At 39.8% G+C, this 144,179-nt stretch overlaps 1 protein-coding gene across 10 annotated transcripts; it reads right to left on the bottom strand.

The window, feature by feature from the left end:
- Window positions 1–2,115: 2,115 nt before the first annotated feature.
- GK (glycerol kinase) lies at window positions 2,116–79,255 on the bottom strand. 10 transcript variants are annotated; one of them, XM_022562096.2, is made up of 21 exons: window positions 78,978–79,251; window positions 67,617–67,690; window positions 65,357–65,463; window positions 58,179–58,256; window positions 43,380–43,463; window positions 39,949–40,025; window positions 37,718–37,855; window positions 35,564–35,673; window positions 33,740–33,806; window positions 30,875–30,910; window positions 30,434–30,501; window positions 26,134–26,176; window positions 25,576–25,656; window positions 12,078–12,156; window positions 11,213–11,309; window positions 10,462–10,546; window positions 9,803–9,923; window positions 9,549–9,692; window positions 8,075–8,155; window positions 5,147–5,233; window positions 2,116–3,278 (listed from the first exon to the last, which is right to left on the bottom strand). In XM_022562096.2, exons 1-21 carry the CDS (start codon window positions 79,053–79,055, stop codon window positions 3,268–3,270), a joined length of 1,746 nt encoding a protein of 581 aa, XP_022417804.1. In that variant the 5' UTR covers window positions 79,056–79,251; the 3' UTR covers window positions 2,116–3,267. The 10 variants fall into 10 exon arrangements, 9 of the variants coding, with proteins under 9 accessions (XP_022417804.1, XP_030616401.1, XP_022417805.1 ...); XM_030760541.2 differs by lacking the exon at window positions 37,718–37,855 and having other exon boundaries at window positions 78,978–79,253; XM_022562097.2 differs by lacking the exon at window positions 30,875–30,910 and having other exon boundaries at window positions 78,978–79,252.
- Between the last annotated feature and the right edge of the window lie 64,924 nt (window positions 79,256–144,179).

The raw sequence follows: 144,179 nt of genomic DNA on the forward strand, positions 1-144,179 counted from the left end.
GGTGGCACAGTGGTTAAGAATCCGCCTGCCAATGCAGGAGACATGGGTTTGAGCCCTGGCCCAGGAAGATCCCACATGCTGCGGAGCAACTAAGCCCGTGCGCCACAACTACTGACTCTGAGCTCTAGAGCCCAAGAGACACAACTACTGAGCCTGTGTGCCGCAACTACTGAAGCCCGCGCGCCTAGAGCCCGTGCTCCACAGCAAGAGAAGCCACCGCAATGAGAAGCCCGCGCACCGCAACGAAGAGTAGCCCCCGCTCACCACAACTAGAGAAAGCCCGCACGCAGCAACAAAGACCCAATGCAGCCAAAAATAAATAAACAAAATATTTTAAAATGTAAGAGGGTAGATCTCGTGTTAAGCATTCTTAACACACAAACACAACAAGCAAAGGGACATAAGAAAAATTTTGGAGGTGACAGATATGTTTATAACCTTGATTGTGGTAATGGGATAATGGGTGTATGCATATGTCTGAACTCATCAAAGTATATACATTAAATATGTACAGTTTTCTGTATATCAATTATAACTCATTAAAGCTATAAAAATAGTAATTTTTGAACTTCTATTTACGATTAGGTAGACACTGTGAGGTAAATACTACCGACTAGACTGCCAATACTGTTAGTTTCTGTGCTATGACATATTTTGATTGGTGGTCCCTCCTAAATAGCTATCATTCTTCATTCCCACATGATACAAAATACCCATAAGCCAAAGAACTGACCTTTAGGCATTTCAAAAGAAACACACTAAAAAATTCTAAGATATTATTACAGAAGCAAAAATGCATTACTTATGTTACTGATTACCTGGAGAACAAAAAAAAGGTTGAGGTGTTGGCTATTGTGTTCAGAGAACAGTGGTGTACTTCACTCCACCAAATCACCCAGGTAGAGAGAAACTGAAGCAGAGAGGGGAACCAGTAGGTCATGGTTAGCCATGACCACAAGACCCTATTGATAAAGGCTGCTGACCTCAGCAGGGTATTTTCTGGATGCTGAGATGGGACACTGTAGTCTTTTCTAACAGAACGAGTAAGGTGCTCATCATTCCAGAAACTACTTCTTCGGCTGTCGGTTAATTCTTCAGAGTGTGCCTGATCAAGTGCTAACAGCTGAGCTTCACGTGTCCTGCAATTTCTTTCTCAATTTAACTTTGATCTAAGTTCTAGTCTGTAAATGAGAAATGCAAGTAAGAATGAGGGTTGATTTATTTTAAGTAAATTTATCATTAAATATCAATGTGTATAATTTCAAACATTTATAAATATTGCAATTTATAGAAAATTAATCTTAAAATTATTTGAACAATGATTTTCACAACTATTTACATTAACTCAACCTACCTTTGTAGAAACGTAATTATGTTTAAAAGTATACTTGCCACAAAGTAATAATTTCATAGTACCTTTCTACAATATTTACGTCACCAAAGTGGCAGCTGCGTCAATAAAACCCAGCAGATTCAATGATTTAGAAACAGCATAATCAGAACTGCAAATGAAAGCTACATTAATTCCAAACAAAACAAAACCTTTTATATTAATATATAAATATTTTCCCATTTTCATCACTGATTGAAGAAAATAATTAGAAGGCAGTATCTTCTTGTTTGTAGTAAAACAAATTAATTTTAAGGTATTTTAAAATTGACATTAAGAAGCTAGATTAGGTTACGTTTTTACAACACATAACATTAAATTTTTTGAGAAATTCTTGGTTGTCGGTGGGGGGCAGAAAGAAATTCTTGGTTTTACTAGAAGCCATTTCTATCAATAAAACCTTTTTTTTTTTTTTCAGTTGTAATATGACAATAAGCAGAGATAGCTATCTGTTATCTCAAATAGAAATTTTAATTGCTTATCAGCAATTGATAACATACTTGGAGAGAAAGAAATTCTTGGCTTTTTTTTCTACTTAAGTATTTTAACCTTTTTTGACATCCCCTCAAAATATACTAAATATGTGTAAAATTACGTCAAAGGAAAAATAACTTTATATGAACTAGTGCTTGTATTTGAAAACAATATTTGCTGTAGTACTCCACAGTTTTTTCTCTTTTCTTTTTTAGCATATAAAAGTATGGTATAAGAAATTATAGTCACAATAAAGTACATTTTCTTTTATTGACATAGAACATATACTTAAATTTTAAATGTTGGCTCTTTAAGAAAAAGTTTCTCCTGGTAAATAATATGCATAACCATTGCCCAAAAATGTATACAGCTGTTTTCTCCAAAATATTTATACACATAGAGGTCCACTTAAGACCAGCCCCATTATAACCTACCGAATACAGTGTGCTCTTAATTTATAAATGGGCTACCCTCAGCATATAAAATATAAAGGCATGTATGTTACACATACAAAGTAAGAAATATAAAAAGGAGAGACAAAAAGAAAAAAAAGAAAGTGTTCTTCCCTATAAGATCCAGACAGAAATTCAGTGTAATTAGTGAGAACACGTACTCTTTTTATAAATGGGCTACCCTCGGTATATAAAATATATAGGCATGTATGTTAGACATACAAAGTAAAAAAATATATAAAAAGGAGAGATGAAAGAAAAAAAAAGGAAAGTGTCCTTCCCTATAAGATCCAGATAGCAATTCAGTGTAATTAGTGAGACCACATTAAATACAATATATGAAGAATTTTCAGTTTTGGCAACTACTTTTCAGCGAAATACCTAAGCAATGAGGGTACTAAATTTCCATTTTAAGAATTTAGTAGAGGCTTCCATTTAAACATTCAGTGAAGATGCTGTGGTCTCCCTAATATGCAGAAAAGAGGACTTTGGGTAGGGGGGTCTGTTAAAAAGAAGCAAACAAAAGGTCACAAATTTTTAGCCCATTAGTAACAGCCCCTTAATCAAGCATGTGTAGTTCAGGAATCAAATCCTGGCCCATCAGAGTTTGAATATATGTGATAAAAGATTCCAATGGACAGGATCTGAATTATTCCTAGATCTTAGAGGGAATGAGGCAGGAAATGATGGCAAAGGAGCGGGTCAGCCCCAAAGGTGGCTGGTCCAATCTTAACTACCGATGTTAAAAAACACACCAAATGTTTCTATAGCATTCTTTCTGCTGCATTTACTTTATTTCAAGCCACAGGTCTACTTGGAGGGTCATGCAGCTAGTGGCTTATAAATAAAATCAGAGTCTATGAGTAGTGTCACCACATTAAGAGACAGAATCACTGGATTCTCTCGGTAGGTAAAGAGCTCGCATCTTTGGAATCCATGAGTTGGTAGTATTTATGGCATACCTAAAATGGGGGACAAAAATCATATATGTCAATAATAAAATACATGCAATTCAGGAGTTAAAACAATGAGGACAATTCAATAATTTATTGAGCTAGAAATTCCATATGATTCTTAAATATTGCTTCACAGGTAAAAATGCAACAAATATAACTGATCCAATTCCGAAATTAGCAAATAAACACTATTGCTAACTGTTTACCAAGGCAAGCCATCCCAATTCTTCTCAAATCTCAGCATATGTTACCAAGAGAGATCCTAAAGATGGCAATCATATCTATTTTGGAAGCCTAGGAATTTGGACACTTACTGTATCCTTTAGCTTAGAGATATGCTACATATCCTAATTTTCATAGACCAAGCCTTTTCACTCTGTACTGGTATCAAAGGGGAAACAGAAGGTGAAAAAAAAAAATCAATGAAAACATTCAGCTGCACTGTTATTTTCTTTCCTTTTCCAGACCATCATTATGCAGCCAAAAAAACTCACGGTAAAGAAAAAAAATAGAACTTTTCCTCAAACAGCATTTTTTTAAAAAATTAATTTAAACTACAGTTCTTCTGGGGAATATTTGGACTGTTCCACCAAACATTCCCAAGAAGCAGAAAGAAAATAAGCATCTGCTAATTCTGTATAGATTTATGTATACAGAAGCCCTTTGTAAGGTATAGAGCACTAATACCAACATAAGGTATGATTATTATGGAAGTAGAAGATTTGAACAAATTTATCGGGAACGTGAAGAATACAGAAAAAGGCAATCTAATTTTAAATTCTCATGCAAGTAACCCAAGTTTTATCATTAACTAAAAGATAATTTAATGTTCTGCTAATGTAAATAATTTTCATCCCATTTCTGCTGATGTAAATAACTTTTCATTCCATATTTATATATGGCACTTTGGTGATGATGTCAAGCTGATTAACGCTTGTCAGATTTCTATAAACAGATATTCTCCCATATTAATAAAACATTTTATATTTTACACCCAGGTAATCCTCTAATTAATTAAGAAAAATAATTTAACTCTTTCCTTAATTACGAAGATTGTTAAAATGTTTCACTTTCTTGGCAACATATGAAATACGTCATTTCCATTTAGGCCATTAATTTGAAGAAAAACTGAGAGCTATCATCAGCAACATCTTCCAAAAATGATTATTATATTTAAATTAATACAGGTTATACAATGTGTTTTATAAAATACGGAGCAATTTTACTCTTATAAGAATATTCAGAAGTTAATATGCAAAATAATAATTCAGGTTGAATTTCTTTTATTTTTTTCAGTTTGAATTTCGACCCCAATTTCTTTCAATAATAACTTTTTAAAAAACTTCATTTCACCAAATGTATTCTTTTAACTAAAATAAAAGTGATGATAAATTTTCCCTAGCTGTAGAGTTTTACAGAAACTCTGCTAACATACTCTGGCTGAATTTCTTACCAGAATTGAAATATTAAGACTTGTGTAGCAGACTTTCATTAAGTATGAAAAACAACTTATGTACATTTGAAAGCCAATTTAATTGATTTCAAATACTATAAATTTCATCTATCACTCTGAATGTCCTTTCATTTAAACATTGACAGTAGTACTTTCACTTGTGCTTATTGTTGCAGCTGACAGCAGAATGTAGCCCCCTCACAGAAAATCATCATCTACTAAAAAGAGAATAAGAGCAGAGTCACAGTCCTTAATTCTGACTGCCCCCAAAGATCAATTGGTCTAACTAATTAGACCTTTAATAGATTTTCCAGGTTCCTAAGAATAGGAAGAAGGAAAAACACCAAAAGCTTTCTGCTGAGTCATACACAAATACATTAATGCTAACTAATACAATTGTCTAATGTAAAGAGGAACTGACCTGAGAGGTACCTTGCTCCGATTAACATTACCATGCTACTCACTATAAAAAAGCCCAAGGGTAGACTACAGAAGATACTAGGGTCACCTGTGGTCATCCAAGTAGGAGGGAATTCCAGTCAAGCAAACCGAAAGAGAGACACATAATTACAATATTTGTGTTAAGAATCACATGATAGCAAAAAAAAGTTATAAAAATAGCATATTCATAAAAGCTAGCAAAGAGTTCTTACTTCAAATCAAAACCAGAATCAATATTCAAGGCTTATGACAGTCAACAAACAATACAGATAGCATGCCACAAGTAGCCAAGAACATAGAACATACAGACCAACATAAACCTTCCACTGGCAAAGCCAAAGCTGATGGAGAACTTTTTGGGAGGCTGTTGATTTTAGCTTTCTTGATTCTTCCCCAAAAGATACTAAATGAGCAATCCAATTCCCCTCAAATTCAAATTATAGATCCTTTGGCTATCAGAGAAGAGTTATATTCGTCTACTAAAAATGAATTTCAAACCCTACTGGTTTCATTTTCTTTTTTAAATAGACTTGGTGTATAAGGAAATGTACCTGAATATTCATGTTAGTATAATTAAAAAACCAAACTGTATTAATCTAGATTTTAAAATATTGCCTGAGAACACGATTGTTTTGATATTTTCCAACCTGAATTCTCTTGGAAACCCTTCCTTTAAAGAATAGATAGATAGATACTTTTCTTGAATATAAAAATTATATATCTAGAATATTTAACACTCTTTGAAAAAATATTTTGGTGGGTTTGGAGTACAGAGCCAAGAAGTCATCATTTATGATAAGCTCTCTCCAAAAAATATCAAACCCCCAATCACTTCTACAACATTTTAAACATATTGAACGTATGTTAAAAATTCTTTACACTCCATTCAAATATAGTTACAAACAAGAAAATAAATATTAATGCTTCAAAACTGGCAAAACGCTTTGGAAATTAAGCTAACATAATATTCTTCCCATAAATTAAACCTATTTAAAGAGGATAAGAGACCAGGTAGCAATTCCAATATCCTTTCAAGATCATCAAAATAAGATTCTGTCTGTACTGCTATTATCAGATAGCTTATTGATAAATCATACCATTATATAGCTTATATTGCTTAAGGAATACAACCAGCATTTCACTAATTGAATATTATTAGCCTGTTTATTATACAGTTTAGAGACTCTCAAAATATTATACATGAGTGCTTTTCATAAATCTACTCAAAAAGTTTTTCAAACTTTGCCTTAAATCCACTGCAGCCTAACTGAAACAAAAGCAAAGTTTGAAAAATCGAAGGCTCTCAAAAAATCAAATTACTTTATCATCAATGCTGATGGCAGAAACAATAGAATCATGTAATTTTCTTTTATCAACTTCTTCTTGGCATTTTAAATTCACTGACAGGTAAGGTAAGCAAACAGAGAGAAAACGATCAATTGGTCTTGTAAGAACTTTGCAATTAAAATTATGTCTTCAACTGCAAGTAAGGAGAAGAACGTGTGGCATTGACGTGGAGGCAGCTGGGGCAGTGGAGTGCGGGAACACAGGTAGGATTGTGCCATCTTATTTTATTTGGCCATGCCGCGTGGCATATGGGATCTTAGTTCCCCGACCAGGGATTGAAACCGGGCCCCTTGCATTGGAAGTACGTAGTCTTAACCACTGGACCATCAGGGAAGTCCCTGCGCCGTTAAAAAAAAATCTAACTTGTCAAAGAAAACATATAACTCATTTTCATTAGCCATTAATTAAGGGCAACCAGAAAATAAATCGAGTGCATGTCTGTTATATCTTTCAAAGCAACTAGCACTGTGCTACAAAAATACCTATGATTGAGAAGTTTAGCTATAAAGGGTCTCAAAACTGCAAACAGTCTTAGCAAGAAAGGCTTTGCCACTATCTTAGAAAGAAAGGTGAGTCTCAGAACAAAAGATTTAAAGAAAATGGATATTAAGCTTAAAGCTTATTTAGGAGAATAAACAAAAGCTTCAAGTAGGAACATCCAGGACTGAAAATACAGATCACAGTAATCTGTGGTACTAGATGATCACAGAAGCTTCTCCTAAAAGCCAGACCCATTAAAAGTGGTTCTATACTCGCTTTGGGGTTGGAAGGCAGGCCATATTTCATTTATATTCTCTTCTCCATTAAACTATACGCTTCAATATATTATTGGCCATTGTTTCATTCACTATGTTTGAAATCTTGCATTTAGCAAAGAATTAAAATATTATGCCATATTAAAGGCATGTTTAAGGCTGTTTCTACATTAAAGGCACCTCAGGGCTGTTTATAATTAAATAGTTTACTTGAGGCAATACCTTCCCACCTAAGAGGTTGAAAAAAAATAGCCCTCTATTTTCTGCCAAGAGCATTTGCCAATTATGACATTTCTAATTTACTATGTTTGGTACTTTTCTTCCTCTGATTCAAATGAGTTCTCATAACATACACTCACTAAGGGCTTGGAAGCAGTCTAGGAAGTAGTGAAATATATTCTGAAATTAATACAGCTTTCGGTTGGTTCAGGTCATGAAGACAGCCCCCCAGAAAGGCAAAGTCAGACACTAAGAAGAAGAAGAAGAAAAAAAAAGTCTAGTTGATTTTTTTTTCATTAAGAAGAAACTAGAAATAATTTTACTTTTAGAAAACTAAGTTATCAATTGAAGTACCAGGAATAAACTAATAAGGAAAGATATGGCAGGACAGAGTTAAGTATGTATATCAACATGATCATTTACATTTTATGTTTAGAACTTTAAAGTGTTTTCAAAACATTAGAAACTATAACTTAACAATAACGCTTTTCTTCAGAGCAGCCTTGCTACGTATAAATGGCCAGATACTTAAAGAAGCGATTTAACATACTAGGGCAAAGTGGCAATAATAATAAAAACATTTTTACCACTTTCTGAAGACTGAGTTGTAACCCAACCCATTGACTTCATCACAGCTTTCTTCCACGTAGAATAACGAATTTCACTTTCTAGACATAGAAGGTAGGAAAACCACACATAAGAAAGGCAGTTTACTGAGATGTTCTAAGTACCACACTTATGTTCACTCAGCGTTCTTTTTTTTTTTGCTGCGCCATGCAGCATGTGGGATCCGACCAGGGATCGAACCTGTGCCCCCTGCATTTGAAGCATGGAGTCTTAACCACTGGACTGCCAGGGAAGTCCCTCATTCAGCATTCTTGACAAATTGTTACGCATATTAAACTGATGTTTGTTACACTGTATTAAGCTGGCATGGAGTTTTACCAGGACTCAGACTCCGGAGAGTACCATTGCTAGTGACTACCAGTGACTGGGAGAAAAGCTTGCTTGGAAGTTGGAGGGAAATTCAGCCTGGTCTGCACGATGAAGGGAGATGGGGAAACAGGCTACCTGCTAAGACCAGGCCATTCACAAGCAAGTGGTGATGAATTAGAAAGGGGAATCCTACTTGACCTATTTCCTCTTTTTGGGAGGGTGGAGGAGCTTGGGATATCATACAAAATCCACTTTGACGTTATTTTATACATAGGTTTTTAAAAAGGTTTAAAACCAAATTCAGTATTTAAAACCTTATTTACATACACAGCTTTTTAAAAAGGTTTAAAACCAAATTCAGTATTTAAAACCTTATTTTCATACACAAATTTAATACAGGTATTGGTCAGAGCTTGTGGCTTAGCTTTGTTTATTACGACAGTAAGTCAAATATTTAACGCTCATTTATTTAAATTGTTGCTGCTTCTGTCAGGCTAGCCCTGCTGTGTTTAAAAGTTATCAGAATATCGCTTACCCCACACAATCCTGTCCTAACACTGGCCACTGGCACCAAAGATGATCCGATGCAGACATGAGGAGTCGGTGGCCGATATATCTCCCTTGTCACTGTCAGGAAAGGCTACACTAACAAGCTAGAACTGATAGTGTGGCAGTGTTATCCTCCTACATGAAAGGACTGTAAACACTAGAAGTGAATGGTAAAAAAGTGATTATAGAAGTTTGTTTTTTTTTTAATAGGGAACCATTCCTCTCATTCACATTCATTCAGTGTATCCAAATATGCTTAGTAGCCAAACCTGAAACAGTAGCATTTGCTATCTTATTTACTTTCTCAACTTATGAATAAACAGAAAAGCAAACTCCCTCTCACTTTTCACAGTATACCAATCTTCAATCTTTACAAGTACCCTCCCCAAAAAGGAACTACTGTATAGCACAGGGAACTAGGCTCAATATTTTATAATAACCTGTAAGGGAAAAGAATCTGAAAAAAAATAGATATATATGTATGTATAACGGAATCACTTTGCTGTACATCTGAAACTAACACAACATTGTAAATCAACTATACTTCAATCTAAAAAAATTTAAAAAAACAAGTACCCTCAGCGTTGATCTGAGGTTCAAACCGCTCCATTGTGACAGCTGACAAGTCCTCAGGTTCCAGACTCCAAACGCCAACCCCTTCTGCAGCCCCTGCTGCCATGGCAGCTCCCAGAGCAGTTGTTTCGGGCATTGAGGGCTTCACTGAGGGGAGAGAGCTACGTCAGTATCTTTGCAGTTACATATGCCTAAAAAAACCAGTCCTTCCGAAGAAACATTAGTCTTGGAGTTTAAAGGAATGAAGGCTTACTAACCTACTGGGATATACAGAATGTCTGCTTGTAGCTGCATCAGAATTTTGTTGTTGGTCATTCCTCCGTCTACCTGCAAATGGCTAAGAGGAATTCCACAGTCGCGGTTCATGGCGTCCAAAATCTTAAATAAACCAATGCAATGAACATAATTAAAGTACTCCATAGTAACATCTCCGAAAATAGCCATCTTCTACTCAAAAATACTCAAAAGCTCCCCAAAGCCTGTAGAATAAAAATTTAGATTTCTTAGGCTGGTCTTCTAGGCCCTCCTTGATCTGGTTACAACCAACCTTTTCTCTCACCACACCTCTGCACTCACCCCTATATCCAGTCAAGCCAAACAATTCTATTTTGCACCCTGATTTCCTGCCATGGTGCCTATGTTTGTGCAACTATCCCCTTTGCCCAATATGCACCACTCAGCATCCCCTCAACTGTAAAATGCCCAGCGCCTGGCAGCTAACAGGAACTTAGAAAGTAATGACAGTTGGGAAAAGAACCAAAACTTGCAGTTATTACATTAATGTTTAGGCAGGCATAATTTTTGATTAAATAGTTAGTAAGCTTAAAAGTTGTAATAAATTTCTGGCATTAATATATAATTTGTTTAGGAATAATAAAGGTGGATTAAGTACAAGAAAAGGGCTCATATTTATTACCTCTCGAGTTTGGAAACAAACAGCTTCTAATGCAGCGAAAGCAATATGGCATTTATTGGTGAACTGAGTGAGCCCACAGATGATCCTAAAAATACAAAGATTTTTAAGATTAGAGTGGAATAAATGAGTCATCAACTGGAAATGTCCTAAATATGGAAAGACTGAATTTGGTAGGTAGAAATGTACGGGGGGGGGGGGGAGGAATGGACATTAAAAAAAACAAAACTGGACATAAACATTAAGTAGCTTGGAAAGTCCTTATAGTCTACAATGCTGCATCCACATACGAAAAAGTTCAAGATCTATCCGGATAGATGACAGTAACATAAAACCAAATCAATATTCATCTAGATGATGTCCCTTTGAGACATAACTTGCAGGTACCTTGAAGATAAAAGATAATAACACTAACATGAATATGAATATGGCAGGGGCTTATTTGTCAGATGATTTATAACTTCTTGGAGGTTTTTTTTGGCCATGCCACGTGGCATGCAGGATCTTAGCTCCGCAACCAGGGATCTAACCCGTGCTCCCTGCAGTGGAAGCTCGGAGCCATAACCACCAGACCACCAGGGAATTCCCAACTTCTTGGAGTTTAAAGGTTCTGAAATTATACTTGCCAAGTGTAAAAGGTTTCCTCAATACTTCAAAATCGTTTGAAAATAGAAAGCTATTAACTAATAAGTTATTAGCTAATATAGTAAATAAATCAAGACCGACAAAAGCATACCTTATTTTCAATTCTTACCCTCTTGCACTGGGCTCCCAATAAGGTGCATATAGTCCTGAAAATGCTGGGACGAAATAGCAGCCATAAGAAGTACCTACTTCTTTAGCAAGGTTTTCTAACGTTAAAAACAAACAAAAACAAAAATCACTCTACTATATGCTACTTATTTTAGTCAATAAACACACATGTTTAAAAAATTAGGACAGAGCTTTTGGTTTCCTATTATTTAGTACAGCAAAATGTTCCTAATTACAGCAGAATGTCAGGAGCAACAAAAGCAAATTTCTCCACAATGAATAGCCCCCCCCCCAGTAAAATGTAACCCAGCCCAAGAAATAAAGGAACTGGATTAGTTTCGTTAAGGTATTTTAGCTTATTTCCACTATTTTTAAGGTTGCTGACTAGCAGATGAAGAAGTGGCCTTCAGTGGGTCCCTAATCAGAAATGTGTTCCTGATTGTCTCACCTTCAGGCGAAATTAAAGTAGATGGTTCAAAATAATTATCCATTGTCTGAAAATAGCCATATTAATACTTAAATTACAGGTACTGGAGTTTTAATTCTCACTCTAATAAGACTTAAAGCTTTTTCTCATCAGATAAATTTAACTGCAGGTTCTGGCCATCTTTGGTGTTCACTTTTACACTTGGGTGATTTTTATGCCCTACCGTGCCAGTTTATTAATAACCACCACTAATTATGTCAATTTGTTGTTTTATAAATCTTCACAAAATAATCTTTTATGTGTAAATCAAACTCATAATAGGGATTCATATAGTTTAATGTCACATACGGGGCAAAGCACATGTATTAACAGATTGCAAGGGTAAAATATTTAAAATTCTTATTATTTAGACTCTAGCCCTTTGTTAGAACATACTCACCAATTTCCTCAGAGGTCTTTATAATTCCAAGATTGTCCCTCAGCCAGCGAATAACAGCACCGGCTATAGCTACAGAACCCTATGGGAATAAAGGAATCCGAGAGAGAATATATGTTATCACAATAAAAAGTTTTTATTGAGCATATTCTCTGTGTATGACACTACCAGATGGATAAAATTCAAAAATTTCAACATTGGGACTTCTACAAATATCATAAACTAGGTCTTTTACTACAAACATTGTTTATCTAGGGCATTACAGAAGTTTTTAATGAGACAGAGAAGAGAGTCCTCCAGTACACCCTTGGACCTGTGCCCGTAGGTGGACATCAATGTGTTGAGCAATTTGCTTCTTATACAATTGTTCTATCTGTTGCTAAACTACTGAGGTATATTATCACCCAGAGTACATTCCCATCTTATCCACAAAGTTATTGGGAAACGCCACCCTGAGAGTTTTTTCAAGCCCATTTCCCATAGCTAACATTATATTAAATCTAGCAACCACAAAAAAAAGTTAGCAAAGAAGCTAACTACAAAGTAATGATTCTTTCCAACAAAATCACCAAGAGATGGGGCTTGGAGTCAGATGAACTGGTTTGAGTCTGAGCTCTAGTTCTTAACTGCTATGTGATCTTAGGCAAATTAGTTAGGCTTTCTGAGACTCCATTTATTCACCTATATAATGGTGGTGACTATAACAACAGTTACCTAAAGAAATTACGATGAGGCTCAATACAGGAAGTATACAGGAGTACACAGGAAGGTTCTTACTGAATGTAAATATTAGCTTCTTTAATTCTTTAAGTGTTAAAAAAGTATCAGCCAAATTCCACTGACTGATGTATGGGTAAATAAAATGTAGTATATCCCCACGGTGGGAAATTATTTGACCATGAAAAGACATGAAATTCTGCTACAACATGGATGAATCTTTTTTTTTTTTTTTTTTTTTTGCTGTACGCGGGCCTCTCACTGTTGTGGCCTCTCCCGTTGTGGAGCACAGGCTCCGGACGCGCAGGCTCAGCGGCCATGGCTCACGGGCCCAGCCGCTCCGTGGCATGTGGGATCTTCCCGGACTGGGGCACGAACCCGTGTCCCCTGCATCGGCAGACGGATTCTCAACCACTGCGCCACCAGGGAAGCCCTGGATGAATCTTGAAAACCTTATGCTAAGTGAAAGACCATATATTGTATGACTCCATTTATATGAAATGTCCAGAAAAAGCAAATCCAGAGAGACAAAGAGTTGTTTCGTGCTTGCTTAGGGTTAAGGTGATGCAGTTATTCTTTGGGGTGATAAAAATGTTCTAAAGTTAGACTGTGGTGATGGCTGCACAAATTTGTGAATATACTAAAGAACACTGAATTACACACCTTAAGAGTGAATCATGTGCTATGGGAATTACATCTCAATAAAGATGTTTATAAAAAGATTCTGGGGGCAAAAGAAGTATCAGCGCAAACCATTAGGAATTCCAAAAAAAAAAAGATTTTTGGTTCGGATGTTTCATTCATATAGATTATTTTTTTTCCTTCTTTTTTTCTTCATATACATTATTAATGTAAATTACTTCCACAGAGTCACCCCAAACCAAAACATCAGGTAATATTAAGTGTAGGAAGCAGAATGTTTTTTATATGTCGCCTGCCTCCCTGTCCCCAATTAAATTAATTGAATTACAAATGGTTACCCTTTCTTGCCATCAGTTTTCAGGATGTAAACAAACTAGATGCTGAATATGTTGATACAGCCTATCATTCATAGCTGCTATGAGAACAGGTAACTATATGCTACCGCATAGCTGGCAAAACATCGCAGTTGCTCTTTTTATACAGTGAATTTTCAGCTATAAAAAATTATTTGAGGAACAGATTTGACATCCCTGTGCAAATATAACCAGACTTTAAAAATGGGACAAAGACAATTCAGTAAACACCTGACAAGGGACTCTAACCCAGTGTTTCTCCCGCCCCCAAAAAGAAAGTTCTTAATACACTTCCTAGTTTTGATATATTATATATTTAGGTACAGAGTGGGACCATCAAGGAGAACTAAGTAAATTGTTTGCTTTTGGAGACAATAGTTCAACTCTCACACATCCTTTGGGAGCGAACAATTCAGAGAGAGTAGCTGCCAAAGGCTAGAAAATATATAAGATTTTCTAGAACAGTGCTGTTTAACAGAAATATAATGTGAGCCACACATGTAATTTAAATTTTCTAGTTACCATATTTAAAAACGTTAGATTAATCGTAATATATTTTGCTTAACCCAATATATTAAAAATATTATCATTGCAACATGTAATCAATATAAAACTCGAGATCTTTTATTTGTGTATATTTCACTAAGTCTTTGGTATCAGTATGTCGTTTATGCTTACGGCACATCTCAATTTGGACTAGCCACATTTCAAGTGCTCAGTAGTCACGTGTGGCTAGTGGCTACCATATCGGACAGCACAGTTCTAGATCTAAATGGAAAAACAGATGTTCTATACTCTCAAAAAGACACTGGTCCTACATGGCATCTAACCACGAAATGTGTATATTTCCAATAGTTTTAGGTGAGTAAGTAATGAATTTTAAAAAGCCACTGAGCTAGAAGTCTAGTGGAGTGGTCTTGCAGCTACCAGCTAGTGGAACTTTATATTTTGGGAAATCAAATGCCGATGTACCTCATTTCCACTGAAAAGTGCAGGATGTTTACATGCTCAATTTTTTTTGAGAGGAAGCAACGTGGTTGCAGTAAAAGGAAAATCAAGGTTTTCATTAAAGGTAACTGGTTGAGGACCAGAGGGCATTATTTTAGATTAAAACAATAGAAAAAAAATACAAAGCCACTGTCAAGGCTCCAGAAGAAAATTATTCTAAATTTGGTCATCAGGAGTACACAGGAGTGTTTTGTTACTGAACGAAGAAGTAGGTTCAATATAAAAAACACTTATCTGAAAGAAGTATATAATTTTGGTACAGGATATAATACTTGGTATAGCTTTTTAAAAATTAATAAAAATAAGAGAAATCTCCAAATTCACAAAAGATGTAGTCTTCTGAATCCAGAGGCAGGAGATAAAGTGGAAGATGGTATAATGCTTTGAACATGGGCAGAAAAAAGAGTACAGGAATGGAAACCTAAAATGATAGATAGAAGGTGACTGTCTACTTGCTATCAAATAAGTTACTGTCAATTATATCATAAATATAAACATTCAATACTTCAGCTCATCAACTACAAATATGAATCAACCCTTATTCTAAGTCACGATCCACTGGGAAAGCTGCACACAAACCTAATAGTGGTTCTCTAAGAAAAACATAATAGAAATGAGAGGGTAAAAAGAAGTTCTATGATAACCGCACAAGAGAAATAAATTACTCAAAAACTAGACACATAGCCTGGAAAGTGAAAGGCTAAGGAACAGGCTATGCAAAGATTAGATTAAAAATAATCAAGTAGATCTGATATAATGTCATAGCAGGCAAACATACTTTCCCTCAAAAGCTCCTTGACATGAATGCCACTGCCATGAACAGTATCTATATAAAGTAGATATTTCAGGATGCAGGATGTATCTTACAATGCAGTTATGGTTAAAATCAGTAAATGTGGGGCTTCCCTGGTGGCGCAGTGGTTGAGAGTCTGCCTGCCGATGCAGGGGACACGGGTTCGTGCCCCGGTCCGGGAGGATCCCACATGCCGCGGAGCGGCTGGGCCCGTGCGCCGTGGCTGCTGAGCCTGCGCGTCCGGAGCCTGTGCTCCGCAACGGGAGAGGCCGCAACAGTGAGACGCCTGCGTACCGCAAAAAAAAAAAAAATCAGTAAGTGTGGAGAAAAATTATGTAAAATTAAGATTATCCTGAAATTCCTTAAAATCAACCATTAGGCACAGTAAACATAGTTTTGTGTATGCTACAGTAATATGTAACACTACACATATAACTTATATTGTACTTAACTTCTGCATGATTACAAATGCAAAATCTAACTCTATAGCATTTTTATTTGCAAAGAAAAGAGAACAGGAGCACAGAGTTGAATTGGGGAAGCATTTATGAAATGTAATCTGTATCATTAATACTTTGATAACCAGTTAGGGAATTAAAATTAAAAGCACTTATTGCTCAGAAAGTACACTTTCCAAGAAAGTACCTTAGAAAAGTCCATAAACAATGCTTATAGGCCCCCATGATCCTCGCCTCCTGCTGTTCATGGCCTTCCATGATCCTCTCCCTTTGAGTGAGGTGGGACTATGACTTGCTTCTAACCAACAGGATATGTCAAAGGTGATGGGACGTATGTGATGATGTGCATATGATTGCATTGCATAAGATTATCACACCTGTTTTCTGGACTCTCTCCCTCCCTTGCTGGTGTTAAGTCCTCACATGGGAAGGAACTTCAGGCGGCCTCTAGGAGCTAAGGGCAGCCTCTGGCTGACTGCTAGCAAGAAACTGAAACCCCCAGTCCTACAAACACAAGGAACTAAATCTGGCCAATAATCTGAGTGAACCTGGAAGCAGATGGAGCCTCAGATGAGACTGTAGCCTCAGCCTACACCTTGACTGCAGCCTGGTGAGACCCTGAGCAGAGGATCCAGCTAAGCTTTGCCTGGACTCCTGACCCGTCGAAACTATAAGATAATAAATGGGTAAGGTTTTAAGCCGCTTACATCAGTGGTAATATTGTTATGCAGCAACAGTTAACTAATATATGAGACTTATACCTGAAATGGAATATCTGGCTGAAGAGGGATGAAAAACTCCAAAAACAAAAATTTAACACTATAATCACAAGTCATACCAAAGAGAGGAGAAAAAGGGCATTCAAAGAAAACAATGGGGGGATATAAGGAATCCTCTTTGAAGCTCATGTTTAAATAGACAAAAATGGCATAACATAGGATTTGGTATATAAACAATATTTATTAAGTGTCTGCTATGTGCCAGCCTCTGGGATAGAGTGGTGAACAAGACAGATAAATATTCTGACCTCAGGGAACTTATATCCTAGTGACAGAATACAGAACATGGAAGTCTCAAATCCAAAGTAAGCTCACGTTCATAATCAGATTAAAGGCCCCCAAAAGAATTTTGTTTCGTGAAATAACATTTAGAAAAAGATGAACAAGGAAGGGAAAAGCACAGCTTGGGGAAGACAGCGCACAGATGGCAGAGGGAAGGCAGAACTACTCGTTCTATTTCGGTAATACTTGGTCTATTTTGCTTCAGTATCTTCCACCGCTAAGAAAATTTTCCAACTATTAAGAGTGGTACAGGGCTTCCCTGGTGGCACAGTGGTTAAGAATCCGCCTGCCAATGCAGGGGACACGGGTTTGAGCCCTGGTCTGGGAAGATTCCACATGCCACGGAGCAACTAAGCCCGTGTGCCACAACTACTGAGCCTGCACTCTAGAGCCCACGAGCCACAACTACTGAGCCCGCGTGCCACAACTACTGAGCCCGTGTGCCACAACTACTGAAGCCCTCCCACGGGCCTAGTGCCCACGCTCCGCAACAAGAGAAGCCACCGCAATGAGAAGCCCGCGTACCGCAACGAAGAGTAGTCCCCGCTTGCCGCAGCTAGAGAAAGCCCGCACGCAACAACGAAGACCCAATGCAGCCATAAATAAATAAATGTTTATTTAAAAAAAAAAAAGAGTGGGACAAATTTTAGCAGTTTAATATGAGTTTAAAGTCTCAAAACAACTGAAGCATCAGGTGTCCCAATTCCTTTTTACTAACAATGAAATAAGGACCCAGAGATGTTAATATTCTTGGTGATAAAAAAAGAGGTAAACATCCCTATCAACAGAGATGGACGAGTTTGCACTGTAAAAATCACCTGTCCTGGGGCTTCCCTGGTGGCGCAGTGGTTAAAAATCCACCTGCCAATGCAGGGGACACGGGTTTGAGGCCTGGTCCGGGAAGATCCCACATGCCTGCTGTGGAGCAACTAAGCCCGTGAGCCACAACTACTGAGCCCGCGAGCCACAACTACTGAAGCCCGCACGCAGCAACAAAGACCCAGCGCAGCCATAAATAAATAAATAAATAAACTACGTTGTTAAAAAAAACAAATCACCTCTGTCCCTAAGAGAGGATAACACGCAAAACATAAAAAGAGAAAACCAAAACAACACACGCTAACTCAGACAGAGAATAGCATCAATGTGGACAGAAACAGAAATGCACGGCTAAGCAGGATTTGAGGCCACAGGCATGATGGATTGCGAGTCATTTTTCTGTGTGTGTCAGGGAGCAGGAGTGGTGGCCGGAGCTGACTCCTGCAGAGGAAAGGGATTCGAAGTGCTTGGTGTAAGATCAGGAAGACTGTCAGTGTCTGAAGCCAGGGGCTAGGTAGTGCTTTCCTGCTTGTGTAGGGGTACTGGAAAACAAGCAACTGTCTACGTGCTGACTAGGGCTATTGGCTTAATGGAAAATGAGTCTGGAAGGGAAAATTCCAAAATACATGAAGAAATCTATTATTAAAACATCAGCCATGGTGCTGGGAAAATAAAAAAGCTCCATGCAAGGGAATCAAACTGGACTACTTTCTCACACCATATATAAAAATAAACTCCAAATAGATTAAAAACTTAAATGCAAGACCTGGAACCATAAAACTCTTAGAAGAAAACACACGCAGTATGCTCTCTGACCTTGGGTCTTAGCAATATTTTTTTGGATCTGTCTCCTCAGGCAAGGGAAACAAAAGTGAAAATAAACTAAAAAGCTTTTGCACAGTGAAGGAAGGTATCAACAAAACGAAAAGGTAGCCCACTGAATGGGAGAAGATATTTGCAAATGATATATCTCATAAGGGGTTAATATACAAAATATACAAAGAACTCAAATAACTCAACATCAAATACAAACAAACAATTTGATTAAAAAATTGACAGAGGACCTGAGTAGACATTTTTCCAAAGAAGACATATAGATAGTCAATAAACACATGAAAAGGTGCTCAATATCACTAATCAACAGGGAAATGCAAATCATAACCACAGTGAGCTAGATACCTGTTATAATGGCTATTATCAAAAATACTACAAACAACAAGTGTTGGCGAGGGTGTGGAGAAAAGGGAACTCTTGGACACTGTTGGTGGGAATGTTAAGTTGGTGCAGCCACTGTGGAGAACAGTGTGGAGGTTCCTCAAAAAATCAAAAGTAGAGCTACCATACGATACAGCAAATCCACTTCTGGGTATTTTTCCAAAGAAAACAAAAACACTAGTTACAAAAGATATATGCACCCCTACGTTCATTGCATCACTATTTACAATAGCCAAGATATGAAAGCAACCTAAGCATCTATTAATAGATGGATAAAATGGATAACTTTATAATATATATAAAATGGAATATTATGACATCTTGCCATTTGCGAAAATATGGATGGACTTGGAGGGTATTGTGCTAAGTGAAATAAATCAGACAGAGAAAGAAAATATAGCATGATTTCACTTACATGTGGAATCTAAAAAATAAAACAAATGAATAAACATAATGAAACAGAAATAGACTCATAGAAACAGAGAACAAAATGCTGGTTGCCAGGGGGTAAGGGGGTAGCAGAATGAGTGAAATAGACGAGGGAGATTAAGAGGTACAAACTTCCAGGTATAAAATAAACAACTCATGGGGATGTAATACACAGCATTGGGAATATAGTCAATAATACTGTAATAATTTTGTATGGTGACAGATGCTAACTAGACTTACTGTGGTGATCATTTTGTAATGTACAAAAATACTGAGTCACTATGTTACACACCTAAAACTAATGTAATATTGTAAGTCAATTATACTTCTATTAAAAATTGATTAAATTAAAAATATATATATACTTTGTATATATACTATATAAATTAGACATTACAGCATATCATATGCCAGCTTGCAAGCATCACTTCTAATGAAAATGTATGGAAGGGGAAAAAAATGACATCATTCAACAAAACATAACATCTGGAATAGAATTCATTCCAATCCAGTGGTTAGGACTCTGCGCTTCTACCGCAGGGAGCACGGGTTCAATCACTGGTCGGGGAACTAAGACACTGTGTGTCCGCAGCACCGCCAAAAAGAGAAAAAAACAACAACAAAACAAAACAGTAACAACAAAAAAACACAAAGAGGTAGATTAAGGTATGATTTCCATGAAAAAAAACCCCCATGAATTACAAATCAAAAGAAAAGAGAAATAAAATCAGGTGGACATGAAAAATAACCAGTTAAAGATTGTAGAAATGAAATTACTGAGTGAGATTATAAAATGTAATAGATGAGATAAACTGTAGAATAGACAGAGAAAATAGGCAAAGTAGTGTTCCCATACACTGCTGGTGGTATTTACACATGGTAATGAAAAAGAATGGGACAATAGTTATATTTAACAACACAGATGAATCTCCCAAATAAAATGTTGAGTGAAAGAGGCCAGATCAAAGATTGCATACTGTATTACTCAGTCTCTCTCTTATATTTTTAACATATAAAGTATTAACAACATGCAAAACTAACTTCCGTGTTTAGGGTTACACATTTAAGCGTTAGAATTGTAAAGAAAAGTAAGAAAGTGATCATAATAAAAAAGTCAGGGCAGGGTTGACTTAGGGGAAAGGGAAGAGGATGTAATTGGGAGGGGCACATAGAAGGTTCCTGGTAGTTTTCTGTTTCCTGACCTGGGTGAGGTTACATGGGTCTTCTTTTTATAATAATTCGTTAAGCTGTACATTGATGTTTTATGCATTTTTTTCTATACGTGTGTTACATTTCACAATTAAAACATTTTTGTTTTGTTTGTCTTAAAGAGAGAATTTGGAAATGTAAGGTAGATACTGAGAAACTCACCAGGGATGCAGCACAGAGAAACAAAGAGATTAAAAATATATAAAAGGGCAGTTAAGAGACATGGAGGGTGGGTTGGAAGGTTCCAATATCCGTACAATAGCAATTCCAGAAGAGGATGGAGGTAATGGTAGAGAAGCAATATTTGAAGAGATAATTGTTGAGAATGTTCCAGAACTGAAGACAGACTTGTATCCAAGTACCTAACAGGATAAGTAAAAATAAATCCAAACTCAGGCACATCATAGTAAAACTATGGGACATCAATGATAAGGATATAACGTTTAAAACTTCCAGATTACCTATCTACAAAGGAACCACTTTTAAATCAGAACAGCGAAGGTCTCATCAGCATCAAAAAACGGCCAGAAGGGATGCAGATGAAGCAACTGACTTTTATATCCACCCCAGAGAGAGAGCAAAATAAAGACAAACCTAAAAAAGAATAGGCTCACCGCACCAGACTCTATGAACTGTGAAAGGCTATCCCTCAGCAAGAAAAAACTGGGGGTGGGGCGACGATATAAAAGGTATGGGACCAAGGAAACGATACTGGACACAGAAATTGACAAAATATGTCAATTGATATGATTTATGATTGACTGAAAAGAAAACAGTATGAATTATTGAATGTTTAAGAAAAAGGGGAAATGAAAATTTCAAACTCAATAACACGATTATGGATGGAGGTGGCAAGGGTAAAGCATTCAAGGTCCTCATCATGGTTGGGTGGTTATTAAAAATACTAAACAATTATAAGCACTCTTAGAAAAATATATAGTTATTATTTTGAAGGTACTAGCAAAAAACCCCAAAACAACAACAAAAAATGAGAAATGCGTTACGTTGCTTCCAAATCAGCAGAGGGAGAATGAAAGAAGACTAAAAACTAAGAGGGGTAGTTACAGTTTCAGTTTTCAGAAAGGGTAGAAAGTTACTTTTTGAATACCTCAGATTGCCAAGCCTAAGAACAATCTGTCAAATGAGAGAAATGGGTGTTAAATATCTGCTTTGTAAGCACTTTAACCCAAACAGGAAGCAGTGTGACCAGGTGGAATTTGCATGAATTCACTGAGAAAAAGTTTTACCCACCTAACTTTATTCTCTGCACTCTTTTTGGATTTTCTTAATTTTACAAAATGTTTGTTAACTGAAGAGAATTCGGAAAAGAAAAAAGATTCTATCTACTGTTGTTAATATACTAGTGTGTGTGTGTTGTGATCAAGTTGCTAGGTTAGTAGAAGGGTGTGACATATGGGAGATGCAGTGAAAAGAACACTGGACTTGGTGGACTGGAGCCCTGAATACTCAGATTTACAAGGAAGGAGATGGCACAGTGGAGCGGCCTAGGCATCTAGACTTTGATGCCCAATAACCAGGATTTGCATCGACGATTGGCTACTTACTAGCTGTCAAGCTACCTTGGCCAAATGACTCCAATTTCACTTGTCTTCTTCATGTATAAAACAAGGGGATAGCAGGGTGTAGCAAAGCCTGTTGTCATCTAATCTATTGCCCCTCTCTGCTTTAAAATTCTACGAAACTAAAAAAAAAAAAAAAATGACATGAATCAAAATGAAATCATATGGGGCTTCCCTGGTGGCGTAGTGGTTGAGAGTCCACCTGCCGATGCGGGGGACACGGGTTCGTGCCCCGGTCCGGGAAGATCCCACATGCCGCGGAGAGGCTGGGCCCGTGAGCCATGGCCGCTGAGCCTGCGCGTCCGGAGCCTGTGCTCCGCAACGGGAGAGGCCACAAAAGGGAGAGGCCCGCATACCACACACACAAAAAAACCCCAAAAAAACCAAAAAAACGAAATCATAAAGCTTATGTGTTAAGTCTCCAGATGAGACAAAACCGGAAGAGGAACAGTGGGAAGAGTGAAAAAGCATTCAGACAGTGTCAGAACAGGCTGAAATTACTATCCTGAAATTTAACAGGAAGAAACAAAGACCTCAGTTTAGATTAACAAAAGATCGTCTGTGCAAATACAAAATGGCATCGACTTGGCTTGATAATAACTCATTTGAAAAAGAGCGAGATATTTTAATATATGCTCCTGGAGCCAGTGATATGATGGGGTTATTAGACTAAATTAATGAACACTCAGGCTAGAGTAGCAGAAACAGTGTTTATGGTCACGGAGGCACAAATCCCACAGTGGGAATACCTCATTTTATTGTGCTTCACAGGTACTGTGTTTTTTACAAATTGAAGGTTTGTGGTAACCCTGCACAGAGCAAGTCTATTGGTGCCATTTTTCTAACAGCATTTGCTCACTTTGTGTTCCTGTGGCACATTTTGGTAATTCTCGCATTTTTTCAAACTTTTATTATTATAGTTGTTTAAGGTGATCTGAGACCAGTGATTTTTGGTGTTGCTACTGTAATTGTTTTGGGGTGCCATAAACTGTGCCTATATAAGATGGCGAACTTAATGATAAATGTGTGTGTTCTGGGCTTCCCTGGTGGCGCAGTGGTTGAGAGTCTGCCTGCCGATGCAGGGGACTTGGGTTCGTGCCCCGGTGCGGGAAGATCCCACATGCCGCGGAGTGGCTGGGCCCGTGAGCCATGGCCGCTGAGCCTGTGCGTCCGGAGCCTGTGCTCCGCAACGGGAGAGGCCACAGCAGTGAGAGGCCCGCGTACCGCTAAAAAAAAAAAAAAAAAAAGTGTGTGTTCTGACTGCTCCACCAAGTGGCCGTTCCCCATCTCTCTCCCTCTCCTCAGGTCTCCCTATTCCCTGAGACAGAACAATAACGAAATTAGGCCAATTAATAACCCTGCAATGGCCTCTAAGTGTTCAAGTGAAAGGAAGAGTCACGTCTCTCACTTTAACTCAAAAGCTAGATAGAAATAATTAAACTTAGTGAGGAAGGAACATCTAAAGCTGAGACAGGCTGAAAGCTAGGCTTCTTGCCCCAAATGGTTAGCGAAGTTGTGAATGCAAAGGAAAAGTTCCTGAAGTAAATTAAAAGTGCTACTCCAGTGGACACACAAATGATAAAGAAGTGAAATAGCCTTGTTGCTGATATGGAGAAAGTTTGAGTGGTCTGGATAGAAGATCAAACCAGCTACAACATTCCCTTAAGCCAAAGCCTAATCCAGAGCAAGGCCCTAACTCTCTTTAATTCTATGAAGGCTGAGAGACGTTAGGAAGCTTCAGAAAAAAATGTTTGGAACTAACAGAGGTTGGTTCATGAAGTTTAAGGAAAGAAACTGTCTCTGTAACATAAAAGTACAAGGTAAAGCAGCAAGTGCTGATGTAGAGGCCACAGGAAGTAATTCAGAAGATCCAGCTAAGACACCTTCATTAATGAAGGGGGCCACACTAAACAACAGATTTTCAGTGTAGATGAAACAGCCTTATACTGGAAGAAGATATATCTGAAACTTCCATAGCTAGAGAAGATAAGTCAATGCCTGGCTTCAGAGCTTCAGAGGACAGGCTGACTCTCTTGTTAGGGGCTAACGCAACTGGTGACTTTAAGTTGAAGCCAATGCTCATTTACCATTCTGAAAGTCCTAGGGCCCTTAAGAATTATGCTAAATCTACTCTGCCTGTGCTCTATACATGGAACAAGAAAGCCTGGATGACAGCACATCTGTTCACAACATGATTTACTGAATATTTAAAACCCTCTGTGGAGACCCAATGCTCAGAAGAGGATTCCCTCCAAAATATGACCACTCATTGACAATGCACCTGGTCACACAAGAGCTCTGATGGAGACATACAATGAGACTCGTGCTGTTTTCCTGCCTGCTAATGCAACATACATTCTGTAGCCCGTAGATCAAGGAGTAATTTTGAATTTCAAGTCTTATTGTTTAAGAAATACATCTTGTATGGCTAGAGCTGCCATAGATAGTGATTGCTTTGATGGGTCTATTCTGGGCAAAGTACACTGAAAACCTAGTAGAAAGGATTCACCACTCTAGATGCCATTAAGAACATTTGTGATTCATCGGAAGAGGTCAAAATTACAACATTAACAGGAGTTTAGAAGAAGTTCATTCCAACCCTCATGGATGACTTTGAGAGGTTCAACACTATTTCTAGGAAGTAACTAGAAACAGCAAGAGAACTAGAATTGGAAGTGGAGCCTAAAGATGTGACTGGGGACTTCCCTGATGGCACAGTGGCTGAGAATTCCCCTGCCAGTGCAGGGGACACGGGTTTGATCTCTGGTCCGGGAAGATCCCACATGCCACGGAGTAACTAAGCCCATGCACCACAACTACTGAGCCCATGCGCCACAACTACTGAGCCCGTGCACCACAACTACTGAGCCCGTGTGCCACAACTATTGAGCCCGTGTGCCACAACTACTGAAGCCCGCGCGCCTAGAGCCCGTGCTCCGCAACAAGAGAAGCCACCGCCGTGAGAAGCCCGTGCACCACAACAAAGAGTAGCCCCCTACTCGCTGCAACCAGAGAAAGCCTGCGTGCAGCGACGAAGACCCAAGGCAGCCAAAAATAAATAAATAAATAATAAAATAAAGATGTGACTGAATTGTTGCAATGTCATTATAAAATTGTAACAGATGAGGAGTTGCTTCTCATTCTTACAGACAACACTGTGGTTTTCATTAGCTTTGAATGTTTGTCACATTACCTATACTGAATGAAATGTACTTACTTCTAACGCATAATACACTGGTTTGTCTCTGCCCAGTTTGTAAGCCACTGTGGTCAGAAGGCCATGTTCAGAAAATACACACTGTAGGAAAGAGAAAAAGATTTCATTAGTCAGGAAAACAAAAAGATAGCATTAGAATATTTTTAAAGCAAAAATGATCTAGTTACAACATAATTCAATAAATATAACAATCTAGAAAATAGATCTTAAAAGTCAAAATTACCAGTATTAAGAACAGTACACTTAAACAGTATAAAAAGTTTATCCCTCGTTCCAAATTAGATTTGCATTAAGAATCTGACAAGGTCCTACTGTAGATATCCCACTAACACAATTAAAAACACACATGTAAAATTCAAAGAACCTAAAATGGTTCTTACAAGAACCATTCACATGTAGTGATTTTCATCATTTTTACTGAGCTCTAAATTAAACCCTGATAAAAATTAAATAAAAGCTCCTGACTCAAAAGTAACTTAATAGCAAATTATGCTCAAGTATTATTTATATGAAGTTAAAGAAGACTTTCACTAATCTTTTAATTTGAAAAAAACCAACCTTACGGCCTGTATTACATAGTAAGAAACAGCCTGTTCCATACCTATAGTTGGGGGAAGAATGAACAGTAGGACAATTTTATTAAAAGTAAATGATGAAACATTAATACTACAAAACTAACATTTAACTTAGAACAATAAAAGTAATTTATATTAAAGTTTCAGAAAAGTTCTAAAACCTAACAAACATCACAAACTCTTTGGAATAATGTTTTAAAGAACAGCCTAGAAGAAAATGTACTTAGTGCAATCCTAATGGAAAAATGCAAGTATAGTATTTGGCACTTAGTCATAGCCCAGGGCCATGTTTATAAAATAGCACTGAGTTACAATAAATCCTAAATTCTGTCACACTTACATTGCTACTAATCCCCATGGAGTGAAGCATCATGACTAACAGGCATTCAGCAATGGGGCGGGCCAGCCTAGCTCCATCATTAGCACAGTCATAAACTTCTGGCATGGAGAGGGGGTAGGTCCAGGGTACAGGAAAGTGTAGGTGGACTTTGGGAAAATGAGGGGCCCAGAGGGAAAAGCTATTGCTGGTCTACTTTCCCTATTCTCTGCGCAGGACAGGGCATTCTACTAACACTGGTGGGAGAGTCATAGCCAGCACGTAACACAGCTGCCGTGGAAGAACTGAATTTATTTTGTGACAGCCTTATCAGCAAAACCTTCGGACTCTGCAACAAATCTGGTGCTTGGACATGAGTGAGTGGTTTTGACTTGTGCCAGGCAGATAAGCAGCCCAAACTGATATCAGTAAGGGTCACGTGGCGACAGTTTTCAAATCAGTTGGCTGTGACTATCATCCTTGGCTCTCCACAGCTGTCCTGCCCTGTTTGGGATTCCCTCCCCACGGGCCTTGCGGGGCAAATAGAAAGCCAGGGCAATTTTTTCTGATAAACATTTTTCCAGGCACCACTGCTGTGAATGAGAATTAGCCCAAGACCGTCTATCTCTTCTGCTTGATTGTCGGCCTGCATGGGATTCATGAATATCTAAGTTTTCAAAGACACCAGTCAAATGACACTAGGTATGGGTAATAATATATTTACGAATTCAAACACATAAATCGCTACGCCTTTTTACTTCTGTGACGCTGAAAAAGCTACATATTTTAAGTCAACCTTCTTTGATAAATATTCGTAAAAATGGAAGTGAATTTTCTGTTCCACACTATTTAAAGGAGAAATCTGTACTGATTTAGTCCCCATATAAACACTCTGTGTACTGAATGGTAGTGTACAAGTCTTAAAGTATGAAACTGACGCAGAGGCTCAAGGTACTTAATAAAAGTGAATTCTTAAGTTTGTATATACTTGGTAAGTAATTACTGAGTACTGTCAATATATGAAGAGACCTCCTTGCTACATTTAGGCCACAGCTTTCAAAACAGTGTACAGGCAATTACTTTCCTCTTAAATTTTATTATTTTTTTCTCCCCAGTCATCGAACCTATATGGGGTTTTCAGCATTTATGCGGTCTACCAATCCTTCCTCAAACATCCCAGAAAGACGTCTGGCTTTTCTAAGATCTGGAAAGTTAAAGGTTGTTTGCTATTCTCCACGGAGAAGTGGGCCAAACAAAGATGGCACACAGCGGGAGCGTGAGTGGCCCTGGCCGAAGCTGTGAAACAGGCAGAAGGACTCCTCTATTACACTTAGGGCCTCTGGGGAGAGGAGGCACTTAAAACACAGACTTAACTTAAAAACACAAACAAAATTCCCCAAACTTGGCCATGATCCTGTTAACCTAACGAACCACGTACTTCACTTCCCGTTCCTGAATAGTTGCCTTTTTGCAAAGCACATTCTGCCTTGCTGTCTCTACTCGCATCGTACCTACTCGCATCTCTTTTGACCACTTGCAACCTGGCTTCCATCCTGAGCAGTGTACTAAAACTTCATTCTTTGAGGTCACCACTGAAGACCTGATTTCTATGCACAACGGTCTGTTCTCATTCTCAGCCTCCATGACCTGCTGGTACTATTTTGCACTGCTGACCGAGCCCCTCTCTTCAACAGCTCTACACTGGATCTCCACTTTAATGGCTAACTACTTTCTATTTGTCTGACTTCTACATCCCTTCACCTCTTCCTTCTTCTGAATGTCTCCTCTACCTGTATACTTTCTCTTGGTAATTTTATCTATTCTTATCGCTTCAAAAATCACCTCTAAATATGGGCAATTCAAAATCCCTTACTTTTATACTGAGTTCATTCCCCATTACCGTATGTGTGTAATGTACAGTCTACCAGTACTGCCAACGTGTCCCAAACAGAAATTCTTCTACTTGGACCCATTCCCTACTTTGGCTAAATCTAACCACTGGGCCCAGGGGACTAGTCTCCATACCTGCTTCCTGTCTCTTGTCCCTGTGTAGCGCCATGGACATCCACCCACGCCTCCCTCAGTCCTCATCCTTCTTAGTTCTTGTCCTTGTTACTGAGGCCTTGTTACGGAGGCCATGGTGGCCTCCGCCATGTCCTCTTTGCTTCTAGTCTCTCCCCACTTTAACCCAGGACTGCCATATCATTAATGAACAGCCCCAGTCATCTCTGAACAGCAGCCCACAAACCTTCAGAAGTGTCCCACCACCTTCAAGAAAAAAATCCTCAGTCTGAAGTTTAGGGTTTCACACCGCCACCCTAGCCTTATTTTCCCACAACCACTTTCCCACCCAAGTGTTCTCCACATTCTCTAAATAAAGTCTTCCATTTCCCTGTTTGCATCTTGGTTCAGTGTTCCATGCATTCACCAATATTGCTAAGTCTTCAAAACATCTCATTACTAACAATCCTTTGTGATTGTTCTCCCCTCCCTTTGAAACCCAACAGCAGTACTTCCAAGATTTTTACGGCACGTAAGTTCTGATTTATAATATGATGAACTGTATATTTGTGTTCTTTCCCCTCAGGAAGCGAAACATGAGCCCAAAGATCTTACAATTTGCTATTATTCCCCTCTGCCAACCTGCAATGGCTGCAGAGGTACCCAGCAAGCCCTCCCTAACTTAAATTCATCATTTCGGGACTTGGCTGATAATGCTTAAGACGGAGGGGAGGATAAAGAGAGGGAAAATCTGGCAACTTTATTGGGCGCCTCCCATGTGCTCTGTAGTGCTAGGTACTTGACAAAGAGAGAGAGCATCTGATTTACTAGCTAGCATTAGGGTGTCTGGCAGAGGACGAAAGAAGGGGGCGGAGGGGACAGCTTACTTTTCTATCGTTTCTCTGACTCCTGACTCAGCTACCTGGGACCCAGAATTCAAAGAATATGCTTCCAGACGCACGCTGACTCAAACACTCCTTGATGGTAACCTCAGGATATCATGACCTGCAAAGAATTTTTCCACCTTCCCTCCAAAAAAAACTCTCACACAAATAATGTCACACTTTTGCATGAGGACTTCTGGCCCTACTAGAGTACAAGAACACTTAATCTAAAACGTAAAGACATTCCATTACTGACAAAAGAAGAACGTAACCACTGAAGTTAACATTAATGAGAGAATTAGAAATTCCTCAAGAAAAAAACACTTAAATGTAGATAGTCTCCTGCCAGGTCTATGGAACCCTTTTCCACACGGAGGACAGTAAAGTACAGAGGTAAAGTACCCCGGCTAAATTGAATCAGCTGCATCTGGGTGCAAAGACTGCTGCTCTCACTTACTAGCTTAACCTCTCTGAGAATCTTTCCCAGCCTAAAGTGGGAGTAATCTTATCATTATTAAATATGGGGCTTGTTACAGACTGCACGTATGAACAGTAAGAAGATGAGATTAGGAGAAAAATGCACCAAATCTCTGCTTCCGTCATTCCTTCTGCTTCTTGTCGAAGGAGAAACTCCACATGACGGGGAGAAAGCACAGTGCCAGGGAAATAACACTGAAAATTCCACAAAAACATGACTTTATAATTAGTGAGAAGGTCTAGGGCAGGAACACCATGTTGAAAATTGGAAGTGGAAGCTCAGAGTCTTAACCGCTGGACCGCCAGGGAAGTCCCGAGGCAAGAATACTTTAAACCAACATTTAGTTTCTGGATGGAAAAGGTACTGAATTTTACAAATTAAGGTTTTTACAAGCCTCATCAGTTTGTTTACATATGATATAGTGAATTCTATGTGAAGGAGATGAAGAAAAACAAATGGCGAAAAGTATATATATCTATACTGGAACTCTTAAGCTATGAATTTTCAGCCTGGATGAACTTCAAAAGCATTTCCTCATTCAAAACACCAAAGGGAAAAACAAACAAAACGCCATTGGTTTTCAGGTCTGTTTCTTAAAACTCACGTGTTTTTGGCTTGTCCATCCTGGAAGCACATTTGCCCCACCAATGCAGCAGATTGGTCCCCCAAACACTGAAAGTATACATGACAATAAAGAACACTGACTAAGACAATATTGTTCATTTCCTTTCCAGGACAGCCATAAGATTTATTTTCCCCTCTTTATTTATGAAGGAACGAATTGTCTTATGTTCTTTGCATTGCCTCCATTTGGCCATTTTTCCCATGTGTTAACACTGCAAACAGGTATAGGAAGGGAGAGGTAGAATTAATTTATTCAGAAAAAATTCTCAATAGCCTACACTGTGTCACAGTGAAACAAGAATTAGCCAATTCTGCTGCTCTTACTTATTTTCCATAGTTAAGGAAGGAGGAAGATTGATTAAGGAAAGCCATAACATGGAAGGGGGCGGGTAGCAGGGAGATGTTTGGTGATGAAACTTACCCCAGATATTGGTACACCTTCCAAGGCCCCAGCTTTCTAATAAAATTTTAAAAAAGGATTATGAATAATCACAAATTTGGCTCTACTAACATAACTGCAACAGGAATGAACACAAATAGCAACATGCCAGAGCATGTGGGCAGACAAGACAAAGCAAGTGTTTCAACTACATGAGTGGTTCAGAGAGAGAGATACTAGAAACATTCCTAGAATGACAAGAAGAGACATGGACGTGAAACACTGGACTGAGAGTCAGGAGACGCGGGTTCTACTCCTGGTTAGTTAGTTAGTCACTGAGCAGGCCGCTGAAACTTCTCTATGCCTCAATTCATTTATCTACAAAATGGGCCTGGGCTCATATGCATGCCAAAGGCCATTAGCTCTTTGCTATTATTGTTGTTACTAAGAAAAGACTAACACATCCTTTAAAATGAACATATAAATAGCTATTAAACCAGCATGGAACATGTTTGTTTTGGAAGGCTGTATTTTACCAACTGTTCTTCCTACCCAAACTGCTCTGAAGATAAGTAAGAAACAAGAGAGGGTTCGGGTATTGGGTATTATTTGTTCATAGCCAACATCATTCTTCAAGTTTTGATAAGCAAGAGTTAATTTATGCCATGAATAGCGCTTTTGACTTTGATCAAGTATTGCCAGCATTCTAGGGAAAAAAAAATGAGATTTAAGTGACTGTCTGTGGGCTTCACCAAACTTAATTGTGAAAAAAAACCAAACAACTTACACTAATACAAAGCAATTTGTACTGATAGTAAGGAATTAGGGTAAAGGAATATGATCCCTGATGTACCTGTGATGTATTAGAAGAGCACCAAACTAAAGCTTTTGCCCGACCCCTCAGTCTGCCATTTGCAAGCCCATCTCCTGGCCTCTGGGAGCTTCGGGTTCCCTATCTGTGACAGTGAGGGTAAGAACAGAAGCCACCTCACATGGCTATGATAAGGAAATAATAGCATATGTGTGGAAACCCTTTACAAAATAAAAAATACCCTCTATCTAGTGGATGACATTTTATTTCTTTCATGCTTTTGGGTTAATCCAAGACCTATCTCTTATTTACTGTATAAATTCTTAGAAAATCTGAACCTGGATAATAAGTGAAGGGCTGAAAGTGAATCAGGAAACCTATAGGCTAGATATCTTAATGTATTTAAATACTGAAAGAAGTCTTTGCTTATACTACTGAAGTTATTGTCAAACTACCAGCAGAATCTACTATGTGCAGTCAGGCACGGAAAGCGCTCTTTTTTCTTCACAGGGAGGGGGGGGTCTCTGGAGGATTCCTGGGAATATCCTCTGGTGAAGCATGCAGAAAAAGTGACAGTGCATTTCCAACTAACTGGTCTGAAAGGTTGGGCAAGATATCATTTAAGATAGATGTTTAGGACATCTAAAAACGACACCTAATTTCCCTATTGTGCTAAAGCCCAAAGCACATCACAACTGTACTTTGTAATAGGGACCATCAGAATTTCTCATTGCAGAAAACTACCTTAGTCTTCCTCAGCCTTATGGAAGACTTAAAAATAAATAAGGTTACATTTTAAAAACACCTAAAGCTTGACTAGAGCTTATAATAATTTGGAGGGTCATGGAAGGCTCTAGATTAATCTACTTAGTAAATGGACTTCTGCTTATCTAAAACTAAATGGAAATGCACTGTATCTTTTCCAAATGAATGGGTAGCATAATTGGTGGGCAACCTACTCACCAGACTATGAGAGATTTTCTATAGTCAGCAAGGGGAGAGAGGGGGACAGAAGCATAATATTTTAAATGCAAGAGAAAACTAGGCCACTTAAATGTTTTTGTAACCATCCTCTGAAACTGTTTCTCAAGAATAGTTTTTTTTTATCTGACCCAAGTCAGTTTATAGGTAGCTATGAAATTATCAAAGCACTTTTAAATTGTAGATAAGCAATGACTATGCTTCCCTTACAAAATTCCATTTTGCCTTAAAGGGCTTTATTATAAATAAAACATTTAAGAATTCTTGCTTAAGCTTTATCCAGAACACTTAGTGTTCTACTCTATTATTATTATTAAAGTCTATAAGTAGAGTTTCTAATGTTTTTCATGAAATGTCAAAGCATTATTTTTTGGCAATTAATCTAAGACTTTTCTTAATCTTTACCGTAAATTCTAGTTTTTTGAGCTTAAACACCAGTTCAAATGGTCCTAAAGGTTTTCATCCCTGATGTGTAATCAGAGATACTCAGTAATGCTAAGTGTACTTTTTGCTTAGACTACTTTTTCTGTGGGTTTCAATGAAAGCAACAGTAAAAATGTCCATGATGAAAACCAGTTTAATCAGCAATCACAAATCAGAACGGACTCTTTGCTTTCAGTTTCTTTGCTAAAGTTTTGCTCAGGCTGACAAAGAATCTAATATGAGACATGGTTTGGCCATTAGAGGAGATTCAACAGGAAAAAGAACACCACTAAAATGTGAAGAGACCTTCCCATAAATTAAAAGCAGGCACCACAACTACTAAACAGTTATTTGGATTAAAAGAATAACCTGGCTCAAACATTCCCTTACCACCCTCTGTAGTTAGATTATCTCAATAATACTTTAAAATACTCAAAGAAAAGCCAATAAAGTTTATAATAAAGTTTTTATATACAGTTTTATATAAAGTTTATATAAAATATAAACTGGTAAGTAGGACTCAAGAATTTTAAGTTATAAAACTATTTAAACAATACTAAATTCTTATTTTACATACTGTCAACATTCACAAAATGTACAGGTCTCAAAATATAAAACGTAACACAACTGACTTTTGAAATCTGAATAGTAAAGCCTTTTTTAAGATAAAAATTATTATTATTATTTTTTACCATTAGGCCATAGATCTCAGAAGAACTCCGGACATTTGGAAGAATTTTCATTGGAATTTCAAAAAATCTAAAAAACAATAAGATTGGGTATATAAAACTATTTTAAATAAACATCTGGAAACATTTATATGAATTTAAAGTCATGTAAACAACAATTAAAAATGAACGTATTTTAGTGTACAATTAAATAGTAACAAATAAATAAGCCAGCAGTATGCTTGGGTATTTAACACTCTACCTTTATACAAACAAATCAATACAAAATAAAAAGCACACAAAAACCAAAGCACTTTTATAGAGGAACCTAATTTTCCTTGAAAAATAATCAAGACAATTACTTAATTTGGCCTATTCAATATATATGCAATAAAGTGGATTAAAGACCTAAATGTAAGACCAGAAACTATCAAACTCTTAGAGGAAAACAGAGGCAGAACACTCTACGACATAAATCACAGCAAGATCCTTTTTGACCCACCTCCTAGAGAAATGGAAATAAAAACAAAAATAAACAGATGGGACCTAATGAAACTTAAAGGCTTTTGCACAGCAAAGGAAACCATAAACAAGACGAATGGACAACCCTCAGAATGGGAGAAAATATCTGCAAATGAAGCAACTGACAAAGGATTAATCTCCAAAATTTACAAGCAGCTCATGCAGCTCAATAACAAAAAAAACAAACAACCCAATCCAAAAATGGGCAGAAGACCTAAACAGACATTTCTCCAAAGAAGATATACAGATTGCCAACAAACACATGAAAGAATGCTCAACATCATTAATCATTAGAAAAATGCAAATCAAAACTACAATGAGATATCATCTCACACCGGTCAGAATGGCCATCATCAAAATATCTAGAAACTATAAATGCTGGAGAGGGTGTGGAGGAAAGGGAACACTCTTGCACTGCTGGTGGGAATGTGAATTGGTACAGACACTATGGAGAACAGTATGGAGGTTCCTTAAAAAACTACAAATAGAACTACCATATGACCCAGCAATGCCACTACTGGGCATATACCCTGAGAAAACCATAATTCAAAAAGAGTCAGGTGCCAAAATGTTCATTGCAGCTCTATTTACAATAGCCCGGAGATGGAAACAACCTAAGTGCCCATCATCGGATGAATGGATAAAGAAGATGTGGCACATATATACAATGGAATATTACTCAGCCATAAAAAGAAACGAAATTGAGTTATTTGTAGTGAGGTGGATAGACCTAGAGTCTGTCATACAGAGTGAAGTAAGTCAGAAAGAGAAAGACAAATACCATATGCTAACACATATATATGGAATCTAAGAAAACAAACAAACTAAAAAAAAAGGTCATGGGAACATATGTATATGTATAATTGATTCACTTTGTTATAAAGCAGAAACTAACACACCATTGTAAAGCAATTATACTCCAATAGAGACGTTACAAAAAAAATAATAGTCTGGGGCTTCCCTGGTGGCGCAGTGGTTGAGAGTCCGCCTGCTGCTGCGGGGACACGGGTTCTTGCCCTGTTTGGGGAAGATCCCACATGCCGCGGAGCGGCTGGGCCTGTGAGCCATGGCCGCTGAGCCTGTGCGTCCAGAGCCTGTGCTCCGCAACGGGAGAGGCCACAACAGTGAGAGGCCCGCGTACCCCCCCGCCCCCGCCAAAAAAAAAGTCTGTTTTAAAAGAATATACAACACAGACTTGTATATTGTAGTTGAAATATCAACAGTTAAAGTTTGGTGCTCCACTAACAAACATCTGAAAATATAAGATTTAGGTTATAAATAGGCAACACACTTGGAAAACTATTCTTAGGGCAAAATACAACTCACTCGCAGAGCTCTTTATCCCATTCCAAAGAATGGATGTTGAAAAGCATCGTCCTGCTTGCATTTGTTACATCTGTACAATGGACACCTCCACTGGCTCCTCCTGTCAAGCTCTGGACAGAATGAAAAGGACATGTTAAATCTGTACTTATTTGCAATTTAATTTACACTTTGTCAAGACCCAAAATCAGTTGCAGAGCACGTACGGCAGGAGAATGGAACGTTTCAATTACTTAATTTTTTAGTTTTCAGCAGTGTCCAATAGAAATATAATGTAATTGAACCACACTGAGCCACATATGTACTTGAATATTTTCCAGTAGCTACATTTAAAAATATAAAGAAGCAGGTGAAATTAATAATGCTACATATTTTATTTAATCCAATGTATCCAAAATATCCTTTCAATATAAAAAATTATTACGGAGGCATTTTACCTTCTATTCTGTGTACTAACTCTTTGAAGTACAGTGTACATTTTACACTCATGCACATCTCAACTCACACCCGCCACATTTCAAGTGCTCAACAGTCATATGTGGCGAAGTGGCTACCATACTGGACAGCAGTTCTAGCTAATTGATGGTTAAAGAAAAAATTCAGCTTTTGTTTTCCTCCTCTTATCTTTGGAAGATGCAGAGTATCATTAAATTTGGCAAAGTAAAATACATTGAAATGCCTGCCTCTTAGGATCTTACTGAACCCTGTATTGCTGTTGTTGCTCTTGTTGCATTTGTCTGTGGGTGTATGTGTGTGCGCGCGTCCACGTTTTGGAATAACAATTCTCATTGGGCTGTGCCTGCAGTGACCCAAGCACATATCCTGAAAGCAGTTTTAAACTCTCTAATGTTAATACCCTTGTACCTGAACTGCAAGGACTGCTGCTTCCTTTCATGTAGAATCAGTGAGAAGTAAGAAAGGAACAAAAGTGGGGAAATGGCAGCTCACAGTTCCACATCTTGTCTTAGTCTGGCTCCAGGCAATTGTGAGAATTACTGTCAGAATTATTTCAACTGTGACCGACACGTATGAAAACTGCTGGCCATGAGCACAATGCACAGCATGCCCTGGCCAAGCACAGGGAGGGCTGGAGAAGGCGCTACTTCCTGATAGGGGGTTTGAAAGATCTGCTCTGTGGATCTGGCAAGTGAGAATAGGGGCAGCGTTCCCTTGAAGCTCCCCTGAATGTTGGAAAAGATAATCATACACTTAGAGAAGTGCTTACAAATGAAATTATATGTCTGGCATTTGCTTTAAATTATCCACGGGGAGGAAGAGTGAGTACAGTTGAAACAAGTTTGGCCACAGCTCATTACTGTAGCTGACTACTGTTCTAGAGGTTCATGACACTATTCCCTCCGCTCTTTGGGTGTATTTGAAAATGCCCTTAATAAAAATAACAGAGAAGGAGAGAGAGAGAGAGGAGAGAGAACGAAGAGAATGAACGTGTACTTTTAAGATATATAGATATCTGGGAAATGTTTGTTTCTACTCATCCATGTTCAGCTTAGGCAAGAAGATTATACATCAGAAATTTCCACTATGATTTTTCATATTGTGACTTAAGTAAAAGTCAGCTGTGTGATGTTGAAAGCAAATGTTCAAACGTAGCCTAGGTGTTTTATCATGTTAAATAGTAGAAAATAGAAGAAATAAATAAATTTCTTCTAGGAAATGACTAGTGGAAAAGAAGTACAGTTGACCCTTGAGCAACACAGATTTGAATTGTGCAGGTGCACTTATACGTGGATTTTAAAGATAAATAATACAGTACTACATGATCCGCAGATACAGACAGCTAACTATCCACGGCGGGTCCTAGAACCAAGCCCCTGCACATAGCAAGGGATTGTATGATAGGCAGCAGATAAAGGCTCCTTAAATTTACTAATTGCTAATTACCTAAATTAGTTAGTCTAAAGGTAATAGACATGAGATGTGGTTTTGGTAATCATCCTCCATTTTTGCTGAAATAAGACAAGAAAAAATCAAGAAGAAGCAGGCAAAAATGCCTCTCAAATGGAGGCTGAACTGTTCTGCTGTTTCCTGAATGGCTTTTCTTAATGATGCTGCCAACTAAAAAGTTTGAAACTCTTTGTAGAAGAAAGATAGGCAGTTTAAAAGTTTTCTCCACACACACATGATATTTAAACGTACCCAAATAAGCCATGAATCAACGGTCCCAAAAAGAGCTCTATCTTCTTCAACTGCCTTTTGAACTTTTCTCACATTGTCAAGGAGCCAACGAAGTTTCACTGCACTGAAATAAGTGCTAAGTGGAAGGCCTGTCTTGGACTAAAAACAGTTATGAAATTCAGCCAGGAAATTAAATTCATAACAGCTTAAAATAAAACACCAAATCAAAAAACTCAATAAATCACAAAATATTCAATGGCCCTAAAGGCAATCCTACAGTATTATGGATAAAAATACTTTTCCTATCTCATGGCACAGGAAAGCATGTTCATGGAAAAAGATCAGAGTGGTATGTTTGCAGTTCAAAGAGCATCCACATAGCAAGGTAAAGAGAAAATTAAATGACACATGCCCTGCAATCTAGATAGTTAAGACATAGATGTTAACTTTTGTGATGAGTTAGAATTACATACAGAAGCTAGCCCAAAACTCTGCTTTTTATTTTATATTCCATGAAAGTGATATTTAAACTATTGAAAATCAGAGAGAATATCAATTCATAAACTAATGACCACAACCAGAAGACTGTTTTAAAACATATAAGCCTTAACAATATATTTATGTGTGTAAAAAATCTAATACATATTCAATACACATATTCAAATAACATAAAATTGGTGGAGAATAAAGTAGAGCTCAAAGACACGCCAGATTAAAGCAACACAAAGTTGTTCTATTTAAGGAAGTAGTTGCCAGTCGAAATATAATTTTGTATACATGAAACTTATATGATGTTACAAACCAATGTTACCTCAATAAACTAAAAAAAATAGTATGTATATATAAAAGAAAGTAGTTACCTAAATTCAGCAAATAGATTGAACAAAGGGAAGCTGAACTGAATAAAGCTTAAAGGGTAAAAATGAAACATGGGCTTATCAATCTTCCTTGAGAATGGATCAGGTCCAATTCATTTTTGTTAGTATATTAAACACTATATTTATAAGGGCTGGTGAAAGTGGTTAAGAAAATACATACATCAAAATAATGCAACTATCTTCCCCTTCTTGATCCCTATTCTCATTTATCACCCAACTACAGAAAGTGATCCCTTTTCCTTCTCATCTCCCATGGATATGTTTAGTAAAAAAAGCTCAAACCAAAGGATATAACACTTTAATGCAAGCTTGTAAGTTAAGAATCTTAACTCATAGTTTTCTAGCTTTCCTAGAAAAAAAAAGATCAATGCTCAAAAATAATAAAAGGAAATAACATATGGGAATATGCTTCTTTGATTTGAAGGACCAAGGGTCATCCCACAAACCAAATAGTGAGGTAGCATATAAATATCTCATTTTCATGATTTAAGTAGAAGGTGTAAAAGTTGCCGAAAATGGCTTTGGAGAGAAAAACATGCACCCCTTGAAGCAAAGTGCAGCTGGAGGTTAGGCGTGAAGGCTGGGCAGGTTGACCAAGAGAACAGAATAGGAAATGGGTGAGGGTATACTCAGTACAAGGCTGAGGTTATTTGGGTGGGTAATGGTAGGGGATGGTTTGTTAGACTGCTGCAATGAATGGGATTTGAGCACTAGCTTCAGGACCAAGAACCACAAGAAACTGCCATTTAAGAGTCCCACTGACAAATATAAAGGGAATAAACCAAAAACAAAAAAGAAAGAAAAAAAAAGGAATTTCTTTTTGGACAGTAGGAGAAATTGGCCTTGACCTTGCTAAGAAAAGTACCTCGCCTGTTTCAAAAATTTTCTCTCCCTTCATTTATCTGAAGAGAGACCTATATAAGGACTGAAAATTAGGCATTTTTTCTTGGCTTCTTCATACGAAGAAAGTGGAAGAGGAGTTCAAGTAAAGGCTGGAGTGTCTTCTAGTTTCTCTCCCTGAATCCAGATGCCTAAAAACTCAAAAGCACGCAGAACTTTCTTTGATGGATAGTTAAAAAAAAAAAGAGAGAGAAGGATTTGGAAAGCACGGTTGAATTATAGGAAGCACTCCGTGAGGAGTATGGTTTAAGCCACTGGGACACCTCATTATCCCCTCCAGCCTATTTACCTTGGAATATTATTCCTCCAATCTACCACGGGCAAGGAAGATAGAAAGGTAATTATCTGTGGAGAAATATTCTATCAATTGTATCAAATAACTACTGTGCAATAAGATGTAAGGCCTGGTGAAATCTCCAAACTTTTTTTGTTAAACAGGCATTTTTATAGTATACTTTTGAAAAGATCTCTTACCTTGACAAAGTTATTATTTCCTGGAATTCGTTTACTAAGACTCTCAACGGTAGACTGGGTTCTTAGGTCAAGCCACACTATAGACCAAAATACAATAATATATATGAAAATCTTCATTTAAAAAAATCAGATCTTTATGAAATCACTGTCAAGGATAGGAGACAGATTAGTTTCCATAAGCAATTAAAATGCTACGGCTTTCAAAAGACAGAAATTAGAAAATTAGAAATGAATGGGCATATTGTTAGAAGAGAGAATAAATTTATGAGGGAGAATTTGAAGCTTTTATGCAAAATTATAGGCCAAGTTAGGAGAACAATACATACCTGAGGGTGCTGATTTTGTATCCTTTTTTATAGAAAAAAAATGAAAAAAATTTTTGGATATGGATTTTCTATGCATACATGAGTGCAGAGAAAATCTAAACGCTAGGCAGGCTAGTTTCCAGGGCAAAATGCACAGCCCAGGATCACTGTACCATGTATAAAGCATGTACCTTAGAAAAACTTGGTAGCAGTTTGTGACAAAGTAGAGAACCTGATACTATTATAGAGGGGGAAAAAAATAAGATTCGGTCGCTTATGTACAAATTGCTTATTTACATTAAACTCTTTAAAGGTAGGCTAGAATCCAGAATCGCTACAAGAATTATTTAAAGCTCACCATTCTTTCTCCATGCTAGATTGTAAAAAAAACTCCCCATTTTAACAGCTCAATGTTGTCTTCACTAAATAACTATCATCCACTTTCTGATCCCCCTAGTAGAAAGTTCTGTTCTGCTTTACGGCAGAAGGCTTGAGAAAGAGAATGCATTAAACAGTATACAGAGCAATTGCAAAAGGTAAACAATAGGATCAGCTGAGCTTTATTTGTCAGATTTCAGGTTTGTACTTAACTTCTATAACTTTTAATCTGTGAGTTGTCACTCGATATTTGTAGGCGCTGACTGTGCTCAGACGCCTCCTAAAAACACAGTTTATTTAAAGGGCACCAGGAAGATTATGCGTACTTGCCCACTACACGTGTGAGTGCCGGCAGTTACTGCCTGGTCTGGCTCATCCTTAACTGTACTATTCCTTTCTCTTCATTCAAAAACCAGTTGTTTCCTGTCCTGAATTTTAACCAATTCTTTTAAATTACTTAAAGCATCATTTCCCTTGAGGGCTTGCCTGTGCTTGATTTTGACAGTGGCTACTTTGCATAAGAATTAAATCAGGGGCTTCAGGACACTATGCTGCTTCCCAAAGGTAGGGAAAACTTTAAGAAAACAAGGCTCATCATAACCAAGGAAACAGGACACAAAGAGGAAGACCATGGAAATACATAGCCTAGCAATGACATCTGCATTTGCTGCCCAGCATCCATTCCTCTTGCTGCTGGGAGCTGTATCTTTAATTCTCTTTAGGAAGTCAACTCTCCCTCATCCTCAGCCTGAGATTCAACCCTACCCCCCAGGTCCAGTATCGTGTCCCCAGTGAGCGGGTCAGGAGAGGAGCAAATCAGCCTCTGATGTGCTCTGATGTGGTCAAATCAGCCCAACTGAGATTTGTGCTCAGTCTGAAAGAGTCCCTGTTCTCAGCTCAGCTTGGGAGTGTGTAGCTGGGCCTGCTGCCCTCTTGAATAGAGAGCTGAATCGGCCACATCTGGAGCCAACCCAGAAGAGATAGACTTGCGGGGGATCCAGGCGATACTGTCTGACTTGAGAATCAAACAGCACCTGAACTAAGCTACTTGTAGAATTCCTTTTGTTCCCCTTATAACTTCACTTACTTGGGGTTCAGTTTTCTATTACTTGCCCTGTGATTGATACAGCCATTAGCAGCAGCGCTGTGGAGTTGGCAAGGTCTCCCATGTCCAGGGAACAAGGGAAATCTGCTTTGTACACAGTGGCAGTGTTGTGCGACTGTGACAAAGGTAGACCTTCCTCATAGGCAAGCAACCCTAGCAGGTGTTAAAGGCTTAACCAGAGGAGTTGGGAAAAGTAGAGGAGGTCGAGAGAAAAGTTTTAAACCTATGACAGGTGGAATTAACAGCACATCTCAATCCTCAAGTGTTTGAAACTACAGTGGGCTAGGGGTTTAAAAATCAGTGAATTAATAGTTTCCATTGCCTACTTTACAAAAGTGAAATTAAGATGCATTAGGATGGAAAATGCCAGCATTCACTGGACTCTGTAGGGTAAATATTGACCTGTGAAACGCTGTTTTAGTTACGCTGGCTTGTTGAATCATGAGGTAAAATCTATTTCTTACCAAGGGACATGAAAACCACTGCTCTAGGCTTTTTGTTTACTGACTCAAAACCTTCCAGATCAGCATTTTTCGATGTTTAAATGGACATAAAAATCACTAGGGAGATTAAAGATAAACCCCACTCCCAGAAATTCTTGGCTAGTAGGTCTGGGGAGGGGGGCCCAGAAATATACCTTTTAAATAGATGCCCCTCCTCTTTAAGAAACACTGCAGTGGTTTAAGGCTCAACATCAGTGGTTCTGATCCAGAAAGCACACCAGAACCAACTGGAAAACTTTGAAATCACACATCCCGGTCCCTACATTGTAGGATTCTGGTTGCAAGTCCAGGCAAGGAAGGCCTGAGTCTTTCTACCTATGTTATTCAGTGTTATACTACAGCTTGAGAACCTCTCTTTAAGGGAATGTCCTTTAGGATACTGAATTTGTTCCAATCATTAATTTAAAAACAAAACTAAAGACAAACTGATGATCAAGTGGCTCTCTGAGTTCCAGGGGCTCTGTGATTCTACTGCTCCTTGACAAGGACTACTTAAGAAATTGGGCACGACACTCCTCACTTGAAAGCTTCCAAGTAGCCACAGTGGTATGTGCAGAATAAACCCCTCACCAAAAGGAGTCAAAGCACTGGAGGTGAAATCTACATCTTCTGGCTTTGCCACCAACAAGCTATGTGACCCAAGCAAGTCACGTTACCCTTCGTGGCCTGGGTTTCCAGAATATAAAATAAGGCAGTTTGGACTAGATGGCCTCAAAAGTCCCTCTCCTTCCATTATTCCATGATCACAGAAGGCTGGCATAATTTTTACTTTGTTTTTATAACCCAAGGGTTTAAAGCAATTAGAATACATGGGATGAATTAGTAAAACTGCCAAAGAGAAAAATGTCAGTGGTCGGTATACTACTAAGCAATTCACAAATGCTCAAAATTAACTGAATTAAGAACAAAACAAATTAGACAACTCATTAAAGAAGCTAAGATGGCAGAATTACATTTGCAGAATAAGAGACCAAAAGCCAAAGAGAAGACCCCAAGCTGGAGGACTAAGCCCCTCGTGGAGATAATTTCTGAGAACAATCAAAAGAAGGGCCAGATCCAGATCCAGCAGCAGCAGTCAATTTCCCCCAATGTGTCCGAGTTGGAAGGCCGGGAAGTGAGCAAGGGCCAGAGCACCAATACCTGAGGCAGCGCCAGCAGCTGGAACTGAAGAGCCAGAGGGAACAACGGCAACTGGATCTGAAGGGCCAGGAGAAACTGGAGCAGCTGGAGCATTAGGAGAAATAATGGCAATTCATGCTAGAGATGGCCAGGTTCAAGGTTTGCGTTTTCTTGCTGACCATTTAGGAAATGGTAGATCACATGGGCAAGTTCATCAGGATGAACATTTTCCTACACATTTAAGCGTAGAAAAAGAGAAGGAAGAGACATGGAGTGGAAGGGGAACAGAGGCAGTCCAGTCAGAGTCTCTGGTTCAACAGCATTTCCGTTTGGACAAGGACCAGGTAAATACCTGCTTCTTGTTCAGGATGACTCTTCCCTACCTTGTCACAAATCTACATCCTAGTTAGGAAAGTGGCTCAGTTGACTTTCACCCAACCACTGAATTGAAAGGCTATGTGATGCAGTGAGAGAGTGCATCCCTAAGGGACTTCTGAAAGGAATGCTAAGGAGCATTAGCATTGTAGCAGTGCTGCAATCTCTGCTGGGGTCACCTGCAGAAAGACATAAATGGGTGGCTTTGGGAAGGCACAGCTCCAGGAAAGCACTTCCCTGGTAGGGTGGCAGGAGATGAAGTTCATCTCCACAAAAAGCAACAGCATATCTAAAGGGAACAGGGAATTGCTAAGTTCCAAAGTGATTCGGAAAAACATCAGAAAAAGGAAAATAGAGTCCAGAATACCATACAGCCTGTTTCTAGAACACATGTCCCTTACTTAGACCAAATAAACTGGATTTAAATGGTTCAGACCACCAAGTGAATACGTTAAAAAAAAACCCAACTTGGGTGATCTGAAATTTTTATTTGTACTAAATAAAGTCACATCCAATGTATGTCTGGTGGATTTAGTTTGTTCTGAAAACAAAGTTTTAAGAATGAAGAAAAATGCAGTTGCCTCAAAGCCCACGGACCAAGGTTAGTTCAGTGATGTAGTGACAGCATAGAGGAAGAAATCATTTTTAGAATGATTTAGAAGTTTGCATCAGTTTTGGTTAGTCATAACAACAGAAGGGAAATATACCTAAGGAAAAAAAAATAAGCAAACACACTAAAGATAAACTAAATTATTTTCAGTTGCCTAGACGCAAAGGCAAATAATACATCTCCTCCAGATGATTTGCTATGAGGCGCTACTGGCCTGACAGAAAGGGAGATGAAGGTAAGGCTCCAGGTTTTGGAACACACCCTAAGCAAGGACTGCTGACAGTTATACAAAGTGTTATCGGGTCGTTTTGCCCACAGTAGACATTACATATAGTAAACCAGATTTAATTGCTATGTGTTACCACTAGCCAAAAGTTAAGCTATTAATTAAGCTGGGTAAGGTCATTTGCAAAGGGAAAGAGGCTGTCCCTCACCTGATGACATTTCCAGAAATCAGGTGGGGCCAAAAGAAACATGGAGAGTTGGGGAGGGGGGTGAATTAAAACATGCATGTCAAACTTTGGGGGCTGAAACCTATTTCAGCTCTTAGGTGTATAAATGCCAAAATGCCAATGGCTGACATGAGTGTGTGTGGCCCCAGGTAAGCTCTGCATTTTCCCTAAGAACACCTGTTGTATATAAATCAGCCATTTCATCTGGCATTCCTGGACTGAAAAGGCTATCATCTAATTCAGAACAGTGGCCATGTTCTGAACACTTACTGAAGGCTTATAGTCTGCTAGGCACTGTTTTAAGTGTCCTACATGTATTAACTCATTAATCTTCACCTCAAGCTTTTGAGACCCATACTTTTACTTTCTCCAGCTTAACTGTTGAGGCAACAGGCACAGAATGGTAGTAAATGGAAAAGGCAGAGTCTGAATCCAGAATGAAATCTCTATGATATAGGTACAGTCAGGATGAAGTCAGTCTTAAATAGAACATGAAAAAATACCTCACACTTGAACTCTAAGTTTCTTTTTATTTAAACTGGCCAGAGTTGAGGAATTCAATCACTGCAAAATATGGCAGTATTTCTTTATCCAGGATTGAAGGAGATGTAAGGCATTCAAAGAACCATGTAATAAGAGACTTGACAAAATGAAAAATAAGTGGATCGTGATAGGGCTGAATACTCTAGATTTTACAAAAGTAAAAAATCTGCTCCCTTCCATAGCAAAACAATAAAAAACAAAACCACACCTTTGTTGTTTAAGGCCAAGCATGCTTAGGAGTTTTAGGTGGTTTGCCATCTATGGTTTTCTTTCATGCTGATACTCTGAAACAGAACCCAGTTCCAGGAGGGATAGAAGAATTGAGCTCAATGTTCCTTCAGATCTCAACAGATGACTAACCAGGTTGAATCACTGGCCCAGGGTTAACTAGCATGTAAAAATAAAGAAAGGCAAAGAGGATAACCAATGTTTAAAACTGCCATACTCTGCATAAAGAGTTATGTGTCATAGGGAACTTTAAATCCAATATCTTAAAAAAAATGTTTGCAATCCCATCTAAATAAGGAATAACGACTCAGAGACACATATTGTTGGTGGTTTTCTTTAGTATACTAAAGTTCTCATTAGTATAGTAAAGTATACTGTACTAAAGTATACTAAGTATACCATAGTCACTCAAAATTAGTGACTCTTGCCTTGCTGGATATTAGTCCCTACTACGAATAATATTTTTATATTAAATCATGAATTGTGCTCTACAGAAAGCTACCGATATGAGGGTCATATTGCACTAGGCTTGCCATGTACACCGATCAACTTCAATAGTGAGTGACGAAACCTGGACAAGAAGAGGGGAGAGAGCTGGGCCATCCTAGTTAGGCCAGAACGTTTCACCGGTAACATTAGTGAAATGTGAATATGAACACACTAAATATCAATTGATTCAAGCCTTCCCCCACTCAACATCTGAACCACCTGTGTAGTTTTGTGCTTCTTTATCAATTTAGTCTATGGTGCATTTGTAAACCCAAACCTTCTTTTCAATACTACTTGGAAGACAGCAAGGCCTGTAGACCACTAAAAAAGAGTTGGTTTTGGAAGGAAAAGGCTTAGAAAAAGGTGGAGAGTGGGGTGGAGGGAATCCTTTGGAAAATAGTGATGAAGATAATGCTAAGAGGGAGAGAAAAAAGTGCCAGAGGGATGAGGAAAACTAAAGGTAGGGGAGAGAAGTCAAAGGCCTGCTTCACTCAGATCCAGGGCCACAAAGCTGCTGCAATCCACCTGTGAGGCCATCATGGTAAATGGCTGCATCATGGCACAGTGACTGGGAAGCAGGGATGCATTTTGCCTATACCTCAGATACCACACCAGTGTTCACCTCGCCTATCACAGAACTAACACATGAATTCTTAAAACAATATGAAACTTCTAAAACAGGCCACCTCTACTCTCATAAGCATACCATTATAAAAGATATCAGTAAACAAATACACCTTTATTGCGAGGAAGAACAAATAGCCTTTCTCAGTCCTCAACTTCTTCACCTAGCCTATTTCATGTCCACTAATAGGCCCCTGAAATTCTCCTCTCTGTTACTGTACTGGGGGTGCGTGGATTGCTTATCGAGGACTCCGAGCCATAAAAATGGCGACACAAAAGGCAATTAAAAAAATGTAGACTGCCCCTCTCATTTGCTTGTCTATAACAAATGCTGCTCATCGGTTATATAATTTACTAAGTAAAGAGAGAAGAATGAAGAGGAGCAGGAGAGGCCTTCAGTGACAGAGATTTACAAGAGAGAGGGACAAGGAAGGAAGAAAACATAGAGGGGGGGGTAAAAGGAGAAAACCCACAGACTCTGATATGAAAAAAGACAAAGAAGCTCAAAGACAAAGATATGTAAAAATCTGATTCTGTTTCCATCAATCCCACCTTGTGTTGTTTTAACATAAAGCTGCTAAAGATTTATTATTGTGTTGATATTCTCAACTGAAAACTTGCACGGAGATATGACACCTTAGTGTTTTCCTAGATGGAATAAAACTGGAGGTGGAATCTACCCTTGTCATTACTTAGTGGCTTCTCTTCCCAGCTAATTACTCTTCTGTCCTCCTTTTCTATGCCCCTTCCTCGTCTAGCCTCCAAATTCCTATCCCTAGCCTCTGTGTCACAAAGGCAAGCAAGGTGATTGCCTGGTTTGTCACTATATGCCTAGGGGTCATTACAGAACCTGTCTACAGAAAGGTACCTAAACTTCTGTTGAATCAATTAATTTTACCTTCATTCCTATGGTGAATTCTTCTGTAATAAACTGAGACTATCTAAGTTAGCAACTTTTAAGTCTACATTTTGAACAACCTCTTTACAACAGAGCTACAAATTCTAACTGTCCAGAAATGAGCTTTGATTGCAAGTCCAATATTAACCTTGTCCAAGAAAGAAAGCCATTTTTCTCCCACGTTGGTACTCTTTCAGTATTACTTAATTTCCTTCTGTTCTCTCAGGCTAAAAATCTTGCAGCCCTGTTTTATTTTTCCCTCATCTTTATGCCCTATTCAATTTCCAAACATACCAGCTACATCTTTCCTCTGAAAGGTCTGGCAAAGTTGTCTCTCCATTCTTACACTCTAATCCCATTAGCTCATTAGCAGTCTCAATTAACTCCTTTGCTAGATTTTACTGAAGAGAGTAATCTTGTCATTTTTAATATAATTACTTACATGTCTGGATACAAATGCTTTCTATTTGTCCTTCCTTCCTGTTTCTACTCCTTTTTCTTTCCTTCTTTTTCACAGTCATTCCATTTTCCCCCTTTAAAAGCCTGTGACTTATACACTATTCACTCTCTTACTGCTTACCCTAGAGATTACAATATGCATCCTTGACAATACTGGGACCACAAGACACTTTAACCTCATCTATCCCAAATTCCTTTCATGTACTACTGCTGCCATGTAATACTTAAAATTTTAATATATTTTGAATATCACAATACATTATTTCTTTATACAGTCAAAATTCATTTAGATTGACCTACATATTTACTAGATTTATTATCTAGATTTAAATCTATTTAGATTTAAATAGATTTAAATCTATTACCTAGATTTATTATCTAGGCCTCTGCATTCCTTCCTGCATTGCCGAATTTCCACCTGAGAACATTTTTTCCTTCTCCCAGAAAAACATTATTTATTTATTTATTTATTTTTTACATCTTTATTGGAGTATAATTGCTTTACAATGGTGTGTCAGTTTCTGCTTTATAACAAAGTGAATCAGCTATACATATACATATGTTCCCATATCTCTTCCCTCTTGCGTCTCCCTCCCTCCCACCCTTCCTATCCCACCCCTCTAGGTGGTCACAAAGCACCGAGCTGATCTCCCTGTGCTATGTGGCTGCCTCACACTAGCTAGCTATTTTACATTTGGTAGTGTATATATGTCCATGCCTCTCTCTCACTTTGTCACAGCTTACCCTTCCCCTCCCCATATCCTCAAGTCCATTCTCTAGTAGGTCTCCGTCTTTATTACCATCTTGCCCCTAGGTTCTTCATGACATTTTCTTTTCTTAAATTCGATATTTATGTGTTAGCATACAGTACCTGTCTCTCTCTTTCTGACTTACTTCACTCTGTATGACAGACTCCAGGTCCATCCACCTCATTACAAATAGCTCAAGTTCGTTTCTTTTTATGGCTGAGTAATATTCCATTGTATATATGTGCCACATCTTCTTTATCCATTCATCCGATGATGGACACTTAGGTTGTTTCCATCTCCGGGCTATTGTAAATAGAGCTGCAGTGAACATTTTGGTACATGACTCTTTTTGAATTATGGTTTTCTCAGAGTCTATGCCCAGTAGTGGGATTGCTGGGTCATATGGTAGTTCTATTTGTAGTTTTTTTAAGGAACCTCCATACTGTTCTCCACAGTGGCTGTACCCATTCACATTCCCACCAGCAGTGCAAGAGTGTTCCCTTTTCTCCACACCCTCTCCAGAATTTATTGTTTCTAGATTTTTTGATGATGGCCATTCTGACTGGTGTGAGATGATATCTCATTGTAGTTTTGATTTGCATTTCTCTAATGATTAATGATGTTGAGCATTCTTTCATGTGTTTGTTGGCAGTCTGTATACCTTCCTTGGAGAAATGTCTATTTAGGCCTTCTGCCCATTTTTGGATTGGGTTGTTTGTTTTTTTTTGTTATTGAGCTGCGTGAGCTGCTTGTAAATTTTGGAAATTACTTCTTTGTCAGTTGCTTCATTTGCAAACATTTTCTCCCATTCTGAGGGTTGTCTTTTGGTCTTGTTTATGGTTTCCTTTGCTGTGCAAAAGCTTTGCAGTTTCATTAGGTCCCATCTGTTTATTTTTGTTTTTATTTCCATTTCTCTAGGAGGTGGGTCAAAAAGGATCTTGCTGTGATTTCTGTCATAGAGTGTTCTGCCTATGTTTTCCTCTAAGAGTTTGATACTTTCTGGCCTTACATTTAGGTCTTTAATCCATTTTGAGCTTATTTTTGTGTATGGTGTTAGGGAGTGATCTAATCTCACACTTTTACATGTACCTGTCCAGTTTTCCCAGCACCACTTATTGAAGAGGCTGTCCTTTCTCTACCATACATTCCTGCCTCCTTTATCAAAGATAAGGTGACCATATGTGTGTGAGTTTATCTCTGGGCTTTCTATGCTGTTCCACTGATCTACATTTCTGTTTTTGTGCCAGTACCATACTGTCTTGATTACTGTAGCTTCATAGTATAGTCTGAAGTCAGGGAGCCTGATTCCTCCAGCTCCGTTTTTCGTTCTCAAGATTGCAATGGCTATTCGGGGTCTTTTGTTTCCATACAAATTGTGAAATTTTTTGTTCTACTTCTGTGAAAAATGCCAGTGGTAGTTTGATAGGGATTGCATTGAATCTGTACATTGCTTTGGGTAGTAGAGTCATTTTCACAATGTTGATTCTTCCAATCCAAGAACATGGAATATCTCTCCATCTATTTGTATCATCTTTAATTTCTTTCATCAGTGTCTTATAATTTTCTGCATACAGGTCTTTTATCTCCTTAGGTAGGTTTATTCCTAGATATTTTATTCTTTTTGTTGCAATGGCAAATGGGAGTGTTTTCTTGATTTCACTTTCAGATTTCTCATCATTAGTGTATAGGTATGCCGGAGATTTCTGTGCATTTATTTTGTATCCTGCTACTTTACCAAATTCATTGATTAGATCTAGTAGTTTTCTGGCAGCATCTTTAGGATTCTCTGTGTATAGTATCATGTCAACTGCAAACAGTGACAGCTTTACTTCCCCTTTTCCGATTTGGATTCCTTTTATTTCCCTTTCTTCCCTGATTGCTGTGGCTAAAACTTCCAAAACTATGTTGAATAAGAGTGATGGGTTTCCCTGGTGGCGCAGTGGTTGAGAGTCCGCCTGCCGATGCAGGGGACGCAGGTTCGTGCCCCGGTCCGGGATGATCCCACATGCCGCGGAGCAGCTGGGCCCGTGGGCCATGGCCGTTGGGCCTGCGTGTCCGGAGCCTGTGCTCCACAACGGGAGAGGCCGCAGCAGTGAGAGGCCCGCGTACCACAAGTAAAAACAAAAACAAACAAACAAACAAAAACATAAAAAAAAAGAGTGGTGAGAGTGGGCAACTTTGTCGTGTTCCTGATCTTAGTGGAAATGCTTTCAGTTTTTCACCATGGAGGACGATGTTGGCAGTGGGTTTCTCATATATGGCCTGTATTATGTTGAGGAAAGTTCTCTCTGTGCCTACTTTCTGCAGGGTTTTTATCATAAATGGGTGTTGAATTTTGTCAAAAGCTTTCTCTGCATCTATTGAGATGACCGTATGGTTTTTCTCCTTCAGTTTGTTAATATGGCGTATCACACTGATTGATTTGCGTATATTGAAGAATCCTTGCATTCCTGGAATAAACCCCACTTGATCATGGTGTATGATCCGTTAAATGTGCTGTTGGATTCTGTTTGCTAGTATTTTGTTGAGAATTTTTGCATCTGTGTTCATCAGTGACACTGGCCTGTAGTTTTCTTTCTTTGTGACATCCGTGTCTGGTTTTGGTATCAGGGTGATGGTAGCCTCGTAGAATGAGTTTGGGGGTGTTCCTCCCTCTGCTATATTTTGGAAGAGTTTGAGAAGGATAGGTGTTAGCTCTTCTCTAAATGTTTGATACAATTCGCCTGTGAAGCCATCTGGTCCTAGACTTTTGTTTGTTGGAAGATTTTTAATCACAGTTTCAATTTCAGTGCTTATGATTCGTCTGTTCATATTTTCTATTTCTTCCTGATTCAGTCCTGGCAGGTTGTGCATTTCTAAGAATTTGTCCATTTCTTCCAGGTTGTCCATTTTATTGGCATAGAGTTGCTTGTAGTAATCTCTCATGACCTTTTGTATTTCTGCAGTGTCAGTTGTTACTTCTCCTTTGTCATTTCTAATTCTATTGATTTGAGTCTTCTCCCTTTTTTTCTTGATGAGTCTGGCGAATGGTTTATCAATTTTGTTTATCTTCTCAAAGAATCAGATTTTAGTTTTAGTGATCTTTGCTATTGTTTCCTTCATTTCTTTTTCATTTATTTCTGATCTGATTTTTATGATTTCTTTCCCTCTGCTAACTTTTGGTTTTTTTAGTTCTTCTTTCTCTAATTGCTTTAGGTGCAAGGTTAGGTTGTTTATTCGAGATGTTTCCTGTTTCTTAAGGTAGGATTGTATTGCTATAAACTTCCCTCTTAGAACTGCTTTTGCTGCAACCCATAGGTTTTGGGTCGTCGTGTTTTCATTGTCATTTGTTTCTAGGTATTAAGTAGTGTATTGTTTAGCCTCCTTGTGTTTGTATTTTTTACAGATCTTTTCCTGTAATTGACATCTAGTCTCATAGCGTTGTGGTCGGAAAAGATACTTGATACAATTTCAATTTTCTTAAATTTACCAAGGCTTGATTTGTGACCCAAGATATGATCTACCCTAGAGAATGTTCCATGAGCACTTGAGAAAAATGTGTATTCTGTTGTTTTTGGATGGAATGTCCTATAAATATCAATTAAGTCCATCTTGTTTAATGTATCATTTAAAGCTTGTGTTTCCTTATTTTCATTTTGGATGATCTGTCCATTGGTGAAAGTGGGGTGTTAAAGTCCCCTACTATGATTGTGTTACTGTCGATTTCCCCTTTTATGGCTGTTAGTATTTGCCTTATGTATTGAGGTGCTCCTATGTTGGGTGCATAAATATTTACAATTGTTATACCTTCTTCTTGGATTGATCCCTTGATCATTATGTAGTGTCCTTCTTTGTCTCTTCTAATAGTCTTTATTTTAAAGTCTATTTTGTCTGATATGAGAATTGCTACTCCAGCTTTCTTTTGGTTTCCATTTGCATGGAATATCTTTTTCCATCCCCTTACTTTCAGTCTGTATGTGTCTCTAGGTCTGAAGTGGGTCTCTTGTAGACAGCATATATATGGGTCTTGTTTTTGTATTCATTCAGCCAATCTGTGTCTTTTGGTGGGAGCATTTAGTCCATTTACATTTAAGGTAATTATCGATATATATGTTCCTATTCCCATTTTCTTAATTGTTTTGGGTTCGTTATTGTAGGTCTTTTCCTTCTCTTGTGTTTCTTGCCTAGAGAAGTTCCTTTAGCATTTGTTGTAAAGCTGGTTTGGTGGTGCTGAACTCTCTCAGCTTTTGCTTGTTTGTAAACGTTTTAACTTCTCCATCAAATCTGAACGAGATCCTTGCTGGATAGAGTAATCTTGGTTGTAGGTTTTTCTCCTTCATCACTTTAAGTATGTCCTGCCACTTCCTTCTGGCTTGCAGAGTTTCTGCTGAAAGATCAGCTGTTAACCTCCTGGAGATTCCCTTGTGTGTTATTTGTTGTTTTTCCCTTGCTGCTTTTAATATGTTTTCTTTGTATTTAATTTGTGACAGTTTGATTAATATATGTCTTGGCGTATTTCTCCTTGGATTTAGCCTGTATGGGATTCTCTGTGCTTCCTGGACTTGATTAACCATTTCTTTTCCCATTTAGGGAAGTTTTCAACTATAATCTCTTCAAATATTTTCTCAGTCCCTTTCTTTTTCTCTTCTTCTTCTGGAACCCCTATAATTTGAACGTTGGTGCGTTTAATGTTGTCCCAGAGGTCTCTGAGACTGTCCTCAGTTCTCTTCATTCTTTTTTCTTTATTCTGCTCAGCAGTAGTTATTTCCACTATTTTATCTTCCAGGTCACTTATCCATTCTTCTGCCTCAGTTATTCTGCTATTGATCCCATCCAGAGTATTTTTCATTTCATTTGTTGTGTTGTTCATCATTGCTTGTTTCATCTCTAGTTCTTCTTGGTCCTTGTTAAATGTTTCTTGCACTTTGTCTATTCTATTTCCAAGATTTTGGATCATCTTTACTATCATTATTCTGAATTCTTTTTCAGGTAGACTGCCTGTTTCCTCTTCATTTGTTAGGTCTGGTGGGTTTTTATCTTGCTCCTTCATCTGCTGTGTGTTTTTCTGTCTTCTCATTTTGCTTATCTTACTGTGTTTGGGGTCTCCTTTTTGCAGGCTGCAGGTTTGTAGTTCCTGTTGTTTCTGGTGTCTGTCCCCAGTGGCTAAGGTTGGTTCAGTGGGTTGTGTAGGCTTCCTGGTGGAGGGGACTAGTGCCTGTGTTCTGGTGGATCATGCTGGATCCTGTCTTTCTGGTGGGCAGGTCCACGTCCGGTGGTGTGTTTTGGGGTGTCTGTGGACTTACTATGATTTTAGGCAGCCTCTCTGCTAATGGGTGGGGTTGTGTTTCTGTCTTGCTAGTTGTTTGGCATAGGGTGTCCAGCACTGTAGCTTGCTGGTCGTTGAGTGAAGCTGGGTGCTGGTGTTGAGATGGAGATCTCTGGGAGATTTTCCCCATTTGATATTATGTGGAGCTGGGAGGTCTCTTGTGGACCAGTGTCCTGAAGTTGGCTCTCCCACCTCAGAGGCACAGCACTGACTCTTGGCTGCAGCACCGAGGGCCTTTCATCCACACGGCTCAGAATAAAAGGGAGAAAAAGGAAGGAAGGAAGGAAGGAAGGAAGGAAGGAGGGAAGGAGGGAAGGAGGGAAGGAGGGAAGGAGGGAAGGAAGGAAGAAAGGAAGGAAGGAAGGAAGGAAGGAAGGAAGGAAAGAAAGAAAGAAAGAAAAGAAGAAAGAAAGAAAGAAGAAAGAAAGAAAGAAAGAAAGAAAGAAAAGAAAGAAAGGAGGGAGGGAGGAAGGAAGGAAGGAAGGAGGGAAGGAAGGAAAGAAAGAAATAAAGAAGATAAAGTAAGATAAAATAAAATAAAGTTATGAAAACAAAAAATAATTATTAAGAAAAAAAAATTTTAAAGAAAAAAAACGGACAGATAAAACCCTAGGACACATGGTGGAAGCACAGCTATACAGACAAAATCTCACACAGAAGCATACACATACACACTGACAAAAAGAGGAAAAGAGGAAAAAATCATAAATCTTGCTCTCAAAGTCCACCTCCTCAATTTGGGATGATTCGTTGCCTATTCATGTATTCCACAGATGCAGGGTACGACAAGTTGACTGTGGAGCTTTAATCCGGTGCTTCTGAGGCTGCTGGGAGAGATTTCCCTTTCTCTTCTTCTCACAGCTCCCAGAGCTCAGCTTTGGATTTGGCCCCGCCTCTGCGTGTAGGTCACGGGAGGGTCGCTCAGACAGGACGGGGTTAAAGGAGCAGCTGCTTCGGGGACTCTGTTTCACTCAGGCCGGGGGGAGGGAGGGGTACGGAGTGCGGGGCGAGCCTGCGGCAGCAGAGGCCAGCGTGATGCTGCACCGGCTTGAGGTGCGCTGTGCGTTCTCCCAGGGAAGTTGTCCCTGGATCCCGGGACCCTGGCAGTGGCGGTCTGCACAGGCTCCCTGGAAAGGGGGTGTGGATAGTGACCTGTGCTTGCACACAGGCTTCTTGGTGGCAGCAGCAGCAGCCTTAGCGTCTCATGTTCGTCTCTGGGGTGTGCGCTGTTAGCCGTGGCTTGCACCCATCTCTGGAGCTCCTTTAAGTGGCGCTCTTAATCCCCTCTCCTCACGCACCAGGAAACAAAGAGGGAAGAAAAAGTCTCTTGCCTCTTCGGCAGGTCCAGACTTTTCCCCGGACTCCCTCCCGGCTAGCCGTGGCGCACTAACCCCCTGCAGGCTGTGTTCACGCCGCCAACCCCAGTCCTCTCCCTGCGCTCCGACCGAAGCCCGAGACTCAGCTCCCAGCCCCGCCCGCCCTGGCGGGTGAGCAGACAACCCTCTCGGGCTGGTGAGTGCCGGTCAGCACCGATCCTCTGTGCGGGGATCTCTCCCCGCTTTGCCCTCCGCACCCCTGTTGCTGTCATCTCCTCCGCGGCTCCAAAGCTTTCCCCCTCCGCCACCCGCAGTCTCCACCCGTGAAGGGGCTTCCCAGTGTGTGGAAACCTTTCCTCCTTCACAGCTCCCTCCCACTGGTGCAGGTCCCGTCCTTATTCTTTTGTCTGTGTTTTTTCTTTTTTTCTTTTGCCCTACCCAGGTACGTGGGGACTTTCTTGCCTTTTGGGAGGTCTGAGGTCTTCTGCCAGCGTTCAGTAGGTGTTCTGTAGGAGTTGTTCCACATGTAGATGTATTTCTGGTGTATCTGTGGGGAGGAAGTTGATCTCCGTGTCTTACTCTTCCGCCATTTAGTTTTTCTTTTAGTCGGGGTTTGCTTGTAATGATTCCTATAAGTCCCTGTTTGTCTTTGCCTTTATATTTCACCTTCATTTCTTAAGGATATTTTCACTAAATATAGAATTCTAGGTTCACGTTATTGTCTTTTAGCACTTTAAAGATTTCGTTCCATTGTACTCTGTTTCTTTGAGAAATCAGCTGAAAGTTTTAGTGTTGGTCTCTTGAAGGTCATATCCTCTGGCTACTTTAAAATCCTTCTTTTTACCTTCAGGTCTCAGCATATGTTTGTATACGGCTTTATGTGTATTTATCTTGCCTGGGGAATCATAGCGCTTCTTGAATTTGTAGCGTGATATCTTTCAACAGTTTTGAAAAACTTTTATCATCTATCTCTCTTTCCTTTTCTTTTGGGTCTCCAATTACAAATATGTTGGACCTTCTTACCTTACCCCATATTTCTCTTAGATTCTTTTCTGTATTTTCTAAACCTTTGTCTCTCTGTGCTTTGGTCTAGATATTTACTTCTGATCTCCCTTCCAGTTCCCTAACTCAGCCGTGTCTAATACGATGTAAAACTCATCAACTGAGTTTAATACAGTCCTAGAATTTCGATCTTTAAATTTCCATTTCTTTGCTAAGATTATCACTCATCTCAATGAATTCCTTGAACATGTAGATGATGGTTGTTTTAAAATCTGATAACTCTAATATCAGGATTTCTTATTGGTCTGCTTCTAATGTCAGTTGTTTCTTTTGGTTTTCAGTCATTCTGTTTTGAATGCCTGATATTTTTTAAATAGAAAACTAAAAAGTGTAGAAGAAAAAGGAATGAGTAAATAAGCACATCTCAAAAAGTTTTTCTAGTAAAATATTTACTGACATCCTTCACTTATGCATAACTTCAGCTAACCTAGTTGTATTATTTTAAAATGATAACTCAAAGTCCAAAGCTGCATTTTTACAATTCCAAGTTTAGAGTTTAACAGGAACTTTCTGGTTCCTGTGAGTAGGCCCTTCCTTTCACGAGGGGGAAAACAAAAAGTAAAACCTTAACTAGTATAAGAAGTTGGCTAACATTGGTCTGTGAAAGAATACTCTCCTAGATACTAGCCATTAAAATTGTAATACCCTGCTTATATTCAAAATGGGCTGCTCATGAGAATGAGAACAAAATAAAGCTTTAAAAGAGGTACTTTTGTGTAAGAGAACCTTTGGTTGCAATTCTTTAACCTTTTTTGCCTCTTGAATTTTTAATCACAGATACAGAAGACATACTAAATGCTTTCTTATAACACAATAACATTAAAGACCTTCATTTTTTATAAAGATTATTTCCAAAGGAATTCACACTACTCTTACAAGGCACCTTGTTAGTATATTTTCTGCTTGAATATCACTTTTTTCCAATCAATACTAAAGTAACTGTAAAGTAAAAAGAGCTCACTCTATAAATCATCCCATCTCTGACAACTTCTGCCTCCACTGTCCAACCCACAACCTGTTACTTTGACTAAAAAATCGTGCTTTGCTATTTGTGACAGAATAACGCCTTTTAGCGACTGTATATTTAGAACAAAACTTTCCTTTTAGCAAGTGACAGTGTCATTCAGTGCTCAACTGTCATGTGCTACTAAGAGTGAGGCTAAAATATACCCATGGTTATTTACATTTAATAAGATGTGATATCTAATGGTGGTATATTTGAGATTGAGCTTTTGAACCCCTGCTAAAATCGCCAAGTTTGTAGCAGGAGGAGCTAAAATTCTGACATTTTATTTTCATAAGCTCAACAGAGTCGATTCAAATTTCTAGATGGGAAGAACAAGTATACAAGTACTTTATGGAAAGGTAGAGAAGGGAATGGGGACATCTGTAATCTTGATTTTTGAGGGGAGGAGGAGGTGAGATCCCTTTCAGGTGTCAGAAACAGCAGGGATTATATGGCAACAATGACTCATTTGTATAATGCAAATTATCAGGAAGGGGCAAGCATAGGAAAGAGTTAATTCAAATTGGGAATAACTATCTGAAAATGGTAAATATATAACAACTCATTTCTTAGAGGACTCTTCAGCCCAACCCATGAGATTATAGGGAACATGACTACGTGCTTTGTTAGCCAGATGTTTTAGTATGACAACTCCTGCAAGTGGAGAAAGGCCTTGAGTTTGACATCCATGCACAAGAGCTTACCCACAGCATTGTAGAGAGGCTCTCCAGTTAACTTGTCCCAGACTACAGTGGTTTCCCTCTGGTTACTGACACCAATAGCTTTAAAGAGAAAGTTAAACAGAAAGGATTAAAAAAAAAAAGCAGAAATCTGAGGAAAGTTCTCACTTTTTTTTTTTTTACAGGCACAACTAAACATAAAAATTTGAAGAAAAACATTTGGAACGTCTGTGGTGGTATTGAGTTGATTTTCTTTGACTGGCCCAGGAAAAGCAAACCACCAATGTCAACTACTTCTTTTTCTTTCTACAGACTTCTTCCTGCTTCACTACCAGCACACCATAACATGGACCCAGATCAATAGCCAAATAAAAGACTCGCAGGTTGCCTTATAAATAGGGAATGCAATAACTTCCCAACTTTACGATACCCAATTTATCATGCTGCGGAGACCAACAATAACCTCACTCGTTTATTTACTAACTGCCACAAGAAATTTCCCTCCGTGTGTGTGTGTGCACACATGCCTGTATTTTGAGAAAATAGTCACAGATAAAATCCTTCATGCTGGGCAAACTCATATTATGCTTAGTTAGAAATTCAGTTTTCTTCATGTATTTTAATAATATGTTACAAGACATAGAGTTTGAGGGACTCCCCTGGTGGCAGAGTGGCTAAGACGCCACGCTCCCAATGCTGGGGATCTGGGTTCGATCCCTGGTCAGGGAACTAGATCCCACATGCATGCCACAGCTAAGAGTTCGCATGCCACAACTATGGAGCCCATGTGCCACAACTAAGGAGCTGGCGAGCCACAACTAAGGAGCCCGTGAGCCGCAACTAAGACCCAGCGCAACCAAAAAAACAAACAAACAAAAGACATAGAGTTTGAATCAGGCATAAGTACAGTATGTGATGGCAATTACATTATACTAACCTATATACAACTCAAGGGCTATAGTTACAGTAAGTTACTATAAGTAAAACACTATTCCATACCATCTTACTCAGTTCGGCTTGATTCAGCTAAATTGGAGGTTCTCAGACTTGGTTGTACATTAGAATCAACTGCAGAGCTTTTAAAAAATACCGGTGCCCAGGCCCTGACCCAAATCTTCTGATTTAACTAACCTGGGGTAGCATCTGAGCATTGGTATTTTTTCTTAATACTCCCCAGGTGATTCTCCTGTGCAGAGTTGCACACACTGGGCTAAAGGATGGAGCTTTTCCACAATTTAAGATTAGGACAGACCTTAAAGGCTATATAATCAACCCACCTTATGCTCAAATCTCTGGAATTGCCTGTTACGTGACCATTCAGACAGCACTTCTAGTGACAAGATACTCACTACCTCTCTCCAGGCAAACAAATCTCTACTGTACAGCTTTGCTATTTAAAAAGAATTCGTTTCCTCATCGCTTCCACCTATAGATCTTTGTTACATTCTTTGGAGATACAAAGAATAAGGTGAATCCTTCTTCCACATGTCAGTCTTTCACACTTGAAGCAGCTATTCTGTCCCTCCAGGTTTCTCTTCCCCTGTCTAGGCTAAACAGCCCAATTTCCTTCCACTGCCCCACCTCCATAGGGCATGGTTTAAAGTCCCTTCACCACCTCTCCTAGGAACATGCAACTAACTGTCCAAATTACTCAAGCTGTACACCCAGAATAAGACATACTAGGAATGTTCTGACCAACAGAGAGCTGAAGGGGACCAGCAGCTCCCTTGTTCTAAATAATCTTTATCCAATGCAAATATACTTACTTTATTTAACACCTTTTCTAGAGGTATAAAGATGAATGAGATTCTACTACCAGGAAACCTAGAGGCATAGGGTAAAAGGATGAGATTTGAGGGTGTTTTTTAAAAAACAGAAGGCCAAAAGGTCTGTAGGAATAAAGGAAGAGAAAGGAGAATGTGGGGGGAAAGGGGTCTGGGAATGAATGGGACACGGTCCTGATTGTTGTAGTGACAGGAGGGGATGGGATTAATACACAGGTGGAGGGAGGAGCCTCAGTAGGGCGGAAGGCTATTGCTTCCCTTGTGATGGAGGGAAGGGGGCAAGACATCCAGACATTAAGTACTGGGACAGGAAGTTGAGGAATTTAGACCCCAGAGCCTCAACTTTCTCTGTGAAGTAGAGCGCAAGGTTATCTGTGAAAACAGGGACTGTGAAGCTTGGGTGCTATTCAGTAGAGCTCAGGCTCTGAAGCCAGACTGCTGGGGTTCAAATTCCAACTCTTCTGCTTCCTAGCAGCATGATCCTGGGTCTCAGTTTTATCTTCTGTGAAATGGAGATGATAAAAGTTCCCATCTTACAGGGTTACAAAAAGGAAAACCTAAGTTAATGCATATTAAAACAGTGCCTGGGACATAGTAGCCACTCCATAAATGTCACTTATTGCTGCCATTCATTGTCATCATTGTTACACAGAGACTGGAGTCCCAGTTGCAAAGAATGGGACTGAGCTAAGTGGGACACATAAAGGAATTCCGCAGCAGCACTGTGGGCACAGCAGAGGCCAGAGACCTCGGCGGGACCTTGGCAATGGTTGTTAAGGTGGAGTATTGTGAACGTGATATGTGACAACTTTACAATGAGGGCTCACAATGAATTCATGGTCTACTAAACTCTCCTATTCTTCCCCACTGCATTAATTTCCCATTAACTAGCTGGCTGCTTCCTTAGTTGCAATCCTGGAGTTTCTTTTTTTATACATAAATTTATTTATTTTATTTATTTATTTTTGGCTGCGTTGGGTCTTTGCTGCTGCCCGCAGGCTTTCTCTAGTTGCGGCGAGCGGGGGTTACTCTTCGTTGAGGTGCGCGGGCTTCTCATTGCGGTGGTTTCTCTTGTTGCGGAGCACGGGCTCTAGGCGCACGGGCTTCAGTAGTTCTGGCATGTGGGCTCAGTAGTTGTGGCTCGCGGGCTTAGTTGCTCCGCGGCATGTGGGATCTTCCCAGACCAGGACTCGAACCCGTGTCCCCTGCATTGGCAGGCGGATTCTTAACCCCTGCGCCACCGGGGAAGTTCCAAGCCTGGAGTTTCTATTCTATGCCCTTCACGCTACCTTTCTTTATTGGCTCATTCTAACTGGTATTCAGAACATTATCTAGAGCTATTTCGATCTGATTCATTAGTCACGGGTTTCACTCTAACCGCTTCTTCTTTCCCCTCTATCTTAATTTGGTTCCTTCATGCCAAGCAAAATTGCTTTTCTTGCAAACAATCGAAGTCCAGTGAACCAGCTTCTCAGGATTCTCTTCCAGCCACAAACAAGTCTAGTACCAGTTTCTCCCGACACAGGCCTTATGCATTGCCTCTGAACTTCTGAACTTCTAATTGTGCTAATTTCTTTGCATTTTTACCCTAAAATCCTCTATGTTTTTCTATGTTTCTTAAAGAAAACTTTTCTGACTGCTAATCCCAGCACATGTGCTTCTCTTAATAGTTCCTAATTTTAATTCCTTCTTTTTCAGAATAACATGTTTAGGTTTTATAATCCTCCACCCTAGTTCACCTACCATAAGAGCAAATGAATGTGACGTGCAAGTCTTTTAGCTAGAGATACTAAAATCACTGGACAATATAAAACCTAACACATTACTCTCGTATCTAGCAGGTCCATGCTTCATCCATATATTCTTTTTCAGGGGATTTTTTTTTTCCTCAAAACTGAGTGTCACTAGTACAATTAACTAGTTAAATGCTATATTCAAAATCTGGTTAAATTTTGCTTAATATTGCCTGTGAAAAGTTATAATCGCAGTTAAGAAAATTTACTTCGAAAAAAACCTTTGGAAATACTCCAGAACGTTATCATTGTTGCCTTGGTGGAATTATAGATGACATGCACCCTTATTTAAAAATAAAATTGTAATTTCTAATTGGAACACATTTCTAGAGAAAACAACAACAACAACCCAATAAACGCACATAGCAAAACAATATGAGCCCCAGAGGAAGGCTCTGGGGCTACTAAAAGCGCCATTGGGAAGAGGTAGAAAGCTTCCATGTCTGGCAGACGTGTGCCTGTGGCAAGTTATACCACTTGCAAGGGAGATATGGCCATTGCTGGGAAGCCCTTTAGGACAAAGAGTGCCTTTCTGAGAGGCCGAGTCTCAGAGGCGAAGGAAAGGTGGGTGGATGTGTTGGCTAGGGCGAGGCAGTGGGTGTGCGGGCTTCCCTGTCCTCTAAGGGTGTGAGAACTACTATCTAACCTAATCGCTGAGGACTTGATGTTCTCAACTTTGTAACAGTGTATGTTGTATTTTGCTTGGATCTCATGAGGGAGGATGAATGAGACTATGTGGTATTGTATCTCTTTATAGTTTGTATTTCCTTCAGTCCAGTGACAGGCAAACAGAGCGGCCCAGCTCTCTAAGCCAAGATGGAAAGAAGCAGCCTATTTACTTGTCTTGGGCTCAAGTGAGCTGTTAAACTGGAAAGTGAACTTTAATTATGGAGACATTGTTTATAGGGACCTGAAATCAACAAACTTTGGCAGATGAGGACAACTAAAACCAATGAAACTGGAGTTTGCCAAAGAAATACAACCAGCTATGATGAACTCAATGATTACCAGGTAAGATGATAAATGAATCACCCTTTAGCTGGAAAAAACTCATTTCTTTGCCACTTTGGAACCAAAAACTCAAGTGGTTTTTGAGGTTATTATCAGTGTGGCTCAGGAAAGAAAGCACTGGACCAGGAGACAGGGCAGTTGTGCTTTCAAGTTATACCACCACTAAATAGCTACACGACCTGCAAAGGGTCCCTGTTCTCTCATTTGCAGCTAGGTCTAAGTGACGGAAGATCCTTTACAGCATTAGGGTTCTGTGACCTAGAGCTCTATATAGGCGAGCAAAAGCTTGGCCCTTGAAAGTGCCAATTCAATAAATTACCTGGGGAAAAAAAATTTTTAACACAACTGGCCTGGTATGGAGGGGCTTGTGAAACGTTCTCTTCCTTGGCCATAGGCTGGTAGTTGTTGAGAAGGAAGTGCTGGGTCACTTTGGTTCAGGTATGGGTTTCACACTGGCCAGACACAGAGGAGCGTAGAGCAGAGAGCTGTGTGCTCAGTATTCTTACAGACAGTGCAAGTGGAAGACAAGTGACCTGCACTGGGGTTATGTGTCATCTTCACGACCACCACAAAAACAAGAGAAAAAAGAATGCCACCTGAGTGGGTCTAGAAGGCCAACATGCCGCAGCCTACCTCACCTGAAAGGGAGGTAGAATGAGGTCAAAATCATGGCCAATGGCTCTGGAATCTACATCGTGAACATGGCATTCCGCCACCTAGATTATTTACATCACTGGTAATGGATATTTCGACAACAGAGTGTGCTACTGAATGCCTCTTACATGTTTACACTGTGTAGACCATGAAAGCTTTGAGGACAGTTCAAGGAAACTGACCAACAATCACTTTGACAGAGGACTCATCTAAAACTTGGTGAATGCAACTGTAAAAGAAGTTTGAAGTACTTCACTTAGATGTAGGGATAAAATGAAGGTAGGATATTGAAAAACTGTTAACAAAATATCAAATCGTACATGGGTATTTCTTGTAAAAATCTGCAGTAACGGAAATGTCACTGTTACATTTTTCCATTAATCTGTGATTGGATTAACATGTTTCCCCCATTGGACAGCGGCACGACCCTATTTGTGCTCCACTGTTTCCCTAGCACACCTAGCACATCGTAGGCACTCTGAGTTTGCTGAATGACTGGTTTTGATTATACTTAGCCTTTTTTAAAGTGAGTTTTATTTATACAAATAAGGGAAAGTCTGAAAAAAAATCCATGTTTCAACTCAGGAGTGCTGGTAAATTTCAGAGCCAAGATGACATGAATTAAGGAACCATCACCACCAACTGATGGTTCCCCGTATCTAGAGTCAAACTACCTAAGAAAGGAAAAAAAAAGTAGCCCTTGAATGGTGAGCTTGAAAAATTTAAACTCTAAGAAGATGGCAATTACCGCATTATGCTTCCACCCTTTACACTAGTAGCTTATCAATTTTAGATGACTGGGTTATTTTTTTTCTCCCTTACGGATGATGCAAAGCCAAACTCAGGTAGATATTCTATTAAAACTACTAGGAATTATAAGGGAGATACTTGTAATAACCTAACACTCTCAGACAATTATTTAAGGGAGATTTCAAAAGTGAAGTGCTTTGATTTCAAACAACCTCCCCCCTCCCCAAGCTGTTCCTTATTCTAGTCTTTCTCTCCCCAGTAAAGGGTATCCCTATCCATCCAGGAGCTCCAGCAAAAACCCCAAGCCTCATCCGTGACCCATCTCTTTCCCCCACCCCACTACTCTCTCTGCTACCCTGACATCCAATCCATCAGCAAGTTCTGGCCCTTTCTCCCCACCTCCACTGCTACCACTGTCAATCAAGTCATCGTCCTCTCTCTCAGGACTTCCACGGCGGCCTCCACACTGGTCTCCTTGTGTCCATACTTACGCCTTTACTGTTCACTCTCCACAGTGTTCCGTACAGCAGTCAGGAAGTTGTTTTTAAACTGCAAGTCAGATCCTGTCATCCCCTATGGCCTTGCTTAAAGTCTTCTCATGGCTCCGTGTGATACTAAGAATAACATCCAAACTCCTAACTGTAGCCGACAAGGCCCCGTCCACTTCTCAGATTTCAGTTCCTTCTGAAACCCCTTACCCACCCAACCTCACCTGTCACCCTTCTTCCACTGTATGTTTGACATGCTGGCCTTCTTTCTGATCCAGGAATGGGCCAAAATTATTCCCACCTCAGGCCCTTTGCACGTGTTGCTTTCTTTTCCTCTAACATTTTCCCCCCAGATATTTGCATGGCTGGCCCCTTTTGGCCTTTGACACCGCAGCAAAAGTGTCACCTCCTCAGACAGGACTTCTCTGGCCTTCCAATCTAAAGGAAGCCTCTCTGTGCACACTCTAGCATATCACTGGGTTTTACTTCTTTCTGTATGGAACTTATCTGCATCTGAAATTAGCTGGTGCTTATCTACTCTTACTGTTGGTCTCACTCCCACCAAAATAAAAGCTTCATGAGAACAGGGACCTAATCTTCCTGCTTATTGTTGTATCCTCAGTTCTCAAAGAAATGCTTGCCACTGCATGGGCACTCAAGTATGTGCTGGATGAATGAATTTAATTGAGATAATCATATATAGAGTAAAATATGAAAAATACCTTTTATGTTGGAAATATCAATATTGAGCTGTCCAAGTTTCTCACACGTTTTCTCTATACACTCATAGACAGAATGCAGAATTTCCTTAGGGTCCTGCTCCACCCATCTTCAAACAAAAGAATGTATTTGGTTAGTCCACAAGAGAGCAAGACACATATAATTTATTTCTCTAGAGATGTGCACTTATGAGGGAGTGGCTGCACAAATCGAAGAAAATCAGATAAGCAAAGCATATCCAATATTCTAAAGGAATGATTTAAAGAAGAGCCTATTTACTTTACATTTTTATTATTCTTCATATAGTAATTAATTATTTGAAAGGAGGTAAGTAATACCAGGCCACAAACAGCAAATATTCTACCTATTTTAAAATTATTTTTCAAATCCAGTAAGAAACTGGTTCCCCAATTCTTTATATTCTGTGGGTGTGATGAATTCTGATATACTATCTTTATGTTTCACTAGTCATTAGTCAGTTTTAAACAGACTAGATATAGATATTATTCTTTTGATACACTGATTTACTTACTTATATATCTGTGTATTTACCTATTTATGAAGCAAAACAAATTCTAAGAAGTCAAATAAGTATACTAATCTCTTTTGTCATTTTATTTCCTAAAATGTTTTGTTAGAATTTAGGGGAAAAATGTACATTCCTTCCAATAACTATTTCATGTAGACAAGTGATTGGTCCCAGTTTTCAGACCCAATCCCAGTGCAATTGTGGTTAAGGTACAAGGACCTCAGAAGGATGAATGGCTCATAATAAATGAAAAGGAAGAATACCTGGGAGAAACAAATGGCATACTTTTTCTATGCAAAAGTAGAAATGACACAAGTTAAAAGAATCCTACGCTAGAATCTGGAAGTAGCAAGGGAATTCCAAATGCCTTTCTTCTCTGCCTTCCTCAGGTCTGCCTGGCTTTCCTGAGCTTTGAGTTCTGTCTCTAAATTCTCTTTTTCCAAAACCCAATCTCCTTCCACATATTTCTAATTTTTGTCCCTCCAAGTCTAGCTATTCTCTCTCTAAACTGCACTGGGATCAGGCCTGTGGACAGTCATTCTAATGCTGCTAGCATATCAATAGCTTTTATTATTAAACAAAGGAATTCTCTAAAACATAGGAGAAAATTTTTAACGGAAAATTTGGTAACACACTGTTTTCCCTCTCTTTCTTAAATTGAAGTAAATTTTATGATGAAATGAACAGATTGAAAGTGCACAGTTTGTTGAGTTTTAACAAATGTATATACTAATCTGACCAACACCCCAGTCAAGATATAGAATATTTCCATTGCTCCAGAAAAGTTCTTTCATGCCTCTTTCAAGTCAATCACACACTCCACAGGCAACTACTTTTCGGATTTCCATCATCCTAATTAGTTTAGCCTCTTCTTGAATTTCACATAGAGCCATGCGGGATGTATTCTTTTGTGGCCAGTTTTTTTCACTCTCCAGGATATCAAAGAGATTCAACCATGTCATTGCATGTATCAGGTCACTTTTGAAAAACTGTCAAACAGTATTTCATTGCTATCGTTCTACTGATGGCAGACATCTGAGGGGTTTCCAGTTTGGGCTAGTATGAACAAAGCTACTATAAACATTCATGTAGATAAGTCTTCCTATAGGCATATGCTTTCATTTCTCTTGGATAAATTCCTAAGAGTGGAATGTTGCAGATGTATGATTAATTTCATAAGAAACTGCCACACAGTTCTTCAAAACGGTTGTATTATGAATATCAAATTTTAAATAAAATACTGCATAATATATGTATATGTACTATATAATACATATATATAAGTAGTAATATCACAATTACTATATATGAACATTATTCCCCAAAAGGATGATTTTAGTATTAGATGATAAGATATATGAATGTTTTTTAAAAACATATCTTTATTTAAGGAAAAAACCCTTACATGCAAATCAGCAAAGCAGCAGTTTGGCAATGACGGAGACACAGGACTAAATGATTTCAAAGTCAACGTGGAATTTCTGATATCTAATACTCCTTTTCTTTATTACTTTATTATCGCTTCCTTTTGTCACTGAATTCCTAAGCCATCAATCATCCACGTGTTTTTGCTGAGCTACCAAGTTACTGCTTCTTTTTTTGACTAATACCTGTCCCTCACGTCTTCTCAGGAGGGTGTTTGGTTAAGTTTACTTTACAAAAGCACAGGGCAGGTGGGGTGAGATGGACCAATAAACATGATGTACATTTACATATTAAATTAGGAAACATACCCTTCTCTTGGAAACTCTTGTTTTATTTCCACTTGATGATGACTAAGTAGTTCGGCTGTTTTTGAATTGAAAACCTGAAAAATAATATTGCAATATTAGGGTAAAAATGCAGGTAGAGAGCAAAGATGTTTAAAAGTTATTCAGTGGGCTTCCCTGGTGGCACAGTGGTTGAGAGTCCGCCTGCCGATGCGGGGGACACGGGTTCGTGCCCCGGTCCGGGAGGATCCCACATGACACGGAGCGGCTGGGCCCGTGAGCCATGGCCACTGGGCCTGCGCGTCTGGAGCCTGTGCTTCCGCAACGGGAGAGGCCACAGCAGTGAGAGGCCCGCGTACCACAAAAAAAAAAAAAAAAAGTTATTCAGCAACTGAAGTTCTTATTCACTGATAGAAAAATCATTTCAGATGAAATGCCTTACAAGATGTTCTACTTTCTCTTCAGATAGAATCATGTAAGTTATAAGGTAGCTTAAGAAATAATAACTTCTCTTTAGATAAATGAAAATCTATTAAAGATAAAGCTAAAGAGGCAATTCCTCATTCTTTAAAACAAATGGTTCCAGGTGTAGGAAACTTAATACATCAACCAATTAATAGTATGGATTTCTTAGAGAATAGGAAAACCAAAAATAAAAGAGAGCTGGCCAAATGCTGACAGTGATAGTATATGGTTCCATTCTGCATCTCCCTTGGATGTGGAGACAGGAGTCAATAGATGCCCAGGCAGGGAAGTATACTGTGTAAATTCCTTTGAAGGGAAGTGTAACAATGCATCTAGCTCTTAGGAGAGGTAAGTAGAGCCATATCAGCAGGGGGAGAAGAGTGCCGTGGCATCAAGCTGAGTGCTCTCTGTGACATGCTTGTCATGAATTGCTGACCCTTGATGATAAAACATTAAAACCAATGAATGAAAGCTACCAGAGAAGAAGTGCAGTACAAGCCTCCACAAATTTAAAACCACTAAAACAACACTTCTTAAAAACGTAGCAACCTTTTTTTCAGATATATTTATTTCTCACCTGGGTATACCTATATTTAAGTATCAAATTACTTAGTCTTTCAGAGTAAGGATTCATGTTTTAATTAAAACTAACTTCCAAAATCAGTATAATTGCAGCAGTAAAGTCACATCCAATTAAGAAAGTGTTTCCAGGCCTAGGTTTCCTGTGGGAGAAAATTACTTGCTGAATGCAGACTAAGGAAGAAAGTAATAAGGGAAAACACACAGTGGGTCGGGTTGCTGCTCCCCTCCCTCCCCACCACACACATCATTCTTGGGGGAGGAAGTAATAAACTTAATGAAAGCAAGAAGGCAAATTCTCAAGTCCTTTGAGGAGATAAAATATCTTACACGGCAAAGGTTAACTTGATACATCATAAATAAAAGGCACTTGGCTGAAGCCCATGTAATAGCCCAGTAATTTACAACTTAGCATTGGGTAGGTCTCTAGGAGGTCCACTCCAACTGTCCCATTTTATCTGCTGAAGCATCTCTAGGGCCTAGAATAGTGCCTGGCATAGGGTTTGATAATCAATAAATATTTGCTGAATATCTAAAAAACTGTGGTCTATCAGGTACTTATCAGGAAAATATTATTAAATAAAATGGGAAATGGGGGCTTCCCTGGTGGTGCAGTGGTTAAGAATCCGCCTGCCAATGCAAGAGACACGGGTTCGAGCCCTGGTCCGGGAAGATCCCACATGCCACGGAGCAACTAAGCCAGTGCGCCACAACTACTGAGCCTGTGCTCTAGAGCCCGCGAGCCACCACTGAGTCCACAAGCCACCACTGAGCCCGCGTGCCGCAACTACTGAAGCCTGTGCACCTAGAGCCCGTGAGCCACAACTACTGAAGCTCACGCGCCTAGAGCCCGTGCTCCACAAGAGAAGCCACCGTAATGAGAAGCCCACGCACTGCAACAGAGTAGCCCCCGCTTGCTGCAACTAGAGAAAGCCCGCGCGCAGCAACGAAGACCCAATGAAGCCACAAAAAAACACACAAAAAAAGGTGAAATTAATTTTAATAACATTTTATTTAAACCAATATATCTAAAATTATTTCAACAGGTGATCAATATAAAATTAATTAGATCTTTCACTCTTTTAGTACTAAGTCTTTGAGATCTGGTATAGATTTTATACTTATGGTCCACCTCAATTCAGACTAACCACATTTAAAGTGATCAATAGCCACCTGCAGCTAGTGGCTGTCATACTGGACAGTGAAGTTGTGGAGTACTGCTTTTCTCATATATCTAGGTTCATGCGAGGAACTGTAGTGAAGCCTCCTGATTATCCATTTGTCTGCAGACGGACAAGTATACAAAGCAGGCTAATGATGTTTCCATAAGACTCTATGGCTGAAGAGTATGAGACACTCCATGTGAGAACACATTGCCGAGTAGCGAGAGTGCTAGTCGGTTCTTTTCAAGTAGATTTCAAAAGCCCTTGTCTATGAAAGATGGCAGTGGCTATAGAGTTTGCTTTATAAAAGGTCTAGCACAGTCATTTGTCTAAAAATCATTAGATGGCAAGGAAGAAACACCCCAGAATTACAGATGCTCCTCATGTTTTTCTCCCTTTTCAAGTTTGAAATTCACCTAATTTAAAAATTAGTTAAAACTTCAGACGCACAACGGCACAGAACAGAAAACTCTCTTTAAGAAAATTAATTTAAAGAAATACTTTAAGACACAAGAGTCTATGGGATCTAGAAGAGATCCTAGAGTTCCTCTGGGCTAGTGTTTTCAAAGTGTGCTGCCCGCATCTCTAGGACCCTTCAGAAGCTGAGAGGGAAGGACAGGGAGCTCTGGACCACGCCCTCCCTTAGATTTCACATTTTATTGACTTCAGCTTCCAGAAGAGAGCTTAACAATGGACTTCCAAGGCAAAAAACAAAATGACAACACACACTGAAACCCATGGCCCTAATGGAATGCTCTCTTATTTGCAAAGGGAGCTCCAAGAGATTGGATAATACTGACAAAACAGGGCTAAACTCTAGGTTTTCTAAATACCAATGCAGAGCTTTTCCAGTACAAAATCAGACTGATACTAATTAGGACTTTTTCATTCATTAAGTGGCAGTGAATACAAAGGAGTTTTCTAACACAGGGCTGCCTATGCTACAACGAGGAGGTAGGACATCCAACCCAGACTGGTGGGCTCAGAGAAGGGCTCTCAGAAGAGGTAACTTCCAGGCTAAGGCTTAAGGTTGAATACAAGGGAGTCCGAGTGGGACTGGGAACGGTGGGGAAGCTAGGCTGAGGCAGGGAGAGCAGCTGTAGATGTGTCTGCAGTGACCCAGGTAAGACACCTAGAGGGCTCCACTTGGAGGCCAGCAGCAGTGGGGACTGAATGAAGTGCATTGCTGAGAGAGATTCAGTTTAGGAGGTATAAGCAAATAGATGCGTCAAGGGCTTGGATGGGGAGGAGTGACAAAAAAGGAGGAATACTCAAGGATGACAGGTTACAGGTTACAAGTTAGAGTAGGCAGTGTTTACAAGACAAAGGTAGGGCAAGGAGAAGTAGTTAGGGTACAGAAGGGGGTAAGGAGATTGCAAATTTCATTTTAGATAACATGTGTTTGAGGTGTAACTCGGCACAGAAGTGGAGATACCCAGTAGTCAATTGCTTATGTTTTAGGTCATAAGCTTAAAGAAAGAGATCCATTAAGGGTACAAACTTGGAACTAGTAGATAAATAAGTCCTGGAGAGCTAATGCACAGCGGAGTGATTATACTCAATGGTAATGTATCATAAACTTCAAAGTTGCTAAGGGAGTAGATCTTAATTATTTCCACCACAAAAATAAATGGTAATTATGTGACATGGTAGAGCTACGTGGATAATGCTATGGTGGTAACCATACTGCAATATACAAATGTATCAAACAACATGGTGGACACCTTAAACTTATACCACGTTATATGTCAACTATATGTCAATTAAAAAAAAAAAGAGATCCAGTCTTAGAATTTCATGTGGGCCGGAAAAGGCAGTTGAGAACGTTATGCTTGGTGTAACATGGAGGCAAAGAGCATGGGCCTGGGAGAGCTGGGGCTGAGGGTCAAGCCCAGCCCTGCCCATGTCAGCTGTTTGACTTTAACTTCTCTAAGCCTGGACTTTTCCATCTGTAAAAGGATTAAATAAAATAATGTATGCTAATATTGTCAGGAACCAAGATTTTTCAGTGCAAGAGGAAATAAATATAAAATGAAAGAACTTAAGTGAACTGTAAAGTTAATTAGAACTGGAAATATCAATATGAACTGAGGCTTTTAAAATCCGTCCCCTGAAAGAGCCTAGAAACAGTGACATCTCTGTGACAGTGACCAACACTAGAACTCAGAATTTCATCTCTAAATATGGTTAATCACTAAAGGAAAACTTGGAGAAATATTTGGAAAAATAGCTGACTCCAGGTTTAAATTCACCAAAAAACTACATTAAGAAAATATGACAAGTATGAATAATTGTTAAATCTGGGTGATGGATTCACAGCCATTCATTACGTTTGTCTTTTTACTTTTCAGTGTGTTTTAAATTTTTTCATTTAAAACATCGAAAATATATAGAATATAATAAAAAAAATAATGTATGAAAAGTATTTCGTAGAGGGCAGGCACACAGCATGTATCCAAAAGATGTTACCATTACTGTTGTGGCTACAACTGGTACTATTTTCATTACTGTTCCTATTATTACTACTACCACCAGCACAGCAGATAGGCGATAAGAGCTAGGATTCAAAAAGTCACCAGTGGGCTTCCCTGGTGGCGCAGTGGTTAAGAATCCACCTGCCAATGCAGGGGACACGGGTTCGACCCCTGGTCCGGGAAGATCCCACATGCCGCGGAGCAACTAAGCCCGTATGTCACAACTACTGAGCCTGCGCTCTAGAGCCCACGAGCCACAACTACTGAGGCCGCGTGCCACAATTACTGAAGCCTACACGCCTAGAGCCTGTGCTCCGCAACAAGAGAAGCCACCGCAATGAGAAGCCCGTGCACCACAACGAAGAGTAGCCCCTGCTCGCCGCAACTAGAGAAAGCCCACGCAGCAATGAAGACCCAACACAGCCAAAAATAAAATAAATAAATTTAAAAAAAATCACCAGCTCTGTATTCATCTCTCAGCCCAAATCCTGTCTCAGTTCCAGATTTTGTTTTTGGTGGGGGAGGGCAATTAAAAACTGAAGAAACAACTTCACATAGGAAAGGAATTCAGCACAGTGCAGGCGCATAGCATAAACCCAAAACCCAAAGATAGCATAGCATAAGCCCCAAAGATGTTACCACTACTGCTGCTACTACTACTACTGCTACTCCTGCTACTTATTATGATTATTACTACTACTGCTACTCTTACTACTTCTATTATAAGAGGAGAATTAGAATTAGAAGTCATTAGCTCTATATTTACCATTGTGCCTAAATCATGGTCAATTCCAGATTTGGAGGAGGGGGACAGTTAAAAAGCTGAAGAAACAAGGAAAATTACTTCTATAAAAATTGTTTTAAAAGGACTTTCTGAAACAACGCATGCCTTCTGTCTCAGCAGAAGGGGAGTAGTGGAGAGATGAAGACGAAATGCAGTCCTTACTAAGTAACTGTCTTTCACGCTTGCCTCACTCACCCTATGACTAACTCAGCCATCCCATCATAAACATGCATTCACTTCCCTCCCCACGTGGTCTCCCCACTAGCCTACTCATGCCACACTCAACTTTACTGTGTGATAAGCAAGACATCTTTCAGGAATATAAACTCCGTCTCTAAAACACTATGTAAATTTGCAGGACCTAAAATAAAAATATTAGCTACAAACATGTTACATTGCAAACTTGACCACAGAAGGCATAATGGCATCTTCCAACAAGCCACAGAAGTAAACACAGCAAATGGCATTATATTTTTCTTAAAAAAGGAAATTATATTAAATAGCATATTCATACATCTAACATAGCTATAGTTGCCAAATTCAACTTTTTCCAAGACCCCGCAAGTTCTCCCTTTCTAGTCTTTCAGTCCAAGAGTTCTAGTCAACACATCAAGCAAGCCCTGGAGGCCTCTCTCTGCTGTTGTCTATTCATGTAATGAGCACCGACCAGACGCCAGATGCTGTATTAGGCTTTGGAGAGGAGGAAAAAAGACACCATTCTGCCCCTCAAGGAACTCAAAACTGAAGGCTCTAAACATTTATGCTTATGAGACAAGAGGACAAGAGAGGGTGGCAGCTCTCTGATGAGAACATGTTCTTGCCATGTCTGTAATGTTATGGGCAAGAAAACTAACCAGCTTAGTGGGGGGGGGGGGAACACAAAAGAGTCACATTTACATTTATTATAAGAGGGGCCTCATTCGAGCTATGAGCCAAATTAGTTTTACCAAATTTACTGTTCATTAGTTCCTGGCCCTTAATGGGTGCCTAATACTTATGTGTTGGATACATGAATGAAAAAAGAAAGCGGAAATCTATCCCTTAACCTTGAGATCTCTAAGCATGATGAGACAACCGGGGTCAAGGCGATGTTTCTTGCCAAAATAAGCATGGAGCCACAATTCAGGTCATTCTTCATAGATGCTGGCTATTGGAACAAAATGGTTACGCAACCATTATCCATGGTGACTACACCTAAGCCCTGCCCAGGCGCCGCTTAATCTGAGTCACAAGATGATCCAAACCAGCAGGACTTTTTCAAAGGCAACATTTTTTTACATATTGTGAAACCTGTGTGTGAGTATGTTTTTCTTGGTGAAGATTCATCTGTGACCATAATCAGAACTGGTAAATGGCCTTCCCCAGCCTCCCATCTTCCCTTCACAGTGCAGTCAGCCCTCCATATCCACGGTTCCGTTTTTGTAGATTTGACCAGCCACAGATCAAAAATATTTTTTAAAAAATTCCAGAAAGTTCCAAAAAGCCAAACTTGAATTTGCCCGGGGCCTAGCAACTATTTACATAGCATCTACATTGTATTCACAACTACTTACATAGCACTTACATTGTGTTAGGTTTAAGTAATCTAGAGATGATTTGAAGTATATGGAAGGATGTGCATAGGTTTTATGCAAATAATGCACCATTTTATTATATAAGGGACATGAGCATCCTAGGATTTTAGTATCCACGGGGGTCCTGGAGCCAGTCTCCTAGATACCCAGGTTTGACTGTACTCAGGTAGCTCGGGAGCCTAAGGCAGGAGGTGTTAGGAGGATAGGTTTCTGACTGTTGACAGACCTGGACTTGAATCCCAGTTCCACGTTACTCTGTAACCTTGGGCACACTCTCCAGCACGGTCTAATCATCTGGGTAAAGGAGCTTAATAATACTACCTACATCATATTTGTTATGAGGATTAAATGAGATAACGCTGGAAAAGTCCTCAATGCAGTGCCTGACACATTGCAAGTCACAACACATTCTAATCCTTTGTTTTTTGTTTTTTGGGTTTTTTTTAGCAGTCAACTTAATGGGGAAAAAATAAAGTTACCAAATTAAAGAAGGAAGTTGACTGTTTAAGCTGAAGCTTTTGTCTTACGAAGAAATGGCTCCTCCTTTAAACCTGTTACACTAATTCTCTTTCCAAGAAGTTCCTACTCTGCAATCTGGGTAAACACATGCCAAGCCCAGTTCACTTTCCTATCAGACAAGTTGGAAATTTTCCTTTGGTACAAAACATATGCATAGGGTCCCAAGATTTAAGTCTTTGACAACTAGAGGAAGAAACGAACATGTTCTAAAATTGCAGGTCTACTACTAAAAGAGAAGAAATTAAGTAATCAAACATACCTAAGTCAGAGAGTTTTAACATTTTTTGACAAGATAAAAAAGAAAACCAGATTTAAAATTCAGTTGACCTATAAAAATCTATTCAACAAATATGTATAAAGTGCTCCTGTAGATAAAACAGATGTTCATTTGTCATGTTGACCAAGATATTTTAAGGAATGCACAGATGAACAAGTCTTAAAAAGGAGGTTCCTGCTTTCAAGTACAGCAGATATACAATGACACGAAGTAGGTGCTAAGAGCTATTAACAAATAAAAAAGAATGCTATAGGAAGGGGGAGAAATTCTGACTATGGGTTTGAGGAAGACTTCTACCAAGAGATGGCAGTTGAGTACAATTTGGAGGGAGAGTACAATTTGGAGGTAAAATTTGGAGTAAAATTTGGAGGTAGAGCGCAATTTCAAGAAGCAGATATGGGAAATTTTCACAGGGAGGAGGCATTTCCCTTGGATGAAAGAACATGAATAAAGAAATCTTGTGTCCCTTATGGGAGAAAGCCAATATAGTTGGCATAGAAAAAGGGAAAAGAAAACTTAGCAAGGTTATTGGTCTTGTGAATGTTGAATGAGATATGACAATTCAATGAATAATGGTCAGGAAATTATTTTAACACCTTTCACTCTATAAGCTTCCTTATGACAGTCCTTACCTGCTGTATTCTTTCCTGAGAAGGTAAGCAAATATTTTTGAGTCATAATTACAATGTGGAACAATATGACTAGAACAACTCCTGGGAATCACCTTGTGACTGAAGCACTTATTCAGCAAATCTATTACCTGTATTTTGTAGGGAGTGCTTTAGCAAACCTCTTTCCTTATAACCAAGGGGAAAAAAAACCCTTTCTAAACCATTCCCAAGTTTTTCTCTACTTCACACAGGATCCCTTCACACAGGTAGTCTTTTATTTACCTCTGAAGCTTTCTTGCATAGTTGTTTCTCAAGCAGCAGGAAACTTTATTGATCAACTTTTTTTTTTTTGCGGTACGCGGGCCTCTCACTGTTGTGGCCTCTCCCGCTGCAGAGCACAGGCTCCGGACACGCAGGCCCAGCGGCCATGGCCCACGGGCCCAGCTGCTCCGCGGCACGCGGGATCCTCCCGGATCGGGGCACGAACCCACGTCCCCTGCATCGGCAGGCGTACTCTCAACCACTGCGCCACCAGGGAAGCCCTATTGATCAACTTTTAAACATCATTCTATAAGCAGGACAGGAACCTTCTGAATGTGCACCTTAGCTTACTCACTGAGATCAAGCCACAGTAAACAGCACCCAACTTTTTAAAGGCTCATGACACTGAACAACTGATTGTGATGATACTAAGTTTTCATTCCTTCCCCACCAATGCAGAAAGATGCCTCTTGGGCAACAAAATCTGAGGGACCAGGAACAACCTGCAGTAGATAAAGAAGATTGCTGGGCTATATGGAGAGCAACAGTGAAAAGTCAAAAGGAAGACAGGCACAGTCAGGCTGGTAACTAAAAAGGCAGCCTACAGAGTTATGAAATATTTTACCCACTTTCATAGAGGGCAAAGGCTGCATAAACTTGAGAACAACTGCCATGTTTGGTTTGGCCCCTACAATCCATTAGGAACTAGTTGCCAACATTTAAGAACAGGAAGATTTCACTGAAAACTCTAGACTACCAGCTTTTCTTAAAGAATTTGAAGATTTGGCAGCACGGGGCTAGTGTTCCTGCCTGGCAGCTATAGGTTTCCCCTTAGCCTGAGTCTGCTCTCCAGTCTGCCCTCCTCCCTCTACCTGCCTGGCCCCTGGAGGCATTTGTGTGGGCAATTCTTGAATACGGCCTCAAAACTCAACGAACAGCGCACTGTCTTAATGGTCTTTCTTAATTTGGGAAGATGGTAGTGATGATTGTGTATTTTATTAATCAAATCCAGGTAGGCGAAGTTTCTTACTTATGATTCTGGATTACTTTATAGACACTTACATGAAAATAAGACATAGTGAAACCTGCCCTGGGTGATCAGAAGGTAAACAATGTAAGAGACGGTAGAATTATGTCTTGGCAGCTCAAACCAGGGTAAGTCATTAAATAAGAACCAAGCTAAAACTGGACTGAAGGCTTTTGACTTTAGACAAGAGAGATGAGCATCAAAATGAAGGTACAGGGGCTTCCCTGGTGGCACAGTGGTTGAGAGTCCGCCTGCCAATGCAGGGGACACGGGTTCGAGCCCTGGTCTGGGAGGATCCCACATGCCACGGAGCAAATGGGCCCGTGAGCCACAACTACTGAGCCTGCGTGTCTGGAGCCTGTGCTCCTCAACAAGAGAGGCCGCGATAGTGAGAGGCCCACGCACTGCGATGAAGAGTGGCCCCGACTCGCTGCAACTAGAGAAAGCCCTCGCACAGAAACGAAGACCCAACACAGCCAAAAATAAATTAATTAATTAATTTAAAAAAAAACAAAAATACTCACTAAAAAAAAAAATGAAGGTGCAAATGCAGGTTTTGGTCAAGTGGTCAACTAAACAGAGCTCTGAAAAATATACATATACTGTATGTACAATGTATACATACAGTATATATACATACTAAATAATGCATGAAAACATGATTTGAGACAAAGAAGTGAAGAGGGAGCTAAGTAGTCATTAAATATTTACATCAACTTGCCAGATTAGTCAAATGTCCACTGAAAGCATGGGCTCTTAAACAACAATAGTTTTTTAAAATTACTTTTAAATTATCTTACTGAAGTCAGTGCTAGATCACTTTAAGAGCAAGTTTCCTAATTGCCCAAAACAAATTAATCAGCAGAAAGTCACTTAAATAGCACTCCATTATGGCAAAACTCTGCTGTCAGACATGGTAAATAAAACGAGAAATAGAATTTCCCTGCCGCTTTACGCTGTGAAGCGCAGAGAGGACAGTCATCTTTGTAATGGGCAAAGTATCAGAAATGAAATTTACGAATCTTCGAAATTAAATAAAGACTCTGGTAAAAGCAGTGTAGTGTGACTTTTTCCTAATGTGCTCTGCCACTCGCCGGCCCCCGCCCCCCCGCCTTAGCATTCTACCTTCTGCAATGTCTGTGGGAGAGAATGACAAGGCATCATCACGCTAATACTATATTCGTTCCACTGCTCCAAAGGACGCTGTTAGGCTACCACAGCCGTGACACAGCTTCCCCCATCCAAGGACGTCCTGCCCCCGGCAGGCCAAATGCTTCTGGGGAAGACTGCAGCAGCGGTCAATGTGGCCACCTGTCCCTGGCTGCAGGCGGGCTGCTGTGCACGGACGCTCGACGAGTCCTAGCTCCCTTCGAGGGAGGAGTCCCCCCATTAGAAGGCGGCCCGGTTCCTCCTTCAAGGCCACGGCTGCTCAGCTCAGCCGCGGGGGTCGCGAGAGGCCGCGTTCCCCCAGGCCCGGGCGGGGCAGCTCCAGCGTGGCAAGTCCCGCTCCGGGGCTCTTGGCCTCCTTCTCTTGCCTGGCGGCCGGGGCCCCGGGCCGTGGGAAGAACGGGATGGGGACGCGACACCCAGCCCCGGCGTTCCAAGGCTCCCGCCCCGGTTCATCACCTACTCAGGGGCACCCCGGGCTCACCAAAAAGCGTGTCGAGCTGGTGCCCTGGTCCACTGCTCCCACCAACGGCCCCAAAACTGCTTTCTTCGCGGCTGCCATGAAACCAGCTTGGGGTCGGCGGGCGGTCGCAGCCCGTTTCCCTGAGTGACGGCGGCGGGCGGCGAAGGGGCGGGCGGCGAGTCGGGAGGGCCGGGGGACCGGCAGCAGTAGATGGCTCGGACCGCGCTCGGGCGGCCCCTTTACCGGCGCGGAGCCTTCTCACCCCGCCCCTCCAGCCCAGGCCCCGCCCCCACCAGCGTTCCCCACGACTCCGGGGGCGGGGCGGAGGGGGGGGGGGCGCTGTCTGCCTGGCCGACCAATTACCGAAAGCGGAAAGAGAAGGAACATTCAGACAATCTGAGGTAGCTAGACGTCACGGGGGCGGGGCCTGGGCGCGGCGGAGGCGGTGGCCGGCGCGGCAGGTCACGTGGGCCCGGCGACCAGGCGGCCAAGTCGGCCTGCCGCAGGGCCGGGGCTGGGGCAGGTGGTGCCCACGGTCAGGGAGCGTCTCTGGCCCGCGGAAAGGGCACAACCCTACCAGCGCCCTGGGGCTTCCGCTCGCGGATAGGTCCCAAAGGGCAGAACTGCTTGTTCCTCTGGTGTGTGCAGAGCAAGACGTGAGTCACTCTTTGGACCGACCCTACCGGGCCTTCCCGCGCTTCCCACGCCCCGCCCACTTCCCGGTTCCTTGTCCAAGAAAAGAATAATCCTCTCTACTGGGACTGACCCTATGTAGTGTCACCTTCAGGAGCAGGGCGAATCCTTCGCCTTTGGAGGCTTTTCAGGGATAATGAACGAGTTAGTTCTTTCGGTTTAGCGTTTAAGTGAAGCGCTCAGAATCAACCTCCTGGGGTCATTAGTAGACTATCCGGAAAGAAGTCGCCGGGGTCCTCCCTGTCCTGATGCGCCCTTGCCCCTCGTTTGGCCTCAGTCTGGTGTCCCCTCCCTCACAGGCCCTTTTCTTCTCCCTCCGGTAAATGATGTGGACAGCAAAAGGAGAAAAGAGTCCTGCTTATTTGACCTTGAATTTACCTTGCTGGATTCTTTTAGATCCTATGTTCCAGGAGTTTTCAAAGTCTGGACCGAGACCCAATGTGAGAAATAGCTTACAAAACAACCCCAAGCCTGTGTGCCGACGTGTGTGTGTGTGTGTGTGTGTGTGTGTGTGTGTGTGCGTGCGCGCCTGCGCGCGCATTTATTTATAATTTATATAGTTACATATATATAAATACATTTTATATTTTTACATATATTTTAAATGTTTCCAAAAACATATTTATCCTTCAATGCTATGCATTCTGTATCTTTTTTATTCTACTGCGTATCATTTTTTTTTAAATGCTGGTTGAAAAATCACTAAATTGATTTTGTAAACCAGCATGCTCAATCAATTTCAAAAGCATTGTACTATTCCCACACTCGCATTTTTTTCCACTCCATTTCCCCAATCTCTCACGGTTCTGGAACATCATTTCTATTTTTCCCCCCTCTCGCCTTCCTCTACACCACCTCACTTATTCATCTCCGTGTTTATAGTTTTACAACTCTTGCTCTGGAAGCAAATTTTCCTATACTCTGTCTAGAAATCGAATTCTAGTGTTCCAGATGAGGCCTACTTGTAGAGATGTTGGACTTGGTAACTACTGATAAACTGGCTTGCTTAAGGGTAGGAGTGCAGATGAATCAGTATTTCTGAATTTCCTGGAAGAGGAAGAGACACAGACAGGCATACAGGCACATGTAAAGGAACTAGGCTAACTTGCCCCTAAACACCCTGAAAAATTTAATTGACTGCAATACATAAGGATTTCCTTGACGCTAACAGGCAGTAAAAAGAAAGCCACCAGGCTTCCCTGGTGGCGCAGTGGTTAAGAATCCTCCTGCCAATGTAGGGGACACGGGTTCAAGCCCTGGTCCGGGAAGATCCCACATGCTGTGGAGCAACTAAGCCCGTGTACCACAACTACTGAGCCTGTGCTCTACAGCCCGCGAGCCACCACTACTGAGCCCGCGTACCGCAACTGCTAAAGCCCGTGCTCCTAGAGCCTGTGTTCCGCAACAAGAGAAGCCACCGCAATAAGAAGCCCATGCACCACAACTAGAGAAAGCCCCCGCGCAGCAACAAAGACCCAACGCAGCCAAAAATTTAAAAAATAAATAAAATAAATAAATTTATTTTTTAAAAAGTTAAAAAAAAAGCCACCAAACCTACCACTTTGATCCATTAAAAGAAAAAAAAAAATCCCTGACCATGTTTGAACTTTCACACACTTCTGACTCTCAGATTCTAACAGGACCGCAAACTATTTGTTCAGCAGCATCATGTGATCAGAATTCAGACATTTCAGTAAAAGTGGGGCTAGACGTACATGAGAGATTCTAAAACTTATTGATCCTGTGGTTCCCACAGTAGTCTGTGTTCCACATCCTTATTCTTTTCACCAAAACAGAACTTAGGCCACTGAGGAAATGTGACTTGTGCACGTCTCATCCCAGATGGAATCTGAACTATGATCCCCTCTTGTCTTAACACAGGCATTCGAAACATCTGCCCAGTGTTCCAGAAACTCAAGATACTTATCGGACCCCTACCCTAAAATAACTCACGATTCCTTAAAGACAAATATTTCCTTTCTTGTGTTGGTTCAACTGTAATTCTTGAACAACCTTATGGCTTTTGACTATATAAGCCCCTGACTCTTTATCTTCCCCAGAACAGAACCTGAATCTGTGTCTCCAGAATTGCAATTCCTAAGACTCCCACAAAGCTCTTTGTTTTGCAGCCTTGATACTGATTATTGATACCAAGGGAAGGGTCTTAAATGGCAGAATCGAGCTCAGCCGTATCTCAACTCCACACCCTAAATATTTACTCTGACTGTCATAAACCTATTTGCTTTTATCCTTTTGGAATCTCCCCCGTTTGCCTGCCCTCTCACATCCCTTTAAACCCCAGCTACAGTCTGTAAACTCAAATCTATATAAATGCAAAAGTCAACCAATGTATCTTCTGATTCCATTTTTCATACTATGATTGAGAAAAAGTTGGAAATAACTGTTGATGACAAATTAATCAAGGGACTTCCCTGGCAGTCCAGTGGTTAAGACTCCGGGCTTCCACTGCAGGGGGCACTGGTTCAATCCCTCATCGGGGAACTAAGATCCCATGTGCTGCATGGCACGGCCAAAAACAAAACCAAAAAATAATCAATTGTCAATCTAAGAAAGAAATGGAAAATTTTATTCGATCCAACCTGAGGATTATAACCCAGGAGACAGTCTTTTAGAAAGCTCTGAGGACTGTTAGAAGACACAGCACGGTTATGTTTTTGAGACAAAGGGTGATATGTCAAATGACATATTGACAGTTTGCACAATGCAGATCTGCATGTAGAAAGCCAGTAGTGGGTCACCCTGTCTCTTTACAAAATTAAGAAGGAATGTTAACTCCTAAGGGGCTCTGGTTAATGCAGATGCACAATACACACTAAAGGGGAGGGAGGAAGCCCCAACAGACAGAGAATAATTTTATGTTTAAATTTTTCTTGTCTTGCCATAAAATATGAATTTAATTTCATCATAACAATGGTCCACGTGAGGCCCAGAGTGCATGAGAGGCTCATCTGAGTCCTTCTGTGGTAGAACCAAGACTAGAATTTCCATCTCCTTGACACAAGCCTAGTGCCCTTTGATAGCAACCTGAGGAAAACTAGGAAGAGAAATGGATAAAAAGGAAAAAGGTAGGATGGTCCGCCTTGATCTCCCCAACACCCGTTGAGATTTGAAGGCAAAGCGGTAGAAGAAACACTGGATTGGAAAACTAAGGACCTTGGCCTAGTGTTGGCCCTGGCATTCAACACTTAATCTTCCTAAACTTGAGTAACTCATTGCCTCCCATGTCTTTCTTTTGCTTGTTTGTAAAATTGGGAAAATCACTGACGTGGGTGGGTTAATGTGAGACTGAAGTGACACAGTGTCTGTGAAAGCACTCTACAAGCAGCACAGTTCATCATGAAAAGCAAGATGTAGTCTCACTGGCAAGTGTGTTTCTATCAAAGAAATCCAGAGGTAAAGACCAAAGTCCTTCATGCAAATGATTTAAGTAGGTTGAGTCATCAAAAGCTCACTGTGAAATATTTCTGACTGGTAGAGCAAGAAACCAGTGTTAACTCCCCACCCACCCCTTGGAGAGTCTCTGGCTGTTTCACTTATTCCTCCTCTAGTTTTCCTTGTTCTTTAATTAACACAGAATTTATATAAGCAGAAAGGCTACATTTCCTTAGGGATCTTTTTCTTTTTGTCCAGTAGTGCTTCTTGGTCTTTCCATATTTGCCTGTCTTATTTTTTCTAGTCTAGTCTATTTGGAAAGCTAGCCTTTCCTTAATCTCTCCCTGCTATTCTAATAATTACTTGGATATGGATTGATATAGATACGAAAAAGAAAACCATAACATGGAAAGTTAGTGCCGGAAAGGATGACAATAAATAGGGGCAGCACCCCTTTATTTTATGGGATGATGTAGGCAGATGTACGAAGTGCTTTGCCCAAGGTAGCAGAGGAAGTTAAAGACAGATCCAAAATTTAAATATACTTGATAAAAACAGCCAAATTGGGCGCCTTCCCCTCCCCCCATGGGAACTGGACAATCCACTCGCATGCATGTTAATAATGTAAGTATAACTACCTAATATTATGTATCACTTCATGCAATGTTACAGTTGTAACAGAGTTAGGACACGGCAATTATTCTCAAACTTTACCTACATTAGAACCACCTAGAGGACTTGTTAAAACCTGGGCCCACAACCCCAGAATTTCTGGTTTAGTAGATGAGTTCTGAAAATTTGCATTTCTAACAAGCTCCCAGGTGGTGCTGATACTGCTGGTACAAGGACCACACACTTTGAGAACCACTGTGCTATGGGTATGCTGGAATTTCTATTTTTCTAGGATTTGGCAGAACTGTGAGGTATGAGAAATTTGTCTTATGACTTGTGTAGACCTTTTTGTCCCAAATCTTAGTTTCCTGCTAACAATCAAATAATCTGCTTAGAATATTGGTAGTAAAGGTTCAGGGCAGAGATTCTCAAACATTAGTCTGTGTCAGAATCACCTAGGGCACTTGTTAAGGATTCAGATTCCTGCCACCTTCTCCCTACCCCGACCCCTCAAATGCAATGTGCAAGGCTCCTTGGTGCCAGGGATTTTGTACTGATCATTATTATATCCCTAGGGTCTGGGTGTTCTACAAGTGATGGCTGAATGAATGAATCAATCAATCAATCAATGTGATAGACTGTTACATAGGTGGTTCCTAATGAATCATGCCTTTTGATAATAATGTCCTTGTGTTGTAACTTCCCACATTTGTGGGGCGGGGGATCATTTTAAAGTTTTATTATAGGCTTTGCTGCTGGATACAAAAGAAAGACAGACAACTGTCACAGGTATCAGGGGCAGTACATACCAAGTCTAAGCTGTAGAAAACCATTTCAAAATATAAACTTGTTTTTGGAATACATTGTGTCAAAGGCTGTCCATATTAATGCCTTTGGTATAAAGCGGTAACATTTCCCTTGATAAGCAGACAACACCCATCCATTACCTTATACACATTTCCACCTCCTGTAACTACTCTACTCTCACTCACCCAAACTAGTCACAACTCACTTCTGTCCCTTCACAGGTGCAGAGGAGATTTGGCTTGGGCCACGTGACTTTCATGGTCAATGGGATGTTAGCAAACATGATGCAGATGGAGACTTGATAAGTACTTGTACAAGAAACATACGCCCTCTTGAAACTGAGCCACGCTGTGAAGAAAGCCAAACTAACCTACTAGCCAATGAGAAGCCACGTGGAGGAGAACTATGGCATTCTAGCTGACCAACACCAACTTCCAGATATGTAAATGAAACCATCTTGGATATTTCAGCCCCAGCAGAGCTCCCAGCCGACTGCAGCTGCTAAATGAGTGGCCTAGTTGAATGAGTGACCTTAGCCACTATCACCTAAAGCAGGAAAACCAGATACGCCCAGCTGGTTCACAGAGTTATGAGAGATAATAAATGGTTGCTGTTTTTAGCCACTTGGCTTTGGAGCAACAGGGAAATGACACAATGAGTACATTTTGGTGTGATCTCTATTCCTCACAGAATTTAATTCTTAGTCATATTCGGTTACAACCAAGACACTGGCTCTTTTGGAAAAATCAAAGTATGAGCACCCAGAAGCTTTCTTGTTTTCCAAAAACTTTCAACTGATGCAAGTTGAGAAGCTTTCAATTTGAAAACCTGTTCCTGATAAGGTTCTGGGGCAGGGATGATACCTGGAATGCCTTTGAAGTCTTGGTTGGGTCTGTTAAGGGCAGTGGTGCTTAAGGTGGGACCCCTGTCACTTTGGTTGTTTTTATTTCCTTCCCCCAGCATCTGTTTGGCCCTCTAGTCTCACATTCCTCTTATATCCCTCACGCTTTCTCTTTTGTGTGCTTGTTTGACTTTCCCTTTTTATATGCTCACCTCCAAGCCTCCAGTGGCTAATAGAAGACAAAGATGTAAGTTCCTTTTTACTTTCTGCCTTTTGCCACTATAAAGATGTAAAAAGTATGAATAATGACCCAAATGAAGTCAAAGTAACCACAATTATGTTCAATATTGTGTTCAATTATGTTCGTGATTAGAAATTATGCATTACATTCATAATCATGGGGCAATGACTTTTCCAGTGCTCCATTCACACATTCATATCAAACAGAGAAAAGAAAACCGATTTAGTGCCTTTCTGACAAGTCCCATAGGAGGCACAAAATACATGTTGAATGGATGAAGGGAATTCACTAATCTCAGTGAGATTACAATAATTGATTTGCTGCTTCTTTGAAAAAAAATGTGTGCTCTTGCAAAGAAAAGGTAACTTTACAGTTTATTTGTTTAATCTCCCTATTTAAACTTGACTAGGAAAAAAATTGGAGGAAAATCTATCATTTATCACTCAGTAATGGCGTGTAAGGAAAGAGGAACAGTGATCTTAGTTGAAGTATATTCACTGTTCTTTTAATGGGAGACTCTATTCATTTTTGAAACATTCCACTGAAATCGTCTGTGTCTTTGGGGAAACTTCTTATGTGTGAAGAAACATATGGATTTATTTTTTTAATTAAAGGATTGGAAATAATTTTTCAGATTACCTAGCTCAGCTGAACTTATTAGAGTGGGAGAAAATAAAGGCAAGAATCTAAGTCGCTTGTCCAAGGTCACTCAAATGTATGAAGTTGGTCACAAAGTGGTGAGATGCACATGTGTGTCTTATGAATTTGTTACTATTCATGGAAAAAGAACTCAGAGTATATGCCAACCTACAATGAATCAACAGTACTATTTTCCAAAGAAACTGTAAACATATAAACATTATATATATTAATTATTGAGCCATCAGTGAAAAAAAACCTGTAGCTTCTTTCTTTCTTTCTTTCTTTTTGGCCACACTGTGGCTTGTGGGATCTTAGTTCCCTGACCCGGGATTGAACCCAGGCCCTTGACAGTGAAAGCACAGAGTCCTAACCACTGGACCACCAGGGAATTCCCTGTGGCCCTTTTTCAGAGTTTTTCTACCATACTTTTTGTACTCCATTCTCCCAAGGCCCCATATCTCACCACTGTACACAAAACCTAGGTCTTCATCTCCATCGCCAATCTATGTTACAGAATGAGGAATTAAAAACCACAGAGAAACACCAGATGCTGGCAAGGATGTGGGGCAGCAGGAACTCTGATTCATTGCTGGTGGGCACGCAAAATGGTACAGCCACTTTGGAAGACACCATGGCAGTTTCTTACAAAACTAAACGAACTCTTACCATAGGATCCAGCAATTGTTCTCTTCGGTGTTTACCCAGAGGAGCTGAAGACTTGTATCTACACAAGAACCCGCAGCAGGTGTTTATAGCAGCTTTATCCATAACTGCCAAAACTTGGAAGCCACCAAGATGTCCTTCAGTAGGTGAATAGATGAACTGTGGTACATGCAGACAATAGAATATTATTCAGTGCTAAAAAGAAATGAGCTATCAAGCCATGAAAACACACGAAGGGATCTTAAATGGACATTGCTAAGTGAAAGAAGGCAATATGAAAAGGCTACACACTATATGATTCCAACTATGTGACAATCTGGAAAAGGCAAAACTATGGAGACAGTAAAAAGATCAGTGCTTGCCTGGGGCTTGTGGGGTGGGGATGTGTGGGGATGAATAGGTAGAGCACAGAAGGTTTTCAGGTCTGTATCATTACTATAATGATGCATACATGTCATTACACATTTGTCTAAAACCATAGAATATAAATACTAAGAGCGAACCCTAATGTGAACTATGGACAGTCGGGGATAATGATGTGTCAGCGTAGGTTCATTAGTTGTAACAAATGTACCACTCTGGTAGGGGATGCTGATAACGGGGGAGGCTGTGGGGATGGGGGCAGTGGCCATATGGGAATTCGCTATCCTTCCCGCTCAATTTTGTTGTGAACCAAAAACTGCTCTAAAAAAATCTATTAAAAAAAAAACCTGTAGAAATAGTTTTGATAGATATGAATGGTTCTGTCCCCTACTTATTCTCCTCAGCTGGCTGTATGTCACTGGGCATTCATTACTTTGGTTGAGAAATCACCACTCTTTCCCTCCCATTGCCATTTCGATACTCTGGTCTCGACCTCCTTTACTTACTTACTTACTTATTTATGTATGTATTTATTTATGGCCAGCGCCTCGAGGCATGCATGATTTTAGTTCCCCGACCAGGGGTCAAACTCAAACCCATGCCTCTGCAGTGGAAACGCGGAGTCCTAACCACTGGACCACCAGGGAATTCCCTCAACCTCCTTTACTTTTTTTTTTTTTTTTGCGGTACGCGGGCCTCTCACTGTTGTGGTCTCTCCCATTGCGGAGCACAGGCTCCGGACGCGCAGGCTCAGCGGCCATGGCTCACGGGCCCAGCCGCTCTGCGGCATGTGGGATCTTCCCGGACCGGGGCACGAACCCGTGTCCCCTGCATCGGCAGGCGGACTCTCAACCTCTGCGACACCAGGGAAGCCCCTCCTTTACTTTTGACCACATTGCTTGCATTGGTATATTTCCTTGCTTATGCTAAAATAAATTTTATCAGAATTCTTTTTAGTTGCATTTTAATAAGCTTATGAATTGAATAATCTTTTAAAGCTAAGGCTATTTTAAATATTTTGTGAAAATTGGCACATCATGGAATCACTAACTTCTGGAGAACAGAGGGTTTTTTCCTCCTTTTAAGAATAGTTGGTCCCCAAATTCCTGCTATTCAGGAGAATTTCAAGAACACTTTGTACTTACATTTTCAAATGTACCTTAACTTCTCCACTCCCCTTCATGCCCTTTCCCCTAATTGCTGGTTCATGACACTACAGTCCACAAATGGAAATTTTTTCTTTGTCGTTCATGTCTGGAAATGATGGTGATGTCACAATCGTTGGTTAGGCAACACAGCAAGAGGAACCTGGTTAAAGGGAAAATAACTTCTATCTGTAAATTAGTATTTGTACAATGAAGAAACCATGAGTTTGTATGACTCTCCTCTCATGATCTCCTCTTCTTTTGGATGGGGTGAGAGGACATCTCTGCCCATTAAAGAGAACTTGCTTTGACGTAGTGCCAATGTCTAGATACTTTGAGATGCCTGCATATTCCACAGGTGACAGAGTCCATATTGCTTCATCCTTTAGAGATCTCCAGTCTGCTAGTCTCACAGATATGGACACCCACACTGGCATATGTGTTCAGAAATAGAGGACAGAGCGATGATTCACAGCTATGTGGTTATGAAGCTTAAAGGAACAAGCCCCATTTCAAGTAAGGGTTTGATGCCTTCTGTGGTACCCTCAGTGAAGTGTTTTGCGGCAGAATAGCTTTTCCCTCTATAATTACATTTATTATTTGGGAGCCTTCTCTGCTAAGAAGTACAAGAGAGCTTGTTATGTGGATTGCATTCAGGAAAGACAATTTTCAATCTTTTGATATTTTCCCCCTGTTAATTCTACTGATACTCTTTTTTTCTAAAGGAGGGAAGGCAGATTATATATTCCAATGAGAGTGAAAATACTACAGAGACTTGTATATTTGATAACATTTTTCCTTTCTTTTTTTAAAAAATCGAGGTATGATTGACATACAACATTATACTACTTTCAGGTGTACAATGTAACCATTCGACCCTGCAGACACTGTAAAATGATCACTACAATAAGTCTAGTCACCATCCATCACCATAAAAAGTCCCCCTCAAATTTTTTTTCTTGTGATTAGAACTTTCAAGATCCATTCTCCCGGCAACCTTCAAACATGCACGACAATGCCATTGACTATCATCACCATGCTGTTCACCATACCCATGACCTATACTTTTCACAACCGGAAGTCTGTACCTCCGGAACCCCTTCACCCATTTCACCCACCCCCCAACCTTCCTCGCTCCTGGCAACCACCACACTGTTCTCCATATCCATGAGTTGTGTTTTGTTTGTTTTGTGTTCTAGATTCCACATGTGAGATCATACAGTATTTGTCTCTCTGTCTGACGTATTTCACTTAGGATAATGCCCTCAAGTTCCATCCATGTTGTCGCAAACAGCAAGATTTCATTCTGTTTCGTAACTATTTAGACCTCTGTTTCTATGGCTTTAGAGGCGCACAAGTCTCTGAGTTAAAATCTTGATCTCTTCTAAAGGTATGTAGGACAAGTTGTAACAAACTGGAGGTTTTCTTAGACTCACTCCTTTAAAAATACCACTTCCCTGGCCTTTGGCCTTTGCTCACAGGTCCTTCTTTAGCAATATTCCCTCCTCCCTCCCTGCCCGTTGTAGTTTGTCCTATGTTGTTGCAATAATGGCTTCCAATGTGTTCACTCCTTCCTGTATCCAAGCCCTTGCTTAGTCTCCAACACCCTGGTTTACACTTGACCAGATGACTTGCTTTGGCTAAGGGAGCAATAGTAACTATGACATGAGCAGAGACTTAAAACAAGCTTCTTCATTTGGGCCAGGGCTCCTTTGCTGCTCCTTTGGTAGTCCTCAAAGCATCACATGGAGAAGACTGGGCTAGCCTCTTGGAGGATGACAGACCTCATGGAGCAGAGACAAGTCGTTGCTACTGAGGCCCTACTAGAAAAACCAGCTTAGCAATCACCAGGCATGTCAGTGAGGCTATCCTAGAATGTCTAGCCTCAGCCCAGCTGGCCTCGTCCAGAAGAGCCATCACAAATGTGCCAGTCATCACAGATAAGCCACAGGATTGTGAACTAAATAAAATATTTTGTTATTCTAAGCCCCTAAATTTCAAGATGGTTTGTTATGCAGCAAAAGCTACGTGATACACAGTCTCAATCAGTTTGGTTTTCTATCATGTGAGGGAATACCGATCACACAACTGGTTGCTCATCTTTCCTCTTCTTCCATTAAGGGCAATATCTTAGTCCAGTTCTTTAGTTACAAGGGACAAAACCCATTTAAGTTAGCTAAAAATAAAACTCTGTGTGTATATGTGTGCATATGTGTGTGCAGGTGCACATGTGTATATGCTAAGTGAGGTAAGGGATGGTCTTTCTTTTTTTTTTTTTTGGCTGCGCTGGGTCTTTGTTGCTGCGCGCGGGCTTTCTCTGGTTGCGGCGAGCGGGGGCTACTCTTCGTTGTGGTGCACGGGCTTCTCATTGCAGTGGCTTCTCTTGTTGTGGAGCACGGGCTCTAGGTGCACGGGCTTCAGTAGTTGTGGCTCGTGGGCTCTAGAGCGCAGGCTCAGTAGTTGTGGTGCACGGGCTTAGCTGCTCCACGGCATGTGGGATCTTGCCGGGCCAGAGCTCGAACCCGTGTCCCCTGCATTGGCAGGCGGATTCTTAACCACTGCGCCACCAGGGAAGCCCCTAAGGGATGATTTTGATGACAAAACAGACAACGTCTTACACACAAGACCTGCGGCTCAACCAGGCTTTATGTTTGCTGGTGCTGGGAAGCCTCTGAGAAATAACTGTAAACTTTTTTTTTTCTTTTTTTGGGTCTCTCGGGGACTCTTCTCTGAAACTCTCTGAGCATCTGTTCTGTTTTCCTACTTAATTTTGAAGACTAGCTTTCTCTGTTTATTCATCAAGTTGCACAGGGCTTCAAATGACAACTCAGTCTCCATGTCTAGAAGACTCCATCCCTTATTGATTACAATCTTTTCCAAATACAAACCCTCAAAAATTTAATTGACTCATTTGCCTACTGCTTATGAGTAAGCTTCCCTTTAATCAAGTGGTCACCCTGATCTAGTCATCAATGGTGACATGGGACAGATAGGTTGGGCAAGACTCTGTGCATCTGCTGGTTGCCTTGAGTTCTGCTGATCTAGGCTGGACTCGGCTGGGTGCCACTGCTTCAAGCTGTGGCAGCTAAGGTGGCCCTTTTTCTCACTGCTAGCTGTGTATTGGATAGACAGACTCTACTCCATGTGTATTCTTTCCTTCCTTGCTTCAGTGAGATAGCTTGTTCTTAGGCATGTTTATCTCATGGTGATGGCAAAAGTGAAAGAGAACAAATGGAAACGTGCAAGGCCTATTAAGGCCTAGGCTCGAAACTGTCACACTGGCACTTCTATCCAGATATCATTCATCACAGCAAGTTACATGGCCAAACCCAAGGTCAAGGGGCAGGGAAATCCACTCCACCCATGATGAGACCATGACAAGTGTCTGCCTGCAGGTAGGGCTGAAGAATTGGGGCCAACAACGCAATCTAATACACCTTCCCCTTTTCACATCTTTGATAGGCTCATCTTTGGACCAGCAGAGATGGTCATGGTGGTGATTAATGGTGAAGAGCAGGAAGATCTAGGGGCTAGAAGAACTAGTCTGTAGGAATGGCTTCTAAGATTGTCAGCAGCAGAAACAACACAGTTTAAAGGGACATGGTAGATATGGGCTTGCTCTGGTTCAGCACTGTTATTCTAGGAGATCAAATGTGGTACCACAGTTGCAATCTCTAGGTCATGACAAGACCCTACTGGAGAGGGCCAGCCAGGTTGTTTGGGGTGGAGCCATACTAGTACCCTGGAATGAGAAAACTGCTGTGTATATCAGAAAAGCAACATGGACATACAGTCATATATCTGGCTGACACAGAAGAGGTCAGAGTCAAGGTGGCAACATGACTGCAAGCACTGGGCCAAGGTTAATAGCACAAGACTACTTCAGGCCCCAGAAGGTTTGCTTTGGTCAGGCTTGGCTAGGGCCAGACATGAAAAGTTATTAAAGGTCCTCAGGGCCTGGCAAAAAAAAAACAAAAACAAAAAAACAAAAAAACATGGACTAACTCTGTTAGCTCACAATGTTTTTTCTGTCTCATAAACCCACTGCCTCTAGCCCTTAACCTGCTATACCGCTTGTCTAAATGATTCAGTTGGGGGCTTCCCTGGTGGCGCAGTGGTTGAGAGTCCGCCTGCTAATGCAGGGGACACAGGTTCGTGCCCGGGTCCGGGAAGATCCCACATGCTGCGTCGTGGCTGGGCCCGTGAGCCATGGCCGCTGAGCCTGTGCGTCCGGAGCCTGTGCTCCGCAATGGGAGAGGCCACAACAGTGAGAGGCCCGCGTACCGCAAAAAAAAAAAAAAAAAAAAAAAAAAAAAGGAATTCATTAGTAGGGCTTTACTCTGATAGTCCCAGAAGAGGCTCCCAATGCAAGCTAGTTACTAATGGTGGAAAAGAGGCTGTGCCCTGACTGTAAGTGTTAGGAGCAATGGGGGAGGAGCCTGTTCCGAGCACTTAGGGGAAGAAATGGACGTTGGCCAAGCAGCAGTGGGAACTCTTTAAACTTCCTCATCTCTGAATTCAGAGTAAGCTCCTGTTTATTTTTACAGCCTCATCCTCCACAACTTCCCCATCTGTACTCTACCCACTGCCAGCGAGCGTGCTTTCTGTTTCCCAAAGACATCCTGCTCTTTTCCTGTTCTGTGCCTTTGACTGTTCTGTTCTCACCCTCTAGGATGCTGTCTTTCCAATTTTTGCTTATCAAATTATTCTCATCCTGCAAGGCCTATCTCCAATTCCACTTCTTCCATCAAGTGGATTCCTCAAGCAAATATGACCTGTTCTTACTTTAACTCCCATAGAACATCTCACAGTCTGCCCTGTATTATTATTTTACTTGTTTTATCCATCCTTTCTCTCGTCTTCCCTCCGTATGACTTATCTGTTGGACATCCTATACTTTATCTGGACTTCTAAAGATGCTTGTTCTCAAAGACTCTCGTTGGTCTAGAGGGAGAGGTACACACCGTGAACGGGAATTGAAACATGTGGTAAAGACTAAACAGAAGTAAGCATAAGTACTATGGAGCCTCTAAGAAGGGAACACTAGCCAGCCTTCTAGAGCCAGAATCCGGAGGGTAAAGGGCAGAAGTCATTCAAGCGGAGTCAGCAGCATGTGCAAAGACCCTGGGATTATTCACAAATTGCTGTAAGGAGCAATACATTAAATATTTATGTTTAGATCTTGGTAAATTAATAACCAGAATGTACCAATTATATACAAACTTTCTTATTTGTCATATCTTCTGGCAACCTTCAATAAGCTATCATTCAGTGCGAGTTATAAATAAGGAAACCAGGCTCAGGGTTTAAATGATTAACCTGGAGTCAATCAAATTCAAAGTAGCAGAGTAGGGGTGACAACATAGGTCTTCTGATGCCACAGCCATTCTCTTTCCTCTATATTCTGCCTCTCAGATCTGGCTCCTCTTGAAAGGAGAGAACTGGGCAAAAGGTCAAGGAGAGGCTGTAGAAGAAAAGTTAGGAGCTGGAGGATAAATGACAACCTTCACAGTTTTGGCCCAAGACTAACTCTACTTAATAAAGTATATAAATTCCAATGTTGGTAGTTGATAGACCAGAGTGCCTTAATCCCTTCCCATGGACTCCTCTGCTTTCAATTGTTGGCACTGCCTTTCATATAGGTAATAAAAAAAGGTGGAGGTAAAGGATGACTTCTAACCTACTTAAAGAACTGATGTGGATGCAGTGATGACAGCCAGCAAGAATATTATAACATTCAAGTGGAAAGAATTATTTTGGAGTTGCACAAATCACCTGACTGAAATTCTAACCTCAGTACAAGTGACATCCCAAAGGTGAAATTTTAAAAAAAATAATAGGATATTACTATATTCTAACTCAAAACAAAAAGTTTCACTTCATCTGCACTTAACAAATACACGTGCATATACATATACAACATTTAAGAGGGGTAATAAGGGTGAAGATCTAGAGATGGCTGTAATTCCAAAAATTCTGGTCTCTACAGAGATCAGCACTGCCACCCTCAGTAAAAGGTGAAAATTGCAATTATCTAGTAAGGACACTGTATCCTTAAATTAAATGTAAATCGCTTCCCTAATTAACAGCCTTGAATGATGGAATATTTGTGTTGGGTAAAACTTTGGAGATCACGCCTCGTTTTCCACATTAAAAATTAGATTCAGAGAGGGCTTCCCTGGTGGCGCAGTGGTTGAGAGTCCGCCTGCCGATGCAGGGGGCACGGGTTCGTGCCCCGTTCCGGGAAGATCCCACATGCCGCGGAGCGGCTGGGCCCGTGAGCCACGGCCGCTGAGCCTGCGCGTCCGGAGCCTGTGCTCCGCAATGGGAGAGGCCACAACAGTGAGAGGCCCGCATACCGCAAAAAAAAAAAAAAAAAAAAAAATTCGATTCAGAGAAATTTGATGATTCTGCCGGGTAACATTTCTTTAGGATTTTCATATGTGTGATGCCATTTCATCACTGAAATCTCGCAAAGTAGACAAGTAGTATTCCAATTTTACAAGTAGGAAAACAAAGCTCAAAGAGTTTAAGCCTTGCTTATTAGCACAAGAGTAATAAATGACTGTGCCAGGATTTTTGTGCTTTTCCCTGTACCATGTGACCCTTCATGAATTTTTATTGATCTGAAGGAAATAACAGTTAAGGAATAAGAATAACAAAGAAAAAATCGGCATTTCACTGTTTTCTGACGCAATACAACAAGGAGGTGGAAAGAGTTCTAGATTGGAGTTTGAGACTTATTTCCAGCAGTTATAGCTAAGTGACCTTTGGGCTAACTTCTTACATGTGTTCATCTCTGAAGACACAAATCTGGAACTTGACCTGCCTCCCAAGGTTGGTATGAAGCTCAAATGAGATAATTGATGGGAAAATGCTGTGTAAACTAGAAAACGTTAACTGATCATATGGTGATTCCAACAGACTACTTAACAGAACTTAATTATCTATAAACTTTTTATGGAAAAGCATTCAAGCAAGCAATGTTTTTACAAAAAGAGATTAAAGTGTAGGATTTGCTCTGCCAAACTTTTAAATGACTGTCACAATTTTCTGGTACTATCTTAAGTACAGAAAATAGAATGATGAAGTAGAATAGATATAAAAAACAGACTAAAAACATTTTAAGATGGCAATATATGGCAAGTCAAGTTACACAAAGTAATAAAAATGAATCACTAATAAATGTGCTGAAGAAAGTGGACAGGAATATGAAGAAAAATTAATTTATAGTAATATCTTCTATCCTAAATATATTTCAAATTAGAGTTAAATTTTAAAAAGCCATCTATGACCAAAGCCAGAAGAAAACAGAATCATAAACCTTAAATTGGTTGTGAAAGGGAGATAATTTCTGGATAATTAAACTAATAAAAATATCTACAGTAAAATGGATAAAATAAGAAATGAAATGTTTTCCCACACAATCAATAATAAAATGGAAACAACTGAGTGAGAAAGATATTTCTACTTGATATGTAGGAATAAAAATTTTGGATCCAAAGTATGTAAGTAAGAGAGATACTGGTTTATAAAGGCAATAACTGCTTTCTAATGGTAGCAGGGTCAAAGAATATGAATGCACAGTTGCATAAGAAAAAGTATATGTAGTAATCAAATGTTTATTTATTTTTAAATTTATTTACTTTGTTTATTTTTGGCTGTGTTGGGTCTTCGTTGCTGCGCGCGGGCTTTCTCTACTTGCAGCGAGCAGCGGCGACTGTTTGTTGAGGTGCGTGGGCTTCTCGTTGCGGTGGCTTCTCTTGTTGCGGAGCGTGGGCTCTAGGCGCATGGGCTTCAGTACTTGCAGCACGTGTGTTCAGTAGTTGTGGCTTGCGAGCTCTAGAGCGCAGGCTCAGTAGTTGTGGTGCACGGGCTTAGTTGCTCTGCGGCATGTGGGATCTTCCCGGACCAGGACTTGAACCCGTTTCCCCTGCATTGGCAGGCAGATTCTTAACCACTGTGCCACCAGGGAAGCCCCAAATGTTATTTAAAAGTTAAGCTCCCAGAAGAATTTAAAATTTTGTGAATTAGAGCAACTATAAGGTATCATTGTAACTATAATTAGTAAAAAATAAATCAATTTAAATAGGCCATTGCTTGACAGGGTTGTGGGGAAAAAGGATATTCTTATACAGTGCTGACAGAATGTGTACAATCTTTCCCAAAGAAATACTTCAAAAGAAAAGAAAAAGACCATCTTGTAGAAAGACGTTTACATTTGCATATCATATTCCAGGCAAAACTGGGAAGTATCTGAAATACTGTGGAGAAATTACTAGGCAAACTGTGATCTGTTTGGGCAATGGATTAATATTCCCATTAGAAATGACAAATGTTTGGACCATATAAATATATGTAAATAAATATATAACATACTGCTAAGTAAAACAAACAATGTACAGATGTTGACGCCAGCCTTATAAAATTTATAGTATAAGCAGTAGGGTTGGAAGGGACCCTGTTGCTAAATAACAAATTTTATTTATTTAATGTATGTATGTATGTATGTATGTATGTCTGCATTGGGTCTTCATTGCTGTGCGCGGCGAGTGGGGGCTACTCTTTGTTGTGGCGCGTGGGCTTCTCATTGCGGTGGCTTCTCTTGTTGCAGAACACGGGCTCTAGGTGCGTGGGCTTCAGTAGTTGTGGTTCGCGGGCTTAGTTAAGCTCTGCGGCATGTGGGATCTTCCCGGACCAGGGATTGATCCCCTGTCCCCTTCATTGGCAGGTGGATTCCTAACCACTACGCCACCAGGGAAGTCCCATAACAAAAAATTTTTAAATGAAGATTTCCCCTCTCGTTTAATTATTCTGGTTTGACTTTATTTTATACCACGTATAGACATAAAAATATGAAAATACATTAAAAGAGATAAAATTTTTCTTTGGGGCTGTGGATTATTATTATCTTAAAAATTTTTTTTACATCTACAAATCGTGGTTTAGTTACTGCTATAGACTGAATTTTTGTGTCCTCCAAAATTGGTCTGTTGAAACCCAATCCCCAATGTGATAGTGTTTGGAGGTAGGGTCTCTGGGAGATGATAAGGTCATGAGGGCTCAGCCCTTATAAAAGTTCCCAGAGACCTCCCTTGTCCCTTCTGCTGTGTAAGGTTATAGTGAGAAGACGGCTATATAAACTAGGAAGGAGGCTCTCACCAGACACCACATCCGCTGGTGCTTTGATCTTGGACTTCCCAGCCTCCAGAACTGTGAGAAAAAATAAATGTTCGTTGTTTATAAGCCACTCAGTCTATGATTTTGTTATAGCAGCCCAAATGGACTAAGACATTTATTATTTATAATTGTGATACCCATTGATCCTTTTTTCTTTTATCAACTCTTTTTTTGTGTGTGGTACGCGGGTCTCTCACTGTTGTGGCCTCTCCCATTGGGGAGCACAGGCTCCGGACGCGCAGGCTCAGCGGCCATGGCTCACGGGCCCAGCCGCTCCGCGGCATGTGGGATCTTCCCGGACCGAGGCACGAACCCACGTCCCCTGCATCGGCAGGCGGACTCTCAACCACTGCGCCACCAGGGAAGCCCTTATCAACTCTATTTGTAGACTTGGAACTCGGTGTACTCTTAGAGATTATCTAGTTAAACCTTGTCATTTTGAGAATGAGGACACTGAGGCCCAGGGAGATTAAGGGATGCCTCAAAGTGACAGAGCTTGTCAGTTGCAAATTAATATTTAGACTATATACAAGTATGACTTATTTTCTTATAAACACATTTGTCATACCTCCAAATAAGCACATTATCTATCAGAGTAACTCAACGTCAAAAGCATTATTACCCCAACCTTGTGCATAAAGAAATGAAAATTGCAATAATAAAATGCTATGTATCTAAGATTAGTAATAAATTAAAATATATTATGATATCTAGTGATGGTGAGAGTTTAGAGAAACAGACATTCTCATATTGTGTTGGAGGGAGTGTCAATCGACAGCAGTGACTTCCAGAGGGCAATTTGGCAAGAACTACCAATCATTTAAACGCTCTTTTCATCCAGAAATCCCACTGCTAGGAATTTAACCTAGAAATACACTTGGAAAAGTTCTTCAAAGTGTTTTCAAAAGGATGTTCATTACAACATTATTGTATAGGAAAAAAAGAAATCACTAAAGCATTGATTAATTGGAAACTGGTGAAACAGACTGGGAACATCCTTCAGATGGAGTATGATATAACCACTAAAAATGAGATTTTGTGTGTCAATCTGGGAAAACTCCGTAAGATAAATTATTAAGAGAAAAAAAGGTACACAATCATGAATGGTCCCTGATGTGTATGGAACATATACACACACACACACACACACACACACACACACACACATACAAACATACACACATATGTATGAATTCTAGAAGAGAACACAAGAAACTTTGAATAGTAGTTGCCTTTGGAGAAAGGGATATAGAAGAAAAGAAAAAGGAAATCTTTTACTTAACATCTTGTCCCATCTGTACAGTATGGATTTTCTACTCCTTTACATCTATTACTGATATTTTGAAATTGTCAGCAGAGTTTATGTAAGTTGTGGAGTCATGGGTCAATATTTTTTTCTTTACGTTTCTTGTTTTAACTTTATACTTTTCTGTATATTTTTCTTTATATTTCCCTGATAAAAAGAATAAATATTTTAACTTTTATATTGAGTTACATCCATGTGAAAGTACCTGGAAAAATGTCCATGGAATTTTATATGATAAAAGCAAGTTGCAAAAGTGAAATTTTTCACTGAAAAAAACCTGGGGAAGGATAACTATTACATTATAACCTTGGATGGGCAGGATTAGTGAGGAAGAACAGGAAACTTTTTTAAAAATAAAAATCCGATAAAGTAAAAAATATTAAAATATTTTTTATATTTTAAAAAATATTTAAAACTATTAAAAATATCACCAAGAAGCCATATGGGACCTGTATTAGTTTCCTATCGCTTCTGTAACAAATTACCATAAACTTAGTGGCTTAAAGCAACATACATTTATTATTTTACAGTTCTGAGGTCAAGAGTCCCAAATGGCTCTCACTGAGCATAAGTCAAGGTGCTGTTAAGGCTGCTCTCTTCCTGGAAGATCCAGGGAAGAATCCCTTTTCTTGCCTTTTCCAGCTTCTCGAGGCTGCTTGCATTACTTGCCTCAGGCTATCTTCAAAGTAGGCAATGGCCAGTCTAGTCTTTCTCATATTGCGTCACTCTGACAGTCCCCTTCTTCCATATTTAAGGACCCTTATGATTACATTGGGCCCACTGAATAATCTAGGAAAATTTCCCTATCATAAGGTTAGCTGATTAGCAACCTTAATTCAGTTTGCAACCATAAATCCCCTTTGCCACGAGATCAGAACATGGGATGGCTCAAGGGATTACAACATGGACATTTTGGGGGGACCAGTATTCGGCCTACCACAAGACATGAGGACACTGGCCACTTCTGGGACTACAGAGGGATGCTCCCAATGTGAGCCAGAGGGGCTGGAATGCTAGTAATTTATAGAGGCTGAATGTGCTTTTATAATCTCACACTGACAGTGCCTCTGTCTAGTGTAGCCTAAAGGAAAACTTGTTATGCTAGTTCGGTACTTGAGTTGAACCTGGGAAGCAAACAGAACTCCCAATTGTTTAATTCCTTTACCTTTTCTTCCTTCCTTTTATTTTGAGATGTATTTGTTGGCCCTATGTCTGCATCAGTGCTTTTGCCCTTTTGTGGGGTCCTTCACCCACCAACACAACCACGTTCTTAGTGTGAAAATACGCTGCCACAGTACTCTGCTCTTGCCACACTTCCTGAGAAAGTTCCACCACTCACAAAAGCCCTTGCTAAAACACACTTATCATCGTCACTCTTCACTGACAAAAGATGTAAGTTAGCAATACTTATTTGAGGTGCACATGCGTGACACACCCACAGACACACATACACAAAATTTACTCTAGAGGTTTAGGTGGGAAAAGAAAAGGAAAATACAATTTGACTTGAAATAGAAACCCTATGCAAAGTTCAGGAGTAAAAGTTAATTTGTGGATAATAAGAGAAATTGCTTCTGTAATTAAAATCATACTGTTTAGGAACATCAATTCTTTTCTAAGGTCACAGGTGCACGTTTTCGTGAACAATTATATATAATCCTGCCCCCAACCCCCAAGTTTAATCTTCTCTTCTGATTTTGTGGCATTAGTAGTATCCAACTCAGAATTTGAAAATGAGGTTTTAAAAAAAATCACCATCTGAAATGGAGGTAATATGTATCAAAATGGGGGAGATTAATCATGAACAAGAGTGATCTACCTAGAGAGGTGATATGGGTTAGGAAGGTTATGAGGGAACTAAGCCAGAACTTAAGTGCAGTTCTTTGAACTTCCAGTTCCAAAAGTTTTACTCTTTAAAGTGGAGATAAAATGCTGACTAGTTGCATTGGAGAAGGATGGGCAAAACTTCAAGGCTGAGATGGCTGTCCAAATAGAATCCCTCATGGGTGGCAAAAGGTAGGATTAGAATCTCCTGTTTGGGAAGGCACTTCCTGAATTTGCTCTACCCGGTATTAGGTAAAGGTGTGGGGCTATAGCTGGCTCTCAGCAAATATTCACTTGTACTATTCTTTTTATCCTGGTTTAAAGGTGAGAAATATTAGAAACCAGGTGGCAGCCTCCACGGTGGTTGGTTCCCAAGGAAACCATGTCAGGAGAATGGGGGTTGAGGAGGGGTTGGAGCAGGATAAGGTGTGGAAGTTATGCATGGCATTGGGCATGTGAATCCAGGGAAAGGCATCTGAGAGACACACAATTATTGTGTCATTTTCAAGGCAATACATAAAGAGCTTCTTTCATCTGCAAAGGGCTCTTTATGTAATGTGGCCGTGTGCGTTGGGTAGGGGGATGAATAGGGAGCACATGCTTGCCTTTCTTCAAGCAGGCCTACAGTAACATTCCTGCCACCCCTGCCTCTCTCTCCCATCTCCTTCCACTCTACCCACCAAGAGGAAAGATGGGAAGCAACAAAGCCCACTTCAAACTACACTTATTAAAAAGCCAAGTACCCTGTGTATTTAGCATACGTTACTTAAATACGTTGCTGCTGTTGATGACATAATCTGAAAATGTTATGTAATCTGTTTGTGAAATGCACAGCAAAGAAAGGTTAATATCTTCAATGGCAATGGTCTGTAAGTTGCACATCTATCTTTTTTTCCCCTTAACTCAAAGACTGACTGTATATCAATTTGCTCACTGAGTTTGGAATCCAGAACAAAGGGCACATCAAGTAAAAGACAAAAGAGTTTTCATTTTGCTAAAATCTAAAGAAGGTCAACCATATGACTTTTATAAAGCTTTATTTCCTGAGTTAATGGGAAACATCTTTAGCACCATAAATTTAATGGTGCCATGCTTTTTTTTCTTTTCCGAAAAAGGTTTATGTAATGGCTTATCTTTCCTGTCTGCATGTCCTTATGTTATAAATCTTAAGTTTGCACTGTGCTTATCCTGACTACAGGTCCTTTCAGCAAGGAAATACATACTGAGAAGTCACAAATCATTGCTTTGTTTACATTTCTATTATAAGAGTTGAATATTTCTTTTAAATAAAATATTACTTTCAGTCACCTCTTTTAATGAAAGTCATTTAGTGAAGCCACTTCAAAGCTACGAGAACATGAAAACTGTGTCTATTTCTTATTCCATTTTATAGCAGGAATCAAAGTTTAGTCAGTGCTCTAATTTGCAAAAAAAACTAACTTAATAATGAACTAAATTCTTTGTGTATTTAGTCTTTGTTGGGCAATATTTAAGGAATTTAATTGTTCTTTGGAAATTAAGGGGTAGTTATAGAAGACCAAGTGGGGGTGGGGAAGTCCAAAAACTTCGTTTTAAGGCAATAACTTATTAACTGAATGACCTTGAGCAGTGGATTGATCTGAATCACCTCTTTGATCTGAATTATATGAATTGCACATGAATTGAGGGAGTGGTAGCTGTAAAACCCTAGTGTGGAATAATTAGTATACTAATTAGTTCCCAAGAAAGGACTCTAAAATCCTTTTGGCCTGGGTTCAAATCCCAGCTCAGCTGTCTACTGAACTGTGACTTGGAGTAAATTACTTAACCTCTCTGTGCATCACTTTACCATCTATAAAATGTGGATGAAAATAGCACCTACCTCATAGAATCGTTAGCATGATAAAATGACCTAGTATATGAAGGACACATATAAAGTACTATGTAAGAGTTAGTTATTGTGCTAAGACTAGTTTTAATGTATAAATTGGTTAATGATCAATAACAGAATAATTTGCCACATATCATGCTCGCTCACCAAGAAGAAAAAGAGAAAAAGAAAAAACTCCTTATGGATGACAACCAAAAACATCTACCCGCACAGCTTACTCTCCACAATTATTAATGTGACTTTATTCCTCCATACTCCACTGTCTTCATCACCATAATTTACTACCTCAGCAGACTCTTGCCCAAGAAGATAATATTTGCAATTAACTATCACTCATTCTGGGAACTTTCTGAAAGACACATTACATGCCCAGACTTTCAATTCCTTGCCCTGAAAATCCTCACCTTGCTATGTCCACCAATCCTAAAACTGTGTTATCATATACCACAATTCTTACCTAATCCTAACCAAGACTCCTCATCAAAAGGCCTTCCTTAATCCAGACTTCCAAATCCCACAAATATACTGATTTCCCCCTCCCCACCTAAGATTCTGCCAAGGTTGCTCTTTTTTACTGCAGTAAGAATACACTCAAAGCAGCCGCATGGCACAGGGAGATCAGCTCGGTGCTTTGTGACCGCCTGGAGGGGTGGGACAGGGAGGGAGGGAGGGAGACGCAAGAGGGAAGAGATGTGGGAACATATGTATATGTATAGCTGATTCACTTTGTTATAAAGCAGAAACTAACACACCATCGTAAAGCAATTATACCCCAATAAAGATGTTAAAAAAAAAAAAGAATGCACTCAGCTATGTCTTGTCAGCAAGTTATCTCAGTGATATTTATGGGGAGCCAGTGTTCTACATGGATTAGTGAATTCTGGAACTGGAGTCAGAAGGTATGAGTTGAAGTCATAGCTCTGCCACATGGGCAAGTCACTAATTTTCAGATGCCTCTTCTGTAAAATGTATGTACATAAATGCACACGTATACATATAATGTAATAAAGGTGCCCACTATAGTATGTGATAAAGAACACTTCATAAATGTTTCTTACGTTACCCTTCCTTTTCTTTTTGGTTGCCTGCTGGGGAAGGTTAAGCTGGGGAAATGACTATACTGTTAGTCTGTTCAAGCCACCTTCTCTGGGTAAATGCTCCTGGGCTCCTAGTAAACCACCTTATAAATATAGCCAGTGAGAGTTGAAGAGCCTGGAGGATGAGGATACTTCTTCCGGCCTGAGATACCATAGTTTTCTGAAGGGAAGGCACACAGGGCCCAGAGCAAATGCTAAACTGTTCTTACCTGTAGAGAGCTAGTAGCTGACTCAAAACCTTATGGGTGGAGGGCTGAGGAGGGCCAGTGCACTCAGTTCCCTGTTCCTCAGAACATGGTGTGTACGTGGGAGGTGTGCTGTGCGGACATTTCCTTAGGCCTTCATCACCTTGCTCACTGACTCCTCTGCTCCTCCTTTCTCACTTTCCGTGCCAGTTATTGATACACTGACTCTAAGGTTTAAATACACCCTTTTCCCCTGCTATGGGAAGATGGGTCTGGACTTTTTAAGATCTTCCTTTGCCAGTTGCACAATGTGAAGCGTTATCAGTAGAAGGTGCCGGAGAGACATTGCGGGAGGAAAGGATTTGGGTTCGTGGTCTGATGTGCTTGCTCAGCAAGCTCCTTCAGGATGCTGGGTGGCCCCAGTGCGGGTAACTTCTCCAGCGCCCAGCTCCCACAGTGCACAGAATCCAGCAGCACCTACTGTCCAGAAGCTTCCCATCTGCAGTGGTTTTATAGCAGAGTGACTCTTGTGAGACACCTCCCTGTGACCAGCTTCCCAGGAATCCAAGAAGATTCCTAGGGTGGGTTTCCAGCAAGTTCTGCTGACATGACAACACAGTGACTTCTCTGTCATCCAGTGAGTCACGGCCATGACTTCTTAGCAAGCTCTGGATTGGGTCTAGGAGTGGTGGCTACTTCTACATCTTCTGTTCCTAGATTCTGTAGAGTTCTCTTTACCTTTTACTAAGCAATCCCTTATTACCCCAACTTCCTGTGATACTTAATGATTCTTTAAAAAATTTAATTAGGCATTTTTATTTCTTTCTCTGTGAAATGCCTCTTTGTATTCTTTGCTCATTAAAAAAAACCCCACTTGATATCGGCTCGGTGCTTTGTGACCGCCTGGAGGGGTGGGATAGGGAGCGTGGGAGGGAGGGAGACGCAAGAGGGAAGAGATATGGGAACATATGTATATGTATAACTGATTCACTTTGTTATAAAGCAGAAACTAACACACCATTGCAAAGCAATTATACCCCAATAAAGATGTTTAAAAAAAAACACCCACTCTACTGAAGTACGACTGACATATAAAAAGCTGTAAATATTTAATGTATACAACTTGATGAGTTTAGAGATAATTATAAACCCATGAAACCATCACCACAATCTATGCCAATCACTTCCAACAGTTTCCTCCTGCGCTCTTTATTTATTGACTTATATTATAAGAACACTAAACATAAAACCTATCTTCTTAGTATACAATGGAGTATTGTTAATAATAGGCACTATGCCGTACAATAGATGTCTAGGACTTATTATTTTGCATAACTGACAATTTGTACCCTTTGACTAATACCTCTCTATTCTCTCTCTCCCCCAGCCTTTGGCAACCACCAGTATACTCTCTGCTTCTATGAGTTTACTATTTTAGATTTCTCATATAAGTGATATCATGTAGTGTTTGGCCTTCTGTGTCTGCCTTATGTCACTTACCATAATGTCCTGCAGGTTCATCCATGTTGTCACAAAGGACAGATTTCCTTCTTTTTAAGGCTGGATAATATTCCATTGTCAATGCATACCATACCTTTTTTATCCGTTCATACATAAATGGACATTTAGGTTATTTCCATTTCTTGGCTCTTGTGAATAATGCTACAATGAACATGGGAGTGCAGATGTATCTTTGAGATCTGATTTCCATTCTTTTGGATATATACCCAGAAGTGGGTCTGCTGGATCATATGGTAGTTCTACTTTTGAGGAGCATCCATACTGTTTTCCATAGAGGCTGTACCAATCTACATTCCCACGAATAATGCACAAATGTTCCCTTTTCCCCACACCTTTGCCACTTGTTATCTTTTGTTTTTTTGATAATAGCCATCCTAACAAGTGTGAGGCAATATTTCACTGAGATTTTGATTTGAATTTCCGATTAGTGATTAAACACATTTTCATATACTTGTTGGCCATTTGTATGTGTTTTTTGAAGAAATGTCTATACAGTCCCTTTGCCTATTTAAAAAATTGTGTCTTGTTTTCTTTTGTTTTTGCTATTGGGTTATAGGAATTCCCCATATATTTTGTATATTAACCCTTTATCAAATATATGGTTTACAAATATTTTTTGCCACTCTGTAGGTTGTTCTTCCTTTTGTTGATGGTTTCCTTTGCTGTGCAGAATCTTCTTAATTTGATGTAGCCCCATTTGTCTATTTCTGTTTTTGTTGCTTGAACTTTTGGTGTCATATCAAATAAATCGTCACCAAGACCAATGTCAAGAAGCTTTTCCTCTTTGTTTTCTTCTAGGAGTCTATGGTTTCAGGTCTTACTTTTAAGTCTTTAATCTATTTTGAGTTAATTTTTGTGTATGGTGTAAGATGAGGGTCCAACTTCATTATTTTGTATGTGGATATCCAACATCATTTATTGAAGGGGCTATCTTTTCCCCATTGTGTGTTCTTGGCACCCCTGTCAAAGATTATTTGATTATATATGTGTAGGTTTATTTCCAAGCAATTTGGTCCCACTGGTCTACATGTCTATCTTTATGTTATGACCATACTGTTTCGATTAATGTAGCTTCATAACATATTTTTAAATCAGTAAGTGTTATGCCTTCAGCTTTGTTCTTTTTGTTCAAAAGGGCTTCGGCTATTCGTGATCTTTTGTGGTTCTACATAGATTTTAGAATTGTTTTCTCTATTTCTATAAAAAGTGCCATGCAGATTTTGATAGGGACTGCACTGAATCTGTAGATCACTTTGGGTAGTACGGATATTTTAACACAAATTCTTCCAATCAGTGAACATAGCATTTCTTTTCATTTATTTGTGTCTAATATTTTTCATGAATGTCTTACAGTTTTCAGTGTACAAGTGTTCCATCTCCTTGGTTGAGTTCATCCCCAAGTACTTTATTCTTCTTGATGCTACTGTAAATGAGATTGTTTTCTTAATTTCTTTTTTGGATAATCTGTTGCTGGTGTTTAAAATGTTGACTTTATATCCTGTAACTTGAATGAATTTATTAGTTCTAACAGATTTTTGGGGGCATGTGGGGAGTCTTTAGGGTTTTCTACATATAAGATCATGCCATCTGCAAACAGAGGCAATTTTACTTCTTTCTCTCCTGTTTGGATCCCGTTTATTTATTGTTCTTGCCTAATTGCCCTGCCTAGGACTTCCAGTACTGTCTTGAATAGAAGTGTTGAGAGTGGGCACCCTTGCCTTGTTCCAGATCTTAGAGGAAAATCTTTCATTTTTTCACCATTGAGTATGATGTTAGCTGTGAACTTTTCAAATATGGCCTTTATTGTTTTGAAGTAAATTCCTTCTTTATCTTATTTATTGAGATTGTTTTTAATCATGAAAAGGGTGTGGAATTTTGTCAAATGCTTTTTCTACTTCTGTTGAGATTATCATGTGATTTTTATCCTTCATTCTGTCAATGTGATATATCACATTGATTGATTTATATATGTTGAGTCACCCTTGCATCCCACTTGGTCATGGTGTATGGTCCTTTTATTGTGCTGTTGAATTCAGTTTGCTAATATTTTGATGAGGATTATTGCATCCATGTTCATCAGGGAAATTGGCCTGTAGACTTCTTTTCTTGTGGTGTCTTTGTCTGGTATTGGGATGATGCTGGTCTCATAAAATGAGTTTGGAAGTATTTCCTCTTTTCTTTTTTGGAAGAGTTTAAGAAATATTGGTATTAATTCTCCTTTACATATTTTATAGAATTCACCTGTGAAACCATCTGGTCCCCGGGTTTTCTTGGGAGGTATTTTATTATTGATTCAGTCTCCTCATTAGTGATTGGTCTATTCTGATTTTTATTTCTTCATGATTCAGTCTTGGTAGGTTGTATGTTTCTAGGAATTTATCCAATTCTTAAACGTTACCTATTTTGTTGGCATGTAACTGTTCATAGTAGTTTTTTATGATCCTTAGTATTTTTTTTTTTTTTTTTTTTTTTTTGGTACGTGGGCCTCTCACTGTTGTGGCCTCTCCCGTTGCGGAGCACGGGCTCCGGGCGCGCAGGCTTAGCGGCCATGGCTCACGGGCCCAGCCGCTCCACGGCATGTGGGATCTTCCCGGACCGGGGCCCGAACCCGTGCCCCCTGCATCAGCAGGCAGACTCTCAACCACTGCGCCACCAGGGAAGCCCAATCCTTAGTATTTCTGTGTTATCAGTTTTAGTGTCTCCTCTTTCATTTCTGATTGTGTCTTCTCTCTCTCTTTTTTTAGTTAGTCTAGCTAAAGGTTTGTCACTTTTGTTTATTTTTTAAAAAGAAACTAGCTCGGGCTTCCCTGGTGGCGCAGTGGTTGAGAGTCCGCCTGCTGACGCAGGGGACACGGGTTCGTGCCCCAGTCCGGGAAGATTCCACATGCCGTGGAGCGGCTGGGCCCGTGAGCCATGGCCGCTAAGCCTGCGCGCCCGGAGCCTGTGCTCCGCAATGGGAGGGGCCACAACAGTGAGAGGCCTGCGTACCACAAAAAAAAAAAAAGAAAGAAACTAGCTCTTATTTTTGCTGATCTTTTCTATTGTCTTTCTAGCCTTTTTAAAATTTCTTTCTGCTCTGATCTTTGTTATTTCCTACCTTCTACTAACTTTGGGCTTAGTTTGTTATTCTTTTTCTAGTTCCTTGAGGTGTAGATTGTTTGAGATATTCTTTTTTAATGCAGACATCTGTGCTATAAACTTCCCTCTTAGTATTGCTTTTGTTGCATCCCATAAGTTTTGATAGTTCTGTTTTCATTTTTGTTGAGATATTTTCTAATTTCCTTTTTGATTTATTCTTTGATTCAATAGTTGTCAAGAGTGTGTTGCTTAACTTCCACGTATTTGTGAGTTTTCCCATTTTCCTTTTGCGATTGATTTCTAATTTTATTCCATTGTGGTCATAAAAAAATACTTAGAAATATTTCAATCTTCTTAAATTTGTTAAGACTTATTTTGTGACCCAGCATGTGATCTCTTCTGGAGAATGTACCATATGTACTTGAGGAGAATGTGTATTCTGTTGCTGTTGGGTTGGATGTTCTATATATGTCTATTAGGTTCACTTGGTCTACAGTACCATTCAAATCTGCTGTTCCCTTAGTGATTTTGTGTGGAAAATCTAACCATTTTTGAATTTGGATTAGTGAAGTTTTCTAGTATTATTATTACTGTCTATTTCCCCCTTCAGATCTGTCAATGTTTCCTTTACCTATTTAGGTGTTCTGATGTTGGGTACATATATATTTACAGTTCTTCTATCTTCCTGTTGAATTGACAGTTTTATCATTAAGTAATTTTTTTTGTCTTGTGACAATTTTGACTTAAAGTCTGTTTTGTCTAATATAAGTATAGTCATCTCTGCTTTCCTTTGTTTACCATCTGGGTGGAATATCTTTTTCCATCCCTTCACTTTCGGCCTATATGCATCCTAAATCTAAAGTGAGTCTCCTGTAGACAGCATAGGTTTTTTCTTTATACATTCAATCACTCTGTATCTTTTGATTAATGGCTTTAATCTATTTATATTTAAAGTAATTATTGACAGGTATGACTTACTATTGCCGTTTTTTCCATTATTTTCTTTCTGCTTTGTAGTGCTTTTGTTCCTCTCCTCCTCTTTTGCTGTCTTCCTTGTGATTTGATTTTCTTTGTAGTAATACATTTTGATTATTTTTAATCATCTTTTTTACTTCTACTGTAGTTTTTTTGTGTGGTTATCGTGAGGCTTGAATAGAACTTCTTATAGTTATACTACTCTATTTTAAATTAATAACAACTTAACTTCAATTGCATATGACATTTCTACATATTAATTCCGCCTCCTTTATGTTATTAATACCGGTATTTACTTCTTTTTATATCATGTATCTACCAACAAATTTTTGTGCTTATGTTTATTCTTAATGCCTTTGTCTTTTAACACCAGGGTTAAATGTGTTCTATGCACCACTATTACAGTATTACATTATTCTATATTTGCCTATATATTTACTCTTACCAGTGAGATTTATACATTTATATGCTTTTGTGTTGCTGTTCAGTGTCCTTTCATTTCAATTTGAAGGACTCCCTTTAGCACTTCTTGTAAAGCATGTCTAGTGGTGAAGAATCCTCTGTTTTTGTTTGTCTGGAAAGTTTTATCTTTCCTTGACTTTAAAAAAAAAATTTACTTATTTATTTATTTAGGCTGTGCTGGGTCTCAGTTGTGGCATGCAGGCTCATAGCTGTGGCGTGCATGCGGGATCTAGTTCCTCGACCAGGAATCAAACCCGGACCCCCTGCATTGGGAGCGCAGAGTCTTACCCACTGAACCACCAGGGAAGTTCCTCTTTCCTTGACTTTTAAAGGACAGTTTTGTCAGGCACAGTTAGTATTACTGGTTTGTAGTTATTTTCTTTGAGCACTTTGAATATATAATCCCACTCTTTCCTGGACTGCAAGGTTTCTGCTGAGAAATCTACTGCTAGTTTTATGGGAGTCCCCTTGCATGTAATGAGTCACTTTTCTCTTGCTGCTTTCAAGATCCTCTTTATCTCTAACTTTTGACAGTTTATTGGCATACCTTGGAGATACTGTGGGTTTGATTCCAGACCACCACAATAAAGTGAATATCACAATAAAGCAAGTCACACACTTTTTACTTTCTCAGTACATACAAAAGTTACAGTTACACACAAAACCAACTAGAACTGATAAACAAATTCAGCAAGGTAGCAGGATACAAGATTAATATACAGAAATCTGTTGCATTTCTTTACACTAACAATGAAATATCAGAAAGGTAATGTAAAAAAAAAACCAATCCCTTTTAAAATCACTTCAAAAAATAATAAAATACTTAGGAATAAACCTGAACAAGGAGGTGAAAGACTTATATGCTGAGAACTATAAAACATTGATAAAGGAAACTGAAGATGATTCAAGGAAGTGGAAAGATAGCCCATGCTCTTGGATTGGAAGAATTAATATTGTTAAAATGGTCATGCTACCCAAAGCAATCTACAGATTTAATGTGATTCCTGTCAAATTACCCCTGACTTTTTTCACAGAACTAGAACAAATAATCCTAAAATTTCTCTGGAACCATAAAAGACCCAGAATTGCCAAAGCAATACTGAGGAAAAAGAACAAAGTAGGAGGCATAACCCTCCCAGGCTTCAGACAATACTAGAAAGCTACAGTAATCAAAACAGTGTGGTATTAGCACAAAAACAGACATATGGATCAATGGAACAGAATAGAGAGTACAGAAATAAACCCACACACCTATGGTCAATTAATTTTTGACAAAGGAGGCAAGAATATACAATGGAGAAAAGACAGTCTCTTAAGCAAGGGGTGCTGGGAAAACTGGGCAGCTACATATAAATCAATGAAATTAGAACACACCCTCACACCATACACAAAAATAAACTCAAAATGGCTTAAAGACTTAAATATAAGACATGATACCATAAAACTCTTAGAAGAGAACATAAACAAAACATTCTCCGAAAGAAATCATATCAATGTTTCCTTAGGTCAGTCTCCCAAGGCAATAGAAATAAGAGCAAAAGTAAACAAATGGGACCTAATCCAACTTCAAAGCTTTAGCACAGCAAAGGAAACCATCAACAAAATGAAAAGACAACCTATGGATGGGGAGAAAATATTTGCAAATGATGCGACTGACAAGGGCTTAATTTCCAAAATATACAAACAGCTCATATGACTCAATATCAAAAAAAACAACCCAATCCAAAAATGGGCAGAAGACCTAAATAGACATTTCTCTAAAGAAGACATACAGATGGCCAAGAGGCACATGAAAAAATGCTCAACATCGCTAATTATTAGAGAAATGCAAACCAAAACTACAATGAGGTATCACCTCACACCGCTCAGAATGGTCATCATTAAAAAGTCTACAAATAACAAATGCTGGAGAGGGGGTGGAGAAAAGGGAACCCTCCTATACTGTTGGTGGGATTGTAAATAGGTGTAGCCACTATGGAAAACAGTTAAGGACTTTCCTTAAAAACCTAAAAATAGAGTTGCCAGTAATACCACTCCTGGGCAAATATCTAGAGAAAACTCTCATTCGAAAAGATATATGCACACCCCAGTGTTAGTAGCAGCACTATTTACAATAGCCAAGACATGGAAGCAACCTAAATGCCCATCAACAGATGAATAGATAAAGAAAATGTGGTGTATGTGTGCACGTGCGTGTGCGCGCGCGCGCACACACACACACACACACACAATGGAATACTACTCAACCGTAAAAAAGAATGAAATAATATCATTTGCAGCAATATGGATGGACCTAGAGGTTATTATACTAAATGAAGTCAGAAAGAGAAAGACAAATACCATATGATATTACTTATATGTAAAATCTAAAACATGATACAAATGAACTTATTTACAAAACAGAAACAGACTCACAGACATAGAAAACAAACTTACGGTTACCAAAGGGGAAAGAGGGGGAGGGATAAATTAGGAGTTTAGGATTAGCAGATACAAGCTACTGTACATAAAATAGATAAACAACAAGGTACTACTGTATAGCACAGGGAACTCTATTCAATATCCTGTGATAAAACATAATGGAAAAGAATACACACACACACACACACACACACACACACACACACAGACATATATATCTAAATCACTTTGCTATACACCATAAATTAACACAACATTGTAAATCAACTATATGTCAATTTAAAGAACAGTTACGGGAATTCCCTGGCGGTTCAGTGGTTACAACTCCACGCATCCACTGCAGGGGGCATGGGTTCAATCCCTGGTCAGGGAACTAAGATCCCACAAGTCACACGGTGTGGCCAAAAAAAAAAAAAAAGTTATGTTTACACTATACTGTATCTGTTAAGTGTACAATATCATTATGTCTAAAAAAAAGTACACACCTTAATTAAAAACACCTTATTGCTAAAACCATCATCTGAGCCTTCAGCAAGTTGTATTCTTTTTGCAATAGTAACATCAAAGAACACTGATCACAGATCACCGTAACAAATATAATAATAAAGTTTGAAATATTGTGACAATGACCAAAATGTGATACAGAGACACAAAGTGAGGAAATGCTGTTGAAAAATGGCACTGTAGACTTGCTCTATGCAGGGTTGCCACAAAACTTCAATTTGTTAAAAAAAAAAAAAAAGCAATGTCTGTGAAGCACAATAAAGCAAAGCACAATAAAATAAGGTATGCCTGTAATTATACTGTGTAGCGGCACAGACCTCTTTAGGTTCAACCTGTTCGAATCCTTCGGGTTTCATGAATCTGGATGTCCATTTTCCTCCCCAGATTTGGGAAGTTTTCAGTCATTATTTCCTTTAATAAGCTTTCTGCCCCTTTCTCTTTTTCTTCTCTTTCTGGGATTTCCATGATGCATGTACTGATAGGAGGGCTGGGATCTCCTATTCTCCTATCTTACTGATGTCACTTCTCATTAATAATTCTTTATATCAAACTTCCTCCGTGTGCTTCTTCTTTCCTGATTTGACTCAGACTGGTATGTTTCCCAAACCATTTCTCTCTCTTTATTCTTCTCCTTTGGTGTAAAGCGTAGGGCAGGAGATAGGCCTTGCCCTAAGTATTTGCTAAATTCCCCAGTAGAAATAATTAAGTCACAGCACCCATTAGTCTCTTCTGGAGCTTTGCAGATCTTGTAGCTTGAGGTACCCCTAATTTCAATATGCCCTTCTTTTCCTTCTAGTTACCACTGCTCTAAGGCAGATAAGCTCAGACTCTGGTGGTCTCTATTGTTGGAAAAGGGTCATAGAGAAGGGGGACATGAAGAATGACGAGCTCTAGCTGATCTGCTAAAGAATTTAAAATCAAACACATCCCGCCTTCACAAAAATTAATTTTCTCCCAAAAGTCTGTCTTATAAGAGACAAAAGACAAAGGCCTATAAGAGAAATCCAGTTTTCTCTCTAATACATACTGGACTTTTATTTATTGGGAAGTAACACTTCTGTTTTATTACCTTAAAAGAACATTTGCCTTCTCTCAGCTTTAATTTACGTTACAAAGCATGCCACATTATTTGATAATAACTGGTCACAATGACTGCAATCTCTTTCCTCCTTGAAATGTCGTGTGTGTGTTTATGTATCTTTTAAATTTTAAATTAAAAAAATTTCAACTTAAGGAATAAAACAGGTTACTAACAAAATATATTTAGAAATAATTTATAAAATGAGGAATGATTACCATTTATTTCTAAAACTGCTTCCCCTTTTCGTACTAACTTTTCAGTTGGTTGAAGTTATTTTTACATTCTTTTAACCCACAAGGCAGCTGGTCTTTGACCATGTCTCTCATTCTGTTCATTACTTCTGAGTCTTTTGCACTGATGCCAAAGCACCAAATGCAACTGAACATCTTTTAGAATACAAGCTAATTTACTGCAGAAGAAAAATTTTGCTATTTTTAATAGCTTTATTGAGCTATAACTGACATATAATGAAGTTCACATACCTAAAGTGTACAATTTGATGTGTTCTGACATAGGTACACACTCATGAATTCATCACCACAATCAAGATAATGAACATTTTACTCCCAAAAGCTTCTTCATGCCCCTTTGTAATTCTTCTCTCCCGGACCCTCCATCTTATCTCTCCAGGCAATCACTGATGTAATTTTGGTTGCTATTGATTAGTTTGTATATCTTAGAGTTTTATGTAAATGGAATCATATGGTGTGTACTCATTTCTGTTTGACTTTTTTTAAACACAGAAAAATTACTTTTTTTTTTGATGAATTTTAAGAAAAATTCATCCAGGTTGTTGTATGTATCACTAGTGCATTCCTTTTTATTGTTTAGTAATATTCCATTGCATGATACATGACAATCTTTTAATTCATTCACTTGTTGATGGACATCTAGGATATCTCTAGTTTTTGGTTATTACCAGTATAACTGTAAAGTATGACGTCTATATACAAGTCTTTGTGTGGATATATGTTTTTATTCCTCTTTCATTGGGCAAACAACTAGAAATGGAATAGTTGAATTATATGGTTGGTGTATGTTTAACTATTTGATAAACTGTAAAAATGTCTTCTGAAGTGACTGTACCATTTTACATTTCCACCAGAAATGTGTGAAAGCTCTAGTTGCTCCACATCCTCACCAAAACTTGGTATGGTCAGTCATTTTAATTTTGGACATTCTAATAGGTGTGTAGTAGTAGCTCATTATAATTTTAACTTGCATTTCATTGAGCTAATGATGTTGATCATCTGTTTATGTGCTTGTTTGACATCCATTTATCTTCTTTGGTGCAGTATCTATTCAACTTTTTTGCCTATTTTTAAATTGGGTTGTTTTCATATTATTGAGATCTGAGAGTTCTTTATATATTCTGAATACTATTTATCATATATGTAATTTGCATATATTTTCTCCCAATATGTGGCTTGCCTTTTTATTCTCTTAACACTATTTCTTTTGAAGAGCAGAAGTTCTTAATTTTGTTGAAGTCTAATTTATCATTTCTTTTATATACCATGGTTTTAGCGTCATATATCATAGCGTCAGAAATCACTGCCTAAGCCAATGTCACAGAGATTTTCCTTCATGATTTTCTAGACAATTTATGGTTATCGGTTTTACATTTATGCATCTTATCCATTTTTAGTTCATTTTTGTATGTGATGTGAGGTATGGATTGACGTTTACTCTTTTACACATGGATATCCAACTGTTCCAGCACAATGTGTCGAATAAACTCATCTTTCTGCGGTGAATTGTCACTGCACCTTTGTCAAAAATCAATAGACCGTGTGGGTGTGGGTCTGTTTAGGATTCCCTATTCTGATCAATTGATCTATTTATGAATCTTTACACTAATACCAACTGCAATTTTATAGTAACTCTTGAGGTCAAGTGATTATAAGTCCTCCAACCTTTCTCCTGTTTTTTGAAAGTTGTTTTGGGTATCCTAGGTTATTTGCATTTCCATGTAAATTTTAGAATTATCTTGTTAAGATTTACAAATAATCATGCTGGAATTTTAATTGGGTTGCTTTGAATTGACATCTTCAGAATACTGAGTCTTCCAAGCCATGAACATGGCATATCTCTCCTTTTATTTAGGTCATCTTTAATTTCTCTCAGCAATGTTTTTGCGTTTTTGTAGTTTTCCATGTACTGGTATCAGACATTTTTTGGTCAGATTCATTCCTAGGTATTTTGTATAGTTGCCCCTATAGATACTATTTTTATAATTTCAATTTTTAATTTTTCTTTTTTTAAACATTAAAAAAACTTTTAATTTTTAATTAATTTTATTTATTTATTTTTGGCTACATTGGGTCTTTGTTGCTGTGCACGGGCTTTCTCTAGTTGTGACGAGCGGGGGCTACTCTTCGTTGCAGTGCACAGGCTTCTCATTGCGATGGCTTCTCTTGTTGTGGAGCACGGGCTCTAGGTACGTGGGCTTCAGTAGTTGTGGCGTGCAGGCTCTGGAGTGCAGGCTCAGTAGTTGTGGTGCATGGGCTTAGTTGCTCCACGGCATGTGGGATCTTCCCAGACCAGGGCTCGAACCCGTGTCCCCTGAAATGGCAGGTGGATCCCTAACCATTGCGCTATCAGGGAAGTCCAATATTTAATTTTTCATTGCTAGTATATAGAAGTACAAGTGATTTTTGTGTATTGAGCTTGCATTATGCAACTTGCTAAACTCACTTATTAGTGTACCTTGTGATTCTATACGCTTTTTTTTTTTTTTTACAGAGAAAAGTACTTTATTTTTGAATAAAGACAGTTTCATTCTTCCCATCCAATGTGGATGCCTTTCATTTCTTTTTCTTTCCCTCTTGCACTGGCTACAACCTCCAATACAATTTTGAATAGAACTGGCGAGAGTGGATATCCTTGCCTTGTTCCTGATCTTTGAAGAAAAGCTTTTAGTTTTTTACTGTTCACCATTAACTATGAGGTTAGCTGTAGGTTTCTCTTAGATGCATTTTATTAGGTTGTGGATATTCCCTTCTATTCCTAATTTGTTGAGAGTTTTTACTGATTAATTTTTGAATGTTAAACCAACCTTGCATTCTTGGGTGAACCCCACTTGATCATGATGTGTTATCCTTTTTATATATTGTTGGATTCAATTCTCTGGGGCAATCATAGAGGTTACCTAGTATGTTTCCTGTCTCAGGGATCATTGTTCTTCATTACCTAATGTCCAGTGTTTTGAAAACTGTTGTTTCCTAACTCTGTCCTTGTAAATCTAGACCTTGTTACTCCATCTTGGCTAGAAGCAGCAGTCCAAATGCTGCATTATTAACATAAACTTTGAAGGAATTGTGATTAAAAAAAATACCTCTTTTTGATTACAAGCCAAAATAAGGTGTATTTTTCCATACTAAGAAATGACAGAAAACACTCAGGAAGAGTGTAAATGGAAATGGAAATTCAATGCTCAGGAGGAGACATCTTCAGGTTTGAGGAAGTCAGACTTTGACAGTTTTGCTAACCCTTTTATTGGAACAACAAATTAAACATATTTTATAGGGAAAGCAGAAATAACACTTCTTTCACTGATATTATTTATTTATATTACTATTCTAAGAGAGGGTGTTGTTGGTATGTATACACACACACACACACACACACACACACACACACAGGAATGGGGAAACACAGTGAAAGTAAAATAAGAAAAAAAACCTTTATGACAATTGGTGTACCTCATGCTGAAATCCTTTAAATTGAACCTAGGCCCTCCAAAAATCAATGCTGGTGTCTTCTTACGGGTTAAAAAGACATTCAATATTCATAGAATTGCTCATCCACAACTTTTAAGATAGGTATACTTGTTACTGATTGTCCCACAAGTTCAGGAATACTTCAGCTTTGAGAATACATTCCAACTATTACAATTCTTACTTCTCCTTAAACTGCAAGGCAGAATTAAACCTCACTAGCAAAAGAAGTGGTTCCAGACATACTCGGTGTTTATAAACGGAAGCTTGTGGGTGAAGACCATGTCTCCTTAACTTGTCAGCAATTCGATACTGCATTTATAGACAAATTAGAGCGGCCTAAAAGCTAGAACTTAAAGACTTATATTGGCCTAATTTAGCTGTGGGGCCACTGTCCTAGAGTATTCCTTTTAGGTTCCTAGGGATTTTGTTTAACTTTTCAGTGATCTATTGATTAATTCACATAATGGTGCTTTTAAAAAGGGCTTGATATACCATATCAGGATCTGCTTGAAGACCCAGGCCCAGTAGGAACAAGCCACTACTATGATGCTTTCCTCTAGACACATCTCTTTTCATGTCTGTAGCAACTCACTTTTTACGATGTAAACGAGCTCCTTCTGAGAGGTATGTGAACTCTTTGTGCTTCAGTCATACTTGATCATTTTATTGGGTACAGATCCAGGTGTAGGCAACAATCATTGTTTTTTAGTTTAAATTTCATCTCCTTTGAATGGAATGAAATCTCAGCTACCAGAGCACATTAATTAATACAGCAGTTTATATGCATGACAGTTGCCTATGTCAGTCTGAGATCTTATGACTCATATTTTCCTTCAATGGACTTCCCATTTCTTCAACACTTAATATTTGTGGAGCAGCTAAATTTCTCTGCTCAAAAGACCATTAGTAGAAAGACAACATAGTTTAAAGCGGTATTAACAAGAGAGCATACTTTGAGCTCTAGTTTCAGACTGACCTACATTTAAATCTTGGCTTTTTTTAAAGAATAAATTAATTAATTTTATTTATTTATTTTTGGCCGCGTTGGGTCTTCATTGCTGCGCGCGGGTTTTTCTCTAGTTGCGGCGAGCGGGGGCTCCTCTTCGTTGCAGTGCGCGGGCTTCTCATTTTGGTGGCTTCTCTTGTTGCAGAGCACGGGCTCTAGGCACGTGGGCTCAGGAGTTGTGGCACGCGGGCTCTAGAGTACAGGCTCAGTAGTTGTGGCGCACGGGCTTAGTTGCTCCATGGAGTGTGGGATCATCCCGGACCAGGGCTCGAACCCGTGTCCCCTGCATTGGCAGGCGGATTCTTAACCACTGCGCCACCAGGGAAGCCCTAAATCTTGGCTTTATTACTTACCAGCTGTGTAATTTTGCCTCAGTTTCCTCATTTTTTATAAATGGAATATGACTAGTATCTAATTCATGGGGCCATGAAAATGAATAAAAGAAATAAAAACATGTAAAGGGCTTAGCAGTGTGCCTAACACACGGCGAGGGCTTCAGAAATTATATTTTTGCCTCAGATTAAAACCAGAACACTGGGAATGTTTTCAAGGGAGTGTTTTGTGGTCATCTTTGTATTTTCAAATAGATGAAAATTTCTGATTTTCCTGAGAAAATAACAAATGGAAGTAGGTTACTGGGATTTGGTGACCTTGGTCCTCTGAGGATGATTTTGTCTTAAACCACAGTCTCCCTTGTTTCCTCTTGAGGCCCCATCCAACATGGGCTTTGTTCATTCCTGGAACACACCGTATTTCCTCTCAACTCTGAGCCTATAAACATGTAGTTATTCCTGCTCAGTTTCTTCACTCCCAAGTCTCAGCCTGGCAAATTGCATCTTATTCTAGTCTCAGTTGAAAAGTCATTTCCTGGGGAGGCCCTGCCTGATCAGGATTAGGTCAGGTTCCCTCTTATTATCCACTCCAAATCACCTGTATTTCGTCTTTTCTTACATTTGTCATAATTGTTATTACCTGTTTAGGATCTTACTTCCACATGACACCAGGAGATCCCTGACCCTAGGGACCTCCAGCTCTTTTCCCATGCCTAGCACAGGGCCTAAAGAAGAATAGATGCTGAAAAGTATGTGCTGAAATTATTGAGGTGAGGCCCCATGATCAATGGTGCAACTCAGCCGGTAAATCCAGTGTGTAAGTTTTCCTGTATAACAAACCACCCTTAAAGTGGAGTATGTTCATTTAAAACCATGACCATTTTATTTCCTCACTATTTGGTGTGTCAGCAACTTGGGCTTGTGTCAGCAATCTGGATCAGCTGGATAATTCTTTTGCTGTTCTTGCTTTTGGTCGTGCGTGCGGCTAGTCATCTGGTGGGTTGCCTATGGCTGGATGGTCTCACACAGTCTCATTCACATTTCTAGTAGTTGACAGTGGCTGTCAACTGGGCCTTGCTTTCCCTTGGACCTCATCATCAAAGAAGTTAGCCTGGGATTCCCCACATGTCTGCTTCAGCATCCCAAGAGGTGAGAACAGAAGCTTCAAGTCTCCTGAGGGCTAGCTTGGAACTGGCGTGGCATAATTTCTGCTGTATTCTATTGCCTAAAGCAAGTCATAAGTCCATCCCAGATTCAAGGGGTGAGAAAATAAACTCCACCTCTTGATGGAAGGAACAGCTACATTGCAAAAAGTATGCCAAGAGTTACATTGCAAAAGGTATGCATTCAGGGGTAGGAGTAAACTTTGCGGTCATCTTTGCAAACAATCTACCACATCCATTCACCAGTAGTGCAAAAACAGCCTAATTACCTGGCAAGTGAAGGGGGTTCAGACAAGGCACACAGGACAGAGAGAAGTGGGTTTGTATGTGACAGGAGCAAGCTAGGTAATAAGTATGTACTTGGTCCCTGAAGTGAAGGGGAGGAAACTTTGCAGACAGAGAGGGGTCTTCTCATAGAGACCAAGGGTGGAAAGGCACATTTGAGAGAGTATCCGATCATTTTACAGAGTAGAATCCTGAAACAGAAAGGATGGAAAGGATTGCAAAGACTACATGACAAATGGAGTGCCAATCTGAAGTAACTTCAGGTTGGAGAGGTGGAAAAAGGAGACTATAGAAAGCTGACAGGAGAGAGCCTCCAAACCATTATTTGAGGTTTGGTTAGTAACCCCCAAGGACATCCTTTTACAGCACAGAGTAATGACACATGATTACTATGATGATACCAATTCATCAAAAACAATTTACATTTAAGGCTGTCTGTTAAAGGAATCAGTAATTTATTTAGAATAATTTCCATCAAACATAGCAACACCTGTGATTTTAATTCATAAGGGATTAAATTAGTTGGAAATTTTTGAAATGTTTTCATATGGAAAACATTTATTCTACAAATCTGGTAAAAAAACTGGAGTGTTACCATTTTTCTATATACTTATTTATCTGGTATTTGTTCTTAAGCCCAGAAATACAGGATAGAGATGACAATGTGATTTATGCCACTGGAGTTGTGTACTCAGGTTCATGCTAGTGTTGCTCAATGCACACAACCATATATGGTGTAAACCCACTTTCACGAGTCCATCACTTACCTCCACATGAGCATATGTGGAGTCCAGAAAATTCCATGATATAGACTGATGGTAATGGCTTTCCTTGAGCTGTGTAGTCTACCCAGGCACGCATGAGATAAGTCTGCATTCACAGGACTATCATTTATTTCTACATTGAGCATATGAGGAATCCAGAAAATTTATGATTTAGAATGTGATGGGAATGGCACTCATTGAGTTATGCAGAGCACCTGACTGAGCATGGGATAAATCCACCTCCATGTGCCCATTAATTACCACTACACTGAGGATATAAGTAAGCCAGAAAGATATATGGTCTAGATTGTGAAGTAAACCGCCTCCATCGAGTTGTGCAGTGCACCCAACAGGACACAGAATATGTCTACTTTTACGTGTCCTTCACTAACCTCCACACTGAGCATGGAGAAATCCAGAATGAACCATAGCATAGACTGGGACGTGATTGGCACTCCTAGAGTTGTGCAGTTCACTCGTCTGTATATGGATTTTTTTTCCTACCTTCATGTAGTCACCACTTACTACCACACTGAATTTACTACCACACTGAATACACAAAGTATCATGAAAGATTCATGGCTAACATTAGCATGTTAATTGCACTCCTTTAGTTGTACAGTGCCCCAAATGTACATGGAATAAATATACTTTAACATGGCAATCACCTACCTCTACATCGAGCATGTGTGGAGTCAAGAATGACGAGTAGGGCTTCCCTGGTGGCGCAGTGGTTGAGAATCCGCCTGCCAATGCGAGGGACAGGGGTTTGATCCCTGGCCCAGGAAGATCCCACATGCCACGGAGCAACTAAGCCCGTGCACCACAACTACTGAGCCTGCACTCTAGAGCCCACGAGCCACAACTACTGAGCCCATGTGCCACAACTACTGAAGCCCGCGCGCCTAGAGCCTGTGCTCCACAACAAGAGAAGCCACTGCCATGAGAAGCACGTGCACCACAACGAAGAGTAGCCCCCATTCGCCGCAACTAGACAAAGGCCACGCGCAGCAATGAAGACCCGACACAGCCAAAAATAAATAAATAAAATTTTTTAAAAAGTGGAAATTTGCACCGTTTGACTCCCTTCACCCATTTTGCGCACCCCCAGGCCTATCCCCGTCTCAGACAACCACCGATCTGTTCTCTATACTCATGAGATTAATTTTTTAAATTCTACATACAAGTGAGATCATATGATGTTTATCTTTTTCTGTCTTATTTATTTTCACTTAGCCCTTGAGGTCCATCCATGCCATTTCAAGACTTCATTCTTTTTCATGGCTTAATAATATGCCACTGTATACATATATCACATTTCCTTTATCCATTTGTCCAGTGATGGGCATTCAGATAGTTTCCACATCTTGGCTATTGTTAAAAAAAATGCTGCAGTGAACACACGGGTGCATGTATTTTTTCGAATTAGTGCCTAGAAGTACTTTAGATAAATACCCAGAAGTGGAATTGCTGGATCATATGCTAGTTATGTTTTTAAATTTCTAAGGAAATTCGTGGCTGCATCAATTTATATTCCTACCAAGTGCACAAGGGTTCCCTTTTCTCCACATCTTTGCCAATGCTTATTTTTCTTGTCTTTTTCGTAACAGCCATTCTAACAGATGTAAGGTGATATGTCATTGTGGTTTTGATTTGCATTTTGCATAATCCTTCTTTACTGTGGAAATCACTTACTTCTTCACTGAGCATATGAGGAGTCCAGAAAGATCTATGTCACAAATTAGGATGTGGCTGACATCTTTACGTTATTTAGTGCACCAAAATTTACACACAATAAATCTATTTGGATGTGGCATTTACCCCCCCATTAAGCCTATGGGTTCAGAGCTCACCATGTGATTGGCACTGCTTAACTTGTGCAGTGCACTCAACAGTATATGCAAAAAGTCTCATTTCATAAGGCCATCATTAACCTCAACATTAACTACATGAACAATCCACAAAGATCTCTGACATATACTAGAATGTGGCTGTCAGTCCTTGAGTGGTACAGTATATCCAACTGTAAGTGAAATAAGCCTAAACTCACATGATCATCACTTACCTCCACATTAGCATATGAGCAGTCCAGAAATAACTACGGAATTTACCAGACAGTGAATGGCAATTCTTCAGTCATGCATTGTGTCCAAATGTACAAGGATAAATTCGTTTTCATGTGGCCATGATTTACCTCCACAATGAGAGCATATGAGGAGACTAGAAAGATCCGTGGCACAGACTAGGATATGAGTGGCACCACTTGTATTTTGCAGTGCACCCAATATACATGGCACAATCTAACTCCATATGGCCAACACTTACTTCCACATTGAACATATCAGAAATCCAGAAAGACTCATGGCATAGACCGTAATGTGAATAGAATCCCTTAAGTTGTGGAGTGCACCCACATTTGATGAGATCATTACTAACGCCACATTGACCCTATGAGGAGTCCAGAAACTTACATGATATATACTGGAATGTGAATGATACCAATTGAGTTGCGTAGTGCATCTATGAGTACTTACCTCCACTTTGAGCATACTAGGAGTCCAGAAAGAAACCTGGCATGGACTGTGATGTGAATGGCATCCTCTGGGTGTGCAGTGCTCACACTGAATATAGGATAAGTCTTCTTTTATGTGGCCATCTCTTACCTCCACACTGAGCATATAGAGTCCAGAAAGATCTGTGGAATAGAGTAGAATATAAATGGCCCTCCTTCAGTTGTGCATCGCACCCCACCATACATGCAGTGCCTACTTTCACGTGGTCATCACTTACCTTCACACTGAGTAGAGTAGAAATTAAGAAAGACCCATGGCATACTGTGATATGACTGGTGCCCCTTGATTCGTATAGTCCTTTCAACCAAACATAGACTAAGTCTACTTTTATGTGCTACTCACTATTTCACATTCACATATGGGTAGCCTGAATAATTTATGGTGTAGACCATGACTGAAACAGCATCCCTTCAGTTGTTCAGTGTAGTAATCTGTACTTGGTAGGCCTCTTCCCAATATCTATCCATTCTTTTTCTTCCATGAGTTCAAACTTCTGATTCCCTGAATTTTAGCCAGATAAATAAATACCCAAATAAAAATATTTCTCCGCCTCCATTGTAACTGTGGTTATGTAACTCAATTCTAGACCATGTGTGTAATACATGTGAAACTTCCCCAAAAGTGTCTTTAAAGTGAGGTGGATGCTCTTCCCCTCCCTTTCCCCCTCTTCCACAAACTTGAACGAAATTATGATAGTTGAGGCTAAAGCAGTCATCTTTGGACATGAGGCAGAAGCTATGTATTGAGGATAGTGGAGCAACAAACTCTAATGGGCTTGGACCCTTAATGATTGTAGAGTCACTATATGAGCTCTGGACTGCTGCATTTGACTGCTCACTTGAAAGCTATCTTGCTTAAGTCATTGTTAATTTCGGATATGAGTCACACACAGCCATTCCAAATCCTGTGACGGTTGATTTTATGTGTCACTTTGACTAGGCTATGGCGCCCAGCTGCTTGGCCAAATACCACTTTAGATGGTGCTGTAAAGGTATTTTTCAGATGAAATAAACATTTAAATAAGTAGACTTTGAGTGAAGCAGATTACTCTCCATAATGTGGGTGGGCCTCATCCAGTCAGTTGAGGGCCTTAAGAGAGAAGAGTGAGGTCCACCTGAGAGGAAGGAATTCTGCCTCCAGACGGCTTTTGGACTCAAGACATTAACTTTTTGCTGGATTCTCCAGCCTGTGAGTTTTCCCTGCAGATTTAGGACTTTCTAGCCCCTGCAATCATATGAGGAAATTCCTTAAAATATGCAGAAATTCTCTCTCTCTGTCTCTATTTATTCTGTTTATCTGGAGAACCCCGACTAGCATACCAACTAATTCAGTTTCCAATATATTTCAGTTGAGTACATATGTTTTTACAGGATGATGACAAAGTTAAAAACTACCAAATGTAGAAACCAGCTATAAGCCGACAGTGTGACTTTTGGGTAAGCCACTTTATACCTTCAAAATTAGGTACAAATAGGTAATAATTAGCTAATAACATTCACTCTACATTTATCACAGAGAACAAACATTTGAGAACAAAACAGTTGTGTTTGTCTGGCAACCAAAGCATTTATGAAAGCACTTTGAAATATTGGAAATAAACATGTAAAAATTGTAAATAAATATGAGATCATTATTTCTGACATCTAAAACAAGTTATTTATCAACTGTCAAATAAAACTTATTAAACACCTAAAAAGAACAGACTTCGCAGCTTGTAAAGAGAGATTACTCGATTTTCAAGGGATTCAAACAAAATTTCAAATGTATATGCTTGTAAAATGCCATTCATGACTAGGATACTTTGTCTGGTTATTGGGTTGAGTAGAAAGGGAAATTGGTATCTGGGTGCTCATGCACCCAGTTGCCCACCATCAGGATTTGAAAGGGGTTTTGGAGGGCCTGTCAAGGTTGTATACCAAGAGGCATGCCTTTTCTACCTCTACCTGCGTAGCTGGATCTTAGCATCAGGAATTCACTAGCCCGTGGAGTATTTCTTGTCCTTTACCTAAAGGGGAGCCTGTTTCAGGCCCGTTCCTGTCACTTCTCTTGGTTACAAAGAAGCTACTGAAAAAACAAAACAGAAAGTCCTTCTATTTTTTGATGTATCCCATATACATAATTATCAATATTTGGAGTTTTGCCTGATTATATTTGTGGCATCCTCAAACTCCTTTTGTTATGAGGATTTGATTACCTCTCTCTCATTCTCCCTAATACACACCAACTATTCTTAACCCCATTGGTTTCTGCACAGAAATATCTTCCTCGTTCCTAACAATCTTCCTCCCTATGCCACTATGCCGTCCCTAAGACTGATCATGCACTCATCACACTAAAGCTCTTGTTCTCTGGGGAATCTCACTCTTTGGCATCCCTCCTGGGTCTATGCATTTTTCTTACCTATACATGTTCCTAATAGCTCCTAAGCAGAATCTCTGTTGCAGGGGAAATCTGGGATTTAGCTTGCTTAATCTTAGGTATAATTGTCATTATTGTTCTTCAGGCCCTTCTTGCCATCAGAAAACGGTTAAGGGCCATCTCTCGACAAGCGATATTTGGAACAAGCCTGCAAGAATTTTTAAAATTAAGTTTTGGGGGAAGGGGAATAAGTAATATAGAGATATTGTACAAAAGCGTAAAAAGTTCCCTAGGCACCTAATTCTTTTCTCTGGAGGTAACCAAAATTCCCAGTTTCATGTGAATTCTTCCAGAGATGTTCTAGCATTCTAGCATATAAAACACACACACACACACACACACACACACACACACACACGCACGCAAGCATACTACACACACATTATGTAAGCTCTTTTTTTCACTTACTGTATCTTGAAGACTGTTTTGTATTAGTACACATACAGCAGCTTCATCCTTTTAAATAGATGCATTATGCTCTGCTATATAGATGAACCGTATTTATATACCCAATTCCTTACTGGGGAACACTTAAGCAATTTCCAGTCTCTTGCTATAATAAAAAAATGCTTCAGTGGATATCCTTATACATACATCATTTCACATACATGTGAAGATATCTGTATGATAAATACGTAAGAGTAAAACTGCCCAGTCAGAGGGTTTGTGTAATTACATTTTTTATAGGTATCTGTGACCCTCTGTGTAAGGGAAAAAATGGAATCACTTTTTAGTTCCATTTTACATTTCCCTGATTGCAGTGAAGTTGAACATCTCTCGGCAAATTTTATAAGGACTTCATGTCGATTGTTTCATCTGATATCCAGCTGCAGTCTGAACAAACCCTCCATTGTTCTAGAATACCCTCCTCTCTTCAATGTCTACTTAGGGAAGTTCGAAGAGGCTGGGAGCTATTTAGCTGAAGGGTCCCTTAGTAGTGAGACCCTAGATAGTACAGCATCACCACTGCTTCTGTCCTCTGTTCCTGATTTCCTCTCTTCTCATGCACTGATGAGTATCTCAGTTTTTTCTACCCGAGGGTTATGGTATTTTCAGCTCCTTGTGGAAGGAGACCACTAGAAGTTCCTTCTACTTATCTTGGCTGGCCAGAGTTTTTAGGCTCTCTGTGTTGGTCAGTCAGAGAAGCAGAACTACTAGATTTTTTACATACACACACATACACATATGATTTGTATACTATAATTTGAACATTATAATTTGCATATTATACACCATCTGTACATTATACGTTATATATAGTATACATTTATTGTAAAGGTTTGGCCTTATCCAATTGTGGGAGCTAATTTTAGAAATCTACATGAGGCTGTTGATGCTGTAGCCTGAAGGCTTCAGGTAGGCATTTGGGAAGGAAACAAACACGAAGTAGGAGAAACAAGAATAAGCTGGAAGCTGTGAGGCTAAGTTGGAACCCAGGAAGGTAGACTGGAACCACTGTCAGTTCCTCACAGCCTTTAAGCTACCAACCTTGATGATGGAGTGTCCCGAAGGAAAAGCTGGTACCTCGTGCACAGTTACATACACACTTGGCCTGGGAGTCAGAGAAGCTGGAGGCGGATGTGACAGAAGCTGGAAGAGCTATGGGCCCTCCTGCTGCCACACGCCAAGCACGTGATCCAGCAGATAGGTGACGCGTGCAGGAGCTGCAACAGTACCTCACATCCCGCTCTGACCTTCTGAATTAAGGAGAAAATGACTGCTATTCTACTTCCACCTTCTGAAAGATGTGCAGGATGTCTCATGATCCCAGCTAAGGTGGAACTATGCAGTGAAGGAAGTTCTGGGAAACACAGTTTCAGCTTCGCTGAGTTGACACAATACAAATCCTCCACCATCCTTCCAAAGGAGCCTTGTCATTCAGGTTTATGCTTCCCACATTTGGAGACTTGGACCAAGCTGTCGACCATACATAAGCAGCCTTCCCACCAATTCTCATCTTGGGGCCTTATCAGTCAGTTTTTACTGTGTACCAAACCACGTCAACACTTAGTAGTTTAAAGCAACAAACATTTATTATTTCTGATCTGTTGTGATTCTGTGCACCAGGTGGGCAGTTGCTCTTCTCTGGTCAGGATCTGCTGGAGGCTGAGTGGTCTAGGACATCTTCACTTATTCAGAGTGGTCAGACTGTTGCTCAGGCGGCGTCAGCTGAGACGACTTCTCTGCTCCACCATCCATTATCTCAGTAACTCAAATTGCACTGGCCCCATCCTTTGCAGCATAGCCAAGGCCTCTAGCATCCTTCCACAGTCTTAAACATACAACCAGGTTCTGAGTCTTGGTTGGGGGTCTCACATAAGCTCATCACTTGTCATCTCAAGCTCTTCCTCTTCAGTATTCTTGTGGATATGTTTCCCACAAAGCCACTTCAAGTTGGTGTTGACACCCTACCACAGATGGTGACGGCCACACTCCATGAGAATTATGCTGCTTCTGAGGGTCTTAACGCTACAAACCCTCAAGGTATCAATATACCATCTTGTTCCCTAGAGTCCTTAATATACCAAAGCCAGGTGCTTTTTACATGCAGAAGTGGGGAGAATATCTACCCTCTCCCACTTGTATTTCATCTCCTGGGCATTGACCCAGGCCTGCTTGTGCCTCTGGGTCAACATTTCCTTTTAAAACCAGTTCCTCAGCTTCTGCCTGCATGCCATATTCCCAATGGTAAGTCACGAGTCCAGGAGCATGGAACTTGTATCTGGGACAGATATCAAGCTGTCCTTTTCATTACCCGAAGGTGTATTTGTACAAAGAGAGTCCTCCTGACCTTTCTTACTCATCAGTGTATCAGCTTAGCCTGAATGCCAGCTCAAGTGAAGGTCAGGGTCATGGCTCACAAGGCATGCTAGGTCCTTCCCAGTGGGGGTCTCTCCCCTGCTTTCCTGGCTCTTCTTCTGTTCCCTTCACATTCACCCCCAACCTCATCCTTCCGCTCTAACCTCTAGGTCTCTGTGCTCTAAGTACAGTGAATTATTCACTATTTCCTCAACGTGCATCAGCTGTTAGATCTCCTTAACTTTACTCGTACTGGTCTCTCTCCTTGAAATATACTTTTACCAATTTCTATTGTACTTGGAGATTGCTTCTTCATTCTTCATGACTCAGCTCCAGTGTTTATTCACCTGTTAAATCATCCTCAACGTTTCTGGCCACAACTAGTTACTCTAGTAGCATCTTTTAAAATAATTTTCCTACTAAAGTATGTATGATATTCTGAGTTGAAACTATGACTCAACCTTGGCAGTCTCTAACTGGGAAAGTTGCTTCATGGTAGGAGCTATCTCCTACCCTCCAGCACTGGGGATAAGGTAAAAAAACAATACTTAGAATGTGAATGATCAAATGACTGAACAGATAAAGAAAGAATGATGTAGAAGAAAAGATAGCACGTAGGAGGGAGATGACAATGCCACAGTTGAAGGCATGCAGAAATGACAAGTGTTGCCTTAGTTCTGGGAGTGACAAGTTATTTCAGAAGACTAAGAAGGGGCTCTGCTGGAATCCTTGATTTCTTGGTCAAGGTGCTTTGATCAAGGTGCATTTGAGGGGAGGAGGCACAGTTCCTGAAACTGGAACTTGTCCCACTCTGGGCACTGGGCTGAAGGTATCTGTATACTAGCGACTTGGGAAGGGATGTCCTAGGTGAGGCTGAGCTGAGACTATCCTGAGGAGGGGGCTCTTACGTCTTGGATCTCTTAGAGGTTTGAGGATGTCTGGATAGACACAAGCTGTGCCTTGTGGGTACGTATTTATAATAACAAATGAGGCACTCGGTATACAGTACTGAATGAATAAATAATAGAAAATAGGGCTTCCCTGGTGGCGCAGTGGTTGAGAGTCCGCCTGCCGATGCAGGGGACACGGGTTCGTGCCCCGGTCCGGGAGGATCCCACATGCCGTGGAGCGGCTCGGCCCGTGAGCCATGGCCGCTGAGCCTGCACGTCCGGAGCCTGTGCTCCGCAACGGGAGAGGCCACAGCAGTGAGAGGCCCGCGCACCGCAAAAAAAAAAAAAAGAAAAAGAAAATAGCTCTAGCTTCAAACTGGGCAGCTATTAGGAAAATATACACGGAAATGTTAATGTACATTTCTGTAAATAGTTTTTCCCTGGCTTTTCCCCTGTTCCTTGAATTTCTATAATTTTCTCTTTTATATATGGCAATATTCCAGTCTTTTAAAAAAATTTTATTTACTTTTGGCTGCATTGGGTCTTTGTCGCTGCACGCAGGCTTTCTCTAGTTGCGGTGAGCAGGGCCTACTCTTCATTGCGGTGCGCGGGCTTCTCACTGCGGTGGCTTCTCTTGTTGCGGAGCACGGGCTCTAGGCACGCGGGCTTCAGTAATTGTGGCACGCGGCCTCAGTAGTTGTGGCTCGCGGGCCCTAGAGTGCAGGCTCAGTAGTTGTTGTATACGGGATTAGTGGCTCCGCGGCATGTGGGATCTTCCCAGACCACGGCTCGAACCCGTGTCCCCTGCATTGGCAGGCGGATTCTTAACCACTGCGCCACCAGGGAAGTCCTCCAGTCATTTTTAAAAGACTGTTTTTTAGAGCGGATGTAGGTTCACAACAAAGTTACGTGGAAAGTACCGAGATTTCCCATTCACTCCCTGCCCTCACAGGGCTCATTTTATTTTCTACTCTATTATTTTTCAAATACAGCAAAACATATCCATTGTAAGACAGAAACCTCAAATAAGCAAAAAGGGAGAGGGAGGAAAAATCTTCCCATATAATACCTTCTAAAGATAGCCACTCTCAATTTTCGGTGGCTATGCTGATGTAGATAAATATTTTTCTTAATAATCTTGCTTATAACATAATTGAGTAGAAAATAACTTTTCTTATACACTACACTTTTATTTTTAAAGATTTACTCTCTTTTGTACAAAAGGTAATTCATGTACATAATATCAATTGCAAAAGTCACCAAAGGGTATATAGCTTCTTCCATACCTTCCCAGATATAACGTATGTATTTAGAACTGTATATATATACATATATATTTTTCCCCCAGACAAATGGTAGCTCACCCCAGACATCATTCAGCACCTTGTTTACTTACAACAGATCTTAGAGATCTATTACATTTCAGTTCACTGCAATTTTCAATACTTTTGCTAGGTGGCAAGAACTATTAAAGTCAAAGATAACTTTTTTTGAGTAAGACCAATTAAGATGAGTAAGCAATAAAGAGAAGTTGAAGCCCTTTGAATGATACTCCAAACTGCTAATACAAGGAGGCACAGAGAATGGGGGTTAGGCAGACAACAGGAACTATGGAGTGGGCAGTAGGGAACCGGCCAGAGGCCTGGGAATGGTGGGCAAGAAGCTGTCCAGTTCTAGCTTGAAAGAGAGGCTGCTGAGAGAATGGGAGTGGCTGAGGTGAGTGACTAGAGATAGGAGGGAAAGAGAAATTTATGGAGAAAAAAGAGCAAGGACTATTGAAATCTTAAAGAATCTCTGGTTTTGTTCTACTTTGCATGTGTAAAGGAGAAATTTCTGCCTAGCTGCAGTCCCCAATTTATGCTTCATAGCACATCCTCGTGGCCTATCTATCCCAGTTACTGTCCTAGCTGGTTTTGCCTCTTGCAATCCTCCTTTGCACGGCAGGGCTGCCCTGATATAATCCCCTTGAGGGGATTCTCAAGGCCACTCTGTACCTGTTTTGTGTGGCTCTGCTTGAGGTGACTTCTTTAGCAAAGCTGGGACAGATGCCAAGAAGAAAGCAACCTCCCCTCTCCTGAGACTCTTTTAATGCTCTCTCAGGGGCCCAGAACCTTCATTCGGTACCTTTCCTAGTATAGTGCTGGAGCTTCCACTTCTCACAGATCCTCTGTTCTTTGCCTAGAAGTGGGAAGTTTTGGGAACTGCTCCCTGCTTTCTGAGGGAACAGGTCTTCTGCCAACCTTCTGAGGGGCCCAGGCTAGACTTGTGTTATAATTCTTGGGCTGGGGATTTCTGCTTACCCCCATTGGCAGCACTCACGTTGGATCAAAATATTTGTCTCGTGTAAAAGGAGGGATTTTATTTTGTACAATGCGAAAATAGCTCTTAGGACAGGCTCTGTGTTAAAAAAATATATTGAGTAGCTAGAAATAATGAGTAGAAATAATGAGAAGATAGAAAGGTGGGTAGGTTCCCAGGCTACCACAGAAAAGCTTATTTAAGCGGAATGAAGGTGGAGTCTACGTTTTAAGAACTACAGATCAGAACCACTAGGTGTAGCAATACTTCTAGGGGAAATGTCCTCAGAGGTTCCTGACAGCTCTAAATAGGACAGCAGATCCTGCCAGTTCCAAGCTCTCAGTGGAGTCCTTCTGGGCAGAAAGTGGAATTCTAGGGTTGCAAAATAGAGCCTATAATGGGGAGTGGGAAGCCCTAGGAAGGAGAAACCCATACTGGGTTTGGAACTGAGTGGCTGTGGTGGGCATGAGGGAGTTAATGAGCCTGGGAAAAGGAAGGTTCCTGTGGAGAGGAGAGGTTGGTTGTCTCTTCCTTTTTCATCTGTCTCACCAGGGAGCTTCTGCGTGTGATAAGCAGAGACTGAAACCCTTAGGGGGAAGAGGGCAAGTGGGAGGAGAAAAAGGAGGAGGAGAGGCAGCTAAAACGTTTGGGGTCCTTAGTTACAGAACACAACCTTCTTTTCCCTACTTTCTTGCTGGTAGATGCTACTGCCCCCTGAGGGAGGGTTTCCCCGCCCCTAAAGTCCGTTCTCTTCTTGCAGAGACCCTCCACCCTGATTTGACCTGGGAAAGGCAAGAAGGTGCAATCAGGACTTGGGGAAGGGAGACTGAGAAAAGATGGAAGTGTGGCAGGAACGTAGAGTCAGAGCCGACAGCAGTGTTCGCAGGAAGTGACGGGGAGGGGACAAAGGAGGCAGTTCCTTGAGCACACGTGGAAGGACCAAGTGGGGCGCGGCCTGTTTGCATTTTTATGCTTTTTCATAGGTAAAAATGAATAACCTTTCTCTTGAGATGAGGAGTCTTCCATTGGCTGGAGAAATGGAGTTCCACTTAGGAAAAAGAGCTTTCGTCTTGGGAGTTAACATAAAAACCCAGTCTAGCGGACTGAGTAACAATACCACGGCCATTATTTTTAGAAAAAGGAAATATACCCCAAGATGACTAATTCTTGTGGTGGTAAATGGTGAAGGAAATGGTTCTATTGTTACACCCAATGATTGTTCCACTGCCCTGGCCTTCTCCAGGAACAGGTGTGCTCTTCGATGGGTGTCTGTCATATGCTCAGCATGACACAGACCACATCATTTTCCCATCTGCAGACTCGGCCACCACATCCTGATCTTGAAAATCTGAAATGTAAACTGAACTATGCTCCTTTTAGGACTCTATTCTTAGTGACTTATGTGAATTAACTTCTTGCCTAAATTTCCACACACTTAAGAAGGTTCTTCCACACATGCTTTTGCCTCTCCTTGAGAAAACGAAACAGATAAACCAAGACCATTTTATCACATGATATTTTATATGCAAATAGACAAAAATATTTGTTTCATGTATTAAGTAGTTCAAAAAACAATTACAAGTATGCTAGTCATATATATGACAATATATATGTGTGTGTATATATATAGATATAGATAGATAGGTGATTTTAGGTTTTTCTCATTAGTGTTTTTAATTAGGAGATATTTTAGCAAAACTGTTTTGAAGTCAGTCTTCTTGGGTTAAAATCCTAGCTCTGAAGTTATTAGCTCTGTGTCCTTAAAAGCTAAGTAACCTCTCTGTGTCTCTGTTTCCTTGTCTAAATAGGGCTAACATGGACTCTGATGGCAGGATTAAATGAGTCAATACATTTAAAGTTCTGAGAACAGTTTTTAGAATATATTAAGTGCTCATTGAGTCTTCGTAGCTGTTATTTAAACCTAAAATAGTTCACTAGAAGGAAGATAACTTGTTGTAGTGGCAAAAGAACAAGCTTAAAATCAGGCAGATCTGGATTTGCATCTTTAAATCCTGGTCCTTGCTTGATCTAGAAAATTATTTAACCTTTCTGAGTTTCAATCTTCTTATTTGTAAAACAGGAATAATGATATCGACTTTGTGAATGTTACTGTGAGTCTTAAATAAGATAAGTAAGTAACACGTCATCACATGATCTTCTAGTCTCAGTAATATATACGTAAATGAATGAATTTAATTTTATTAAGTCTTGACCCTTGAGTACAGTTTAAAAAATATTCTCTGTGATGAAATGTGAAGTATGCAGAAAGCACTTGGGCTACATATTGAAGTAGAACTGATGCTTCCAGGAAAAGCACTAGAGTGATTGAGTTGCGGGCTGAACTAGCAGCTTGTCTCAGGAAACACCATTTTTTCCTGAAAGAACAATGGACATACTATGGCTATACACATTTGGAATTTTAGCAGATATTTTCTTGAAAAAGAATGGAGTCTGTCACTCGAGGGAAACAACTGACAGTATATGATGACAATGACAAAATTCAAGTTTTCAAATGAAAATTAAAATTTTTGAAAACTTGATCCACTATTACGAAATGTGCCAGTATTTGGAAGGGCCACATAACTTAATGGGTCAGTATTTTTTCAAATGACCGGTGCATGACGTAAGAAAATCGTGAATGAGCAAAAGATACCTTCAAAGTATGTTACCTTACACCTGTCAGAATGGCTATTATCAAAAAGACAAGAGGTAATGTGGAGGTTTCTCCAAAGAAGACATACAGATGGCCGAAAAGCACATGAAAAGATGATCAACATCACTAATTATCAGAGAAATGCAAATCAAAACTACAATGAGCTATCACCTCACACGGGCCAGAATGGCCATCATCAAGAAATCTACAAACAACAAACGCTGGAGAGGCTGTGGAGAAAAGGGAACTCTCCTACACTGTTGGTGGGAATGCAAATTGGTAATGACCACTATGGAGAACAGTATGGAGATTCCTTATAAAACTAAAAACAGAACTACCATATGGGAATGTAAGTTGATGCAGCCACTGTGGAAAACAGTATGCAGGTTCCTCAGAAAACTAAGAAGAATTATCATATGATCCAACAATCCCATTACTGGGCCTATATCCAGACAAAAACTCTAATTCAAAAAGATACATGCACCCCTATGCTCACAGAACCACTATTCACAATAGCCAAGACATGGAAACAACCTAAATGTCCACAGACAGATGACTGGATAAAGAAGATGTGGTACAGGACTTCCCCGGTGGCACAGCGGTTAAGAATCCGCCTGCTGATGCAAGGGACACGGGTTCGAGCCCTGGTCCGGGAAGATTCCACATGCCGCAGAGCAACTAAGCCCATGCACCACAACTACTGAAGCCCGCACGCCTAGAGCCCGTGCTCTGCAACAAGAGAAGCCACCGCGATGAGAAGCCTGCGCACTGCAACGAAGAGTAGCTCGCCACAGCTAGAGAAAGCCTGCGTGCAGCAACGAAGACCCAATACAGCCAAAAATAAAATAAAAATTTTTTAAAAATAAATAAATTTATAAAAAAAGAATGTAGGACAATTAAAAAAATATGATAGCACTTATATGTGGAGTCTAAAAAATAATACAAATGAATCTATATACAAAACAGAAACAGACTCACAGGCACAGAAAACAAACTTATGGGTACTGAATGGGAAAGGGGGGAGATAAATTAGGAGCATAGAATTAACAAATACAAAATACTATACAAAAAATAGGTAAGCAACAATGATTTACTGTATAGCACAGGGACCTATATTCAGTACCTTTTTTTTTTTTTAAAGAAATGATGAGAGTTTACATTATTTATTTATTTTTGGTCACACTGGGATTCTGACATGAAAAATTTGAGTACTGCTATGGATCATGATTTCTGAACACTAGACTAGCTGAACACTAGAGTCACCTGAGGAACTTTTTAAAAATAGCAATGCCTGACCCCACCCCAGCTCACTTAAATCAGAATTTCTGAGTTTGGAGCCCGGACACATTAATATGCATGTATATTTTCAAACTTCCCAGGTTTTACTAATGTACATCCGGGGTTGAAAATTATTGCCCTAGTGTACTGTTTTCTAAATTTGCCCAATCCTAAGTACCATCTGAGATGGTTGTTAAACGTCCCGGGCCCTTCCCTAGATCTAATGAACCAAATCTCTGGGGAAAGTGCTGGAAAATCTGTTTAATAAGCATCTCCAATGATTCTTAAAATGAGACAACTTTGGGAAACACTGCACCATTCTCTTCCCAGCCTCCTCATTTTTGATGGTAGACTAGCTAAGGTGTCAGTTGCTAACGAAGGCATTAATTACTCAATAAATTCAACCCACGAAGTTTGGAGTACATACTTTAAAACTTCCCCTGGGAAATTACCCATTCCTATGAGATTCTGCACGCAGAAATGACTTTAAATTTTAAAGGAATAAAGACAATATAGTTAATTATTTGACAAGGTATTACTCTTATATGGAGGGCCCTTTCTCCCAGGCCACTCAAGTTTCAGTTTTGTAGGAAGTACTTTGTACATTTGGGTTGGGAGAGAGAATTTTACATAGGCAGCTGACTCCTCAGCCCACTTGTTTGGAGGGACCTAAGTCAGAGGACTGGCAAGAACCAGTTTTTCTTGATTTGATTGTCTTGGACCTAGGATAAAAGCTTTGTAAATACAACAATTTCACTTCCTCCTGAATTGTAAGAAGGCAAATCGATCCAAGAAGGGGTCAAATGGATTACTCTGGAGCGCTGATCAGAAAGTAGTTTATGGGAATCACAGTGGAGAAGTGAAACTTGCCTGAGAGAATACACCCTCAAATTCCTACTTTTTATCTTTGGGTAAAACAGGAAGAAAAACACTGCCAGCATTCAATAGTAATTTACTGTCTGCAGCATCACAGTCATTCTTTTTCCTGGTCAAAGAAATGTAGAAATCCCTCAACTATGAGTGAGTGAGGGCAGAGATCGAGCCTTATTTTTATGTGCTAAATGCTAAATGCTTGGCTCATAATAAATGCTCGGGAATAGTAGTGATCATTTGTCTCGAGCTCAGTGTTAAAAAGGTGCAAAAATATTAATAATTTTATACAGAACATTTCTTCAATGTAACTTGTTTTCAACAAGGCTCACACTGAAGATTTGTAAAAACCTTTAAGAAAAACTTAGTTCGTCCAGAAAAGATGACCATCAAGGTGAAAACATTATGTTCGTCTGGGGAGTGGAAATGAGGGGGTTACAGGAGGAAACTTTTCCCTTTATAGCTCTCTACTATTATACTTTTAAACCATGAACAGCTAGCTTATAGACATCTTTATTTATTTATTTATGGCTGCATCAGGTCTTCGTTGCTGCGTGCGGGCTCTCTCTAGTTGCGGCGAGCGGGGGCTACTCTTCGTTGCGGTGCATGGGCTTCTCATTGCGGTGGCTTCTCTTGTTGCAGAGCAGGGGTTCTAGGTGAGCGGGCTTCAGTAGTTGCGGCGCGTGGGCTTCAGTAGTTGTGCCTTGAGGGCTCTAGAGCACAGGCTCAGTAGTTGTGGCGCACAGGCTTAGTTGCTCTGCAGCATGTGGGATCCTCCCAGACCAGGGCTCGAACCCGTGTCCCGTGTTGGCAGGCGGATTCTTAACCACTGCACCACCAGGGAAGTCCTTAGACATCTTTTAAATGAGAAATGTTAAAAGGTATTGAATTCCATAATCATGTAAGTGGAGACCGTGCAGTGACCTTGGAGACCCCTCTCTCCCCTTCAACCTCAACTCTCAGAATAGTTCCAACTTCCTCTTCACTGTTATCTATAAGTGGCAGTATTGGAAAGCCCACAATTCTCTTCTTCTATCAAGAGGTAGAATCTTTTGCATATGGGTTGGCCATGTGATTTGCTCTGATCAATGGGATGTTAGCAAATGTTGCACAAGCAGTCTTCAGAAACACTGGTTCAATGGGGCCTGCCGTTTTGGTGCTCTTGTCACTTGTCTACCTGCTGATGATGAGTGACAAGGATCCATTTGCCTTCACTGCCCTAGCCGACCCCTGGACACGTTAGCAAGGCCACCTGGGGACAGTCGGCCCCCATCTGATTCTCCAACTGACCACAGACACATGAGTAATCCCAGAGGACATCAGTCCTGCCTGGCCCAGACCAGTAGAAACCTCCTACGGAATTGTGAACTAAATAAATGGTTGCTGTTTTAAACTACAGAGTTTCAGTATGGTTTGTTATGCAGCAGTTGTAACTGATACAGTCTCTAAACTAGGAATTCTCTGCTCTAGTCAAATAGGTCCATTTGATCTCCATGATAAACCACTGTTCGTCCACCTTTGTTCATACCCTTTCCCTAAATGAACTGTGCTCCTTGCCTTCATTCTGTATCCAAGATCTATCTCTTTGCTTTGACAGTATCTTCAATTCCTCCACCTCTCCGTGACCAAGAGCTTCCTTTTCTAAACTCTTGTAATATGCTTTATACCCATTAAGCATGCCAGTGCTAGTTTTAAAATTCTATTGGAAATATTTCTGTAGTTTAACACAACAGAGATTAATGAGAGTTAATCCAAAGTACTTTTACAGAAATATGTTGTTTAATTTGTTCCTTTCCAATTTTACTACTATTTAACTCAACAGTCTAATTTCTCTGATACCTGCACAACACTTAAAAGCTCTCATTAATCTTTGTATGTATATGTCCAATTTCTGCCATTGTAATGTTGACTTCTAAAGGGTAGAAACTCTTCCCCATCTCTCAAAGTGTTCTTCACAGGACCTAGTGTATAATACATAAAGAACTGTGCTCTGGCTTTGGAGTCAGAAAAACCTGGGTCCAAATCCCGGGCACATACTAGCTGTGTGACCTTGGGTAAAAGAAGAATTAACTTCTCTGAAAGCCAAACTTTCCTTATTTTAAAAAATAATTAGGGACTCCCCTGGTGGTGCAGTGGTTAAGGCTCCACGCTCCCAATGTAGGGGGCTCGGGTTCGACCCCTGGTCGGGGAACTAAGATCCCGCATGCCGCAACTAAGACCCGACACAACCAAATAAATAAATATTTAAAAAATAATAATTATACTTAATCTGTAGGGGTATTTTGAAGATTAAATGACCTAAATGAAACCTAGTCAGTACGGCACACACAGTAGGCCTGCTGCAAATAAAAACTTTTCCTATTAAAAAAAAAAGCCTCACGTTGAGATGTAGAACACAGGAAGTTTAAAACCTGGCCGCTCAAAGTGCAGTCCTGTGCATCTGAGCAGCATTGTCATCCGCTGGGAGGTTGTTAGAAATATAGAATGTCAGACCCCAACCAAGACCTACTGAAATTGGATTTTTAACAAGATTCCCAGGTGATTCCCATATATGTCAAAGTTTGAGAAGCACTGCCTTAAAAGACCTTAAAGTAAAGCCAAGAGATCGATAACATTGATTTGACATGATGTCTGGGCAATTAAGCACTTAAATCCACTGGATTAGAGTCTCATCTAACCTCATCATTTGATGGGAATTTCTGATAACGAGCCCCCCAAAGAAAACTTGCATCATCATACGCCATCACAGTACTTCCTCAAAGGAAGTTGATAGAAAGGATTTCTCTCTTCTCTAAACTTTAAAACCAATTAATTGATTTCTACTACATGTGAATGTAGACGGACTTGTAGGTTTAAAACTTATCTTGAAAGATTTTTTTTTCATTAGCCTCCAACATCTTTCTTTTCATCCCTAGGAATTAAAGAGCAAGGGGAAGAGTTACAAAGAATACCATTTGTTGCTGTAAATGGTGCCTGTAAATAGAAGTTGCTTAAACAAAGCTAACTCTTGAATCTATAATCCAATATACACATTGCTTGAATATTACTCTATGGGGACAGGAACCAAAGGAGGGTTTGACGTGGCCAGTAGGAGACAGAAATGGAAAATTTCTACCCCAGAAGCCTTTCCACTAAGGGAGCAAATCTGGAGACTTAAGGGCTCAACGGCACTATTTTCACTTCCCTGTTGCTTTGTGAAATAATGTTATTTGGGCTGAAGTTCTAGTTTCTCCTCCATAGGCCTCATGTGTCCCTGGCTGCCTTTATAAACATGAGTCAGTATAATGGCACAATAAAAATAGAATCAAGGGGAAAATAAAAAAAAACTAAGAAGAAGCACTCCAAAGAGAATGTCAATTTTTAAAAGTCTGAAACTTTCTCTGAGGTGCTACTAACTTCTACTTGGCTTCAGACTGTATAGTCACTCTTCCTTCAGAAATCTACCAATTACACAATTTGGTGGAATCAGAGCTCACAAAGATTATGCAAGTTTAATTTTTCTAGGCCCTGCTACCTTTGGGCCAGGATCTAAGCACTGTTCAGTCAGCTCTCACGAAGGACTTCTATGAACTTCTAATAACTGCTTGGTGATAGAAACTAAAATTTTCATTAGAAGTCTGGTTGTAGAGCTTGGGACTTTTGCCTTCCAGAGCCACTGTCCCAAATCAGTCAGGCTGGCGGAGAAAGATGCATTTGGGGAGCCCAGAATCCCTTGGATTTGAAGTGTTATTGCTCATTCTTTGTATTACAGTTCAGATTAGCTAAAAATGCAGACATAAGGATGCTAAGAAAAATGGAATCCATACCTTATAAAAAAAATCCAATTTTAACGGATTGGTTTAATATATCCTTTTCATCTAATTCAGTCCTTTAGGGAGGCATGAATAAGAAGGAATACTAAGATTCACCTTTTCCTTTTAGAAATCTGAAAAGCAGACCAAAAAAAATAATGAGATAGACTTCGGTTTAGGATAAAAAGTAATGCATGAAAATTGAGATTCTCCACAAAACTGGTTGAGTCTTTGGCCTCCTGGTCCTAACAGAAATAAATTATTAAGGGACTGAAGAAGACTTCATGTAAATACTCATTTGTGTGATCTTCAAAGAATAGGTAAACAAACAACATGAGTAAAATGGAAATTCTCACTTGCTCAACTAAGGAACAGAACACTGTTTCTCTTTAAGACCAATTTATGGTAGAGGAAGTGAAGCATTATCTTGACTTGAGGAGGAAGTGCCTGTGTGTTCCAAGACCTAGACATCAGACTGGGGGAAGAGGGAAGAAGTTAACAGAGAAAAATATACAAGCTAGGAAAGAGAGGCAGAAGTGTGTAAAGATGGGCAAAAAGAAGTAAAAACTTGTAGCAGAACTCTCTGTCAAAAGTGTTTCCAAGGAAAATTTATTTTAGAGTTAATGACAGAGATTTCAGTTTTGGTGTTAGAGATTTTTGCTAGATCTTTAAGGCAGAGAATGTCAAGTAATAGTGACAATTAGAAAACACAAACCAAAAGAGTTAATGGGATTGCTAATTTCTTAAGCATTCAGGTACCTGCCTTGCTACCTCCAATTAATGCCAACTACAGGGTAAGAGCCAGCAAGGATGAGCTATGCTAAATACTTGGCCTTAAAAATGAAACATATGGCATTAAATTCAATTTGCCCCTTTAATTTATAGCATATTTACATTCTGAATCATTTTTCAATTGAAAGAATTTCAAAACGCTTCAGAAACTTAACAAATGCAGTAATCATATTATTTGATGCCGAAATGAAAATCTCTCTGAGGTGGAAAATGGGAGTTATTCAAGAGCAAACAGCATCCATTACAATCAATTATATTCTAAATAACAAAATCTCTAGTGCGTAACAAGCCATTACAGCTTCACAGGAATTCAGAATGCTGTACTAAATAAAGCAATTATAATCTGTCATCCCGTCCTCAAGATAAGCAGTACTGCCCTGGAGCTTACCTTATAGATTTCTTTAGTATAAATTAGACCCACTGAAGCATATAACCAGAAACTTTTAAACGTCATATTAATTTTACCCTACGGAGTATGTAACATGTTCCTAAACTCTAACATGTTCATGTTAATTTTTATAGAATATCAATTAAAATTAATCGTCTGCAGCAGCAATGGACTAAAACTTTATATATAATACTGTCATTGTGTCTGCAGGAAACTGATTGTAAAAATGCCCAAGATAACAGTGAAAAATGAATATGGAAAAATAGAATCACATTTTTAGAGATGTTATAAGTTATACATTACTATGAAAAAAGTTTACTTTTACACCATTATGCAGTATCATAAGGGCACCAGGGCTTTTGTTTTGTTCACTTTTCCTAGAAACGCAGATCAAATTCAGTTATAAACTGCTCTGGCCTACTGAATCGACTTGGCAGGCACTGTTGACTAATTGTAGAGATCAGGAATAAGGTGGAATTAGAAAGGACTTCGAGGTACTGAGCTTGGGTAATGCTATAAAGATAAGTAAGAATATGAATTTGGGGGTCAAAAGATTAAGGGTTTGGCCTTATTTAGGTGAAGTAGTCACAGATCCACAAATGAAAATCTGGAGGTCATGGGAGAAAGACTTTGGAATTGGAAATACAGATTCCCAGGTCATCCAAAGAAGATAATAGAAGGTGTGGCAAGTGATGAGTTTACCAAGATAAGACACTGGGGGGAATAAAAAAGCAAGAATTTCAGTTCTAGGAAATAGATGGTTGACAGGAAACCAAAGAACCTCGAAAGGAGAAAGTGAGGAGGTAGAATAATTAGCAGTGTGCAATGACACCACATCCACTGCGTGATAGTAGGGAGACCTTCGTAAAAGAGGGGTGGCATCAATAAAGAGCTGAGTAAATACATTATTATTGGAACAGCCATGCACTGGAACTCTATGTAGTTATTAAAAAGGATGAGGTCAGGACTTCCCTGGTGGCACAATGGATAAGAATCTGCCTGCTAATGCAGGGGACACGGGTTCGATCCCTGGTCCGGGAAGATCCCACATGCCGTGGAGCAACCAAGCCCATGTGCCACAACCACTGAGCCTACGCCCTACAGCCCGCGAGCCACAACTACTGAGCCTGCGTGCCACAACTACTGAAGCCCACGTGCCTAGAGCCCATGCTCGGCAACAAGAGAAGCAACCGCAATGAGAAGCCCGCGCACCGCAACGAAGAGTAGCCCCGGCTTGCCGCAACTAGAGAAAGCCCACGTGCAGTAACAAAGACCCAACGCAGCCAAAAATAAATAAACAAACAAATAAATAAATAAATTAAAAGGATGAGGTCAATCTGCATGTACTGACATTCAAAAATGTATACAAAAAAGACAAGTGACAAAACAGCATACATAGTATCCTGTCACTTGTATACAAAAGAGGACACATGTAATCGTTGAACTGATGAAACTGAAAATCATAATTGCCTCTGGGGAGGGTCCCGAGAGCTGGAGATCAGATGATGAGAGAGGTTTAAGTTTCACTGTACACTTTTTTGTACCACTTACGATTATTATCATGCAGATGAATCTTTTAAAAACAAACTATTAAAAAAGATTATTGAACCGTGTCAAATACTATAGAAATGTCAAAGAGGTTATAGCCTGAGATAAAGGTCATTAGACTTGATGACTAAGGGGCCTTGGGAACTTTGAGAAAGTAGATTCAGTTGGGTCATTTGATATTGAGAGAGAAAACTGTATTGTAAGTGGCTGGAGAGCACACTTCAGGAAGACAAAGCATTTATGCTGAAAGAGTTGAGGTTTGATGGAATAAATTTGGGAACTGATCAGTTGTGTGTATGTGCACATATACACACACATATATATTTAATATATACAGACATACATTTCTCTAGTTATGGGAAAGGCAATAATGGGTTTTATCTGGAACTGACAATTGGCAAGTAGGACGTGACAGAAAGACAAACTGTTGAGGAATTTGAGAGTGCTGGGAAGAGCACTTGGAAGTGAGTACAGGGTGGACTTGCGGGGCGGAAACCATGAGGATTTGCGGGGAGCTAAGTATAGATGACAACATAATGGAAATAGCCTGGAGGAGGTTTTGACACCCGGAGAGGTAATTGAATAATAGGAATAATAGCCATTTAGAGGCATACGCCATCCAGCAGATTGACAGAAAATTGTATTTTAAGATTTCAGCTACAAAGGATGTAATTCTGCTTTATTATAGTCACCAAAGAGAAAGCAGTTTAAAGCCAATTTCAGAAGCTCAAGTCTTATCAAAAGAGCAA

Source organism: Delphinapterus leucas, chromosome X (assembly GCF_059928025.1).
Source record: "Delphinapterus leucas isolate spDelLeu-1000000601 "Yukka" chromosome X, BTC_Dleu_Yukka2, whole genome shotgun sequence".
Classification (NCBI taxonomy): domain Eukaryota; kingdom Metazoa; phylum Chordata; class Mammalia; order Artiodactyla; family Monodontidae; genus Delphinapterus; species Delphinapterus leucas.

Bases quoted from the DNA above. Each gene is read 5' to 3' on its own strand.
- GK (XM_022562096.2), bottom strand. From the start codon at position 79,055: ATGGCAGCCGCGAAGAAAGCAGTTTTGGGGCCGTTGGTGGGAGCAGTG. The intron at 40,026-43,379 runs GTATTGGTGCTC...TTTGGTCTATAG, and splicing joins AGCTGCTGGCGCTGCCTCAG to TGTGGCTTGACCTAAGAACC. The intron at 30,911-33,739 runs GTAAAAAATAAT...AAATTTTATTAG, and splicing joins CTGAGATCTATGGCCTAATG to AAAGCTGGGGCCTTGGAAGG.